At 36.2% G+C, this 138,711-nt stretch overlaps 2 protein-coding genes and 1 long non-coding RNA gene across 4 annotated transcripts; 1 reads left to right on the plus strand and 2 right to left on the minus strand.

The window, feature by feature from the left end:
* Positions 1 to 12,717: 12,717 nt before the first annotated feature.
* On the minus strand, positions 12,718 to 78,299 carry LOC105393007. Of its 2 annotated transcripts, none has more exons than XM_048628542.1 (7): positions 78,105 to 78,299; positions 42,295 to 42,393; positions 29,773 to 30,170; positions 23,615 to 23,834; positions 21,384 to 21,558; positions 17,519 to 17,655; positions 12,718 to 13,011 (listed from the first exon to the last, which is right to left on the minus strand). In XM_048628542.1, the coding sequence occupies exons 2-7, from the start codon at positions 42,350 to 42,352 to the stop codon at positions 12,809 to 12,811; spliced, it is 1,191 nt and encodes a 396-aa protein (XP_048484499.1). In that variant the 5' UTR covers positions 42,353 to 42,393; positions 78,105 to 78,299; the 3' UTR covers positions 12,718 to 12,808. The 2 variants fall into 2 exon arrangements, with proteins under 2 accessions (XP_048484499.1, XP_048484498.1); XM_048628541.1 differs by having other exon boundaries at positions 12,718 to 13,014.
* Positions 78,300 to 99,299: 21,000 nt separating this feature from the next.
* On the minus strand, positions 99,300 to 100,161 carry LOC125490233. The gene is made up of 2 exons (XR_007267558.1): positions 99,746 to 100,161; positions 99,300 to 99,638 (listed from the first exon to the last, which is right to left on the minus strand). It is a non-coding gene; the product is annotated as an uncharacterized LOC125490233 (long non-coding RNA).
* A 20,519-nt stretch (positions 100,162 to 120,680) lies between these two features.
* On the plus strand, positions 120,681 to 123,419 carry LOC125490204. The gene is made up of 3 exons (XM_048628675.1): positions 120,681 to 120,737; positions 121,032 to 121,095; positions 122,655 to 123,419. The coding sequence occupies exons 2-3, from the start codon at positions 121,087 to 121,089 to the stop codon at positions 123,417 to 123,419; spliced, it is 774 nt and encodes a 257-aa protein (XP_048484632.1). The 5' UTR covers positions 120,681 to 120,737; positions 121,032 to 121,086.
* The last annotated feature ends 15,292 nt before the right edge of the window (positions 123,420 to 138,711 follow it).

Below are 138,711 nucleotides of genomic sequence, written 5' to 3' on the forward strand. Positions count from 1 at the left end.
CCCATTTGATTTGGCTCGGAAGTTAAGTATACCTCAGCCATAGAGTGCAATACCTTTTCTAGTAGTCGAGCGATGATGGAGGCCAGTGCTATAGGTCGATAATTGCCGGAGCTCGATTTATCCTTCTTTGCATTTTTGAGGATTGGTGTAACCACTGTTTGTGCAAGTATCTTAGGAATGTGAGAGGTGGTTAATATGGAGTTATATAATAGTGTAAGTGCTTGCATTGTATAGATGCCGCTGTTTTGTATGTGCTCAATAGAAAGACCGTCAAGCCCCGGTGATTTTCCTCTGGCCATCTCTTTTATTATTTTACACAAGGTGTTACTGGTTATAGCTGTACGGTCTTTATCATTAGGTATCGAGTGGTTCGATTGTAGATGTGTTGACATGTTTTGTGAGGTAGGTGGTGGGGGCTGTGTAAACATGGCACTAAATTCTTCTGCAATGTTTTTATCGTCCGTAATCCCGTTAATGTGAGAAGGAAGTACGTTCTTGGCCTTGATTAAGCTATTGGTGCGATTCCAAAAGCTCGAAAAGTTTTTACATGCCATGTCATTCGCTAATTTATCCATGAGTATTTGATCTTTTCTTTTTTGACAGTCCTTAAGCGAGTTTTTAAACATTTTGCGTTTTTGTTTGCGATTCTCCGCGATATCCCCACTAACCGGCCGGCCAGATTCGTGCCATAGACTTAACGCTCGCTTAGAGGCGGCATAACAATCGGCGACGTGTTTATTCCAGCCTGGTATTCTTCGCCTCCTCGAGCTTGCAGATGTATTTTTTGTAAATGCTTGAATAGAAGCCTGTTGCATTGTTGTTATTATGTTGCTACAAAGATTGTCGATTGAGTTTTCATTCATATTTGAAACGTCAATTATTTGTGTGAGATAGTGATGTAAATTGGTTTCGACAATTTCTGAGTAATGATTAATTTGGAGCATTGACCGAGGCTTCCACGCATATTGGTTGCATTTCGGCTGGTTTTCGTTGTAAGATGTTAATGTATCAATATCTAGTTCGAGATGTAATGAGCGGTGATCTGTCCATGAGACACTATAGTCTATGTCAATTCTCCGTATCGCTCCGTGCGTGCGCTCAGTAGCCAGACAATGATCGAGCCACGATGTAGTGTTGTGAGCGTCGCTAACGTATGTGTACGAGTCCGGCGGTAATAGCAGTCTATCGGTGTATTTATAGTCATATTCGGCACAAAACAACTCCAGTTCTCTGCCAAAGGGCTTCCGTGGATCCGCGTTGAAATCACCGACAATCAGATAGTCAGAAGCATTCCTTTCGTCAATTAGTGCATGTATTTTACCCAATAAAACAGTGAATTCAGGAAAGTGATCAGCCTTATCCGTAGGCATGTAAACTGTGATAACAAACAGGTTTCTATTTCGTGGCAAAGCCACTTCTATGGCTGCTAGGCGAGGCGTTCCGCAGTCCACGGATCGTACACGCAGTGAGTTCTTGTATAGTATTGCAACGCCTCCGTAGGGCCTACCTTTCAGAATACCCTCGAACATGTCTACAGCTGTAGTCCCTATGTTGTTGTGTGTTTTGGATACAGTGTTAAGCGTATGTAGATTAGTCTCGAGCAGCCATGTCTCTTGTAAAATAACAATATCATTTTTGTCACAAAGCTCAGTAATTAGGTTGGTATTCCGAGTAAATCCGTGACAGTTAATTGATACTAAATTTAATGTTTCGTTAGCCATTTTTTGTTAGTGGTTTTACTTGCAGTGGTTTACTGTTGTAATATCGACCAACGATAATATTGCTAGGCCAGAAGCTGGACTTCAAGAGGTTAGATAGTTGTTCATATCGTACCTTTAGAATGTAGGATGAGGCGCTTCCATGGTGGTCTTCGCTAAGCTTTTCCACGTCAAGTATATCCTGGCCGAGATCCTTTGCATATTCATGGATATCCTTGTTTTTAATAGAACTGTCTACATTCGATAGGTAAATATAGGCAATACGCGGTGCTGCCTTTAGTTTGTTAGTAGATACATTAGTGCTGGAACCTCTGATGTTATTGTTACGGCGTTTTTTCTTATATGTCACCGCAGTCCAGGTATTAGTCTCATTTTTATCTTGTTCGACAGAACTTTTCTTTGGTGTCTTTGAGACTTGAGCGAAGGTGAGTGAGGGTTTCTGAGCAGGTTTTGTAACGGCATCTGGCTCGGTTGAGGATTTTGTATCTAGTTTAGTTGAGGCGCCTGTTTGTGCTGGTGGAGTTGGCGGTTTTGGATTACATTCTTGAACGGAAATGTGTTTGATCGTTATATGTTTACCGCTTGGGTTTATAGGAGACGAGACCTGTGCATCAGCGTTCGTCGTAGACTCGAGCTCCGGAAGAGCATCATTAGTATCCTGGTACAGTGTCATGTCTAGGCCCACTGGTCCACTATCGAGAAAATTAGCACCTCTGTGACTATTGACGTTACTATGGGTAGGCTTTTCTTGACGAATCAATTCTAGCATTTCATTTCGTAGTTTTTGGACTTCTTCTGTAGGGCACGTCTTGCATCGTAAGTCCTGAAGATCTGCTTTGAGATAGGCAATGTCTTTAAGTAAGCTGGTCACATCTATGTGATCGAAAGTATATGGGGGTAGCTTAGTTAGGTTTCGAGCAGCAAATATGGGAAGTTCACTAGGTTCTACCTGCTTAAGTCCTCTTATAATGTCCTCAATGTCTCGTTGTTCTTTTCCAGTTCCTCTGCGCATTTTTATACGACCGGCATATGAGGTGTTAGCTATACATTCAATCAGGATAGTTTTGGAACGTTCGATATCACTTTCCGAGAATCCGGATTTGCAGACTTGTACGAGGCTGACATCGTCTACAATCTTAATTTTGTTTTGCACAAATGTTAATAATTCATCTATTATAACATTACAGTTATTACACTTAGCGGTATTAGACATTTTCGAAAATTCGACGATGACCGTTATAAAATCAAACGCGCGCGTGCCACGGTGCGGGTATGACTGAAACTAAACTTAAATAAATGCAGCACTTGTATTATGGAAAGTAACTTAGAAATGTATAGTTTAGAAGTACGTATTTTATATATATTAATAGGGAATATGCGTAATTTTTTTTTATACTTTTATTGTATAGTTTTACATCACTTTATTATAGTAAAAAAAAATTCAACGCCAAAATAAGTAATTTAAGGTATTTTAAAGAAAGTTAAAAAATTACAACCATCACGACCACTTTGAAATTCCCGTCAGGATGGCGGGCTGTCGTGACGTCATAATCGTTTAATTTCACGGCTCAGAATAATGAGTCCCGTCAGTCGGCATAGATTTTTTACCTAATCAAGTAATCACAGAGTACTTTTGTATTTACCAATGTTGTCATGGTAACAAACGAAAAAGGAAGTGTATAAAGTGTGATCAGTGGCTGTTTTGTAATGGTAATAAAGTGTGACCAGTGGCTGTTTTGTAATGGGAGCTCGTAAATAGCTGCTAGTAGCTCTTTTGAAATGGGAGCGCGCAAAGCAGAGGACCTTTGTACACAATATTACGCTATTATGGCAATATGAATATAAAGTAATATTTGTATTGTAAGTAAGTACTTACTGTAACTTTGGTTCTCAGTAAGAGAGACTAGGGTTAGTGGGTCATTCTATTCTATTATCTGTGGGGGTGTAAGAACCTGCACCTGGCTCTCTTGAATGGAACCATTGTGCATATCTCAAAGGTCTAAACCCCCTTATCTAAACTATCGAATAAGAGTATAAAAATATATGCATATTCCCTAATATTTGGGCACACGGCTCTCGACTTTTCAATAGTCTTTGCTGTCCTTTTCCGCAGCTGGCCACAGTTTACTCGTTCATACTGCGTAATAAATTTAATGTGTCCAGTTCTTCTGATTACGAGAATTCTTCCATAACTTAATTTAGAAAAAAATAACAACTTTTGAAATATACTAACGACTGCCATTATAACCTAAAATTAGAAAGAGCAACTTGTGTCATGTTCATGTCATAATACTTACAATACAAATTTAATTTTATTGTGTTGCAATATGGAGCATATTTGAGTGGCTCGTTGACTAGCGAATGGCTGTTTACGCCTCATTACAATAGAACAACTAGTGGCAGCCCATACACTACCAACAAAAAATATAAAAAGTCCTAAACTTTGCAAACAAACAAGCATATCAAACAAGAAGTGGAGAGGTTATAGGAGGCTAGGATCTACTCGTATTGGAAGAATTTTTATGTGATCCATCGTATCTGATCACAACGAGCATCACAAATACTCGGTGACATTAACATTTCTTTGTTTACACTTGACATTTATTTAACTATACGCAAACGCAAAGAAGTTATTATTCTGAGATTGATATATAAAGAATTATGATGTCACATCCGCCCTAAGAAAATGGGTGACGTTTCTCGGAAGTTAGAATTTACCGAAGTTTTTTTGTACTTTTCAACTTCATTTACTTGCTCAAAAATAAATTATAATCAAAAATAATGATGGAGTCGTAGTTATGAAACAACAAAGTTTATTATAAATAATATTTGACCTTTATTTGAACCACTTGCATATTCCCTATTGTACCAATATACCTACCTAATACTTATAAATGGCATGTTTCTTCTGCAAAGTGGTTCAGTTTGATCACGGTAGATCACGTGGTTCACTTTTCGGGGGGTACAATATGAACATCCTGTAGATTCGGTTGTAGACCACATCTTGCCCCAGATACAAGCCGGGCAATCAATCCAAATGTCCAGTTGCAGAGTAAGTGTCGATACAGTGGAATCAAGCACGCCGATCGAATGTACGTAAATGTGTTCTGGAGTGGAGACCTCGATTAGCCAAACGTAGTGTACTTCGGCTAGATGGGGTGACGACTTGCAAAAGGTGCAACTGCTAATGATATGAATAAGTTATGTATGAACTAATAATATTGCATACTAATCATTTTAATTTTATACTTTTTACCAAAGCTACACACTAAGCTTCATAAATATAGATAGATAAATATTGTACTCTTTATTTGTACACCAAGAAATCATTAACAATTTTAGATAGACACTTAATTAGGGTACAAAAGGCGGACTTATCGCTTATAGCGATCTCTTCCAGACAACCTTTGGATGGACTAGAGATATAAAAGGGGTACAGTGTACTTACTCAAGGAAGTGATTATTTGTTGAATATGTCAATAATCAATCACTTCAAGCTTAGTGAATTATGCAAAAAAATACACCGAATTGTAACTTTAAGAGGATATACTTTCTTACGCAGAGGTGCATTTTTAAACCACGGCATGGGCTGGAGCATCATTATAATTCACAATAAAAGTCTTGAATCATCCAAATCCACATGAAATAACTGAAATTATGTAAGTTTTGTTACGAACGGGGGGGAAATCCACTGACCAACATTAGTCTGTATAAAAACCCAGTGGTGAAGGAGACATGTTGGAACTGCGCTGTTGTAAAGGTGTAAAGATGGATGACACAGTCCAGCGACCCCGTGACAGTAACTTATAGGCCAGCTGATTTATCGTGTGTGCTGGTTAGAGAAAAATATGAGTATTCGGTTATCTTATGTAAACCTTATGTATGTGAAATGTCCAGAGGATGAATTTCCAAAAGTAGTAGAACAAAAGTTGTTCAGAATGACCGTCAAAGTCATACACGTCTGGCATACTAGACGTAAGTACCACTTTTTATAGACCCTGTATAAAACTACAAATACCTATTATGATAATTATAATTCCTAGTGCCAGTGCATCTATTTAAATATATAAAAATCTAATAATCTTCCATTTAATTCTACTTTTGGTCTACATTTAGATAATTTCCTCCACTTGTATTAGACAGAATTCCTTCGCTGTTCAATGTTCATGAGGTTCATTGGTTTTCAATATAGTTCAGTGCAGGAGTCAGCCTCCCCTCCAATTTCCCCACCCCGTGATCGCCCCCCCAATCAGTCGGATTGAATGACAACGAATCTCAATTTATAACATAAATCACGGTCCCAAAGTATCAATCATCGCAATTTAGTAGCAAAATAAACTGTCCTTTTTTTCAACGTTTTCCTCCTCATATTCAGAGCGAGAAATACAGGATGACAAATGATCGCGGAATTATGACACGATTTTTATCGTGATAGGGACCTCTTAGGGGTCTTCAGGGGGAGAGTAACCCCTAAATTTCCCGGTTGTGCATTTCGTGAAAAATGTGAAAGGGATGTCCCTTGGTGTTAGAGGCATGACTTTGACAGATTAAATCTTTTGATAGGATTATGACTGTGTACGTTATATGAATTACTTAGATACATGCGTTACAAGTAAAATAAAATCATTCTGACATGACTTCACGTGGCAGTGCCTATAGTAACACGCAGTAACTATTGTTTCGTAGTTAACTTATCCCCAAAGGAATCACATATTTACCTATTTCTATGTTTAACCAAATTTTACACATTAACTAAATTAGATACTTTTAAAAAAGTTTATAGGTATTTTTTGTTGTTGTTGGAAATGTTATTTGTAAAATACATGGTACGTAACTACTTCTTTTATCCATCTCAACTCAAATCCATATCAACTAAGATAATCTAACATCCGTTCATCCCTCACCTTGCTCTATAACTCTCGAGGGCTTATGGCAAACAGCAATGTGCTACAGAATCCTCGACATGGCAACACTCTCATAAACTAAGATAGCACCGAGGCGGTTCTTCGGCTGTGTTTGTTAAACAGTAAATTTGAAGCTAACCCCGCCAGCAGAAGGTGCGGGTGTCAACATAAATACTGTGAACAATCCTGAGGAATATACTAGAGCTAATTTTATGCCGTGATAGTGTGGCAGAACAAGAAATTAGTAATACATCCCTTTTAACTGTTTATGTCCCAACTAACCTTGGGATACCACGAAAAATAAATGCTTCCCCATACAATAAATGATTGTTTACGTGATTTCTTGTATGGGGAGTCGGGAGTAGATATTTTTTTCCGAGATATCCCAACGTCATTATAACAAAAGTTGTTCAGAATGAAGAGCTCTGTGACCTACTTTCGGATGTGAATCTACGAAAGACCTTACCTTACCTTACAATATTATTATAACATGAATACCTATATAGTTTTTATTTTAATTACTTATTATTTTTGAATATATATATATATATATATTATATATATCTACTATTGTGTATTAATATGTATTCGTGTCTATATAATTATATTGTTAACATTATTATCATTGTTAAATAAGAGTGTGAACTTTTATATTGTATACTTACGTAATTTTAGAATTTTAGTTTACGCTAAATATTAGTTTCTAGTTAGGGTTCAGCAGAATATCAGCGCTCAGTAAAAAATATTTTGCTGCAGCATGTAAAGCTGAGCTGAATACCTTTTTCTATACCAGTTTGTTGTGTATTTAACTTTGTATGTACTTAGTGTAATTTGGTATGGAAATAAAGAATTACTTTACTTTACTTTACTTTACTTTACTTTAGACTCACCCTGTATATGTAATATTTATACATAGTATACATACAACGGATTCATACTTACATTGACTAAAAAGTAAGGGCCACAGCAGAATATTCTATTAAATGACCTTTATGAGTATTCGCCGGGTATCTCTGCCATTAGCCGTCGCTAGCCGAAGTCACTCGGCCATTTCCCACAGTATCAACCCGTAACATTACTTCCGCCCCATTCGACGCAAAAATCGCAAAGCAAAAGTTCACGATTCAATTTTTCTGTAAAAATACTTATAAGAATGCATTTCTTTGAGAGCCATCCAGAGAGGGAAGTCTGTGTTTACTTACCAATGAACTGAGCTCGGCAACGAGTTTTGTACAGTAAGATGTTTGCACAAATTCCGTTTTTGTCTCCTCCTCCTCCGATCGGTATGTTTTCAAGTATTTCTCATGCGAACCGTTCAAAGAGTATTTGCGATATTGATAGCAAAATGTAATGTAAAAAAGTCTGCCGCTATTATAACTTACTAAGTGGGGTGCACGAAAGGAGCCCCTCAAGTGACGAATCCCAAGTTCCTTCATGTGTTTGTATTGGTATACATACCGGTATCCTTGAACGGTATACCGGAACTGAAGACTTCAAATAATTTTTACACCAAATAAACGACGTAATTATTAGTAGTGTTGCCACGAATAGTGAATTGGCCGAATACCGAATACCGAATATTCGGCGACGCTGCCGGCCGAAGCGCCGAATATTCGGCCGCCGAATATTCGGCGCTACAACCTGTTTTTTTTGTTCCTGGAACTGCTTTGAAGAAGTCGCTACAGATTATATGAGAAATGCTAATTATTAGGAGGCAGAATGCTGTGGCAAACGAGTTGAATTTTTACTTGATAATAGTTCGCCTAGATTGGATGGTCGATCCTTACAAGTGGTGGTCAGCAAACAAAAAACAATTACCTTTGAACAAAACCTTTTGAAATTTGCAAAAACTTATCTTTCTTCACCTGGAAGTAGCGTTTATAGTGAGAGGTTATTTTCTGAGGATGGTTACAATGAAAAGCGCAATCGTGGGCTACCAAAAAATGCTGAAATGCTCGTTTTTATCCAGCACAACTTACTACTGATTAATTTTAAGTACTAAAATGTTGTGATTTGGAAATAAATACACAATTTTGATTAAAATAACAAGTCATTTTTTACATGATTTACTATTCGGTATTCGGCCCGAATAGCACGCACTATTCGGCCGAATACCGAATACTGAAAAAACTGGCCGAATAGGCCGAATACCGAATAGTTGCCGAATATTCGTGGCATCTCTAATTATTAGATAAATTGTGTAGCCAATTACATTATTGCATATAAGTTGCCAAGTAAATACACAATTTAGTTCAAAACCTATGCTTCCAGCTGCAAATCAGCGACACACAAAACCAATTCAATGTAATAACTCGCGCTGCCGTCTTACACAATTTCAACAACGACGTTTCATTTCCTGTGGCCGGGGCCGCGTCTGCTAACTGACACAACAAATATACCGTTATTGTCCCATTCATATCGCCTAGCCATTGGGATAAAATGGTTTTCTCTGCGTTACTAATAACGTTGACACTTATGCCTTGACGTAACGAGAAAAGTATTAAGTTAGAGCGGAAATTATTACATTATTTTAAATCAAAGTCTAAGAACTATATATTGTTAAGAACTAAAAGGTCACCGTCTCAGCTTAATGTCATAGACCGCAGCGGTCATTACGCTGTTTGCCGTCAGGTGGCCGCAAGTCGTTAGCGGTAATGAGCAACCATTCGGCAGATGAGCAGTAATTTGGCTGCAACTGTGTCTGCGGTCTTCAAATGAAAGCTTTGTATAAAATATAAGACTAACTGAGCATTTTCTTGGCATTGACATGAAGGTACATTAACTATATCATATTTAAAAATTAAGTTAGAACCGCGAACTTTTACCTATGCCTTAAACCGTGTCAAAAAATGCTCATACCTATGTATAAAAACAGATATTGTTATTTTTTATGATATATACTAGTACACTTTACCCTTCTTTACATCTAAATATCCTTCCACCCAAAGGTTGTCTGGAAGAAATCGCTTTAAGCGATAAGACCGCCATTTGTACATATGTGTTAGATTAAGTTTTGTATTGTTGTCCATATTTTTGTGTGCAAATAAAGAATATCTTATCTTATCTTATCTTATCTTATATATTATCTGCCTCTACATTTATAACCAGCCTGCCAAAAGTGACGGAAGTATTACGGAAAACTAGTACTATCTTGAGGTGTCTTATTAATAGGAATATCCGTATAAGCTCCTTTATATTTAATAGAGTCTAACAGCGCTGACTTTGCAACGCGTAAAACATAAGATTATTATTATTTTACTTCACTGTTAGCCCATCATAACTAGTTGAAATAATAAAGGATATAATTGATTGATTTTTTTGTTGCAAAGCTAGCGTTTTTACACACTAGAAACGAGGGGACAAACGTGAAAACAGCCACCGAAGCGTGCCGCCACTGTATTTTAGCAGAATTGAGGCAGAAGTCCTGTATTCCTGCAAAGGCAAATGCGTTCCGTTTTACGAGTCAGGGTGAAGTTAATGCTATGCGGTTTTGCCGTATGCAGACCTGACCGGCTTTCACCGGATCAGCTGAAACCGCAGGCCTTTGATCCTGAAACACAGATTACATGGACGGGCGTGTGTCAACATGTGATTGTCCTGAATATTTCACTGAAAACTTGCACAGTTGCAGAAAGCTCTTAATAGGAAGCTTAATATTGTGACAACTTTAATTTATTGTTATCTTATTTTGTTAGATGAAAACCATTCGTATGTTTAAAGTTAATGAATAAATGTTTTAAACTTACCTACTACTAAACATTACTAGGCGTAAAAGTGATACCAAAATAATGAATCATTTATCTGATGGCTTGTGCTATGAAATTATTTCTCATAATTACAATAACATTATTAAACTTTGAAATTATTTAGACTCAAACAAAAGTTAAAGAGATCTCTTCCCGGCTCGCAGACGTCTCAGGGGACAAACGAGCCGGGGCGTACCTCCGCCAGCGCCTGAGTCTGGCGATCCAGCGGGGCAATGTCGCCAGCGTGTTGGGAACCCTCCCACAGGGACCAGGCTTAGAAGGTCTCTTCTACATATAGTTTTAGTTATGTACATAGGTTTAGTTTGTATAATATATAGGTAGTTTAGTTTGTAATTGTAAATTATATAAATTATTTAAATAAACTTTATTAGGAAATTGTACAAAAATATAAAACAATAAATTGGTTCTACCTTTTTTGGCATAAGATTTATTTGCCTAATCTCGTATTGCATAGTAACGTTTGGTCAAAGTCTCGTTACGCCGAAAATCGTATGGCATAAATCTCGTTTAGTAAAAAGTTATTTCGCATAACATTGTTTAGCCTAATAATGGTATGGCCAAATCTTGAATAGCCTAATAATGCTATGTCATAGGTTTATTAGGTTTATACAAAGTAATAATATTCGTTTGGCTTTTACTTGGACGGAGCGTCTCCCTACATAGCGCAAACTGGTGCCTTGTATTGTTTCCGCTGTTTGGAAAACGCTCCGCTCCGCTTCGCTGCGCTCCGCTTTGGTTTTGATGAACATGTGCACCTAACACGCTCCTCCTCGCTTTGCTCGTCGTCGCACCTATTTTTTGGTTTCGATCTCATGGGGTTTGTAATAATTATATTGGTCGTTAACTTTCGATTTTTTGATCATACAATATCGTGATTTTCGGGATGTAGGAGAAAAATACCACAATTTGTACATTTACTACATACTTAATATATTATTTATTAAAATAACATTACGAGAAACAAGATTATACATAGGTATAGACGAACATAAATTTGAGCAAACGAAACTTAGGTGTTTAAAGATTGTGCCTAAAGAGTTTTAGACGAAACGAGCCTTATGCCACATAAGTCTTGGCAAAGTGATGGTTCGGCCAAAAAAGTTTAGACCATACGAGTTATGCGAAATGAGTTTTGGTCAATAAAGATTATGCCAGATGAGCGGAACCCCAATAAATTATATCAACTACAAAAAAAAAAAAAAAAAAAACTCAAACAAAAGCCATTCAAAATGTGTTTAATATACTTATTTCCTTTTATGCTAATTCATGAGTGAGATTTGTATAATATGCATTTACACTTTATTGTTATATTAGTATACATTAAATTTATATATAATAAAATTAAGTACTTGTGTGTTGTATCTCTGAATAAATTTTGTATCTACATCTTCGTAATTTAGTATAAAAACGATAATAAGTACCTGTAATTTATGATCAAATTTACCTGTAAGTAAAGTTTAATCCATAATATGCGAGCGGCTTTATTTGGTATTATTACGTTTTTAGATGGTAGTATTATGGTGCACTGTAAAATGTACTAGGAGCAATTTGGTGCTATTGTCACTGGAACTTTTTCATTGCTCGCCGGTGTATGAGACTATCATTGTTATTCTGCAAGTGCGGCAATGAACGGGTTTGTCTTGAAAGTTTCACAAATCGAGTAATTTGTAGGTATCAGCTCAACTTTAGGTGCCAATTGGTCTTGAAAGCGTTTTTGCAGACTCTATTAAATTTAAAGGAGCTTATACGGATTAGTCTTGAATGTGATAAGACAACAAAAACTATTTTATTCTGATATGTAAATAAGCTGTGAAATGTTGCCTGGACGAAACCTCCACTTTACAAACCTTTTTCAAATTTCTATGGTTAAAGTCGTTGCATGAGGCTTGGCCGTACTCTATTCTATTCTATTCTATTCTCTGTGGGGGTGTAAGTACCTGCACCTGGCTCTCTCGAATGGAACCTTTGTGCATATCCCCAAGGTCTAAACTGCCTTCCTAAGCTTGGACCATTTCCACACCACGCTGGTCCACTGCGGGTTGGTGGGTTCACATATCTAGATGTGCTAGATCTAGATATGCAGGTTTCCTCACGATGTTTTCCTTCACCGTAAGAGCGATGGTATACATTGTACTTAAGTTAAAAGAACTCATTGGTACATGTCAGCGCCGGGATCGAACCCGCATCTCTGGCGTGAGAAGCGGGCGCTTACCCGACTGAGCTACCACCGCTCTTGGCCGTACTCAAAGCTACACAAAAAATAGTTAAAATGGTACAAACTTTTACGTGCATATTTTATATGTATAGGTTTGTAATAAAACAAAGAGAGCTATAATAATGAAATTTTATTTCTCAATAACTATTTATATTACACTTCTTAGATTTAATAATAATTTATATTAGATACTAAATACTTTTATCACGTTGGCAAAAGCACGATAAAATACTCCTTTAAGAGGCCTTGGGCCATCATTAAATACAGTATGGCCGCCGTAAGCGCTAGCGCCCCGGGGCTGAGTAACGAAACTGTATCCGTTAATATGGTGAGAGTTAAGAAAACCGTTATAACGGTCGTTGTCAACGTCGGCTGGTTGGCGCCGGCGTGCAGCTCCGCGAGGCTTTCTTCTGAAACAAAGGGCAATAGTTAGTGTATGTACAAAAGTAAAAAAAAACTAAAAATTAAAAAATATATATATCTGCGATGGTATATCGTCGCGCCATTTTTCAACATTATGTACCTATCAATTATAAATAAATAAGTAGTTTACATAGTTTTATACCTATTTGTATAACAAGACCACTCTTGTATTTTATTCGCTGTATAACAACTAACTAGTAAATGCATTCCTACTTTAATTTGAAGAATTGAAATTGTCCAATGTAAAAAACTAATATGAAACGAACAGAATACTAAATTAAACATTAAATATTTACGTTGGAAAGAATATAAAACAAGCAATAATAATTTTAACATCAAACCGGGCAACAGCTGAGAACCAAACAAAAATGGTAGTCACAGAACGCCGAGCTTAACTCTTTTTACCGGAATCCCAAGCACCCTACGCAAAAGTGTAGTAAGGAAAAACTTATTATTATTTTATGAGTTTTGTACCCGCTTTCTTTCTACACCTTCGGGAATGACTTGCAATCTCACATTTTTACTGTCCGTTTTTTTTATTATTAAATAAAGTACTTTTTTATTGCTATGAGCTAAAACCCATAATGGATATAACGGTGTAAAGAAGTTAGCGTTTTTAGCATTGTATCCTCTAAAAACTAAAACTAAACAGCTCTAACTTAAATAATATAACTCTTTTTTTCTTCGTATGTTTAACAATAGCTACGTTTTACTTGTGACTGGTGGTCATTTATAATAATAATGATGAAAGCATAAATAACACAGAATTCCATCATAATCTCTCTGTCTGATCTGTATGTGCCTATTATGTAGGTATAATCTCCCTTACAATAAGCAGCTGCGGCTGTGAAATGTACCTATTTTGTCACCCGTGTTAAAATAATTAGTTAAAAACCAAACAACTACCTACCTATTCACTACTAAGTTACATTTAGGAGCTTCAATTTATTTTGGAAAGTTTTAACTTCGTTACTAACAACCGTGTTATTTCAGACATGAATTCCGTAGCAAATTTATATTTAAAAACTTTAGCTCATCAACGTTGTCGTACACAACAATTCCGTTTATTAACTCACACTAATTCCGACACAGAAATGCACGGTTCCTTTGAAACAATTAAATAATATTATACCAAAAACAAAAGGGAAACGGAGAAAGGCAAAACCGAAATGTCGTCTTCCCAACCGACACAAAAACAAGGCTGTTATTTTGTAGTAAGTGTAATTAAAACATAATAACGCTTTTTCGGTTGCAAAGCTGATTACACCTTCAAAGATTTGCGTCTCCTATTAGCAGAAGTATCGTCTATCAAGAATTATTAATTATTCTACAAGGCGAAAGCTATTAAATATGTTACGGCGACGGTAGTTACAATTTTACAGCGTTATATACCTTTGGAGATAAAAACTTTAATTATTTTTTGGTAGTTGAAATCGTTATCTTTATTAGGGTCTGAGAATATCAGAAATTATGATTTGATTGTACATTCTGATTGAAAGTTTTGACTTGATTTTATGCAAGTAATTTCCCATTAAGTAGTTACCTATTACATATTTTTTCTTTGCAACATTTAATCAATAAACAATAAACTAAATACTCGATTTGACCATTAATGTAAACAATCTTATCAGACAAGACCAAACCTACACCTCTATTACAATAAAATATTTATCCAGCCGTTATTGTTAAACTAGTTTACGAAAAGAATAATAAAAAATATAATATAAAAACAGTTCTTGAATCAAAAGTACTAACTCATGACTTCAAAAATAGTTTACTATTTATAAATAACGTATACACCAAAAGCCGTGTTCACCTCAGTCACCTCATATTTAATTTAAGCGGGACTCTTCGACTGTCAAAAGCAATCCTTTTCAATGTGATTAGAACTCAATCGTGCATTAACCGAGTTACCCCAACTCAATTATAAACTATCTATTACCAGTTAGGATATTAATAGATAACTTCGGAATAGTCAAACTAGAATTAACTTAATGGATTCAGACAGACTAGTGTCCGGGGACTGAAATCGAAACCTACGAGGAATTATGACAAATCGTTTTTTAATAGTTACAAGTTTCGAAAGGAAATTGGTTTCATAAAGTTTTCAGACCAAATAGTCTGGATTTATGGATCAGTTTTGTAAGGAGGGCGCTAAAACTTATCTGTTGAATAATGAAATTTGGTAAGTACTTATTGAGTAATACATAGGAGAAGGCTGTTGTTTTAGACACGTATTTATTGATACTTTTTGATAAACAATACTAATTACATGGAGTGGATGGATGTTGGAAAATGGTAAATCAAAAGAGAGTCACTGAGAGAACTAGTAATTAAAAAGTTCTTTAGTTTTAAAATGACTAGCTGAGTTATCCCCAATCAGTTTACTATACCATTTTGCAACAGCGTGTACCATTTTATTATTTTAATACTTTTGACTTCGCCTTCTCAATTTTATTTCCAGATTTTTCGGCACATAAGCCACCTTAGCGGCTCGGAAATCTTGTATGGGAAAATTGCATTCAGATTGTAGTGAAGTTCGAATGCATTTCTATATGATTGATCCAATAGACAGACTGCGGTTGGCGTCTGGATTTTTGCTGGTGAAAGGGAAGATATTTCAAAGCATATTTTATGTACTGATATAAACCTTTTGTAGTAAATCTTATAGTACTAAACTAGGCCTAAAACCTACCTAAAGGAGGCCCGTGCGCCAGCAGCGGGGACCTGACGGAGTGATGGGTCGTGATGATGATGATGAGTAAAAATTATAATATAATATTAAGTTAGCATACCTAGCTAACTTAGTTGTAATTTTCCAACCATACCACTGTAAAAAGCTAGGAAAATTATTAAACGAAAAGAACCTAAATATAGAAAACTATCTAATCACCTTCTTTACAAGATCCAAGTACTTAACTAATAACTGTTAGCATTTGTACTACTTCAGTAATAGGTAGGTACACATGATAATTCATACATAATTTATATCAATAAGACAAAAGACTTCTCGTTAGCTCTTTCCAATTTTTTTAGGTAATTAAATTACTGAAACATAAAACAAGTGCTCGCAATTAGATACCAGTAAAATTAACCGACTCACATTTTGAATTCCCGAACAGACAGTGGCGAGAAAATTCACGGCAATCTTTTAGCTGTGAAATATCCTTTTGTCCGTGAAATGTTCCACATGTTTACCAAAGACAATAGCGCTTCGAACAATAGCAGTAATTAAGATATGACACATACTATCAAATTAGTTGGGGATGGTTTACACCAAAGAATGGATGTGTCAGTTACATTCTTCGAAGGGATCGGACGAAGGTCGGATCCAATTTTAGAGAATAAATGTTCAAAGTAACATAGTTTATATACTAAATAATAGATATTACTCGTAAAATGAATAAATATAGGTATAAGGTTTTTATTCCAGTATTGAGATCAGAAATTATTAAATAGGTACTTCCATAGGTGTTTTCTGTAACTCGTAATGGAAGAATTTAACACCAAACGAAATAAAGCTCTTCGCTGTTTGCAAGATCCATTAATATTTAAAAGCTTCGTAAAGGAAAATTCGGTTTATACAAAAACAACTCGCTTTAACCTCTATCCTGCTCTATTTGACGATAAAACAATGGGGCTAAATCATGCATTGAACGAAATAATAAATGAAAAGAAATACGGTGAAAGGAGAATGGCGGAACGGCCTTGAAAGTTTTATCCGCGTAGTCAGCACAATCACCGGATGTTGCCAGCCGAAAGGAAAGCATTTATTCCGTAAGAGGACATTAACATGCTAAATAAGATATAATGCTACTCCTCTCTTACATCACTAGTGGAAATGGGTCACAGAGTATTGTATGGAAACAAAGTAATGTGTGGGCCTTTCACGCAATCGTCTCGCATGCAATGTCGAACTTTTCTGCGGCTTGTAACATGAAATATGGACATGGGAAGGGGATTTTGATATGTTGCCACAGCATGTTGAGCTACGACAATATAAAGTGTGGGCATGGAAATGGCATGATAAAGTAAAATAAGAGCCTCGTAGGTTGCGAAATATTATTGGGTTTGAAATTGTTGGGCTCAGTATGAAGCTCCTTCTAGCTTTGAATATTGAAAATGGATATCTCGGATATTAACTACCGTGCACGGAACATACAGCGTTGTCACTTTTCTATGCGATATTGGAGTCATGTCACAAGGAGTTATCGTGACCATACCAGCATTCTTACCTACTCTCATCGTAGATGTAGATATCAAGTCAGCAGTTGTCTCAGACAATGCGTAGCATTCACAAGTGACTGTATAATATATGGACTCTACAGTCACTTCTACGGTATTTAGACCCCCTTATTCAGTGAAAAGTTAGAGGACGCTTTAGCTATTGAACTGTTTGACAGAGAGGGACAATGTTCAACAGTTCAATAGCTATAACGTCCTTTAATTTTTCTATAAATAAAGTCTACCATTATAACACAAAACTCATACCATTCAGCACGTGCACGGCGACGGTGTGCGCGCGCGCGCCGCGCACCGCGCACGTGTAGTTGCCGGCATCACTTGAGTTGACGCGCGCGAGGCGGAGCAGGCTGTCCGCGCCGCCCGGGACGTGCTCCGTCTTCACACTGTTGGGGGAGAAGGGGTTTAGAAGGAGGTTTGGGGTGATTTGGAGGGAATTGTTATTAGTTAGACATAATATAGAGGGTTTTGCAATGGTGCTATACTAAGCCGAAAGAGGCTAACTCAGGGGTCAACACACAATTGAGGTAATTAGTAAGTATCGGAGAGAGTACGAGCTATGTCGGAGACACTTAATTTACACTCCTTCACTGTAATTCAAAACCACTGCCCTCTTGGGAATGTTTATCGTGTTTTTTATTTGTAAAAATCCAGAAATGTGGAACAAGCTCCGAAAACGATTACTTGATTGGTAAATTGACATGAAATTCAGCTGCGTCAGGCAACTCAGCGCTAATTACTCCGGAGTAGTCTATTAACCGATTTTATGCCTCGCAGCGATATCGATTATGAAGGACACTTTTATGGAATGCTAAAAGGGGAAGTTTTGTTCAGTCAAGCCGCAGTCGATCAAACCTTGAATAAATTAAGGTGAATGCAAAACACCCTCATGAGAAATTTATTAGATTCATTCAAGAAAATACACATTATTTACATTGACAGCAAAAGCAGATAAAGTTTCTTGAAGAAATAAGCAGTAATGGATCGGGGACACTAGGGCGGGTCCAGTTGGCGTGGCGCCAGACCTTCCACTTCCACTTGTGTACTACTGTACCCGGCGGATGCGGCTATGTGCTTACAAATCGGGGAATCCAATCGGCAGTTAATCCCTGATTACACCTACCGAGTAACGTGGCCGAGACAGTATCCTCGGCCGAGCGAGTCAATTGCTAGCCGTTCATTGGTCGAAGATCGGTCCAGGATACTAATAATGATGTGTATAGTTACTATGTAATTAATAACTAATTATATTTATTTATTTATTTATTTAATACTTTATTGCACAAATATAACATAAGTGTACAAAAGGTAGACTTAATGCTAAAAGCATACACAGACACACACGCATCAAACTCATTTACAACTTGTAATTCGGTTGGAGTCAGTAAAAAGTACATTGCAATTTACAATGGTAGATTCTGAAGCACCAAATTTAAATTATTTTACAATGCAACTTTAAATTTAGTAATAAAGTTATGCACTTATGTTAGTTCTTTCTTGTAGACGACCCGATTTAAGGCGAAGCTTTTTGATGATCAATGTTACGGGTAGTTGGGCTTTGATCCAAAAACTGTGCCTGGACTTTGGATTCAAAATAGTTTTTGACAACGACACAGCAATAAATAAGTAACGACGTCGACGCGACGGCAGAGCCTTCTTCTACTTGTATTTTACCGAAAAAGTTCTAATGGAATAACAATTTACATATTAACAATTGTGTAGCTATAATAATAGCACCATCACGATACCTGAATACGCCGAGAGGGTGTAAACAAAACATAGGATTATCTAAAAAAAAACGCATTCCGACATAAACAAAACGACAACAAAACAAAGGTATCCAATAGCAAGTCATGTAGCAATAATTAACAAAAGACCATCAAGTTCCATCAAAGCTTTTAACAGCAACATTCAAACAAAGGACGGCCATTCCGCTACAGCAGTAGGTTCGTAAGTGCAATTCCGGAGTTGCCGTGGATCGTGTTATGAAATCTTTACCATCTCTCGGTATCACATTTTTGTAGTAAAAGTTCACGCCGCCGTGACCTATATAAAATATTCAGCCACTTCCCCAGAGATATACAGGATTGAGTTTGGTCGACAGCCGTAGCCGGGTGTAATGGCCTTGTTTCCTATTAAATAAGATATACTTGTATTTACATAATTGCGGACTCTGATGGTACGCAATAAATGCTTTCCACTAAGGGCGAATAGAATATTCATTCACGGGCATATTGAATTGAAACTTTAGCGGCTGACTTAAATCCACTAGGCATATCATCAGCCCATAGTAGAATCAATTTTAGGCATGAACCTTCTATATATTTATAGGATCATGCCATAATCTCCACGTCCATCGGGCAAATTGTAAATTGTAATCATCATCAGTATCACACCAAATACACAGTAAATACCACAGCCAGACTTCGAAACCGGGTCGTGTCACTAATTTCGACAACCCAAAGCTAAATTATTGGCACTGCCCATCAAGCGACGTCTACTCGAGACGTAGACAGTAGACACGTCTTAAGCTAATGTTAGTTGTCGTCTAGAACATAATGTATTGGACAGCTTAGCTGCCACATCTTAGCCTAGTCACCATGGTTTATACATAAGTACATTCTCACTTACGTAACTTCACATGTAAAATTCATAAGCTTTGGAAAATTTTACTGAGTAGGTGCTTTCCCCAATTGTAGAGTTCAAGTTTAGTTTACAAAATGGCTAGTATATTCGGCAGCTGTTCCCAGTCATTAAGCTAGGCCGGGCTTAGAAGCCATTACCCCACATACACGCTACGACGAAAATTCAAGAAAATCTGCTTGGGAAATATCGAATCGGGTTATGTTATCGAGTTTCAGTTGAGTATTCTTTGGATTTTCTTATTTAAAAATAGGTACACACCTGCTCGGTTTCACGGATGATAAGAGTTTATAATGTTAAATTGGATAGCTAAATGGTCAGACAAGTACCTAATATAAATAAGAAATGTTTTTAATGTAACAAAGGCCAAAGGCATTACGAATATAAACTATGTCATTCACTTCATTTCAATTTATGGTTCCAATGCGTGCACACACGCATTCACCACATAATGTACTAGCTACCAGGATAAACTATGTTTTTCTACGGAAATACGGAAATATTACCCGTATATTGAGCCGGAGCTGGGAGGTATGACAATGTTTCTCACGGAATTTATGATTGCGTCGCCGGCGAGCGAGCCAGCCGTCCCAAAAGTCAATGGAGCTTCATATTCAAGATGTATTGGAATGTTTTGTTCCTCACACACGGAATATTCTCTAGTTTCCTATTTGCGCACGGAATGCAGTAAATATGTAAATTTCTACCGCTGGAGAGGGGTTAATATTGCTTTCTGGAATTACCTAGGCGAGTAGGCGAGGCTACGTAATAATAGGTGGCCACTGCATAAGCGACTGTATATCGTGACGGTTGTTATGAATTCATTTTCCGGATTTTGCACTTTGATATGTAAATATTCTGGAATGGTAATCGGTGTCGGCTGGCTGACAATAAACTGAAAATTGAGGTATTATTACAATGTTATAAATAAACCCGAAATATCAATAGCTCGTCTTGCACTGAACACTCCTGTGAGTTTTGTGCTTCAAGGCTTTTATTTTTTTATCTTTGCTGCTTATTAGTTGTTCTTCCTATCTATTTCTTGAATTTTATACCCTTGCTCAAGTAAAAAGTACGAAATGTCCACAAGTGCGTCCTCGCATTTTACCTAGTGTATCCACTTGATGGCGCCTCTAGAGTTATATTAGCGTTGAGAACCTTGCCCCCCTACAGCCAGGCTTCTTACTAGCTACTTCCTCAACTCATCGCTACCCTGGTACTTACTTGATGCCACCTCTAGTCGTATCAGCATTAAGAGCCTTCCCCTCATGCAGCCAGGTCAGCACAGCTGGGGTGTCCACGTCCCGCGCGCGACACACCAGCGCGAGGGTCGACTCGGCCTCGTAATACCTTACACTGTGAAGCCAGGTAGCTACTAGCTACTTCCTCAACTCACTGCCACCCTGGTACTTACTTACGGCCGCGTCTACTACTAGATAATTCTTCACCTGTCTACCACCCTGGTACTCACTTGATGCCGCCCCTAGTCGTATCAGCATTAAGAGCCTTGCCCTCATGCAGCCAGGTCAGCACGGCTGGGGTGTCCACGTCCCGCGCGCGACACACCAGCGCCAGGGTCGACTCGGCCTCGTAGTACTTCTCTAGGAGAGGCGCGCCGGCCTCGTCCACCACCCATACTTGTGGCGCTGGGGAGTAAAGATAGAGATCAAAGTTTGGTAGTAAAGTTTTTTGGCTTCGGTTGAATAGGAGGAGAGTTATATGTAGGCAATGTATATGTGGGGTTACTATAAATAACAATAAGAGGTAGGTATACTAGTATAAATATGTAAACAATGCTTTTATAAATCTACACAGTGAACTTAACTCTCGTATAAAGACTCACACTGTGTTAAAGTGTTACTATTTTTAATTTTAATTTATATTTCAATTGTAAACAATATGGGAAATATCCTGAAATAAAGAATTTTATTATTATTTATTTATTATTAAACCTATTTTAAAGTGTTTCTTTAGAATGTTTTCTATTGCTACATAGGGTTAGTTAGAACGAACAGGATCTAAACCAATTATTTCAGGAATCCAATATGATTACTGGTATTGCACTTGTTATTTAAACCGTATTTTAATACATTTATGGCCGTACACGTATTTTATCATTACGAGTAAACCTCCATGTTGTTTAATAAAATAAAAAATAAAATAAATAAATAGTCATTTATTTCAGGTAATGCAGTACCCATATTGTCTTAAAACTAGCTACAATAAAAAATTTAAAATCTAAGTCTAAGGTCTTTTGCAAATAACCAATATAATGTATAGGGTTATACTAGTCACTTGCAAAAGACAGTCATTTACGATTCGCGTCCTGATGAACAGATATCCAATGCTTGTAAAAAGGATTGGTGATGTCTTGCGATACAACATTCAAGATTGCATTTCCGGAGCTGCTCAGCCCCGACCAGAAAGAAGCGATACGTGACCTGAGGACGGCAAAAAAGTCGGGCACCCCCGCCTCCGCGAACATGCTCGACGCGCTACAGAAGCGTGGCAGCCGCATGAGCGTGCGGTATGCATCATTATACTGCACCCTCATGGTGCTCATCGCCCTTCTGGTGTACTTGATCCACAGATGGCAGGTGTACATATTTTGGCAGTATGCTTTAAAAAGAGTGATTTTGACATCACTGCTGCATCTGTGGAATCTACGCGCGAGCATGTTGCATCTGATCGAGAGCGCCCGCCTCTCCCGCTCGATGTCACACTCGTCTCTCAGGTCCTCCGTCAAAATATGGCCAAGGTACTTGAACCGCTGCACAACCCGAACTGGTGCACCATTTAGAACCACCTCAGGGATCCTCTCCGGACCCCTGCCAGCCCTAAACACCAACATCTCCGTCTTCAATACGTTATACTTCAGCCCGTGAGCATTGGCATAATGCTCACAGACTGAAAGTAGCTTCTGGAGACCGTTGATCGAGGGGCTGAGGAGCACCATGTCATCCGCATAACTAAGGTTGTTCATACAAACTCCCCCGACATGACAACCGACCTTGGTGCTCCTCAGACCCACGATAAGCTCATTGACGTACAGGTTGAAGAGGTCCGGAGAGGTGAGCCCACCTTGACTTGACCTTGACCACTTAATATAACTGTGTATACAAATACCTGTGCTAAGTATAATTAATTAAATTTAGTAGTTAAGCCAATAAACGATTTACATTCGAACATTATTATACTTAAAATACCTGGTACTAACGAGACCAACAATTAAACATGCAGTTGTGATTGTTTGTTTACACTACAGCATCAAATAATGAACGCTGTTAAGCAGAAAGGACGCAACCCACATACACATAGTATTGAAATACTGATGTTAGAAGCTCCATGTTCCACTTAAAAATAAACGTGTTATCATAGTATTTTATATGTTTTTTTTCTTTGCTAGATAAAGTTTTCAACTCAATTTTGACCCGGTTGTGGATTTGGAATGAGTTCTTTCAGCGTTACAGTGTCCCATTCAATACGAGACAATTGGTGAATTCTGTGTTATTTTTCCTTTGTTTTCCTGTCTGTATATTCCTATGCTGTATAAATTTTTACATTATTGTCGATATTTTATGATCGGATTTAAAACTGTTTTTTTTATAAGTATAGCGAACTAACTGTTTAAGCAATTTTTTTTGAGCGTAATAATTAGGTAGGTAGCCGGTAGTGGCTTAGGGCTAATAATTAAAAACTCACTATTAATATGCAGAAACGTCCGGCTGACGCGCGGCGGGTGCGTCGAGATCTGGCACTCGTAGACGCCCTCATCATCTGGCGTGACCTGCCTGATGAGCAGCTTCCAGTTGCCGGGGTACCGCTTGGCGACCGACACTCGGTCGTCGGCGGCATAGGTCACCGCGCCCACGGTCAGCAGCTCCGGCATCTCCTCCCGCCCTTTGCGACGGACCCAGGATACCTGGGGATAGCGAGGTTGTTAGATGATGTGCTTGTTAGGGGTGTCCCATGATGCGACATGAAGGGGAAGTGACTACGGTGGTTCTCACACGGCAATGCATCAGGCTGCAATTGTATTACGTTTGAACTTAAAATGATGCGGTTTCTGTGTATTGAAGTGTGCGTGTTTTTAAATAATAACTTAAATACTTAAATTAAGGTATAACACACACACGCACTCACGCCTTGTACTAATGTACTCCCTTGCGGGGTAGGCAGAGGTGCATTGCTGCACCCACTTTTCGCCAGAGTGTTATGTTAGTCCCAATGTAATAGGGGGCGGGCCTATTGCCATTTAACGGGCACATCCAAGACCCGAGAACAAATATCTGCCCCAGCCGGGAATCGAACCCGGGACCATCGGCTCAGTAGTCAGGGTCACTAACCACTACGCCATTCGGTATAATTACAGAAATAATACTAGTATTCGTTTATCAACACAACAAACTGCATTTAATGAATTTTATATATGTAATCGCGTGGCTGCCCGGGAATGGAACCGCTAAATGCTGATAAAACAAAAGATGTCTTTCTTTACATCATCACGTAAATCTACTATGACACTATACCTATCCCTCAATGGTAAAGGATGTACCAGTGCAAAGAAAAACAAGGCCATCACGTATCACTTCTTCAGAACCCTAAGTACTTAAGGTACTTCCCTTTTATGTGGCATCGACGCGGGACACCCTGTAAACATATATTATGTTGGGGCATCGTGGAAATACTCTATACACATATAGGTACATACAGGGTGGCCCAAAAAGTGACGTCCAAAGGAAAATGTTTGATTCCTTAGGTCAAGGGGTAGCCAAATCACCCCCATGTATGTTCAGCAATTTTTAGTAGTTTAGGAGTTATGATTTTTTTCCCAAATTTTCTACGAAAATCGACCTCAGTGGATTAATTATGTTTTATTATTTTTTGGATAACTTTTTTAAAGCATTTTTTATTTTTGTGTCATTCTCTTAAGTTGTTCTTTTAACCATAAAAGTTTCAGCTTCCTAGCTGTAATGTAAGTTAAGTTATTTTTTTATCGAAACTTCGAATTATATCATCGAGCTAGACTGCTCTGAATTTTCTACTTGAAATTAAAAATTGAAAAAGATATTCTCATGGTGCCTTATTAATTTTAAAAACTCCGCAAGGTTTGAAAATTACATAAAAATAAAAATAAACTATTGCTTAATAGGGTATTATTTGCAGAAAAAAAGCCTTCAAAGGTACCTGGGTGGAAATTACCTAATTAGTAAATTGTTTCAGAAAGTTGAAATATTCCTGTTATGTCATTACTAAGGACTAATTAAGTTAGAAAATGTATCAAATTAAAGGGAAAATTAAATTATTTACTTTTTTTAAATTTAAGTTACATTTTTGAGTGTAAATTCTTAGAAAAATGTTTTAGTCTGAGTAGTAAGATTTATGAGATAATTTTATTATTAATAATAAGTAAATAAACTCTAATAATTATTTTACACATTTACTCACAGTAAATTTTCAAAATGGCGACCTCCCATAGCAATACACAACCTACATCTACGCAAGAAAGTTTCTTTAAGTCGGGTATACGCTTCTCTGTTTCATTCAGATGTAACTTTTTGACAGATGTCACATTTTTGAGAAAAGGTACTTTTTTACATGTTTAACCTTTTGACAAATGTCATATTTTTTACATTTGTCACTTTTTTGACTTAAAGAAAATTTCTTGCGTAGATGTAGGTCGGGTATACGTTTTTCTGTTTCATTCAGATGTAACTTTTTGACAGATGTCACATTTTTGAAAAAAGGTACTTTTTTTACATGTTTAACCTTTTGACAAATGTCATATTTTTTACATTTGTCACTTTTTTGACTTAAAGAAAATTTCTTGCGTAGATGTAGGTTGTGTATTGCTATGGGAGGTCGCCATTTTGAAAATTTATTGTGAGTAAATGTGTAAAATAATTATTAGAGTTTATTTACTTATTATTAATAATAAAATTATCTCATAAATCTTAATACTCAGACTAAAACATTTTTCTAAGAATTTACACTCAAAAATGTAACTTAAATTTTTAAAAAAGTAAATAATTTAATTTTCCCTTTAATTTGATACATTTTCTAACTTAATTAGTCCTTAGTAATGACATAACAGGAATATTTCAACTTTCTGAAACAATTTACTAATTAGGTAATTTCCACCCAGGTACCTTTGAAGGCTTTTTTCTGCAAATAATACCCGATTAAGCAATAGTTTATTTTTATTTTTATGTAATTTTCGAACCTTGCGGAGTTTTTAAAATTAATAAGGCACCATGAGAATATCTTTTTCAATTTTTAATTTCAAGTAGAAAATTCAGAGCAGTCTAGCTCGATGATATAATTCGAACTTACGATAAAAAAATAACTAACTTACATTACAGCTAGGAAGCTGAAACTTTTATGGTTAAAAGAACAACTTAAGAGAATGACACAAAAATAAAAAATGCTTTAAAAAAGTTATCCAAAAAATAATAAAACATAATTAATCCACTGAGGTCGATTTTCGTAGAAAAATTGGGAAAAAAATCATAACTCCTAAACTACTAAAAATTGCTGAACATACATGGGGGTGATTTGGCTACCCCTTGACCTAAGAAATCAAACATTTTCCTTTGGACGTCACTCTTTGGGCCACCCTGTATATATTATGTTGGGTCATCGTGGAATAGCCCGAATGAGACATAACAAAAACAAGAAGTAGTCTGTCCACGGGGATACGAAAGTTTGTCTACGAAGTTAAGCTCGGTAAACCCACTAAACCAGTCGGTTTCCTGGTCAACATAGACATGAAACAGATAAAAAATAATTTGCGTTGTTGGTCTGCCACGCTGTGTTGCTTTTTTAACACCATGTATAGTATAGGCCCTGCATACATGCAGTGTTATGGAGTACAATTCAACAATACGTTTGTACAATGACTTATAAGCCTGTGTGTAAAATTATAGGTACAGTGAGTTATAAAGATATTTGAAAATTTGTGCAAAAATAGCTAGTACCTACGAATAGTACGATTAATGAAAATAGAAAGCCATTAGTCAATACTCTCAACAGCGCAATCGAAGTCTTGAACTGGCAGTACCTAATAGATAGCATTGAATTCAAAATGGCTGATCTTGTTCCATATTTGAATTTGCCGTTTATTGCAGCTTGAATTGAATTCCTTTGTACGCGTCCTGATGGAGTGAATAAATTACTTGAAATACTGCAGAGATTGCGCGCTATGTTTTTCATAATACTTACTGCAGTTCCTTCATAAAAAATGTAAAAGCCAAAAATATATAGGTTATTCATTGAATTTATCATCTTTCTTAAATTCAAAATTAAAACTAAGTACATTAATTTAAATATTGCCTAATTGATATTTTTTAATCGATTTTATTATTTTATAAATGATGTATTAAATACATCATTTATAATTAGCAATATTTTTTTTATGGGTTTGAATTTCTTTTTTTATACACATACAGACTCTTTAAAAATGACGTGATGTATTTTGTGACCTTTCTAAAGCACTTGCATTTAAAAGCCACAATAATGGACATACACTTCTAAATCAAACTCAAAATACTTTTATCCGTCGTGAAAATGCTTACATTTCCGGCAAGTATACCTCCGTGCATGAAACTCTAGACCTGCTGTGAATTAGTTCAATGAAACTTTGTCTAATAGCCATCACTCAGCGGGCCGGTAAGCTGTAGCCTTCAGAATTCGCCCCGTATTTTAACGAGACTTAAAGCCTATATTGTGTTGGCAACAAGCGAAGGATTTCTCAGGCATTGTTTCGATAATTGAGGAGGGAAAACATTCATTGTTAAAAGCCTCAAATATGAATTGCGAAATGCGGCCGTTAATACAATCTGCTACGCTTATTTGCAAGTTTATTGTTGGATAGAAAAGAGTAATTCATTATTTTTTAAGATATTATGTATAAGAAGATATTATGTATATTTTAACATAAATATTAATACAATTTGAGAAACACAATAATTCGGGCAGGTAGTTTAAACATAATTATATAAGTAATGATTATAGTAAATTAAAATCATCAAAGTAGTTCAACTGGATGAGAAAATGATGTATAAATAAGTATTTTCCCAATGAAAATAGTTATATTACACAGCCCTAAATTGCTCTTTCAAGAAAAATATCTGCAATTAAAACAAAATTGTGTAAAAACTCCAGACATAAAAACAAGGTAAAACATTAAAGTAATAAAGAGCACTGTTGTTAAAATAGAGTAGGCACTTAAATATTCCGACAGTTTTACACAGAGTACTCGATATTTCAGTAAAATTCTGTATAAAGCCCTGTCTAATTGATTTATCAACGCACTACTACGTTATTATTAAAGAGTTTGTGAAATTAAATAAATACTCGTAAGTTTTGATGTTTCCACAACTATTCCATAAAATATTTTGTAAGAACAATATACTTAGATTTCAATTTAGAACAGGAAATGTGGATTGTGGCGATGTTGTTATGAATCGCAAGTACCTAAGTAGGTACTTGCGATTACATTAGTTGGCATGGGATGCTCAAACAGCGACTCCCTAGTGACACATTTGTATCTGCGTACCGTGCAATGACAAAGGAATAAAGAGAGGACCTGGCATAAAAATCGGTATTTAAAAATATATCGTCGTCTCTTTTTAACTTATTAGTGTTATCGTACGTAAAAAAGGACAACAGTAGTTTTGTCTTTGCCTAAAATTACAACATTGCGACCGGTCGCCATGTTGATTGACATCCAAACACAAGGTACTTCAGCTGTCAAACAATTTGTTTACATTTTTCAAGAAAACCGCCGCCATTTTAATTGACACCAAAGTTTAGGTAAGCGCATTTTTTTCGTTGATATGGCATGTCCTCTCTTTATTCCTTTGTCATTGATTCAAATACAGGTCTGTGGGATGCTCAAACAGCGACTCCCTAGTGACACATTTGTATCTGCGTACCGTGGGCAGTCAGCGACTGACAGCTTGTCTGACTGGGTACAGTGCCACAAACTTATCTGTTCCGGTGACAGCTCACATAAATGTCTAATATTTCTTAATTCTATAAGATTTTAAGTTTGCTTGTATTGTTAATTCGCTTTTGCGGTGTTAATAAACCCATCTAATCTTTTAAAATATACAATTCATTAGTAAGTAATGAGATATGGATCAATTTAGTTCGCTCTCACCGGAACAGATAAGATTGTGGCACTGTAACCCTTTCGCCACGGTGATCAACTCTAGCCCAGCTCTAGTATTTGTCAACGGCACGCTAAGAAGATTTATTGGCATAATGAAGTACCTTGTATTGTGCGAAGAAGCCGCTAAAATAAACTGTGGGTGTTGTTTTAGTTTTAGCACTGAGAGTGCTCGCCATTAGTGGAGGAGAAGTAAAGCGCAAATGACTGGAAAAAATTACATCGTTTACATTCATTCAAAGTACGCCAGCTTCAAGTGTTCTAGGTTTAGTATTTAACGGCAGTTCTTTATGTTAATGTTAATTAGGCTCCGTACATAAAACGAAGTAAGCACTAAAGTAAGCAAAGCACGCAATTTTTGTACTGAATTAACTTATTTTTTATGATTATGAATAACGGAAATTTTACTGGGTTTTGGACGAGATTTGTAGTTTATCGTGAATACTTCCAGAAGTAAGTATCTTGCCTTGATTGAATCTAGCCGTAAATTTATGTTTCCTATAAGTTATAATGTCTATATTTATTTTAAATTATTTTGTACAAGTCACAAGACGTGAGGGTACACCCGAGTCCGCGTTGTTCTATGACTAATGCAAAGAGAATACGAAAGTTACAATGTGCCTAATCCTCTAATTAATAGTTGGAGAGACTTATTTTTGTATGTGTATGAAAAATGAATCTTACTCACCGTTTTATCTTGAAGTAAACTAATCCTACAATTTAAGTGGGCATCTTCACCCAACTGCACGGTAATCTTGGTAATATTCCCCACCGGCGTGTCTTCAAACGTCGGCCCATGGCGCCTGTCGTGATCCAGGTGAGTATTCCTCAACACCGATATCATGTGAGGAATCATCTTATTCGGCTCTTTGGCTGATATAACATGCGGTAGCACCGTCACAGTTGAAGCTTGCACTAGTGTAGTAACTTCAGGGTCCGAAGACGGTCGTGGCACTTTGAACGACTTGGTAGAGTCGATGGTGGAGTTCCCGAGACGGAGCATGATCGGCGCCGGCGCTGAGGCGGACAGGGCGTAGAATGACGTCACTGTCGTCGGCTCCTCTGTGATTTCGTTGTTTGGAGGTTCTGTAAAGAAGGAACGGCGTTATTTTTCAGGAATTGCTCGTGTTATAGCTGATCTATGACAGTTAAATATCAACATGGTGATTTGATTTTTATTAAGTAAGTAAAGCAAGAACGGAAAAGTTATACAGTTACAGTGTATGTTATAAAATAATACAATCTTTAAAGCAAAAGTTCGGAATAAAAAATGAAGAGTATCTATAAAAATACATCCTTTGAAGACGGCAGCAAGGCATTCCATCTCTGCGCTCAAACGAGCATAAATGAAGCTAAATCTAACGCGCTTTACATTTCCTAGTCGCAGTGTTACTAATTAGTCAGAAATAAACTTGAGACTGCCACGAAAGCACTCGGAAAGCTACTAATTCCATGTCAAAGTGGGGGTAGGTTGGTATTCATGTTAATTTGGTGTGTCTTTGAAGCATTCCGTTCATTCAGGGAGAACAGCCGAGAGGCGCGACTTGAATCTGTTTGAAAAGATGTGTCAAGTTTGGTTTTTAACTTCCAGCCATTATACAACGATTTGTTATGTGTATTTATGATTTAACTATGACATGACTGTCTTTACTTTTTATGATAGTGAGGCGTATGAATTTTATAATGAAAACTTTGCATTCAGATAGAACGTATTACTATATATTTTTGTCTTAATGTTGATTTGATTTCGTTGTCCGAACTTTATTAAGTACTTGTTTTTCTACAAAATTGTTATAAATGTAATTTTGTGCAAAACAACTCCAATAAACGTTTGAACAAAATGTTAATCTTTTAATACAAGGGCACGATACCTACACGAACAAAATGACGTTCACATAACATAAGCAACACAGTACAGGACCCTCAGCTCTCATTGTATAAACTGTTTCACACTGTGTATGCTCCTCGAACACATTCCAGTTATGACACAAGCGATAAGAAAAAACCTTTTATCGTGTAACCCTGAAAATGTAAGAAAAGGCAACCTTTCTACCAGCCTTTGTGTTCTACTTTACTGACCCTTTGAAACATGCATTTTAACGTTATTTCTTGATCTTAAAAAGGGTTTTAGGGTTGGAACTATCGCAAGGTAGCAAAAAGCCTTTGTTGTTTGAATATTAAAATCGGTTTGGTACTTAACAGGAAAGGGAAATGTGATTACAAGCGTAGAATGTTAAAAATAATGAGCTATGAATTATAAATACTTAAAAATTAATTATTAAATAGCCCACTCCGGGAAAGTCAACAATGAAAAATATACAGACTATCATTTCTACTATCGCATCTATCTTAACACGATTTATTATCAATACCCTGATTTTCTCTATTATTGGTTACTGACACGGTAATAAGAAGAAGAAAAAAAAACAGCCATACACAAAACTCAGTATAAGGCCCCGTATTTTCCAGACACAGGTTATGATACCCAGTATCACTAGACACGTGTAAATGCTCCCTCGTGTTGGCATGACTGCGTGTCTGGCGTGCTGCTTTATGACATGCCGGCAACGTTTAGTGCATACCAGACTAGAGATGAGAATAAGCGTTAAAAAGGAATAATGGTTAATTGATAATGAATAATTTAAAATATCATAATATATTAACAGTTAATATTAATGAATAATTGTTAACAGATAAAAACGCTGATTGGTTGTTCGTTATTTTTATTGACTTCAAATAATTAAACTCAGAGGCACAGAGGTTATAAGGTTATGAATGATGTTATACCTACAGGGTTTTTTGTTTGGTTAATAGCTGTATACGGAAATGTGCATTAATTTTAAATGCGTTTTCAAGTTTGTAGTGGTTCCTTTTGTAAGAAAGAGTCTTTTTACAGAAATTACTCGTAGCAAGTTTAACACTACTGGCACTTTTCTCGAAATGGGTTTATTTACAGTTTACTGCAATCACTTATCACTAATCCAAGTTTATTTGTACAGTTTATTACTCTAATTTAACTAACTTAATTATTACACTAACCCTACTTTATACCAACCTACAACTTCCGAAACCGAACTTAAGAAATATTTATTATTGCAATCTACTTTACTCGACGTCAATAACAATAATACTTACGCGACGTGAAAATTATTTTACTTTACTTTCGTGTTTAAATTATCATTCAATGAATTAGTGAAAATAAAGTTATGGTTGATGGTTGATGGTTAGTAAATCGTTAATAGTAATCCAGCATTCAATGATAATTCGCATCTATTACTATACACATAAATACCATAACCCTGTGCATTACATCGCTTAAACGTTAATGGAGCATTCAACGATAATTCGCATCTATTCCTATACACATAAATACCATAACCCTGTGCATTACATTGCTTAAACGATAATGAATAACCGTGACCAATTTGTTCTCATCGAAAATCATAGAGGGCGTTGCAAGTTAAATACAGACGGTCGGTAAATTGATGAACTTTTTAAATTATCAATATCAATTTAGTGAAATTGTGTCAATGTAGTTAATTAATAAATATAATTAATGTAATAAATTAATGAATTAAACCATTAACGATCACCCCTATACCAGACGAGCTTGGCTCAAATATTTGCCAAACCTGTGCAACCAACTACGCTGCCAGATAGTTGTGTTTATTGCCAGTGAATTGTTATGTGACAGAGATTTTGTTGTAGAATTTTGTGAATTGCACTTTGTCTACGACCAGACTAGCACAGAAAGTGTCTGCAACCAGCCGGCAGCCTAAACAAATACATCTGCAAGCAGCCGGCCAGCCTAAAGAAACCATAGACACATAGAAGATACTCTGTGACGTTTGCCGCCAACCGGCGACTGTGACTTTTCTTTTTCACTTTTTTTTTAACCTTAAAACTTAAACACGATTCTTTTATACAACTTTTGAAGAACTTAATTATCAAGATATACATGTAGAAACCTGCCAATAAACCAATATTCTGTTAAGTAAAGCTGAGTTACATCATTTAATCCAAGAACAACCTCAAGATTAAACATTTGGTGACCCTACGACGCGATGAACGTGATCTCGACACTGGACCCTTGATCCTGGAATTTGGGAAGCGACAGCAGGAGGGCATATCCGAGGGAAGTACGCTCGTTTCCAACTTCTATTTCGTATCACAACAATACAAAAATTGCTTCTTTTTGTTCTAATTTCGTCTTTTCAACTCAGCGTCGCTTGACTTTTCAATCTAGGTTTCAACTTCTTTCTAACACTTCTACATCAGTATTTTGGGCTAATTCGTGAGTAATACTCAAAGCATCATCTATTTCTATCATTGGATACATCTTTTAATATGCTTGAGTTCCCAAAATACAATATTTCTTCACTTAAATACTAAAACAAACTTGTGTCAATTACCTAAGTATTTTTTTCCAATTTAACTGTTCCCATCTTATAACTTTAATTTTCTAAAGATACTCACATAGATATGCCGACTAATTTCAGCGCCATCGACCTCTGGGAGTAATCCTGTGAGAGTGGGAATCTGGTACCTGAGTCATCGCAGTCATCCTTCATTAGTGGGTGCCTACAGCTACAGCCTGCCTTCAGCTGCTAGCACATGATTATATCTGTGCTCACGAGGTTGTACTCATTGCTTCTTTTATATACATAAAATAGGAGGTATAAGGTACCTACCTAGCTTCTTCATCTTGATAATTAAACATTGTTTGCGCCTACAAAGATGACTTCTGAGTATAAAGAGCTAATTAAAAAGCGGGGACAGATTAAATCGCGAATAACTTTATTTGAAAAGCATTTATCATCACTTCTTTGTGACTTAGAGAGTGTGACAAAATTACAAATAGCTGAATTAACATTACGTTTAACAAAACTGCAAGATTTGTCCAATCAATTCGATGAGACACAATTAATGTTGGAGACATTGGAGGAGGGTGAAGTAGAGAAACAGATGCTCGAACGAGAGGAGACCGAGAACCGTCTGTTCAGTCTCATGGCAAAAGCACAAGAATTAATAGATAATTTCAACGAATCTAATAACAAATCTTCATCCTCATCTCAATGTAACTCAGGTCAGAGTAACATTAAGTTACCGCCGCTCAAAATATCTTCTTTCAATGGTGATACAAACAAATGGCTAGAATTTCATGGCATGTACTTGTCTTTGATACACAACAATGAATCTATTGATAACATCAGTAAATTTCAATACTTGAAGAGTTATGTAGAGGGCCCCGCCTTGGCTTTAATAAGTTCAGTGACCGTGATTTCAGACAACTATTTAATAGCATGGTCTCTGTTGTGCGATAGGTACAACAACAAAAGGATACTGATAAATGAGCATATTAAGTGCTTATTTACATTAGAACCTCTTTCTAAGGAATCCGATCGTGGCTTGCGCAACCTAGTTGACACAATAACAAAAAATCTGAGTGCTTTAAACATTCTGGGCGAGCCAACATCTAGTTGGGATACTTTAATTATACACATGGCCTCATCAAAGTTAGATTCAATCACAAATCGAGCTTGGGAAGATTTCCGTAGCAACTTGGACTCACCAACGTTAGCCGACTTCTTTGATTTTATACGTCAACGTGCAACAGTTTTAGAAACAGTACAGGCCAGCAAAGCTGTCAAAGTAGAAAAACAACAGGTTCATCCATTCACAAAGTCAAAATCCTTTGTGGCCTCTTCTTCTGGCGGGTCAACTCAAGTTCAAGGTCAAGACAAATCTCAAGGTCAAGGTTATTTTCAAAGTCAAGGTCAAGGACAAATATGTTGCTTATATTGCAAGCAAAATCACAAACTATATGAATGCCTGAAATTCAAAGCATTACCGGTGGAAGAACGAGCTGCAAAGGTTTTTGAATGGAAAATATGCAACAATTGTTTCCGTCGTGGCCACTCTTCTTATCAATGTAGGCTCGGTGGCTGCCGCATCTGTAGGCGAAAACACAACACAATGTTACACAAACAATCATCTCTTCCACACGCACAACCAGTACAACAAGTACAACAAAGACAATCACTACAACAATCTGAGAGTTCTGGATCTACATCTCTAATAACTACAAACAACAATTCAATCCAGAGCGATCAGACTTCTTCTGGTGAACAAATAGACAATTCAACGGTGATTTCTATGTCTGCTGTCTCCTCCAACCCAGCTCTTCTGTCTACGGCTTTGGTGGAGGTTACAAACAATGACAAAAAATACACTCTGAGGGCTCTGCTTGACAGCGGAAGTCAATCATCTTTTATAACGGAGGCTGCTCGCGCCAAGATTGGTGCAACTTCAATTAAGGAGCAACTCAAATGCATCTCTGGTCTTAACAATGCCACACTAAACATAACGGAAAATTGCAAATTAAAAATAAAGTCATTACATAACTCATTCACCGCTCCGGTCAAGTGCTATGTGCTTCCTATGATTACAGACCGGTTGCCCCAAATGGATATCAAAGTGAATGAGTTGAATATCCCCACAAGCATCATCTTAGCTGATCCCACATTTTATATTTCTGGTGAAATTGATTTGCTATTGGGAGCAGACATCTTCTGGGATATTATTAGTTCCGCAAAAATCAAATGAGGTTTTAATAAGCCTCTTCTTCATGAAACCCAGTTAGGTTGGGTAGTTGCTGGCCCCATGGGAGGGAAATACATAAATTCACAACAAACATACTGTAACTTCAGTAAAGACATTCAACAGCAACTTACAAAGTTTTGGGAACTCGAAGATGTTCCACCATCAGAGAAAATTGAGTCTGCGGATGACAATTTTTGCGAGAAACATTTCAACGATACTACCTATCGCGATAACGATGGTAGATTTTGCGTGACTATGCCGTTACGTGAATCATCCGATGTATTAGGTGAATCCTATAATATAGCCGAAAAACGGTTATTTCAAATGGAACGAAAAATGCGGAACAATTCTTCTCTACGTCAGGAATACAACAAGTTCATGCATGAATATGAAAGTCTAGGGCATATGACTGAAATATCTGATTCTACATCTGGGTACTACTTACCACACCATGCTGTTATTAAGGAGAGTAGTACGTCCACAAAAGTTCGTGCAGTTTTTGACGCCAGTGCAGTGACGTCATCGGGCAAATCGCTAAACGATATACAACACGTTGGCCCAGTCGTACAAGATGACTTATTTTCGATTTTACTGCGTTTTAGGCAGCATCAATATGTAGTCACCGGTGACATAGAAAAAATGTATCGACAGGTGGCATTAAATCCGGGTCAACGACACTTGCAACAGATTTTATGGCGCGATAGTGAAGACAAACCAATCAAGATATTTCAGCTCAATACCGTAACATATGGTACGGCTTCAGCCCCTTTCCTAAGCACTAGATGCTTACTTCAGCTAGCAAAAGAATGTACTGACGACAAGGTTTCTGAATCCATAAAGCACGATTTTTACATTGATGACTATATAACAGGAAGCCACTCCGAAGAGGAGCTAAGGCACACCCTAACTTCTGTAACAGAAATTCTTCAATCCGCATGTTTTCCGTTGCGAAAATTTAGAACAAATACACCATCAATATTTAAAAACTTCGAAAACTTCATTGACCCCAAAGATCTCGATTTAAATTCGCAAGCAGGTACATTAGGACTTCAATGGGACCCTGCAGATGATGTGTTTAAATTCCCATTGAACCTAGATTATTCATCTAAAATTACAAAGCGTTCCATCTTATCAGACTCATCCAAGCTGTTTGATCCGCTAGGTTTGCTAAGTCTGTGTACAATCACGCCAAAGATCATCTTGCAGAGGTTGTGGATGACAAAGTTAGATTGGGATGATCCCATTCCTTCAGAAATAGAAGCAGTATGGCGTAAATTTCTATTAAGTTTACAAAATCTGACAACAATTTCCATACCGCGGTATGTACTTATCAAGGAGCCTACTAGTGTTGAGCTACATTCATTTTGTGACGCATCTCAAGATGCTTATGCGGTATGCGTCTACTTACGATCTATCGACATCTCCGGTCAGGTTCAAGTAAAATTATTGTGTGCAAAATCTAAGGTCGCTCCTGTAAAGACGCAGACTATACCACGGTTAGAGTTATGTGGTGCTGTGCTATCGGCCCGGTTAGTCTCAAAAATATTGCAATCACTCAGACTAACCATAAGCAAACAATATTATTGGACTGATTCTACGGTAGTACTTAGCTGGATAGGTTCGCAAGCGGGTGACTTGAAGTCATTCGTCTCCAATCGAGTTGCAGATGTTCAGCGGCTCACGGCGTCTGGATCATGGAGGCATGTCCCGGGTATACATAATCCGGCAGACTTAGCATCGCGGGGTATGGATCCAAGGCAAATGCAGGGGGCCACGGTATGGTGGGGAGGTCCACAATTCTTGTCCGAAAGTGATTCATATTGGCCCCAAGGCATCATTCTTCCTGTGGGGGTGCCTGAAAAAAGAGCTTACAATACTAAACTTAAATCTAAAGCTAAAGAAACATACACTACTACTACTACATGCACTACAACTACAAATACTACGACTACAATAACTAACTACAAGACAATCAAATTAGTAAACTTTGATAAACATAGTGACTTTACATTGTTATTGAGAAGTACAGCTTACCTGCTTAGATTTGTACACTTTTCAAAAGATCCAGTAACAGGCCACTTAACTACTACTGAATTAGATAGGTCGTTACATACTTTAGTAAAACAACATCAAACAGAATGTTTCAAGGACGAAATACAATTGTTGTTAAACAATAAACAATTACCTGGCAAGTCACGATTGGTTTCCTTAAACCCATTCCTTGATGAGGAAGGCATTCTCCGCGTAGGCGGACGTATACAAAGTTCAGCCGAACCTTACAATAAAAAACATCCTATAATATTAGACTCAAATCATAACTTCACGAAACTTCTTTTCGCTCATGAACATATTAAACTATTACATGGCGGACCCAATCATTTACTTACCAGTTTAAGACAAACTTACTGGCCCATCTCTGGAAGAATTTTAGCTAGAACAACCGTTAATAATTGTCGTATCTGTCGCATTTTAAAAGCTCAATCAATTAATCCAGTGATGGGAAATTTGCCAACTTCCAGAGTCACACCTAACTATCCATTTCAAGTATCAGGTGTTGATTTCGCAGGTCCCTTTCCCATACGAGATCGCAGAGGCCGCGGTTGTAAATTTTCAAAGGCATACTTATGTCTCTTCGTGTGTTTTTCAACAAAGGCACTCCATCTAGAAGTTGCCTCAGACCTGAGCACAGAGGTTTTCATTCTTTGTCTCAGACGTTTTGCATCTCGTAGAGGTAAGCCTACGACAATATTCTGCGATAATGGTACCAACTTTGTAGGCGCAAACAATGAATTAGCAAGATTTTTGAAAACATGCAATGAATCCATCTCAAGCTTTGCTGCCAACGAAGGTATCACATTCAAATTCTCACCGGCTTACTCTCCCCACTTTGGAGGGCTTTGGGAGGCAGGCGTTAAATCCGCTAAATTTCATTTAATACGCATGATAGGTAACAATCATATGACGTTTGAGGAGCTTACAACGTTATTCGTTCAAATAGAAGCAATTTTAAATTCGCGACTGCTTACTCCTTTATCGTCGGATCCGACCGACCTTTATCCATTAACTCCGGCGCACTTCCTGATCGGTCGGCCATTAACCTCGCTACCATCACCAGCACTAATAGACGTCCAGCCAAACAGATTAAGCCACTATCAGCTGATCGAACAAACCAGACAACACTTTTGGGATCGCTGGCGTCACGAATTCCTATGCGAGCTACAGCAAAGATCAAAATGGCGTATCAATCAAGGCCAGATACAAATCGGTGACATGGTCATCTTGAAAGAAGCCAACTTACCTCCACTTCAATGGCGCCTGGGTCGCATTCAGCAACTACATCCAGGACAAGACGGCGTCGCTCGAGTCGCAGATGTACTAACCACAAGAGGAACGGTTCGACGAGCCATAAGAAACATGTGCCCACTGCCGATGACGAGAGCTGAAGACTCGAGTACTCGAAACCCCACAGATTTCGAGGGGGGGGAGATTGTCTACGACCAGACTAGCACAGAAAGTGTCTGCAACCAGCCGGCAGCCTAAACAAATACATCTGCAAGCAGCCGGCCAGCCTAAAGAAACCATAGACACATAGAAGATACTCTGTGACGTTTGCCGCCAACCGGCGACAGTGACTTTTCTTTTTCACTTTTTTTTTAACCTTAAAACTTTTAACACGATTCTTTTATACAACTTTTGAAGAACTTAATTATCAAGATATACATGTAGAAACCTGCCAATAAACCAATATTCTGTTAAGTAAAGCTGAGTTACATCATTTAATCCAAGAACAACCTCAAGATTAAACACACTTTATGTAGTTAAATAGTAGATTTTGCGCGTATAATTGAATAATAATTATGTTTAAATGAATCTATTTTACTTTGTTTTATAAAATAAAAATAAATTGGAAGTTTTTTTTTATCCTTATTTATATATAGTTTTAGTCCTTACCTCCCGCTATGTTCAAACAATTTTTTAAAATATAAAATATGGAAAGTAGCGATATTTTTAAAACCCAGAGCAGAATTTGCGTCGTCGTCACCAACACGAGTGAGAAAGTCACAGCGATAATTTATTATTTTATAACCGTGATTCTATGGTATGTCCAAATTGTCGATGGTATCAGATGTATTTAATACAACGTGGTCACTATTATATTTAATATATTAATAATTTACTCAATCAAGCTTCATTCTCATGATTAGGGAAAATAACGATGTAATGTGACACCGTAGTCATACGCTACGCTGTAGTAGCTACGCCGTAGTAGCTACGCCGTAGTAGCTACGCCGTAATAGCTACGCCGTAGTAGCTACGCCGTAGTAGCTACGCGGTAGTTCTATAATTCCATGCTGTTGGTTTTCCATGCTTCATTAATAAATAAATAAATAAATAAATAGTAGCTACGCCAAATGTGTTATGCCATATTCACCGTAGAAACCAATGTTATTTTTATCCACAGTTTGAACTTATCAGGTCAACGAGTGAATCCTTTGCAAATATCAAGTTTACATTGTGAATATTTGTTCATCTGTGGCAAATATAAATTAAATTCTCAATGTATTGTTCGATGCACTCCATTGTCGAAGCCCCATAAACCTACGGATATTCATTCCGCTCGTAATAAACAAAATATTTATAATATCGCAACTCATTATACCAAATTCAGTAAGTATTTCAAGTTAACGTTTTTCCGCGCTGATGCTCCAACATATTGCATATTAAAGCTCGTACTTGGGAACAGTCTAACGTGAAGTATAAACACGCCTCATCATAAGTACCCTCGAGCATACGAGTAGCTCCAGCGACCGTGTAGAAGGGACTATTTGTAACAACCTACTTTAATATAAAGAGAGTTTTTAAAAACTACGAAAGGGAGACACGACTGTTTATTCAGAATTAATTTAGCTGTAAGTAAGACTTTTGAAAATCAGGCAGTCGTATTACATTTTACGTAAAAAAATACATATTGAAATGATCACTAATCAAGTGACTTTTTAGCTCAACTTCCTCATCGCAAACTCTTTTTTTACAATAAAATGGATAGCAATTACTACCTAAATGTTTTGTAGTATGGCATACCCTGGGGAATCCACGACTTGGAAAGCCGCTAATTACGAGTATTATTATTATTATATCTGAGTTGCTAATCCTCACCACGGTGACAAACACAAGTCTTGTCACCAACACGCTAAGAAACAGAAATAATTTACTGCAAGTACTATACTGTGTATGTGGCTTTTTTATATAATATCTATTACCATTTCGGCTGAGGCTGACGGTTGGTGATAAAATATACGATAATGATTTCGCAGGTAAACGTGTGCCGACATATTTTTTGCAGCTTCCTTTGAAGATGTCGAATATAAATTGACTTTAGTTTTTACGACCCTAAACGGTCTTTATATGGTAAAGCCACGTATTTGACACATTCGTAAGGAATTTGATAAACTTAAATATCTGTTGGACGTGTATCTAGTTTTTGTAGTACCTTATGCTGCATTTTAAAAATTAATAAAAATTGTTTTGGTACGTGCAGTGAAACGAGGCTTTAAAATATTAATTTTTAGTTGAAAAATACGCAAATTATTTATTGTGAAATAAATATTTTTTATTGTTTAATTCTTCAATTTTGATTGAAGTCTATTTTTTATCAAACGAGTACCTATCTACCGATATTGACAGAGTGAGGTGAGTCATTGTTAGAACTGTACCCGTATTACGAAAAACCGCAGCATATTCTATTCGATAGTCTATTCGAAAGTGCTGTCAACCTGTCAACAACAAAATGGCGGTGTATAGATTTGCGAAAGTTTGACAGCTATCATTCCATAGGTCATTGTCAGAATAATATTATGTACTCTGTGGTCATTCTTTTCGAAACTCATTCGAAAGGTAAAAAGTGTTCGAAAGTGCTGTCAAGTTGACAGTAGTCGCACTCGCATTCGATTCTATTCGTTAGCTCGAATTTTCATGATACGGGTACTGATAGCAACGCAGAAATTAATTACGTGGTCAAAAGCAACGCAGTAAAACAATTTCAATACTTGTTTGTTAGAATCCTAGACTATTGTATACAGAAAACATCTTCTCTCCTCTTAGCCTATCGCACTACCAATCACTTTCTCGACATCACCATAGGTTAGCTGGTAGATAATGCTACTAGCATTATGCAAGTAGCACTTATGTTTCTATGTATAATAAAGCATTTCAAGTGGAGACCACCATGCAGCCTGCACGCTGGACTGACGACCTTAGGCGGGTAGCCGGTAGTGGTTGGATCAGGAAGGCCGAGGACCGAGTGTTGTGGCGCTCCTTGGGAGAGGCCTATGCCCAGCAGTGGATGATTATTGGCTGATGATGTAGATGATATCATTCTAACTAATACTACAAATGCGAAAGTAACTGTGTCTGTCTGTCTGTCTGTTACTCTTTCACGCAAAACTACTGAACGTATTTAAATGAAATTTGGTATACATAATGGTCTAGACCCTGAGAAAGAACATAGGCTACTTATTATCCCAGAATTTCCACGGGAATACTTTTTAAGGCGAAGCAAAGCTCGCGGGAACAGCTAGTTTATAATAATAATAAAAGGCATAGTGACCTGTAGTGAAGCAGCACACGGTTAACTGAGTGATGAAGACGAGGCCCGCACACCGCATGGCGCCAGCTCGGTGCCGCGCCCAGTGCCGGGCTTCATGCTCTGAAACAATCATATACAGGGTGTTTCACTTGTGGTCAGACGAAAGAAGAGGACTATGCGGAACTGTTTTAGACGGAAAGAAAGAAAGAAATATTAGGTCCTTACATATGAAATTGGCGTTTTCTATAGGAGGAACATGAAGTCGTTTTTTTTTTAAATGAAATATATTAAATTAATCAAAGTATGTACATAGTATAAGTAGTTCATTGATCCCCTTACTAAAAAAATCATTCGGGCGGGAATCAATAAAATCTTTGAAGGCGGTTTGGACTGCCCCATCGGAGTTCAATTTTTTTCCTTGCAAGTAGTTATTCAAATTGCGAAAAAAATGGTAATCTGTTGGAGCAAGGTCCGGAGAGTACGGTGGATGTCTAAGACATTCTAATTGAAGCTCCTCTAATTTGGTAGCCGTCTGTTGTGCAGTGTGTGGTCTAGCGTTGTCCTGAAGCAGCAGTGGCCTAGAGCGATTGACCAGCCTCGGTTGTTTAGCAGCTAGCTTTTCCATCATGGTTTGCAGTTGCTGACAATAGATATCTGCCGTAATCGTCTGGCCAGATTTAATAAAGCTGTAGTGAACGACACCGGCACTAGTCCACCAAACACTTACAAGCAACTTTTTTTTAGTCAATTTTCGCTTAGGGCAGGATTTGGCTGGTTCGCCAGTGTTCAGCCATTGCGATGAGCGCTTCCGATTATCATAGAGGATCCACTTTTCATCACAGGTAATGATTCGATTTAAAATTCCTTCATTATTGTGCCGGTTGAGTAACGTAACGCAGCAGTCGACGCGCGTTTGTCGGTTTGCTTCACTCAATTCATGAGGTACCCACCTTTCAAGCTTTTTCACCTTCCCAATTTGCTTCAAGTGGATTAGAATAGTTTTATCACTAACACCGGAGCCTGCAGCTAACTCGGACGTGGTTTGCGATGGATCCGCTTCCACAATAGCCTTCAATTCTTCATTATCAACTTTGGTCTCCGGCCGTCCGGCTTGTTCTGCAGGTCGAAATTTCCAGAACGAAAACGTTGGAACCAAAAACGCACTGTGTTTTCTTTTGCGACACCGTCACCATACACATCATTAATCCTTCGAGCCGTTTCTGCAGCACTGGTGCCACGGTGGAACTCATACTCGTAAATAACGCGATATTTCAAGTTTTCTATTTTGTAAACAGAGTGACACAAAGAAAAAAACAAAAGAAGAAAAAACAAATGAATTAGGGGGTTTGAAACACAAATGCATGAGTAAATAGCTGTATGAATTTGAATTTGTAATTCCTAACCATAAAGGTAATATTTGAGATCAAAGTGGCCAGTACGACAAAACGCCAATTTCATATGTAAGGACCTGATATTATATTTATTTAACACCAAAAACAACAACAACAAAATATACAGTTAATGATACAAAACCACAACAAAATACAGACGATAATACAATACAAAACACACAAAGGTTGCTGTCCAGAGCATTTAAAATGCACTAGCTCAGCATGTGCTGTAGACAATAAGGCCACAGCGCTGGTTTTTAACTGGCCCTTCTTCTACTGATCCTTTTTGTGACAGCAAAAGTTTTGCCACCGTGGTAAACGGATGGGCCAGTAAGATTAGCATCAGCAGTCGCGGAATGCCCAGTGCCCATGGTTTTTCCAAAGTGGTATGCGAAAGGACTCTGCGGCTAATCGTATAACGTTTGTTGAAGATCTCGGGTTTAGATCTCACGGCCTTGGTCTAAGACATGAGTCATAACTTGAATGACGTATTCTTCTCCCAATGTGTCACTATTATAAATACTAATGAAACAAAACATATTAATTATTCTAAAATTAGTATTCTTTCCGAAACAAATAAAATGAGTTCAAATAAACGAATAATCCTGAGTCCTGACCTCAAAGACACAATTACATTCTCAAGAACACCCGAGCATATGAATACGTACGGAAGTCCTCTCATTCAGTACCTCTAATTGCTACCTCAGAGTTAGCAATAATAATCCCACCTGCCAATATTAATCCCAGCAGAACTCATTCGCTTTTATTGGAACCTAAATTAATAGTGGGAGGGTCCAAAATTGCACTTCAGGAAGATATTGGGGTCTTTTTATAGAGATATGAAGGAGATTTTTCCGTAAGCTATAGGGGCGAAAGCAGGTGTGGATGGTTCTCCGTAAATGTGATCAATTATTTATTGCAAGTGAGTTTGAATGTCGTGAACTCACGCGAGTGAGTTTGTGATTGTGGGTAGGTATTTAATGGTTTATTTACTGAATAGAATTACGTACCTACTGATATAAATTATGGTAATGTAGATAGGTATAACATACATAAATATATAAACGGGGTTTTTATCTGTGGTTTTACATACCTTATAACGTTATTAAAGATGGGATAGTCATGCTTTTCACTAATATACCCATTTGCGAAGTAGTTTAGTATAATATAACCACAACGGCAACATCTAAAAGTCGTAAAAATGAAGATAAATTTTAATAGAGCGTAGCAGAACGTTTTGTTTAACTATGAATGTGATCTGCAAACAATGCTGCATACGAGAATGGTACTATGCGGTTTCGCTGTAACTGGAGCGTGCCTTAATGACTCTTGTGCAATTGTGATAAAAGTTTAATTGCATTAAGACATTTGCGTTAGAATGTAAGCGGAAAGACGCGAATTGTGTTTGCAAATTGATAAGAGAAATGTCGAGAGACAGACTGGTGAGGTTATAAATAGCCATAGAACAACGCGGACTCGGGTGTACCCTCGGGAAGCGCCATAGCGATCTTTCTTGATACAAAAAAGTCTGCCATTTTTTGCGGGGGGAAATTTTACCGTTTACCATGATTATGTCTCATGGGACATATCATTATGAGTTTTAATTCCCAGCAATAAGGGTTACGTGAAGTGACATTTAATAATGAACACAGTGTCTTCATTTTTCTTGCCAATGGATGTAACAATTATCGATAAGTGTTATCGATGAATTCGAGAACATGGGTAGAAATACTAATTTCAAATTAATTAGGTATAGTTAAATTTAATTAGGAATGATTAATAAACGAAGTCACCCGCTTTTCGCTGTACATTTATACTCACGTGATAGGTCGCGAGCCGTATCACCGTTTTTGAATGAGAACAATGCACTGAAGTTGTCGAGTAAGTGGGCAACCCGACGGTCAGATGCTTTCAAGCCGCCCCTCCGGGCGGCCTCTGACTAGGCTTAACGACTGCTGCCGAAGCAGCAACCGGGACCCACGGCTTAACGTCCCGTCCGAAGCACGGAAGCATCCAGAAAAAAACCATTTGAAATCGGTAACTCATGCTGTACCTACCAATGGCTGACCGTGTCAGTTGTTGCTTAACCTCAGTGATCAGTTACGATTACTGAAGCCAATTCGACTACGGACGCTTCCCAACTATGACCTTTTTGTCGATTAATACATATCTACATACCGGTACGTACATCACTATTGCAGTTTTTTGACATTGGTTGCTAGGAAACAGCTAATAACAATAAACCATGACCAAATCTGTGATCAAATCCGGAATCCGGATATTCTATGAATTGAAGCTGTCATTTTAGTATGTAAACAAATCATTTTCTATGAAACGAACACTTTGCCAACTAGATTGAGTCTAGTGAAAATTGAGACTGCAACTAGTTTTTATAAATCGGTGGGCCTTTTTGGCCTACCACCCCGCCAGAGGGGAACGTCTGCCTATTTCGTCTCCAGACCATTCATACTCAATGTAAATAGCTGACAGCATTTATAAGAAAATAATTTCAAACATCTTCTAATGTCTATTTTTTTATGTCAGATACTATTTTTTTGATTCTGGACGGTTCATCAACAGTCGAATGAATTTCCGAACGAATTGTCCCATGAATGTACCGCGAAAGTGACGTATCAAAGTGACGTATCGTTCTATTGCCGGACTATTCGTGAGACAATCGACTGTTGTAACCTGTAACTGTTGTTGATGAACCGTCCAGATTCTGTCTATTTAGTATTTGATATAAAAAACGACTTTATAAGTCATCCGAAAAAGCTGAAAGCGAAATTCTTCATGTGATTTCATGCTTATATTGAAAAATTTATAAAGATTACCACATGGCTTTATACTTAACTTCATTCAGTTGTGATATTACTAGCAGCGTTGCTGTTTGAAGTTTGTTGTTTCTTTGCTCACACCTAAAATTATTACTCTAACTTCTTTGAGCCCAATTCTTTTGAGTATGAGACGTATATTTTTCATGGCTCAGAGCAAGGCTCGTTGTTTTGAATAATTCATAGGGTACGTGTTTCGCGCGGCCGTGGCCAAAATTAAAGGCTAACCCAGATTTTCATTTATTAAAGGAGTAATTTTGAGCTAATTCTGCAATGTGCGAAACGCTATAACGCTGTGCGCTGTTAGCTTTTCTATGTGTGAACCCGGCTTTATATTAAAATAGTTATATAAAGCTTTCAGTGACACTGCTAATATAGCTCTTTGTGCCGCTTTAATTATAAATTTAGAACGTGTCCACGTTAATAATCTAGAAACATAGCGTGACTCAGAGTAGACTTTTAGCCATATTAATACCTCCACAAACAGAGTGTTTAAAATACACCTCCAGTAGTCAAGACTTTCATTTGCACATTCATTCGAAGCGAATTTAGCAACAGATGCATTGAAAATAGAGTTTAAAATTACAGGTCAGATGTGATGGCTACAACCTACAACTGTACTTAACTAACTGGTGGTCTCAAACTTGTGTTAAATTTAGTGAAAACACGCCGAGTGGAAGGCACCGGCATTTAATGCTGCACTTTCAGTGATTGTGTAAGCACTGAAAATTTAATTTCTCCGCAAAGTATGATGTAAAATTAAAGTAAAGTCAAAATTATATTCAAGTAAAAAGTATGGTTAGGTATTGCGGAAATTACCAATGTCATTAAACATAATTTATCTCTGTCTCTCTCTCTCTCATGATGGCTCGTTGATCCAAAGTGGATATTGGCCTCCGCTATATACTTTATGCTGATCTATATTTTTTCTAAGTAGGTAGGTACCTAATAATAGGTAGATCACAGTTGTCATGTCAATCTGAAACCTTTTTGTATTAAAATATATTCAGACATAAAATTAATATTTCTAAATTTCGTTTTACAAAATAACAATTTTTAATTTATAAAGTGTAATAATTTCTGCCTTTACCTTGAAGATTTATGGAATCTATGTTATGTTGTAAAGAAACTACACTTATACCAATTTTTCACTCGGACCGATGTTGAACGATATTATGAAATATGGAGTATCAATATTTAATTTTGCTAAAATATTACGTAAAAAATAAGCTATTAACGTTGTCGGTAGAGGATTTGTTTTGTCCTTTATAATAAGTTTAACATTTTATGGAGTAACCTCTGGAGCTAAGCCAAAAGATTGCCAGTAAAATTCATGCTGACAATATACTAAAAGGCTTTGGAGCTTAGCGTCATTACCCTGCTTACTAACCTCTAATTACATTTTAATGACATAATCTACTGAAGTAATACTAAAAACTAGCTTACTTAAGCTCTTTTGCGGTTAATTATGCAGAAAATTCTGGAAATCATAATGTTTGTTCTCTTTTTAGGTCGGTAAGGTTGTGAACAAAAATGTGTTTATGTTTCGTGACTATTCTTTCGAGTATAATCTAGCTATTATTATATTTAAATCTAGAAACAAAATTATAACGGTAATAAGCACTCTAATGTATTATGTATAATCCTACGTGTGCAGTGCACTGAATTGAAACTGGAAAACGTATTTCTTTATTTTTTCTTTCTACATAGGGTAAAATGGTAAAGTATGTACATAATATGTAGGTGGTATTGGTAGTAAGCCGTAAAGGGTGAATCAGGGGGTCATTATAAATATCTCTACGACTTATATTAATGTCCAATATTTTCTGAGGACGTTGAAGTTTTCTAGATGCTTGCAAATCCGTATAATTTTTAGGATAAATTTAAAATAAGAAAGAAGTTCTAATGAATATGAAATCAGTTTTCCTGACTATCAACCCAACTCAACGGTTAACCTCTCGTGAGCGGATGAATTATTCAAAAAAGGCTTTTCAGAATGAATACGCGTGTAAAAAGGGCTTCACTATGGAAATATCGATTTTGAATAGGTACATCAAATATGTATTGTCTTGCCGGTGGCGTGTCCATCAAGTATGCTACTTTTGTTGTAGAGGCTTTGGCTCAAAATAGATAAATTTAACTCGATATTATACCCAAAATAAATTTAAAAGGGGTGTTTTTGTAAGTTATAATTTGAATTATCTAGGTGCATGTTTTTCAATTCGTAAATAAATAAAAAAGGGTAAAGACTCTATTGGTAGTTTACAGGATTTATAAAATACTTAATCAATTTTCACTCTGAAAGGTCGTAGAGTTCGAGAACGCTAACTATGCAACGGGTAAAATATGGGTCGGGTAAATTAAGAAGAGTTAGCGAGTAAGGTGTGAAAAATATCAGTAATAGCATTCGGAAAGTAGAAGAAATGTCTGAATTGAGTTTTCGAGACTTTAGTAAATAAAGATAAGCAGGAATGAAAATCAAGGTCAGTTATAATAAAAATATGTGGGGACATCTCATAGGTACTTGATCATCGGACCACAAGCTAGCCAGAGCCTAAACAGTTATTGTTCTGTGGCAGAGTCTATAATAGGGATATCGGACAGCTCATGTGTCTACACAGATACATAGGTAGATACATAATTATTAACACCCTTAGTTATTCCATAATTTCGATTCTATTCACGGTGTAATAATACTGTATGTCCAAGTGTAATTGTTGGCCATTATAATAAGGTATAAGTACAATTAAGGTATACCTATCGCAAAACGGTTCACTTTGGATCATAAGTCCTTTTAATGTATATTCCATAAGGGGTTTTGACTGCAAGTGTGTATCCATCGATGTCTTTCACTGTACAGTGCAATTTCAGTGGTGTAGGTATAGTTTGATAGACTTGGCAGATGCTCCCATTGTGTATGTGTCGCAGCCGGATCGTATAATCCGCCGTATTACATTACGGCTGGCCGCATTACAAAACAGGGCCGCTTTGTAATACGGCGTATCAACGTTTAGCCGGATTGTCATTTCGATACGTTCTTCATTACGGCGGCCCACGTTTAGCCGCATCGTACTACTACTAAATTGTAGGGTGACCATGTCCATACTAAGCATAACATTACTGCTGAAGGAATTTTGCGGTTTCGGTAGTTTGACAAACATTTTGTAATCATAATAGAGTAAATATGCTATCATATGGACTTCCGTTAAAGTATCAAAATACTGTGCATGGGCACTACTCGGATTGTAGGATCTTGAAATTATTATTCTTCATCATCATCATCATCACTTCTGGACGTAGGCCTCTCCCAAAGCACACCACTGGATGCGATCTATAGCTTTCCACATCCAATCATAACCAACCACTTTTCGTAAGTCGTCAATTCATCTAGCGGAATTCTAGCCGGAGGGCGTCCCACACTACGTTTGCCTAGTCACAGTCTCTCCAAGATCAAATAATCTTTGCCGGCCACAATTATATTTTTTGACCCAGTAATACTGTGTGGAAATCCGCCGACCAGCAGAATCCATGGTCACTTTAGCTGTTTGATGTGCGTTATAACTTTTGTACGTTTTTCACTGTTCCGCATTGATCGGAATAGATATTATTTAATTTCACGTGAAAATTTTTCTTGAAGTCACTGTTTACTAACATATTTAACACGATTTATTTGTTTTAATCATCATCAAATATATGTATACAACGCCATTATTGTTGTTATGTCAAGCAGCGTCACGAGTGTTAAAAACGAAACTAAAATCTTTTGATGCGGCGGCTAATCTCTCGCCGTATTACATAACGGCCAGCCATATTGAATGACGTATGATGTCGAATACAATCCGGCGCATTTTCATTCAGCCGTATTCAATACGGCTAAACGTTGATCCGCCGCATTACAAAGAGGCCCTGTCTTGTAATGCGGCTAGTCATAATGTAATACGGCGGATTATACGATCCGGCTGCGACACATGCATGAACAATCGAACGTCCTAGAAAAGCTGACTTAGAACTAACTAGAAGTTACCGAAGTCTAACATGTAACTTGGGTAACATTACCTATGTTGGGTACCTACTGAATTTACGTACCCATATTATAGTTAGGTACCTAAGTTTTTTTGAGGTCTCATTGTTGATTTATCGTATTAAAATATTAAAAATCGTATTAAAACTTGGGTAATACTTCGTGTATTCTATTTTTTTTTCGCGAATTTTGAAATTGTGATTTCAGTTTCGGGCTTACATATACCATGCTGCACATGTAGGTTTCGGCATCGTACACCCTTTTTGCAACACCCTGTATAGTCAAACTATTATCATTCATTTTATGCCAAAGTGATTGTTCCAGCTGTTTTATATCGAGTTTCAAACAAGCATTTCCACGAAATGACCCTTTTCTCATTGCTTGCACAACAATCGCTCGGCCGCTGATTTCATGGCCGTTACCTTAAAGAACTAAATACGAACTCTTTTTGGGTTTGACATTCAATCTCATGGACGAAAAAACTCGGAATAGAACAAAGACTTTGTGCGAAATTCAACTGAAATTTTCATTGCGTTTTTATTTGAAATTTTATGGCTTTGTAAGACTTTGTGGTTGGAGTCCGGTCTAATATTTTTGTTCAGCTTCCAGGAATTTCGAAGTTTTTGTTCTGAAGTCGGAAGCACTGTAATACATTGTATTTTTAACCAGCAAAAAGGTGTTAGCTTTCAGTTTGTATGTTTTTTTTTTATATTTTTCTAATATTGATTGATGTAGTATAGTATATAAATTGCATAGCGAACTGAATAATTAAGAATTATTTAAAGTGTTATGTTTATTGAATCTACCCCATCCACGGTTTCTTAAGGTATATGTTTATCAAATTTTTAGACCATAGCGTATAGCTGTGTTGATGCCGACATTCTCAATTTGTAATCTTCATCGTACAAAATTGCCCATTTTGCTAAATTTATAACAATCTATAAATAAGGAGGCAGATAAGACATCCTCGCCTGTATATTGAGAAGACGGGTTAAAAACTACCAATGCAAATGAGGAATACAGCAACCGTAACGAAATTATTGTATTTTTAATTAAGTAAATATCGGCACAGCTCGTTACCACAACCGCTTTCCAGATCGATACACCACAAATTCCGGCAAATACGTCGGGTGTTATTATTATTAAATGGAACAAGTTTGTTCGGTTACGATGAATTAGACAGACGTGAATTATTGCACGCACTCAGGTAATTTAACTAAGGCCAGGGAGGGTGAATGTAGTATTACAAAAATAATTTATAAATCAATAAAAAAATGGACGTACAAGAGCTGCCATAGCAATCGGTACCGTTTAGGTTGTTTGTGCAATGATGTATTGAGTCGTGGTTAGGTTAGGACAGTAGATAGTCCACGCCACCACTGATAGGCGCGGCGCCGCCCTCACGGGAGTGTCAGATAAATGTCAGATCGTATGAATAAGTAGTTTAGTTCCTGCTTTTGCCGTGGTTCAGTGGTGGCGTATATTATATCACCGTGATACTATTTGTTTAGTAAACTGGAGTAACGCCCTCTAGTTTTAAACATACACAATAATTACATACATGATTATCCTCGCGACTGCAGTCACCGCCTAGACAGACAGCCCCTAGGGGGTAGACAGAGAATAAGTTTTAGCTGTAAATTGGTACATGTAGGTACTTATCAAATTTAATATAAATCCCAACACAAATCACAGCCCCAGTCCCGACAGTGAGTCGACTCCGGGACCGTAGCTGCATTAGTCAATGTAACTAACATGAACATCTCTGCAACATCTGCTCGTGCTAAATTCGACACGAAAATAAGTAACAATCTCCTATTCAAAACTTTCCAAGCGATCCAACCAAACAGCTAACATAAGTCTCGCACGAAACTGAAATTGAAAATTTTCCTGGAAACGGAAAGGAGAAAATATGGGGGTGTGTTTACGAAATAGCCCCCTAGGGTTTTCTAATCTTAGCACGTATGCCGCCCCCTATTACTTTAAGAATGTAGGCGGCACTTGCTACCACGATCACAGTCTTTACTTTGTAACTTCAAACCGTTTTTAGGGTTCCGTAGCCAAAATGGCAAAAACGGAACCCTTATAGTTTCGTCATGTCCGTCTGTCCGTCTGTCCGTCTGTCACAGCCGATTTACTCGGAAACTATAAGTACTACAGTGATGAAATTTGATGGGAATATGTGTTGTATGAACCGCTACAAGAATATGACACTAAATAGTAAAAAAAGGAAATTGGGGGTGGGGCCCCCCATACATGTAACTGAGGGATGAAATTTTTTTTTTCGATGTACATACCCGTGTGGGGTATCAATGGAAAGGTCTTTTAAAATGATATAAAGTTTTCTAAAAAACATTTTTCTTAAAGTGAACGGTTTTTGAGATATCAGCTCTCAAAGTCGTAAAAAGTATTTCCCCCCCCCCCTCTATTTTTATAACTACGGGGTATAAAATTCTAAAAAAAATAGAGGTGATGCATGCTAATTAACTCTTTCAACGATTTTTGGTTTGATCAAAGTATCTCTTATAGTTTTTGAGATAGGTTGATTTAACTGTAATATTATATTTGCTGCTACGGAACCCTTTGTGCGCGAGCCCGACTCGCACTTGGCCGGTTTTTTACGAAAAGAGAACGTAATTTTTTGGGCGCTTTTTTAGTTTGAATATTTAATGTGTACGACTCCTCGTCCACTTATTTGTATCGGAATTGGAATGAAGTTTGGAATATGTAGAGTTCTTTATTCGTATATGTAGGTATGGTAAGGGTTAAATTTTATATTATTATACAAACTATATGCATTAAGAGTGGCGGCTGCTGTACGTAATGGCGACTTTGAACCAGCATGTGGTTTAGTTTAAACAAGTACATATTGGTATTGTATTCAGAATCCAATATTAAGAATCGTAAGAATACTCATAGATGCTAGAGTCATTCAATATTCTGTAAGTAGTATAGTTTCTTTAAAATTATGTTTAATCCATTTCACGTCTGGCTATTTAATAAATCCCCTTAGGTACATTACTTCATTATATTATTACATTATTGTACTATACACAGCATACACTTTTTTTATTAAAAACCTAATGAAAGGTTATGGCTTTCAGCAAACGTGTATCCGATCCTGAGCAAAATGAATTACCATCGTCGTCAAATAAAACTCGACTGCAAATTGGCATTTCCTAAAGTGGTCTACTGCGGGATTTTCCGAACGAAATTCCCATGATTACCGCACCAAGTGGCGCACTTTGATATCCTCTAATATTGTTGTTCGTAGCTTCTAATACATTAACAGGCGCCCGATTTGCCGAGTGGATAGTAGTCAAGGAAATACATATATTCACCTCCTGTGTAATCATTTTACATTATAACCTGCTGACGAGTGATATGAGTCACTCAATAAAGCTTGAGTGTACCTATCAATTAAGTATTTTTTTACACTCGCTTGTTCCTTTTAGGATCGAACTGGTTTCAATAAGCAAGAGTAAAGCACTTAATTTTACTCATCTAACACGAGTACGCTTCAGTCACTTTAAAATTCTTACTTCCGGTTTCCCTAATTAGTAGTTTGATATTCGTGGGGGATCCCTGGGTGACCCCCACCGGGGGGAACTATCGGCCGTATTGATTCAGGTTTGGATCCTCAACTTTCGAGTAAAGCTCAACTTCCGGGCGGAAAGATAAAGAAATAACGCAAATAACACAGTCAAAAGTCATCCTGTTACATCGATTAGATTAGTTATCATCAACGATTGATTTCATTATTAACATCATAATCCGCTCAGGCCCCCTATCGCGAACTTGTTTCGACAAAGATTTCCGAATTCAAATTGTATTGAACTTGACACTAATTACTTCGTAAATGTTACTTCGTTTTGCCTTCGCGATAGGGCCCCTGGATGCCCGAAGAACGCATTTTTCTTTGCTAAGATATAATACGAACATTCTAGGCACAATAGTACCATCTCACTCTATTGTTCACTCTCATTTTATTATTTCAAACTACCTCTACGTTGGTATTGCTATCCCAGTGATAATGTTTTCCCAACTGTGTGAACTATGGCTATGAGGAAAGCTAAAGAATTTAATATTATGATGGAAAAGAAAGGCTTTGTGATTTCTTTTGTGCAGGCGACTCTGCTTTCATAAGTTAGACAAAGGTTAATTAAATGAGATAAATCATTACATGATGTACATTGTTCTTTCTTCTAAGCAAACTTAACACTGTTTTGAAAATTTTCTAGGATAAAAAATACTTTTAGTAATTAGCTTAGCACACACAAATCTTTTCATTTTAAGGTTGTAGTAGGACAAAAAAATTACCCCTTGCTAATTCACCCATAAGCTAACATATTTTAAATATTATAAAAGTTCTGGTTAATAGAGATAAATGATGATTAAGTCGTATATTGCGAACATAATATTTTATTATGGACACCGTACACCGAGTTACAAAGTATTTGACAAGTTTTGAAGTTGATGAAAAAAGTTACGCAATTCCCTTCAAGAATGATAAATTGACTGACAAGATCTTATAGTAGAAAAGTACTTATTATATGGCGATAAGGAACCTTGTATTTCATTTCATTTATTTATTTATCAAATAAGGAACGCCACCAGTTTACACAACACAAAATTCAAAGATAATTAAGTATTACAATTTCGTTGCTAAAACCATTTATAGGCACACATCCATTGACATATATATTACTAGCGTAAGGACAGGGCAAACCACTCAAGAAAATGGCACCCGTGCGTTGGCCCTAAAATCGACATTTTAGGGCCAACGGTCCTCAGTCGACAGTTGTCTGTCAAGGAGAGATAGTCTTGGTTTTTTGTGGATCTTGTGATAAATATGCCTATTTGTGTTGTGAAAGGCTGCAAAAACTATGATAAAAAGGTTAAAAAGGAACATAGAATACCGTAACATCCTTAAATTAATAAATAAACACATTTTAAAGTTATAATTATATTACTACCAAAGTCTACAATGGCCGCATGATGTAACCTTGTACGGACGTCATTTTTTGTTGGCTATCCTCCGCGAACATTTTCTTGTTGCGTACTGTTTAGAGCGTGATTTTTCATTAGTTATAGTTTTACCCGATCTGCATAGAGGATAATATTTTCACACGTATGTACATATTATGTATGAATGTAATGGTCCATTTTTCTTTGTCACTTGTTGAATATCATCGCAAAGGTATAACCGCATGCAACTCATTCATATTATTATTATGTACTGTCCGGCGACGACACGACGGCAAAATATGAACGCACGTACAAGGTTCCGTCGCCAGGATGAGTAGATCGGCACTGGCATAGTTCAAGTAAATTATGACAGATGACAGTTATTTTGTTTGTATGAAGAAGTTTTCAGTAAAATGTTCTGAAGGGCGTATCCTTCCTTTTGAAATCATTGCACACATCCTTTAAAATTTTAATTACAGTATCACATACTATGTTTACATAGTGCCCACTATGTTTCACTTCACCTTAAAAAATTCTTAGCCGTGAGAATAGTAAGCTAGTAGGTAATTTTTCACTGAGGTATGGATTTATTGCGTTAAGGGTTTTCCACCAGCCAACCCCTAGGAGGTGCAGGAAATTTATATCATTTATGAAAATATCTTAAATTCTTCTGATAAAGTGGATTTGGTGGAATTATAAACCACAGCAATGCTTAGTTACTAATAATATATTTGAATATATGACGGGTCTCCACATACAATTCAAAGGACAGCAGGCGGGTTTTTCACATGAAACAATGAATCCAAAACTCTGTAATAAATTTTGCAACTGTATATATCCTTTTGCCACACAACAAATTGTTTCAAAACAAATCACTTGCCGAAACTCCACTCCTAACTTCAATTAAAGTTTAACCGGAGTTAATTTGTCGCAGAGCCACCCGCCCCATAAATTACGGGTAAGTAAGTACTAGCAGTAAAGATCTCGTATTTTTCACAACACCCGGGAGAATCGGGTGAATCGTACGAATTTATGTCCGATTTAACGAACACCGACCGCCCGTCATGCTCCTCCTGGGACATTGCTCGATTCAGATTCACTACAAATAATTCTCACTGTAGCCGCGGAAAAAGAATAGGGCTATTATAAGTTTGAAGCAAGTGTATGTGACGTTTTAGCATCGAAAGAGAGATGGAACTAAATTGAAATTTCATGAGAATGCTCTGTGCTGCCATCTTATTTATATCTATATTTAATATGGTATCTATCTGTGTATTTGTGTAGATATATCAGCTGTCCGATACCCATAATACAGGCACTGCCTATCTTGGGGTCGGATGGCCGTGTGTGAGATGTCCCCACATATTATTATTATTATATACAATTTTGACACTTCTCGATAGATTATTCGAAAGGGGGATTGGTGTGCATTTTCGACCCATTTCCGTTTTCATTTATTCTCTTTTATGAGTATGTTGGACTGTAAGTTTGGTTTAGTTATATTATATTTTTAGAACTTTTAAAGCTTCAATCCACGCTCCTGTTAATCATTCTAGTCACAGGGCTCTGTTGTCTTGAACTTCAGCCAGGTAACCTAGGTGGCTGTGAACTAATGTACGCCGAGCATCGCAAGGAATTCGAAATTTTAAATAAACGTGATAAGACCATACAATAACGTTTGAAGACCTGGTGAATTATTAGCGCTATAGGTAGGTACCTATCGTTAAAAGGATTTCTCATAGTTTAAGGCCACCGTTAACTGATGTTTATTTATGTGTGAGCAATGTGAATGATATTAGTTGATGTAAATAAATGATTGGATTTGATAACTGTAACGACCTCTACAGAAAATGACATAACAAACTGTAAGAATCAATTTAAATTTTCAATGTTATCTTAAATGTGACAACTTTAGGTGGAAGGATATTTACTATCAATGAGTCAACTTACAAAATAATTCTAAAGGAATAACAAAGTATTGTAATCAAACAGATATGTAGACACTCTTGCTCAGTTGAATTTTGTTTAAGGTGTATAGTTAATATAATAATTCAGTACTTGCAGCGTGCTAATATACTGCTTGTAGAGAAATGGCTTGTAAAAATATATTTCCCAGCCATTTTTCCTGGTGAAATTTAATTAATTAATTTAAGAGGAGCTGCTATTTTTAAAACGATCGCTGCTTAATAGCCTGAAAATATTATCCGATATTGTTTTCACTGGCAGTGTTTACAGAAAACCAAAACGTTTTGAGCTAATTAATTTGTCAGTAAAAAAGGATGATTTTACACAGCCAACCTCTCTGTAATCTTTGATATTAATATGCATGTAAAATGTATATTATAGCATTTTTGACGTTTCCTTATGTCTGGTAAGTAAAGTTGGTTTTCTTTAGCAGTCATCAAATATGTAAGGGATTTCGAATGTCAAAAAATCAAAAATTATTAAAAATATATATGATTTGACGTTGATGCATGGATAAGCCCTCTACAATGAGTTTTTATAGAATCACCTCATCAATACACTTATTATAACTCTAGCTATGTTGTTCTTTTTTTTAATTTCTTTATTGTTATTAAATTTGTAAGGAATATGAGTGTACCGATGTGTTATAACATTTTATGAGTGTATGTAATCGCAAACGCAGTGTTCCTACACATAAAATGTTCCGTTTACATAAGCTCATGGGTGCAGGCATCATTGCTTTGATAGATTACTTAAAAGCTGTATAATTAATGAACTATTAAGTAGACCATAATTTATTACTAGAACCGTACCTTTAGAAAATACTAAACAGAACAACGGCGTGTCGGTCGCCCCCCAACCCGTTGGTCTGATGATCTGCGGAAGGTAGCGGGAAGCCGCTGGATGCAGATGGCGGGTGACCATTTGGGGTGGCGATCGTTAGGAGAGGCCTATGTCCAACAGTGGACTACAGAAGGCTGAGAGAGAGAGAGAGAGAGAAACAGAACAACCAAACTGTTCTAAAGCGCTTAGAAGGAATTTCTTACTTTACTAAGTAAATCAATTAATTATGAATAGTGCTTAGATACTTATAATTTGTTACAAGTTTTCCGATCGATCGCGGGCTGGTCTTATCACATCACTTTAGATAAAACACGATAATAACTTAACCCTCAAATTCATAAACCGTTTTGTAAATTTACAACAAGGTTAAAATTGACTTTGAAACACACGAGTTTTGACTCTTTACGTCAGTGACAAAGTTGAAAATCGTATATCAATGCGTCAATTTTAAACCTATAAGTGTCAAAGTAAAGTGTCAAAAAGTTCTATGAATTTGGGGGTTAAAATTATACGACTAGTACATTAAATAAAGTCATAAATCTCATAGAATTATTGTTTTACAACATTATCAATATAAAGTTATGGTCACTCGTCCGTTTAACGTCTCTCGTATAAACCGATCTTGATGGTGACAGTTTCATCGGCCATAAAGATTTATTAAATCTAATAATGGCGACGGTTATCTCCAATAATAAAAGCTCGTAAAAAATAGTATAAATCTTGTAACTGAAAAAATATTGGGTAAACGGTAAGATTTATTTATACCCTGTGTATGAATACACAAATTATAAAACTATCACGTAACTTGTTCCGGAAAATCATTACTTAAAGCTTACAAAACTGGCGGGCAAAAGAAAGTATTTTAGAAATATTGTTTTAATATTCTTAAGTTTTATTATTGAGCGCGTTATAATAACTAACATAGTACTGTACGCTGCACGTAACAAGAATCAACATTGCTCATATTTCTGCAGAACGGAGAGCAAAATAATATTTTCCGTTCCCACCCGCGCGCACCCCACTCCGGCCTGACGATACCAATTTAAAATCGAAAGCTTTCAAGGAAGTTTCAACAAGAACCGTACGTACACTTTTAGATAAAATGTCATCAATCATTTGTGATTTTCGTGAACGTTTGACGGTGTCCGTTGGCGAGTGGCACCGACGAATACCCTTTATGAGCCGTCGTAAATCAGACATCGCCCTTTCGTTTTATTTCCTACTCGTATGAACGTTTTATTGGGCCAAAAAATAGGCCGATGTTACGTGACCCCGCATTATCTGATCCGTAGTTCGTTCGTTTCGATGTGACAGTTGAAGGGTGGCTTTTGTTTCGTCCTCTGTTCAATGGTTTCAAGGTCATCGGACGCTGAATGATACCAGGGCGAATACGCGTGGAAAACTGGCTGCCTGCTCCTATCTGGCAGTTTTATAGTTTTGCCCAAAATTCACAGCCTGTAACCTCAGTCACAGCTTTCTGCAAACATAAATATTTACGTTTTCATTTTATGTCATTGCAGACAAAGTTTACAGCTTAGATTATCTTAATTTGTTTGATCATAGTGACATAGAATTAAATCGAGCATTTTATTGCAATGTAGATTGCAACCATAAAACCTGCATTGGTTTGCGGTGTTTCAATAACGCGTATAATCTGCTGTCGGAATCCAAGGTTCAATTTCTCCAGTAATAAAATTATTCTATGCACTTTACGTCCAATAGCACCTAACATACCAGATCCTGCATTAGATTGGCTTATTGGCTGCTATTACTTGTACTCCATAACTATCAGCTAGATGTGAACTTGCGCCCATAAAACGTGAACAGAAATGCGGGGAGCCAATCAAATCGGAATTCAACAGACATTAAGCTGCGGAGTGTGGATGCTGCTCGGTACTTAGCAGAATGACCAGGCATTGGCCACGTTCACTCAGTCCGCTTTGGCAGATTAGGTTGTGACACAGTGGAGCCTCAGCGCGAAATGGACGAGATTTGCACCCTGTGTGTGTATGGTAAGTGCTGGTCTATACTGATGTAGCTAGTGGTTTGGTTTGTCATTGCTATTAGATGGGGATACCGAGAGGTCATGAGTTTGAAGTATCTAGTAAACATGCTATATCTCACTCACTTTAATAAAAGTTTTGTACGACATTAAAATAATACATGAAAATGCTCTACTTAAAATTTTAATCATGTCAGGTAAATTATAACAAAAATCAATGTTTACGCAATGATTTCAGCATTTAATAACGAAGAAGTAACGATCTATAAGAGTAGCTACGTCTACAATATACGTATACATTTAAAAGTGTAGAAGGTAATTTCCTATGAAATTTAATTATCTATAAATGTCCTTACAACAGGTTATCGCTGTTACTACTGTTATGATTCAGGTTGCTATGGAAGCATAGTATATAGGTACATTGATGGAATAAATTTGATTGACATGTATTTACGCCAGTGCCTAGGTAAACATCTTCTGAAAATAAATATGATTATTTGATAACTCGTTAAAATTTTGTGTGTGAATTAAAACAAAACTCTTTTCTCTGTTCTTATTCCATGCGTATGAATTTAGATCGGAGCAAAGATTGCCCAAACCTCTTATATGCCAAAAGCCACAGCTATATTGCTTGGATCTGTATTCCGTTCGTGGTTGGGTATTGGAAACAAAATTCTTGAATTCGCGTCGATTTCTCTCACTGTACCAGCTTCTTTCCCGGCATGTTCCCGTTTGGCCCCCCACCCCTTTCGACAGACATTACCCGTCCGCTCCTAATGACTGTACTGATCGTTACAGTTTGTTTGATTTTTCGGCTGGCCGGAGTCGTGACGTGACGGAATGGAGTCGGGAGGATCGGTTCTTGCCCACTTCGCTTTGGAAATCGTTAAGTGAGGTCGCTCACTCTTGCTAATTGGCTTTGCTTTTTGTTTCGATTACGGACAGTGTAAAACTCATTGCCTAGTAGATTTATAGGTATATTTGTAGAGTATAAAGATATATCATTAATTTGAGTAATAGATCAAGATCTTTCTTGTTAAGGTAGGTATCTCTTGCAGAATGACGCAATTTTTTTTTGTTATAGACGAGAATTACCTTACCTATATTATAGGTAACTAGAGCGGTGGTAGCTCAGTCGGGTAAGCACCCGCTTCTCACGCCAGAGATGCGGGTTCGAATCCCGGCGCTGACATGTACAAATGAGTTCTTTTCTGAATTTAAGTACAATGTATACCATCACTCTTACGGTGAAGGAAAACATCGTGAGGAAACCTGCATATCTAGATTTAGCACATCTAGATATGCAAACTCACCAACCCGCAGTGGACCAGCGTGGTGGGGAAATGGTCCAAGCTTAGGAAGGCAGTTTAGACCTTGGGGATATGCACAAAGGTTCCATTCGAGAGAGCCAGGTACAGGTACTGTTACCCCCACAGAGAATAGAATAGAATAGGTAACTAACTTGATATATTTAGGTAGATAGCGTCAAAATAGTAGACACGCGCACTCACCCAGTATTAAAGGTAGTATTTATGTAATATAGGGTGACAAGTATTTAATGTAAAGACGCAAAAGGGATATTAAGCCGGCGCGAGACGGTCATCCCATCAAAAGGAAGATTAGTGATAGATTTTCAGTAGACTGCGTTGCTGTAGTTTCAGTGTAAATATATGTTTTAATATCATGATCAGCCTTCTGAGGATTTAAAGATTTGGCGGACTACTATAATCTTATAGGGCAATACTGTCACCAAATCTAAGGAAAATGATCTATAGATTCTATTCACTGAAGTCCAATAGCCGTGACATTGTACTCAACCTAGTATTATTTACTCTTTGGCTTATCTCATAACATTTCAAAATATTATTATGGGTCAAATTGGCTCCTATTTAACAACACCTGCGCTGTTTAATATATGAAACTTACGTTAACCGCACTGAAACAAAGGCAATCGTTTTATTTGCCACGTCAGCAAAAAGGCCCTTTTAGCTTATAGGTGCCTGGTACCTTGGCATCAGCCATTGTGAATCTGCGGGACAGGAGGGTTTCTCTATGCTGACGAAAAACGAACAACTGAGAGCTGTCCTGCAATCGGCACGTTTAATACTACGAGGTAGAGTCGTGTCTCGCGCAGCAGTGCTCCGAAACTTCGCTTTTCGTCATATAGAGTGACCCCCCAGGTAATGTGGGCCGTGATGACGCATGACAATCGCTCCGTGAATGTTGCCAATTCACCGCAGATAAGAGACTTAGCCTGGGCGTGTTAAGGCGGGGACAGGTTTTCCAAAAATAGGTCGTAACATGTTCACGGCGCTTGCGGTTTCATAGAGCTTTGAGTAGTTCAGCGGAGCGGTCGTAGCTCAGTCGGGTAAGCGCCCGCTTCTCACGCCAGAGATGCGGGTTCGAATCCCGGCGCTGACATGTACTTATGAGTTCTTTTAACTTAAGTACAATGTATACCATCGCTCTTACGGTGAAGGAAAACATCGTGAGGAAACCTGCATATCTAGATCTAGCACATCTAGATACGAGTATGTGAACCCACCAACCCGCAGTGGACCAGCGTGGTGGGGAATGGTCCAAGCTAAGGATGGCATTTTAGACATTGGGGATATGCACAAAGGTTCAGTCAATCTACTAGTCACATACTATAATTATCTATTTGGTAGAGAGACCGAAAAACGTATACCATTAATATATTTAAAAGTATTATGATCTTCTCATTATTCAGATTCCGAAAGTAGGTACACACATACATACCTAATTATAAAGATCTAAAGTTGCCTGAAGAGAAAGATGAAAGTAATTCATTTTATGCCTAAAAATGTTATCTCAAAGCCGTTGTCCGTATTTTTTTGTATAATTATATGTTTACTTATATTTTTTGGCACAGTGTTAAGCATACTTTGAAGACTCACTTAGTCCGGACAGTGTAGATTTACTCCCCTTGGGCAAAAAATAATTTCATTAAACTTCGATTAACCTCTCCTTAAGGGGCCACGCGTAGATACGGCGATATGAAATTGAATACGAAGTTTGAACGCGAATGAGGCACAAAATGAGGAAACTTCAGCTTTCATGAGGCTCAGTTCACTGAATTGATGTGTTTTGTGATAATTTGTTTACGGGACTTCAAGTAAACGGTTGCTCAAACTCGCTATTGACAAGTTTAGGTCGTTTAGCGAATCACTTTTGTTTTTTTTTGTTTAGTTTTTTCTTTATTGCACAAAAATTACGAAAAAAATGTAAAAATGGTGGACTTAATGGTAAAAGCATTTTCTGCCAGTGATACCATAGGAGGTTCATGTATACTTACTAGGTAAAGAAAAAAATTAGCCAGTGTAACGTAATAATAATAATTGACATTAAGTTTTAGCAGTATGATTAACCATTTAAAAAATTATAGACCTTTGCTAGATTAGGTACGCTTTAGCAGCGTGTTTTGAATAGGAGAATCGAGTTACTCGTAGCTAGTAAATGGTAATCCTACTGAGAATAACGAATTAATGTCAACAGATTATGCAAGCTTATATTGTCTGAGATCAGTCGTCTTTTTGCTACTTCAATACTTAATTATGGTGCTGAGTGCTCGAGACAGATATCTATGAAAAATTTATTGTTAAGGACAAGTGAATTAAATAATAATCACCATTAAAAGGAGCCACCTCAAATGACGCATTGTGCACCTTATACAAGATGCGCATGATAAGACATGATATAAATCTAGAATTTAGAGTGGTAATTTTTTATTAGTCGATTGAGTACTTATCGGTGATTAGTGATGGTATTGTTGATATTTGAAGAGAAACAACAATAAATATCTTAATTTTTTTCATATTTACAGTGTATTTATATTATTTGAATCAATACGAATATAACCGATTCGTTAATATTCCTAATTATTTAAGTATCACTAAACACTTCCTATTATAATCGTATTACGGCTATCTGAATCCGAGGGCCCTTTTAGCCGTTAAGATGAGGGTCCCTGTTACCGATTACCTACTTAAGCCCAGTAGCGGACGGTTTCATACAACGCCCCAAATCAAAATGCCCCTTTGATTAATTTGTACAAAAACGTTCGGAAATTCTGGAGGATTACTCTACACTGACGAAAAACGAATGAATGAGAGCTGTCGTGCAATCGGCACGTTAAATAAAACGAGATAGAGTGGTGGCTCGCGCAGCAGCGCTTCGAAACTTCGTTTTTCGTCTTATAGAGTGACCCCCTGAGGCTGCGAGGCCACGGACACGAGACAGATACTTTCCCCCTTATTCATAAAAAAGTTAGTGGACGCTTTAGCTATTGAACTGTTCTGTCACTCTCTGACAGAGAACAATTTGTTCTTTGACAGAGGGGGACAAAACAGTTCAATAGTTAAAGCGTACATTAACTTTTTTTTGAATAAGGAGGTTAGTCTCTTTACCACGCGGATATCTTAAAACCCCTGAGTTAGGGTTTAGGAGATTTTCAAAATTTATGGCTGAACTGAGCCATCAGTAGTAAGTTTATTTACCTGTCTACTGCCGAATATTGTGTAGAATTGAACCTAAATGGGTTTGCAGGGTGTCAGACTGTACTGTGTGTACAGAACCTACATTTAAAGAGCCATCCGCTCTATATACAAATTTGGTTCCAGGGATTCATTGAGAGAACTATTTAAAGAAATTAACATCCTTACAGTTCCATGTCAGTTAATTTTTTCCAATTTAATGTATGTACGAAAGAATATTTCATGTTTTGATACAATTGGCAGTAATCATGACATTAATACTAGGAACAAGCATAAGCTGGCTTTTCCAGCGATGCGTCTAGCGAAAGTTAATAAATCGTTTTTAGGATACTGTATTAGATTTTATAATAAGCTTCCAACAGAAGTTACTCAAATTCTAGAGAATAAGTTTAAGTGTTACATTAAAGAGAAACTCTGTAAAAAAGCTTATTATAAAATTGATGATTACTTAGAGGACGTTAATGCATGGCTGTGATAAATAGTTAGCTCTACTCATATTATTATAATTATTATTATTAAGCTTATAAGTATTGTATACTAACTAGTTTTAAGTCTTTTTTTTAAAAGATGGCTCAGGAGTTTCTTGCCTCCGTTCTTCTCCTTAGACAGAAAGACCCCTTATCCGAACGGAGAGTAGTTTGTAAAAATTGACGTTCATCAGAAAATTTTATATTTTTACGATGAATAAATTTTTTTGACTTTGACTTTAACTTTGACTTAAATATACTTGAAAAAAAAAACTGCATACACACACATATCTGTCTTGAAACAAGTACAGAGTCACTAACCGAGAAGCGGGTACCTACATACCGGAATTAGCTGCCACCGCGCTTTTTTTTTAATTGAGCTGTTAGAACGATTGTGGTGTATCGCATCGAGCAGCACAGACACTGATGCATACGTAAAACTCATAACACCCCCGTTTCCGTAACATTACGCCAAATCTTCCTGTTTCTGGCATTCACTGAAGCGTCCGGCTTTTTCTACCAATTCTTCCCCTTGATTAATCCGGAAAATCCTTGTCAAAAACGACGACGGTGAGCAAAAAAAAAACAAATTATACAAGATAAAAGCACCTGCAGATTTCTAATTACGATGGGACATCGCAGATATTAAAGGTGAATTTTACCAAACGCTAAACGTATTTTTAAAATTGTATTAATATTTAAAAAAAACATTTTGTACTGATTGACAGATGTTCGATAGGCTAGGTCCGGTAAGGTCCGTTTTTTACTGCCAGTTTCTATAACTCTATGTACCGATGACTGGTAGTTACTTTCATAACATTTTGACAGGTTGTAACATTTAATGAGTCAAAATAGTATGAAACCACTACCAGTCATCGGTAGATAGAGTTATTAAAACTGGCAGTAAATCTCATTAAATAACAGAATTTCAATACGTTTAGCGTTTGGTAAATATTGCCCAATTAAGAGATTTTATGTATAGTAAAGGAGTCGTGTGCTAACAAATTATATAAAAGAAAAAAAAATGTATTTTTTTAATTTCTTTGGAAAATGCAAAAGTTTACTGCAGTATTATTTGAGAACATAATCGTTTTACTTCGATAGATGTACGTGAAATTTTCTTCCATACACTACCTTATCATATGTTGCTGTTACTTCTAAGCATTTAGTGCCTTACCTGAGACAAAATAAAACACAAATTAGATAGATATTAATATTAGGCCGGAAAAAGGAAAGAACATCTAAAATATTAATAAATAACAAACAACTAACTAGATGATATAAATAAGAAACTCAAGAAAAGCCTTTAAGCAAACTTGAATGTAATTTTTATTATCATAAAGTGTAATATTGAATCATCCGATGAACTTTCTCTTTGGCAACTTAAGTAACTTAACTTAAGTAAAGTTATCTAGTTAACTCGAAACACGGCAGGTATCTCTTACAAAGGATCTGTACTTAGGCTATTTACTTTGATATTGTTTATTATTAATGTAGTTTAATGTATTTTTAAACATTTATGATTTTTCTCGGAAATTGTATTATGGCCTACCTCCTTTTGACTGAGGCATCTTACGAAACGGACGCATCGCATTCAGTATTATTTGTATAGAAATTCACACAAGTGCGTCCACTTCATCGGCATTGAACAAGTAGAACAACACGTTAACTGCACGATAACTTGGGATTGATAGTTTATGAAACAATCACTATTAAATGCGTTCACAGTGTCTCGTTGAAGTCAACGATAACCGTCACAACAGTCTGACGATATTGCGAAATAATTGTATCGTCGAATTTGACAACCCCCATTTAAAACGATGCCACACGAGACATGGCCATCTAGTACGGGTTTTGCTATTTATGAACACGAAAAAAGGTTACGTTTTCTCCTGTCATCTGCATACATTATCTGTCAAAAAATTCATGATAGTTTCCATTAGAGGCGCCACTTAGTATGCGAGAAAACGTAAACTTTTATAGTTTTCGACAAACTATCGAACCTGTACCTACTAGACCTGATGGTGTTGTGTGTGCGTTGCGTTCGCACAGCGGCGATTCAGCGATAACGCTCGGTCGATCTGATTATTAATCTGAACGTTACTTCCGTTAATATTATGTTGAGAAACGCAGCTTTAACGCAATGCACAAACACCGACCGCGTAACATAATTATATTATGGGACATGTCAATATGCAGGTTCATCCAAATCACCACTGACATAATAAAGAGATAACAGAATTTTCAAATGTCAACTGTGGAATTGTGGATTATAAAACATTGTAGCTTCATATTTAAGATCATTTATCTAATTAGTAATGATTATATATAAATCTCTAGGAAAGGTGACGAAATAGGCCCGGTAGGAATAAATTATTTTAATATTTACAGACATGCTTTAGTAAACTAACATTTACACATTGTTGTACTGCTCAAACTACCAAAGTTCCCAAATTCCAAGCGTGACAACTTTATGTACTAATTTACATAACAAGCATAATATTTCGCTTTATAAATTACTATCTGACTCAGCGGTACTAGCAAAACGTGATACTAATTCCAAAATATTAAATTTCCCTCCTAAAGCGACGCTATTGATAACCTAAATTCTTCCTTAATAGTAAGAACTTAAGGGATGAAGTTACTAGTAAGATAAATATTCCGGTACCCAGCAACAATGTGTCAGGGAAATTTATAAGTTATGCTTTAAACGGTTAGATTTAATTTAGGTTGCGTGTTAAATTAAGTTGCTTTTGATGTATTATCGTTTGTCTTTGAGTAATTGAGTATATTGTCGGGAAACTGTGCGATTGGTGATAAAAGCGCCATGCTTAAAGGACACTACTGAGATTGTTATAAGATATAGAGGCAACCTGGATATTATGACCTCTAACGTACTTTAGAGGTCATACTCGTTATAGCTTACCAATTTTTTTAACGAGAAATTAATATCAGAATCTTTCCTAACTACACCTTAATCGTCATAATCAGTTGTGTAGTTATGAGAATACGTGATTATTTGGAACATGAAAACGTTAAATAATTATTTTTAATCATAAATCATATTATTTATAATCTTTCAAGCTGCGTAAAGTTTCCTTTTATAGCAGTAAAGCTTTTTAAAATTACATTATCCTTCGTTACATTTCACTTCTCAAGGAATTGAGGATCAAAGTGTTAGGAGGGTGGAGGGATAAAAATATCAAATCATAAATATTTTATGTGTCCATATTTTAATATTTTTGAATAAAACAATATATAAAAATATGACTTGATTTTCAACTTACTTATTGCATAAGTATGTGGTTTGACTCAAAACTAGACCTGCTGCAGGTTAACTGGTGGAACTTTCTTATAGCATGAAGGTCATATTTTTATGTTTTATTCAGTATAAAAATGTATGGGTACCTGATTGTAGGTGCAATAAAAAAATACATACTTATGTGGATATTCCATAAATATAAATATTAAAAATACTTTTTCTCGTCCTGGATAGGTCTACTTTCTAGGTACTGGGTATTGAGAGGTAGGTTCTTCAAATTTGTATTAGCATGAAGAGGGCCTGAAATATGGCGGTAATTGAAAAAAAAGGCTTTTAAACGGAACTTAGGTATGATATTTTTTTTTATTGGCCCTAGTTGGCCTTATATCGAACGTCACTTTAAACAGCAGTTTTTTTCGCGATTTCAGTCAACGTCTCTATTAAACTCTAGCATGTTTATTTTTTTTTATACTGTTTTCGGACACAGAAGTCAAGGGGTTTGGTACAGGTTGACAGTTTGGCGAAGTTTACATTTTCTTGCATACTAAGTGGCGCCTCTTGCGGAAACTATCATGAAACTTTTGATAGATAATGTAGGTATGTAGATGACAGGAGAAAACGTAAACTTTTTTAGTTTTAAAAAATAACAAATCCCGTACTAGAGGCCCAGAACCCATTATACTCGTAACTGTGAGTGCCTTTATGGACCCCGCCCATGGGGTGGAACATTTCGCAACTTTTCAACCAGAAAATAATCTACACGGGATGCTCCCAACTTTGTGAACAGTTTATTTGTCGAAAATCGTTAACAAGAATTAAAGAACAGTTGATGCGTGCGTTTTTGGACTTCATAATTGTTTTCAAGGTTTGAAACTCTATATAATTAGTATACGTCGATGTAACTCTAGATAAGTGGTAGCAATGGCTTGGAAACCAGTCCATGTAGCGGGAGATACACGCTATGTAGGAAAGCTTTTCTTATGGGTCAAAATACATATAACCCAAACACATCACATATAACTTTCAATCAATTTCCCGAAAGTTTTCATAAAACATTGACTACATCAACAAAAATTATAAACCTATTTACCTTTGCCTGACAACTTGAAACCTGAGTAAGCACAACAAATGAAAATACCGTGTCACCACACTACTTTTGTGGCAACTTTGTTACACTAACTAAACACATTAAATCTTTCCCCTACTAATGTTATAGCTCTACGTACGAGCGCTTATGACGCGAGGCCTTACGCAAACATTTGTGTAGCCCCTGTATAATAACGAGTGGTGTTGTCAAACCGGAAACTTTGACCAAAACCCGCCCTAGCATAGCTACCGTGGCATGAACAATGCGCTTTGTGTTGTACCGTAACATTCCTTGAGGACCCTTCAATTATTATTCTGACGGGTCCCACTGGAACTGTTTCAAGATTTTACATTTATGAATAGGTAAGTGTTTACGCTGGTTAACTGTTCACCCGGGATATTATCACTAAGCGTACATAACGCTGCCAGTGAGCGCAAAATGTAAGCAACGGACGCATTTCATTCAGTATACTTTGTATACAAATTCACATAAGTACGACCACTACATCAGCTGGTTCTCCACACCTACATTTATGAAAATCCCTTTGGTCCGATGCGTTAGATACCGATAGGTGGACGCTTACCTTTAGAATGAAGTCTGTCTAGAGTGCCTGGGCTGGATTAGTAGTAGTATGTAGTATTATTAGCCCCTGTTTCACAATGTCTGGTTAGTCGCTACCTGTCGGATAAAATACATGCTGTCACTGTCTAAAAAATTATAACAGAGAGTGACAGCATGTATTTTATCCGTCAGGTAGTAACCAGACATTGTGAAACAGACCAAGGTAAATAATGGGGTTACGCTATTTTTGATAAGCAGTTCTTGACCAGGGTTTGTTGGTTAAACAAATTAAATCTGCGCTTTTCTAAATTCTTACACAATGAAAGTAAAACGAAACACTAAATAAATATTATTCTGAAGTAAATATTAAAGAACACGAAACCGGATTATCTGTGATTAGAGGAATTATTTTTGTTTGAGCCGAGAAAATCTCTTCAAGAAAGTAAAACAAGATTCTCATAAAATTTTATTTTATTTTAAAAGATTTACACAATTTTATTCCTTCTTCCATCAACATCAAAGCTTCTGTTACGCCTACAGCAGCCTCCTTCAGGAAAAAGATAGATGGGGTAACAAGGACAGGTAGTTATTATAGGTATGGAAGTATGAAAAAAGTTGTTTTGAATTACCGACTTTTCTTGAGGGCGATCATTTTGTAACTAGGTTTGTTTGTATGGAGTTTTACTTAGACCTTATCTACATTTTGTCATCTTCACCATGTATGTACATAATATGTGTCAAAATATAAACATAAACTTGGAGCAAGGAAACATCAACAAAACAAATATACAAGTAGGCATTGTAGTTGTTTTGCTAATCAAGTTGATGTTAATCTTTGATAACTTGATAAGTTTGCTCATGCATTGGATAAGTTGTCTACCTACATACTGGTAGCATATTTATTCTACCAACAACGCCCTTAGAAGGTCTTTTCAAAAACTTTTGAACCATGTACGATGGAACAGGGACTTTTATATTAACTCTGTTTACTTGCTTTTTGTGTTTTATATTGTAAATATGTCATTTATTTAAATAAATTTCCTCATTTATTTATTGAAGTAGTCCATTGGGCCGATATTTAGTTTTTTTTTTTAATTCAGATAAATTTTGAAAACACATCAAGCTTAAAATAACTAATGAGCAATAACCAGCCGCAGAAGATCTAATCAGGAGTTAACAGCGGGCTACTGTTTCGCCAGCAAAGTCCTAAGCGCCCATTACCAACCAGTCAGCTCAGACAAGAATTAATTTCAGTCAAGTTCAGGCGACCCACCAACCTCCCGAGCGAACCACGACTCTATTACACGGTGTTAAAGTTAGCGATGGTATCGCAATATCACATTAGTGAAGGCAACGTTAGCCTGGCTAGCGGTAGCGATGACTCGTCAAATATTGAACGTTATGAATATTTTAACACACGGAAAATACGTCTGGCCCTAAGCGTAAACGTGGGTCTTGGAGGTTTTGAAGGTATTTTTGTTTGTATAGGTACAGAAACACTATAAAACTACGGATGAAAAGCCTACCAAGTTAACTGCATACATTCTATGTCAAAAGTTTACTAATAGTTTCCCCTAGATTCACCACTTAAGGGGATTACGAAACCTAAAATGCTAAAGTCGGTTTGATATACTTGATTGGATTGGAAAAACGGTAGCTTCTATCACTTTGAGAAAAATATATATTGTAGCAGAGGGTATACTCAACATGATATTTGCTTAGAAATTGGTGCAGGATTATAATAAGTATGTTAAAAAAAATTGCAAACAGACCATGTCTTTTGCCATTTTTCGACTTATTATGAAAAAACCCTCGAAATCAGAGGGCCCATTTTCATGGAATCTTATATGTATGTGTAGGTAATTAAATTCTTAACAAAGTTACCTTAAAGAGTTGGATTTAATGGACCAGAAGTCAACTTTTTTTGCAAAAAACTAATAAATTCCGGTTAAAAAATGATGACGCCGTGACAGATTTCAGATTTCTTCAGTCGTCGCCCTGGTGGCGGCCTGTTAGGAGCAATACCCATGCCATTTTATTTTTAATCAAATATTTCACAAAAACTGATTAAATCAACAAATGATGACTGCAAATATTATAATACATATGCATTTGCTATGAAAAGTTAATTTTCTAAACATTTTAGATGGAGAAAAGCCGAAAATTCTTAGAAAACATTTCGCCTTTTCGATTTGTTTACATTTTTTACTATAGAGTTACAGATGCATAGATAAAGGTAAACATTACACATAATGACACTTATTAGATTCTCCGAATAAGAACTATACGGTCAATACAGTATGCCAAAGCGCGAGCCTGTTTATATTCTGAGGGGTAATAATTTAACTTTATTTTATTTTAACGGTTGTGTATGCTAGGTAAGCTACACAATATACAGGGTGTTGAAAATTAAGTTCTCAATTTGTATTATTTGAAACCAAAAACCGTAATTTTTTATAATATATATTTTAAGATGTGGTAGTCTGTACACTAAAGGGTGTTCAAAAGTATAAGTACTTTTAAAAATTGAAGAACTAAAATGTACTTACATATTTTTTTAAATCTATGAAGGTATTTAACAAGCTTTGCAAAAAAAGCGGTTAAGTGCGACTTTATCTACATATCTACACACATACATACACTCTCACTCCTTGTACTAATGTACTCCCTTGCGGGGTAGGCAGAGGTGCATTGCTGCACCCACTACCTCTGTAGTACGTGGTGGTACGGTCTCGACCTTTCGGACAGTCAGTTTGGCATCCGAAATGCGTGATCGTTCGTTCACTGTCGGAGCAGGATGAGAACTAGCTCTTAGCTTAAAAATAGTAACCGCGTTCCTAGAGGGCTGACATCCCAAGGATTCATTACGAAAAAATGGACAACATTTCATTTTTTTTACCCTACATTTTTATTAGCTATTCGGAAAGTTTATTAAAAATTAGAGGACCCGTATTTTTTTATTTTTCATGTACATTTATTTTTCCATGTTATTTTTAACTTTAAAGTTTATTATTTTAAAACCGGAAGTGACGTCACATATTAGGCTCAATTTTGATTTAAGTCCTTTGCCTTAGTCTCGAAAAAAAAAACATAAATGACACTGACAACTGACAGGTGACATAAACTTTGTTTACGTGCCAACCAGCAAATGGGTCATTTTCAAATGACAAAAAAAGTGTGACATTGATAATTCTGATGATACAAAATACTTATCATGAAAAAATAATTTTACTAAGCATTCCAGTCAAGCATAATTGAAACACATGAATGCATAATATATTACTATTTTAAAATAAATATAATGTACTTACCCCAATTTTTTTAGCTATGTAGGCGGTGGCATGCTCTGGGACATATTATATAGCGGGTCATCTCTTAATGCGTACTAACCATTTTATATACGATCAATAAAAAAAAAAGTCAAAAAGTGTCGGAACAGAATTTATGAAAATGACCCAAATAAACAACAAAACGTCACGATAAAACGTCAACGTCAATCAAAAATGACAGTGACAGTTACTTTTTTTTTTTCATCGATAGGCTTTGAGCAACAAAATTCATCGCACCTAATGCATGACGTCATCAGCACTTTTTGTCTATTTTATGAATTTCTCCAAAATGATACATCCAAAAAATTCAAAAATATTTTTTTCGTGGCCTTTATAGCTAAATCTCGAAATGGTTTCCGATTTATAGCAGCTTTAGTTTTTTGAAATGTTGTCCATTGCTGGAGCTGTGCTCGCCATGCAGTGCATGGGCTACTTAGGAATCTGGGAGGCTGTTGCAAAGGAGTCTGTTGCCTCTATACGGTACGGGTGCCGTGCGATTTATGGCCCTTCCAGGAGCACCTGTTTTGTCAAGTCGAAGAGAATGGCTCGTATTCGACGCAACCTGCAGTACTGGTGGGATTGGTTGGAGGTCTGGACAGCACGTAGCTGCAGCAGCCGTCATGCCGTCATTCGACGCATAGATGCAAAAAAAAGTTGAAATTCATGTTAATAATTAGATTTTAATTTTACAATATTGCAAAAAAATAATATTAACATTGTTGAGTATGTTATTTTATTTTAGTAAAGTAGGTAGTAGTAAAAACAAAGGCTTATTGCATAGTTTTCGTTCACGCTCGCCTACATCGCACGTTGTATATGAGAATAAAGGGAATTACTAAATTTTCTTGTTTAAAAATCACGGTTTCTGGTTTAGAGGAAAACAAATTGTAAAATGCGGAATACAGTTTTTTTTTTCGAATAAAGAGTAAAACAAAACATGTAAATTCAAAAAACGTTTCTATTGACACTAGGGCATACAATACCGCAATACCGGGAACCCGGAAAAAAAATAAGTATTTTTCAATACCAGTATTGAAAGTTAATACCGGTATTGAAGTAATACCGGAATCGGACTTTTTAGGCTATAAATAAAGCGATTAAGGTATAGTTAGCCTTGTGTTCTTATATACTATGAAAGCGCACTTGTTTCCAATAGTTTAATGTAGTTTTTGGCCGTTGGAAATCTACTGTTGCCCATGCGTAAACCGACACCAATTTTTTTTTTTCAAATCTATCATTTTAACTCTAATACTCAATTGTCGTAGAAATCTATATCTATAATTACAGAATTTGATTGCCTTTTCTTGTTTAATTTTGGCCTATAATCCTTTAAACACAATATTTGCCATTTATAACAACAAGAAAGTCTAATACCGGTATTAGTACCGGAATCCCGAAGTAGTAATACCGAAACTCAATACCGGTATTGAAAATTATTACGGTATTGCATGCCCTAATTGACACCAACTGACACTAATTGACTTTTCGCCGAGAAAAGTGGAGTTACAATGTTTGCGATCTAAAGTGATTATAGAATAATTAGAACTATCTATTTTTTTTCAGTTCACTCCTTGACTTGAAAATAACTTTTTTTATAATCGTTATTACAAAACCGCAATTTTTTTAATACAGCAATATTTGTAGGTACTTACAGTGAGCAAAAGAGCGCAACAAGGTTTTATTTTTTTTTGGTTTTAAGAAACAAAAATATTATTTCTATCATATCCAAAATACACATACTTAAGTACATATTATACCTCACCCAGACCACCCCATATCACCACCTTTGCCAGCTACGTGACCTTTTGGGACACCCTGTATATGCAGAGTTCTGCAAACTACTGTTCTGCTTTTAAAACACCAAAATAAAACAGGTCGTCTAACTAAAAGGTCACGTGACCAAAAAAAAATATATGGAGAAGCGTTTTTTTTTTTCACGAATATAAAAAAATACGTAGGATAAAAGTTATTCAGAGTAACGCCCTTTCGGCTAACTATACTTTTTTTAATACAACACCCTGTAGTCCCTCTTATATTAAAATCTGCCCCCAAGTGAGGCTATAATTAATTCGCGAAAAAAAAAAAACGCGAATTTTTACATTCTGATTTCATTTCCAGGGTTTTAGACATAACATCAATAACATGCTGCACAGTGCACACGTAGGTTTCGGCTTAGTTTAGTATACCCTTTTTGCAACAACCTGTATAAATATCGGCACGGGCACGACTTTTTATAATTAATGATTAAATATTAAAAATACTTTCAAATAAAAATAAATATTTTCGTATCACTTATAAAACAATATTACTTAGTATATGTTTAACAAAGTGGCATGTCTTCACTTTAATGTTTTCGAGTACTATGTTAAAATTTCATGTCATTGTCCGGAGAACGCCCCGCATACCTCAACCCCCCTCACTAGATTTGACAGATTCTGATTTTCTTCTAGCTTTAGTGACAGCCTTAATAAACACGCAAACTTTCATAGTTAATGCACTAATTGTAACAGTATTCTCAGTGGAACCTTTTCATTGCCCGTGAGTGTATAATAAGAACAATGAGTATTTTATCATGTTTCTATTCAATAATTATTTACGATCCCAACTTACATCGTGCGCTCAGATTAAAAACGAGTGAAACAAGAGACTGGGATCCAGCTTTACAATTTATTTAGAAAATACTTTCATGAAATCTAGAATATATTCAAATTTCGGTTCTAAGAAAGCGACTTTTTGTAATACATAGGTAAGAAGTAGATATCAACCCATGTCACTTTTGCTTAATTGTAATAATAACAAATATAATATCTGGAACACTCATCTTTATTTTTGACTTTCCCTTCATCAAATCGGAATTAAATTGAACCGTTTATCACGAAAAACAAAATAATAATAGCAAATCAACAACTCATAATTAAATCCTTTGTTGAAATAAAATATCAATCTAAATTGTACCCTTTAGAGAAAGGTTTTGTTTCCAAATAAATAATAATTACTCTCCGCCAAAAGCAATTTTTCACTAGATTTAAAACAGAAATGGACTTTTACCTTCAGCGGATATTATTTGTAGGTATTACCTTAGTTTAGTATTTTTTAAATATTAAGATACACTCACGGGCAATGAAAAAGTTCCAGTCAGAAAAGCACCAAGTTATTCCTAAGTGGTAAAGGACGCCGTCTGCAATATTTAAGTACATATAAAAGCTATGGCAGTGACATGGAAAATGTTATCTTTAAATCTTTTCAAAATTGATATTATTATAATACAAAGAGAGAGAGCATGTAAAGTAACAGGGCACCTATCTGTAAGGTGATAAATAAGTTACAAAACCGTTCAATAGCTAAAACGTTCAATATTTTTTTAATGAATATATGCGTTTGGTTTGTTTAATGACCGCGCACAGCCGTGGTAATATAGATAGATACTATAATATGTCCCCACATATCATATTACATATTACTGTTGGAAACACATTTTATGTATATTATTATATATATGTCTATTTGTAGAAAAAACGCTTACCTGAACCCACTGCCGACGCGCGGAAATTTACTATGTCAAAATCCGCAATCCGCGCGGTGAGGCGATGCGTGTGTGAATCGCCTTCATCATCACGACCCATCACGTCCCCACTGCTGGGGCACGGGTCTCCTTCCAATGAAGGAAGGGTTTACGCCTAGTCCACCACGCTGGCCTAGTGCGGGTTGGGAATCGCCTTAGATCTACTCAAATGATAAACTATTTCTCAGCCGCTTAACTGGTGGTACAGGAGTTTTTGTATTTATTAAAATAGGTAATACCTACTGATGAGCAGTGTGCGTAAGGTATTGTTTCACATACTGGCCCATGCCGTCACTGCCTAATACATTATTATAGTGAGTGGCAGCATGTCTTTTACCCCACGGGTAGCCATTATCCAGACATTGTGAAAAAGGCCTTTATCTAAATATAAGTATCAGTTATCAGTTTATCACAGTCATGTGTGTAGTTCGTGTACATCTTACAACATTGCAGAGAATCAAATCCATAGTTAGGTACATCTTTCGAATTCGTCAGAATTTTATGTAGAAGGGATCGAATAAAAGTTTTGTGAGAGACCTTTGAATAAGAATAAAATCGTGTCTTGAAATCCTAGACCATTTTCCCAAAAAAGTCCAAATAATCTGGGTTTACTGAATAATAAACATGTAAATACCGCAAAATCGATATTCAAGTATTCATTATACATATAAGTAGGTATATTGAGTTAATTATACTTAGGTGCTCACTAATTATTTTGTAATAGTTTATTTAAATCAGCTTCTTGCAGCTAATAAAAACCTATAAGCAACTAAACTAAAAAAACAAATATAGGTAGGTATCAAAATGATATATTATGTTAAACATTTTACGTAAATTCAAAATTCCACACACATTTACATATTTTTTAAACTAAGCCGGCGGCGTGAAGAAGATAAAAATGCAAAGAATGTGTTTGTCTAGCAAACGTTACAGCCCCACAGAGCCGCAACCAACATTTTAGAGCGCTCCAGAGTCCTATCAGACACGGCACGCGCCGAAAATTTAATTAAAAAAACACTACTAACCTGCAAAATTTGAGGGTCATTGCTCGTTCATCATACTGAACGAAACGTTATTTAGCATCTAGTCTAGTTTCACTGATCACGTCAAACGCACTGGTTGGCCGAGCACATAACTCACTGATCACAGCTTTCGAACTAAAAGTTCGTAGAGAGACTTCGGAGTCGTCGGCGAAGCGCGGTACGGTCGCCCGTAGCGGCGGTAGTTCGGAACTGACGCGCTTGACGCGGGCCGACGCCGCGCGGGCGCGCTCAGTAGCATGCCACAGTCGGAACCAGCTGATACTTACTGGAGTATACGGTGTGGTGTACGGTTATAAAGTGAATGCTCATCTTTGAAACAATAAAAATATAAAATTATATTCTTATTATTAATGTTGCCCGGAGGTGGCGTTGGTGCCAACAATCGACTTTTTTTTCGCTTATTAATCATAAGTTATTTAAAATTTTGACAAATATATACTTACTTAATTCTATACATACATTTAAAAATATATAATATCGCTTACTATCAACCGAAACTTTTGTTTCGATCTCAAAAATGGCTTAAGTAAGGGTGGCGTTAATACCTGCGTTTATCACGCATAGTAGTGTATTAAGTAACAAAATTAAATTAAACTTACAAATTTAATGTCTTTAGTACTACCCCTTAAGAGCCTCTAAAACTGTTTAATAGTTTAGCTTAACTCCGGATTAAGTTGTTCTTCGTTAACTGTTTTCAAGACAGTAATAGTTTATTAAACTAGAATGTATTTTTGATTTCAATGAATCAACAATTATGTACAATGTAGAATGTAGGTTAGATTATTGATCACCACTGAAATCTAACTTACAAAAACATATTTACAGACTAAGAACAGTGTACAATGGCGATCTCTTACAGTCAATTCCGTGAATGAAATCATACATACTCAATAACGTTTTTTAATACCTCCTCAAAGTCGTAAAGAAGTTCTTTCATTAAATTTTATTCTAAAGTCTCTATCGACGCCATCATGTAATATTCTCTACTAGTTTTACTAGGTACCCTTTGTTTTAGTATTCTATGAGCAGTATAAGTATAATATTTATGTCTGTATACTTGCCTTTATACGGCTATATTGGTTAACCATAATTTTAACATCTTCCGGAATCAACTACTTGAGGAAAACAAAATTAAGTTTCATCGTGATCGTGACAAAATTGCAGAGGATACTTAATATTGCTGCGAGGTTGAAAACCAATAAAGTTAGATCCTGGTTAATAAAATTGTACGTAGCACCTGCATAAAGGTAGGTATTGACAAACATTACAAGGTGTAATGTAACAGTCCGTAGTGTTACGGGGTTTTTGGACCCCAGCGTTGCGTAACATGCTCGCTGGGAATGTTATGTTACAGTCCGTAACGCTGGTCAGTACCCTAATACGATGCATTCATGTTTTTTATCCGATGTAATGTAGGTAACTTCTCCCGGTTTAAGCTATGTTTCTTGCGTCGAAATATCTAATAATAATATGTATTATAAACACAAAACAAACATTAAAATAATTCCCAAGACCCGAGTACAAATATTTGTTTTCACACAAATATCTGACCCAACCGGGGATCGAACTCGGGACCTTCGGCTTGTTGACGTGAGTTGACTGCTACTACGGGTTACTAACCACTACACCATTCGGTAGTCCGGTGATGCTATTCATTCAACATGCGCCGACCATATCCACACTAATCCTCGTTCGTACCTCCTCAGACAAAGCCGACTATGAATATACGAGGCTACGTAGATCTAGGCTTATAGACCACGCGCCGTATAACCTTGTTTTACAACGGATCTAGCCCACAAATTACGTTCCCTAGGCACAATTTTGTGAACGCTATTCAGTAAATTGCTATGCTGTTTAGGTGCTTTTGGTAAAGTTAAAGAAGTACTTAAGACTAGCCGATGAATTCATAGAGCTTTTTGACACTTTAAGATGGACTTTGTGATATAAGATTTTCTACATTTTGACTGATGTAAAGCTGCGTAGTGCGTACATTGGTACGCGTAGTCGGTTTTAAGAATATTGTTTTTTTTTGGGTAATTTCTTATTCAATAATAAATTAATGAATGACCAAAGGTTAACTGGAACCTAATGATATTATTATTTTTATTATTTTTTTGCACTTCCCTATTTTCTGCTCCTGAACCTCCTGCAGGTTGACTGGTAGAGAATGCTCTTAGCATTAAGTCCACTTGATTGTGCTATACTTTTGTAAATTGTGCAATAACTAAATAAATAAAATAATAAATATAAGCATTAAGTTCGCCTATGTGCACTTTCATTTAATCCTAACTAATATTATAAATGCGAAAGTAACTGTGTCTGTCTGTCTGTCTGTTACTCTTTCACGCCAAAACTACTGAACGGATTTGAATGAAATTTGGTATACATATGGTCTAGACCCTGAGAAAGAACATAGGCTTTTTATCCCGGAATTCCCACGGGAAAACTTTTTAAGGCGAAGCGAAGCTGGCGGGAACAGCTAGTGTGCAATAAAGAAGGTAATAATAAAAATATTACGTATATTTAGTAGATATTTTTATTTAAAGACTGCTGTAACTGTAAACGGCCACTTTTATCAAAGTTTCCCTATCCATTCCTGAACCTTTTAGCAACATTTGGAGAGTGCTGTACGAATAGCAACCTTAAAGTTAACAGCTTTAGTTTGTCATTCACCATGAATATCAGCGAAGTACTTCGATTAGAATTTCAGACGGCAGTAAAATTTCATCCGAGACATCGACGATGACATTTTGGCCAAGATAAATAGTCGTTGCTTAGCACTTGCTCAAACTAATGCTTAGCCAAGTACGACTTCACCTGAACTAAGTCGAGTTGCAATGAGTCTCTAAAATAGACACTACATAGCGTTTGCTCGGCTAAGTCACTTGCTTAGAACCTGTTATGTCAAATCTGCGTCAAATGTATATTTATTTATCTGTGGTCATAGTTTCATTCCGTAGTTTTTTAGCAAATTTGGTATAAATGTGGTCTGTGGATAGCCTGAGAGCATAGAATAATAATTTCCTGAGAGTGTGGCAGATGTGACAACTTGGGTATGCTAAGCAAGGGCCAAGTCTTGACAAATGTGAACTCGAACTCGGCTAAGTCAGAGTGCGAACTTACTGGCATAGTCTGTGCTCAAGTAGTGTCTATTTTAGTGAATTCGTGTTCTTAGCATGTGCTTAAGCTAAGACTCCGTCTTAGTTTCGTCTATTTATCTTGGCCTTTGTGTTTACAGCTTAGATTAACAATATACTTATAATATGGAGTGTCAGTGCCAAAGAAACATCTCGATAAATAACACCCAACTTCTACCACTGAGCTCTTAGTTTGAATTTGAAGATTTGTGACTTGATTCATTGGTACAATGGTTATCATTAGGTTGAACTTAAAACGGTTTAAGGGCCCGTACAGGGTGACGTGCCCCGCCAAATTTGGGTTTTCAATGCTCTTCACACAGCACACGCAGTGACACGCACACATGTAAGTTTGCACAGTGGGTCATAAACTTTTACTCGCCAACTTTATTGACAATTATTTTCAAGTAGTGATTTGAGGGTAAGTATAATTTTTAATTACACTGGTAAGCACCAGGAAAGAGTAGAAATTAATAGGGGTGCCACTTTTCTCCATACTCGGAACCTTAGATTAGCTTTCTAAACAAATGTAGTATTTACTTACTTGTAGAAAGGTAACTACAGGTATTAAAGTGTAGATACTAAGCCGAAAGGGGATGACTCAACTCAAGGGGTCATTCTGAACAACTTTTGTTCTACGAGTTTTGCAAATTCGCGAAAAAAAATATTCGTTTTCCATGGTAAAAAGTCACGTGTCATCAAAGTTTCTATGAAAAAGGTTTTTTTTTTGTTAATTTTTAAAACTCGTAGAACAAAAGTCCAGAATGACCCCCTGTCTCACTTGTTTTTACCCGACTGCCGAAGGAGGAGGGTAATATTTTACGATTGTATGTTTGTAAGTATATTTTTTGGTAGCAGAATAATATTTTTTCTTATTTTTAGGGTTTCGTACCTCAAAAGGAAAAAAGCAACCGTTATAAGATCTCTTTGTTGTCCGTCTGTCTGACTGACTGTCTGTCACCGCCCTTTTTCTCAGAAACGGGTAAAGATATCAAGCTGATATTTCGCATAGATATGGGGAGTACCCCAAAAAAATATTGGGGTACTCCCTCTCCCATACAAGTAAATTGGGGCTGATATTTTTTCCGGTTATTTTGATGGTGTAGGTAGGGTATCGTTGAATTGGTCTTTTAATATAATAGGTATAAAAAAAGGTTAAAATATAATTATTTGGCTTTTACCCTTAAATTTGGGGACCACACCATAGACAAATCCTAATTAAAAAATGATTTCAATAGATGGCGTGTTTTTATGTTGAGTAACTCAGAATAAGAAGTGATGATATCTCAGAATAATAATGGTTAATGGTGCTATTCCGCTGAGCACCGAAACCGGTGGGACACAAGTGAAAAGTGGCGGTTCCCCTCATCTCGCATAATCTTTATTGACCAAAACTCATTTCGCATAACTCGTATGGTCTAAACTTTTTTGGCCGAACCATCACTTTGCCAAGAATTATGTGGCATAAGGCTCGTTTCGTCTAAAACTCTTTAGGCACAATCTTTAAACACCTAAGTTTCGTTTGCTCAAATGTATGTTCGTCTATACCTATGTATAATCTTGTTTCTCCTAATGTTATCTTAATAAATAATATATTAAGTATGTAGTAAATGTACAAATTGTGGTATTTTTTCTCATACATCCCGAAAATCACGATATTGAATGATTAAAAAATCGAAAGTTTACGAGCAATACAACATACATTTATAATACACATACAATAATTATTACAAACCATGAGATCGAAACCTAAAGATAGGTGCGACGACGAGCAAAGCGAGGAGTAGCGTGTTAGGTGCACATGTTCATCAAAACCAAAGCGGAGCGCAGCGAAGCGGAGCGGAGCGTTTTCCAAACAGCGGAAACAATACAAGGCACCAGTTTGCGCTATAGACAGACGCTCCGTCAAAGTTAAAGCCAAACAAATATTATTACTTTGTATAAACCTATTATTAGGCTATTCAAGATTTGGCCATACCATTATTAGGCTATAAACAAGATAATGCGAAATAACTTTTTACTAATCGAGATTTATGCCATACGATTTTCGGCGAAACGAGACTTTGACCAAACGTTACTATGCAATACGAGATTAGGCAAATAAATCTTGGGTCAAAAAAGGTAGAACCGAAAAGTGGTCATGAAAATGCACTAGGGTAGACCCTGCTCCTAGAACAGGGCATGATTTTGTGATTTGTGTGCGAGGATGGAAACTTTGAATATTTTCTTGGTTTTTTTATTATTGATGCAATAACATATAGTATTTTTTCTGAGTTACCAACCGAAGTCACCCCGTGACAGGGTGACTAGATAGGTACTTCTGCAAATTACGCCATCTATCGTTGGTTTTTTTAGTAACTACTGTCTATAGAAGAAATTCCGTCATTATCAATTTTACGTTACGAATGAATTTAGTAAACCCAGTAAACCTAACTAATCCAGAGGAAACCTAAAATATCTTTCTGTCTCTCTGAAAAACATACTTAATAGCCCAAACTCGATGCTTTTAGCTATTAACATCTTTGAAATAAAATTCAGTCACCACCTTGTTACTGCCCTCATCAGATCCTCACGAGACCATTCCTCAACCAGTACCATGAGACTGTGTTTTTGATGAATCCTAACCTAATGTTCCTACGTATTGTCATCACTTAGATCGATTCGCTATATTCCTGCTCCTCATCGGACCTTTACGAGACTGTAATGTCACGCGAGAACATTGCCCACTATCTAATTTAATTTAATGTATTGAATATAGTGTAAGAATTATGCTTCCTCAATTTCAAATCAAATTATGTTGGTGTCATAAAAGTTGAAAAAGTGCAATGACAACCAATGTGCAGTGATTTTGTATCTGTACACGAAAAGATCGCGAGCTGTCAGTGCTGCCTAAACCGACGTGACCCTTCTTTGGAGGCCACCGGCCGACTGAGTCAAACGTCGCTTGTGTTTATGATTTTATAACACAGAAAGCCGCCATAGATATTTGTATGAAGATTTGAGGGAAAAAAATTGCCCAAGTTTGTTATTAATTTACACAAAATAGGTGTGTGTTTATTTAAAAACAAGGTATTTAGCGCCTAGTCCAAGCATTTATCTTTATAATTTGATAAGAATCATATGAAAATTCTTTATAATTACGACACAGTTGTTACAATACGGGAGTGTGATTTACTGGTTTTTCGAAATTAATTTACAGTTATCCATAAGCATTTACTTAAATTCGAATGATTCAGCACCTAGCTAGACTCTTCGGCTACCTGTGTGATTTTTTTCAAGGCTGTAGAGCATCATTTACTATATAATTCTATGACAATGCCAACCCTCGATTCCCTATTGCAGACCCTTAACAGTAAACAAAATACGGTCAGTTTTTTTGCTTTATTTTATACTAGCTGTGCCCGCGCGCTTCGCTTCGCCTTAAAAAGTTTTCCCGTGGGAATACCGGGATAAAAAGTAGCCTTTGTTCTTTCCCAGGGTCTAGACCGTATGTATACCAAATTTCATTCAAATCCTTTCAGTAGTTTCGGCGTGAAAGAGTAACAGACAGACAGACAGACAGACAGACAGACAGAGTTACTTTCGCATTTATAATATTAGTAAGGATAAGGATGCGACACCATCTTACTCGTAAGTACCTATATTATTAATCTTAGGTTCACAGTCAGGAATGAGCTTTTCTACAAGAGTTCAATGGACTGTTGAGCGACTATATCGACTCGTAAGTGAGTTTAGAAAATATAAATAAAAGCTAACGTCGTCGGTATCGATATGCAAAGCATTGTGGAGGCAATATCTAAAGGTAGAATCGCAAAAGCTCAGATTTACATAGTTAAATTTAAATACATATTTATAAATATATAATGGATAATTTCATTTTCATTTTTCAAGTTGATTATGATTGAAATTAATAAAAAAGTATAACTAACCACTCTCAGCTAGGACATAACATGCGAGCCAAACAACTTTACTGTATCTTATTATTATACATACGTAGATACTTTACCCGTATTGTATTAAAACCGTATTATAGGTAAGTTTGGCTACCACTAACTTACCCGTGGTATAAACATGGATTACACTAAGTTGCAATATTAAAAACTATATCAAAAGCTTAGTGGCAGCTCAGCCAACTCAAACATACTATATTCAATTCTGTAATACGAAATTCATGCGACAAAAACAAGATTAAACGTAAGCTAGCGACCGTACAAAATTGCTTTCATAGAGACACAATTTCAAAGGAAAAATGCGGTTTGGTGTCCAAAGCACCTTTCTGCAAGGTCGTTCCCCTAATATAGTCAATCCGATTCACAAAGACCATTGCGCTTCTTTGACAATTAATTTATTGACGAAACTGAATTCAGTTGCCGAGTTACAGGAATCATGTCTCTTCTTAGTAACTATCAAACCGCATTCAACCCAGCCTGCCTAGAACAGAGGAAATAGTGGGAATTTCCCTCACTACCTAGTCAAGCAGTGAATTCAAATTTTAAATTAAATTAAAAAAAAAAATAGAGGTCGGTATTTTGTAAGTTGAATTTCATTGCCTGTGAGTGTATTTTGTATGACGCTGTGGCAGTGCGCGGTGTGTACCTACCACCAGTAGAGCGATCCGGAAAAAACGCAGCACATTCTATTCGATAGTCTATTCGAAAGTGCTGTCAACCTGTCAACAACAAAATGGCGGTGTATAGATTTGCGAAAGTTTGACAGCTATCATTCCATAGGTCATTGACAGAATAATATTATGTACTCTGTGGTCATTCTTTTCGAAACTCATTCGAAAGGTAAAAAGTGTTCGAAACTGCTGTCAAGTTGACAATAGTCGCACTCGCATTCGATTCTATTCGTTAGCTCGAATTTTCGTGATACGGGTATTGACAACGCTGTTTTCCCAGGACCTCCAGTACGCAATTTATGTAGACGAAAAAAGTTTTTGTTTTTTTCTGTCACCTTACATACATTATTTGTCAAAAGTTTCATGATAGTTTCCGCCCGATTATCCCAAGTGTTTAGGTACTTAGTTTATTTTTGCGCACTCGTTTTAGTAACGGGTGAGCAATTTCCCTACTGGGAACGCAGCCTAACAAGAAGCAAAACAACACTGCGTCATAGAGAATCGCAAATACTATTCAAGCTCTGTCTCTAATTTGGCAGGCAAAAGACAAATCCGGGACATTTACTTGCAGCTTACAGGATAGTAAGTTTTCAACTGTGCTTCGGCATTTTATTCTCGACGTCGTATTTTTAAATTGCACGACTTGAAGAGTTAAATGTGGTTTGCGAAATAACGATATAGGATTTAGTTTTTTCTCTATGCATACGAGACATATAATAATAATGTACATAATAAGTACGTATTATGTACATTATTATTTTTGATTGTGTGCTTGGCGCTATTTTCATTTCAATGCAAGTGACATCTTGTTGAACAAATAAATACATACATTTTATTCTGTAAAAATATAATTTATATACCGATTGTATAATATGTAAATCAATATATGATATACTTTTTAATCAAAGATATTCGTGCCCGTATGTCTTTAGGTGCACGATTCACAGTTCGCAAGACACGCTTCAATTTTACTACAGAGACTTAAAAGCTCTTTCTCTAATTGCAGTAAAAAAGAAAAATATGCCTGAGCTTAAAACAGCCAGTTCTACTTTTAAAAGTGTTTTGGCACACTTTTCAAAGACAAACCTAAAATAAAGACACCTATTACCTACTTGGGGTTTTGTTGACATGAGGTTACTGCAAGAACGATGGTCCCAGGTTCGTTTCCAAGAATAGGCTGACAGAAGTTTGGTATCTTTATACGTAGATGTGGAAAAAGTGTGGCAACGGCAATAACTGCCCAATCTAAAAGGGATAAAATCTATACAAGTTTAAATACCTACCTAATGATTACAGTTAAAAAATTATATATGATCTAGAGAACATTAAGTACCTAGTGTAATGGTTAATGATAAAAAAGTATAGCTTTCAAACCTCCTCTCTCTCTCTCAGCCTTCCATAGTCCACTGTTGGACATAGGCCTCTCCTAACGATCGAATTAAAACCTCCACATAATCTAAAAAAGGAGTTCTCCTATAGTATACTTACAATATTCTTCTGGAACTACGGCTAAGTAAATCGTGATAAATATCTAAGAACTCCTATAAAATATGCTCTATTCATATTCGTACAAGGCTCATGAATAATTGAGATTCTGCCAGCGACATCACTCATGAATTGGACTACTGTACTGGACTGGACTGGACCATTAAGCTATAATGTATTGTAATTGTTTTATTTTTGGAGAAAATTCTTTTAAAAACCATTTTTTTTTATTATCTACTCAATTCCGTGAACACAATATGGATAACTGTAATATCATAGTTAGTGTGTAGTATATTAATGACTCTACATTTCCTTTTAACATGTACACTACACCCAATCTTAATCTCTTATTCCCTCCATTCAAGGGTTGTCTGGCAGAGATCGCTTTTAGTGATAAGACCGCCTTTTGTACCCTAATTAAGTTGCAATTTGTTAATCTTATTATTCTTTGTTGGTGTACAAATACAGTGTATTCTATCTATCTATAACTGATGTAGCTTATAAAATAAGAAACGGTAGAGATACAAGCTGATGTTAGCAGCAACGATATTTTAATTTGAACTGGATGAAGTGTCATTTCAACAGAAACGTCTTGATTTTAAAACACTTCTACCACTGAGCTCTTATTTTGCATTAGTTCGGCTAGATGATTTCATTGATACAATGGTTTTCATTAGGTTGAACTTAAAACGGTTTTTGTATGTGATACATCATCTTGTTTTTATATTTTTATTTTTATTATGCAGTTTACAGGGCGAGGTATATGATTGTGTACTAATTAGGTAAGTATTTATACTGTATAGTTAAAAAAAAAGTTTTTCGCCATGTGTAAAAAGAAGGAAAATTATTTGTACCACATATGTTTCTACCTAGCTCTATGTACGGGGCCTTATTTATATGCCAATAGCTCTAACCCCGCCCGGCGATGTCCACAAGATTGGTTATTCCCTATACTTCGCCCATGTTTATAACCGTGTTATATCGGCACCCAGATATCTATGGCTTGCCTTATTTGTTTTTTATTACTTTTCTATTGAAGGTCAAATATCTAGCCACTTGATTCTCTTCGATAAGTAAAATATATTATGTTTTGATGAGTTTTTGGGGCTTTCCGGTCAGATCAGTGAGATACTTACGATATTTTTATCAGATCTTATATTACAGATATACGTGAAAGGGACTTTTGAATCATTGTTATTGTTGAACTTCTATTTCTATTCTATTCTCTGTGGGGGTGTAGGTACCTGCACCTGGCTCTCTCGAGTGGAACCTTTGTGCATATCCCCAAGGTCTAAACTGCCTTCCTAAGCTTGGACCATTTCCCACCACGCTGGTCAACTGCGGGTTGGTGGGTTCACATATCTAGATGTGCTAAATCTAGATATGCAGGTTTCCTCACGATGTTTTCCTTCACCGTAAGAGCGATGGTATACATTGTACTTAAGTTAAAAGAACTCATTGGTACATGTCAGCGCCGGGATTCGAACCCGCATCTCTTGCGTGAGAAGCGGGCGCTTACCCGACTGAGCTACCACCGCTCTATTTTTGAACTTATTTTTAAATAAGTAAGTAGGTACATACGTATATTTTCTTTTTCTTCATGATTATACTAGTCAGTTAAGTAGAGGTATTTATCTCAAAATCAAAATATTTTTAGAAAACATTACAATGTTTTAAGATAAAACCATGTGAGTACCGTATATTTATCATAGGTAACCAGGTAGGTACCTCAAGTAATTAGTTGGGAGCAACCCGACACATTTAGCTGACTAATAAGTAGTAATACGTACCATCCAAATATGATTGGGTACAAACAATCGTTTATTCTCGTTAAATGTGGGTGGGTAGGTAATTGCGTAGGTACAGTCAGTACCATAAGTTGATATTCACATTTGTACCTTGTCAAACTAACAATCATATTCATCAGATGACAATATAATTGCTATTCATTCATGCAATTCATTGAAACAGTGATGGTTGAAAATTGGTACGAAAATATACAATTACTAATGGGGATGGGGCTGACCGTAGGTACCTACTATGTTATGTACTATGTAGTTTCGCTTTTGTTTCCTAACTATCGACCTATTTCAAAATTATGTTTAGTAGCAAAAGTATTTGAACGAATAGTCTATAATGAAGTCTACGTTTCACTTAAACTTACTTTTAATCACCAGCAACATGGTTTTTTAAGGCATCGCTCCACCGTTTCTAACCTGGTACTGTTAAATGAGTTTATTAGCAAGGAAATGGAAAGTAACAATAACGTTGATGCAATCTATACTGATTACAGTAAGGCGTTTGACCGCATCGATCACAAAATGTTACAAAAAAAGTTACTTATGGCTGGCATTCGAGGTGATCTGTATCGTTGGTTTTCTTCATACATTTGTAACAGAACTCAGGCAGTAGTACTAAATGGCTATAAATCTTTATGGACAGATATTCCGTCAGGAGTTCCTCAAGGATCATTGTTAGGACCTTTATTGTTCGTTATTTTCATAAATGACATAGATACTTGCTTCCGTTACTCCGACTTTCTCCTCTTTGCGGACGATATGAAAGTATTTAGAGTAGTTAATGACTCTCTAGATTGCTCTTTGCTTCAGGATGACCTTGATAGAGTGGAACAATACTGTCGCCATAACAAATTAGACATCAACGTATCTAAATGCTTTTCTATTACATTTAGTCGGAAAAGAAATATATATTTAAATAGTTACAAGCTGAACCACCAATCAATTTCCAATTGTTCCGAAATAAGAGACCTAGGAGTAACAATGGATTCCAAGCTTATCTTTGATACACATGTTCAAACTATAGTAAAAAAATCCTACAAAGCATTGGGCTTTCTTATTCGCTCCTGTAAAAATTTCAAAATGATGAAGTCCATAAAAATTCTATACTGCTCCCTTGTCAGGAGTAATTTAGAATACGCGAGTCAGGTTTGGAATCCACTATATAATGTTTACATATCACAGATCGAATCAATTCAAAGAAAATTTATTAAATACTTAGGTTATAAATTCAGAATCCCTAAAGGTCAATACGAATTTATGTGTAACAAATTTCATTTATTGCCCCTCTATATACGGCGTGACGCAGCAGACATCGCATTTATTTTAAAGATCGCTCAAAATAAAATTGACTGTCCGGATTTATTAGGTAAAATTAACATATTAGCCCCCGATCGTCAAATGAGACAAAAGACTATTTTGCATGTACCAGTAGTTCACACAAACTACCGACAGAACTCATTTCTTTTAAGAGCCTCACGATCATTTAACTCCCTGACCAGAGAATACCCAGGTCTTGACTTATTTGTTAGTAACCCTAAAATGGCATACTTCTGTCTGACCGACAAATTCAGCTCAAAATTTGTTAAGTAGGTAGATATTTATATAGATATTTTGTGTAATAGGCACATTCACTTCATTTATTTGTAATCTCACTTATAGTTACGTAAGTTATTATTTAAGGCTATTTTAATGTTTTTTACTTTTATTTATTATTATTCACTGAAATAAGTAGAACTTATTAGGCATAATGGCAATATTTTGTTTCTTACATGTGGAAACTTGTAATTGGCTGTCTGTCTCATACTTTGCTATTTTTACTGATATCTCTAGCTGTAAGTTTTCCTTTAAATAAATAAATAAATATTATTTTGCAGTAAGTAGTTATCAATTTATCAAACTTTTCTTCTTCTGAATAGTTTTCGAGAGGCTTTTCAAATTCACTGTCATTTATAGGAAAATAAAATAATACCTACCTACTTGGTAGCAGAAAGTTTTTTTTGTTTGTAAGTAGGTAATACATTTGAAAGACGTCAATTTAGACTCATTTGAATATCTAAACAAAGAGTCTAATTTAATCCCTTCTTTCTCATTTCCTCTTCGCATTGAAGGAAGTCCTCCATCCAGTCCCGTGGTCATTAAAACGCAGTTCTTACTAGTAGTACTCTAGTACTACACATTAGCGCTGAAACCACTTTGTCAAACTGAAAGCTCACGGAGGAAACCTCTCGAGGAGAGAATTGTACTTCATCCAAGTTTTACCACTTGCGAGCAGAGGCCCGCTTTCCACTAAACTGCCGGCCTAGCTTATTTGAGTTTTTTTCTAACTACCCAATGATTTCAAAAGGAAGGAAACGCTTGTCACAACGTTTTGTCAAAATAGAATGACACCCGCGCGCTGGCCCTAATTCATACAAATTATGACATAGTTATGAGATTTTAAGACCAACGCGAGGGTGCCATTATCTAGAGCGGTTGGGCCTGCCCTTACGCTAGTAATATATAAGTCAATGTGACTACCATATTTTTCAGCGCGCATACCCGTGTATAAGCTCGTTAGGCGCCTACAAATATCTTTCTTGTAACAAATATCTGCTCCAGCCGGGGATCGAACCCGGGACCTACGACATAGCAGTCACGGCCACTAACCACTACACCATTTGGTCGTACTTAGGTACACATTACACAACTTAGTGTCAGTGAGCTTGGGTATGTCACCGTGGTGAAAGGATTAGCTAGTTAGATTAGTAATAGTGGCTCAATGTCTAGGGTGCGCAGGACCTATAAAGGGCATTACAAAAGAGGTGTATAAAGCTGAAATGATATGACTCAAGAGGGCATTCTGAACAACTTTTTATCTCATTACAAACTTAACTTAGTAGAATAAAACCCTACTTTGACAAAATGAAATAGGTAACTTCAAACTTTTCGTGTTGTGTAGGTGTTTCAATAAGTGGAAGTGGTATTATCTGTAAGTACTTATAATATTATTTCATGAGTAGTCATGATTCTCATGACCTATTTATCAAATAATTTTTGTCTATTTTTAACCTACCTATTTTATTTTTTGTAAGTGGGTAACGAGGTTTATCTTTACTGTATACAGGTGGGACAGGTGTGTCAATTTTAGACAAATGATACCATACCAACCTGATACTGTGGTAGAAAAAAAAAATTTCATATGAGTTTACGGAACTGAAAACATAAAATTATATAAATAATTTACAACCAGTTTGTAATTGGCAAATAGTTTCCTCATCACCCGTAACATTTGTACAGAGAGAATGATTTGATATGAAACATTAACGAAATCCACCTTTCGGCAGACCCACATAAATTGGATTGGCAGACGTAGAAATAATTCTTGGAATATTCACTAAAGAGTTTACGAGCGTGACACGTAATATTGATTAGAAATTACCGACCAACGACGTTTTTATCGTACCTTTATTTCGGATGGCTTTGCCGAAAGAAGGTCGGTTAGGAAAATAATTTGATTATTGGAATTGCTCTTAGCGGTACGCAATTATAAGGAAAAAATGAATTATGGACGGATAAGACGTGTAATGGTTGGGATCGAATAATAAATTGAGGTTTTCTTTGTTAAACAGGGTGTTGCAAAGTGGTAGAAGTAAGTCGAAAGATTTTTACCTCCCTGAGTCCCTTTCGGCTAACTTATCACTGTTGCAACACCTTGTAATTATAATATTTTTGTATTGATGGAAAGCTTCAGTGACAGACGAACATCTGAAGGACTCTGGCTGGCAGGAAATGCTTTTAGCATTAAGTCCACACTTTGTACTTTTATTTGTAATATTTGTACAATAAAAAAATTAATAATAAACATCAAAGTGATCCAATGATCATGATCAGTTTTACCTCCTTTCAAGGTAGAGCGAGAGTAAGTGAGACTGATAGTTACTACAAAAGAAAAATCTCCATAAAATTACGTAAACATTAAATTTCTTACCAACTAAGTGGTCTCTGAACAACTCAGCCACTGAGGAAGCAAGATATCATCTGATAATGTGCTTGTGCACAATTTTCCCTCTAAAATAAATTTCCAGGAAGCGTAACAAGAATAATCCTTGACAAAACAACCCCCAAATGCCCGTTACTGCTTAAGGGTTTGCCTTCTTCCCTTGTCGCCCTCGTAACATCTCCCAAAATGGAGGTAAGTAAGCACATAAGTACCTGCCTACCTACAAAATATTCTTGTGTTACATACTAAGTTGGTTTTATTAACTTTCTTTTGAAGTTTTTAACATGACACATAGAAGATGGATATGTTGTGTTCTTATTTTTACGTGTCGTAGAACAATGACATATGAGTCATCTCGTTTCGGCTTACTTTTAGCTTTCCCACTTTTTATTTCTCTGTATAAATTCTTCAGATATTTAAAATCTGACATCAGGAATAGCAACCACCTATGTAGCCACATGAAGACACCCACACACATACTTCTATAGTAAGTACCTAAGAGACAACTATTCTTGCTTCCGAAAATATCATTCGATTCGAGTATCGAATCTATGTCGTCGTTCTAAACATTAGTATGCATACAAACCCATTACATAATAGTTTTCATTCGTGATTTTTTGTTAAGCCAGAGTAACACTTCTGGATGGCTACTATTGCTTACAAAACACGAAGTTTCGAAGATCGATTGTTTATTTAAAAGATTGTTTAAAGCTTAATATAGAGTTTTGGTTAGCGCGGCAGTAATGTCGTTTTTGAGAAGCTAGAGTGGCTCTTCTAGCACTCGGATATCATCAATGACGAAAGAAAAAAGAGGACTTCACATACACACGAAAAAAACGTGCATACCTAAGTCCTAAACTCAGCTCTCCTTCTCCGTCCTCCCTTTTTTCTTTCGTCAGTGGGTATCATGAAACAAGGTTGTCAAAGATTACTCTGCAATATTCTACTTTTTACCTATGATAGGTATGCAGTTTTTTCCATATTATGCATATTAGTACAATGTGTGTAATTAAATTTTTTGTGTTTATTTTTCCAGAAGATCGGAAAAAATATATTTATATCTAATTAATTAGATACCTGCTCGTAAGTAGTTAAAAAGCTTATATTTTTATGAGTATCCTTCCAAGAAATTAATAAGAGCAGCTTATTTTCCGCTGAAATCTATTATTTTCCTAGTAGGTAGTTTCTTGGTACTTAACTACCTAATTATGAACGTGCAACATTTATCATAAATCATAATTAATAGTAATTGAATATATGCTGTATATTACATTATTTATTTATTTATTTATTTATACAAAACATTGTGTAACATAGTTAGGTACATAATATACCTATGCACTCACGACTGTAATCCCCGAAGGGGTAGTCAAAGGTGACTCACAAGCGAGCCACCCACTTTTCGCAGCACATTTGTACTCACGCGATAGGTTGCGAACCATATCGCCGTTTTTTGGAATAAGTACAATGCACTTAGGATACACATCTAGAATCTAGATGTGCAGGTTTCCTCATGATGTTTTCCATCACTTCATTGAAAACACAATTGAAAGAATTCATTGGTACAAGCCAGGATTTGAACCCACGGCCTTTCGAATATTATTTAACATTTATTTGTAATATCCCGCTTCAAATAATGCCTCCGCATTTTTCACGCCACTTAACGTCTCCTCCGTTCCATTTTGATTTTATAGCTAAAATACGTTCACGCTAAAAGGTTATGAATCGCATCAGATCGGTTTGTCCAATGGGGTGTTAAAATGCCTCTCACTTTCATTACAATACCTCAATTTATCTAGGGAAAAAAGCCGTAGCGGTAAAACCGGTATTCACGTGAAACGGTCGGTCACGGGCAAACTTTATTAACTTCTCGACATTCGGGACACGCGGTACTGGCAACAAACTAAATCATTTAATTTTCGTTAAAGTTACGGTCGGAAAAAAACGGTTTTATGCTGCAACTAGCCAGCCTGCTGGATCCAGTTGGTATCCGGCCCTGAATACTAATAAGGGCAGTCCATAAATAACAATGTAAAAACATTGAAATTGCTGAATGCAATCAGTTTTATAGGGTTCGGTGGTGGGATTTTGATATAATAACTTTATTGTTGTTACATGTCAACTCAAAATACTGTTTCCAAGACCTATTTGTTCTGAAATATCAGCCCATACATAAGCCAGCTTTTATTGATAATGATTAATTTATGACTTTGAATTCCTAAGCCTGAAAATAATATAATTACCGAAAGTACTAAAAGTAGGTATATAAACGAAATTTACTATACCCTTTTTGCAAGCGACAAATACTCGTAAGTTTTCCCAGATTTTCTACTCATTTTTCTACTCTATCTCTCTTCATTAATAAATTCAAATTATGACGTTCGTAGAGTTATCAAAAAAACCCATTGTAAAAATACCGTAAGTACTTATATTTTATAGACCCGCGGAGCAGACGGCAAATGACCCTTTCAGTTGAGCCTGTGACAGCCTGAACTCCTAATGTTAGTACAAGCCTTCCACTGAATCGATGGGACTACGGGGTCAGAATAATAACGAGGATATGTCCCATAAATAACTCAATAAAAACGTTTTATTGTGGTTCATGTACTTACCCTTGTTTATATTGACGGCGGTGTAGAGAGAGCTTGAGCCTTTTTAGGTTTTTTCGCCGGCTAAAGATAGTACTTTGGTTTGTATTGAAGCAAGCGAATGCGTGGTAGGCCGTTTTATGACGCCGTAATAGAAAACGTTTTCGTGCTGAGTGGCTTCATCTTTTAGTTATGTTTCTTTTGCTCGCGTTTAGTTACCAAAAATAATCAATTTTAGGGTTAGGCCAAATGTTGCGTTGCGCTGCGCGTCACGAAGACGCTACGACGACGCAACGCATCAATAGGAACTCGCACTTTAGATAAGACATTATATTACAAACTATACCTTGTTTTACGGGGAAAGACATCTGACAGAACCCTTATTACATTCGAATAAGGGTAGTTTTTGTTTGTATCAGATGTCATTCTTCGTGAAACAAGGACAACTTATAGTTCTGAAATTCTTTTGGAGACAGTCAAGACGACATCTCTAGCAGAAGTCAATAGTACCCTGAATATTAATCTTTCCAAGCCATGTCCTATGACCATATCAATCTGCTAATTGAAACGCACGATACTGGCAATACTCCAACAACGATTGAACTGAAAACATTGGTGTTTTCAGCGACCGGAAGTGGCAGAAACAGCACCAGCGTCTGCGCAAGCTTCCGGTCTGCAAGATTATGCTTATATTGCTCAATTTCCGTTTCCGGTACGCTCTATTGAATCTATTGAGTGGTTTTCCTGTACGAACTTGTGTCCTTGGAATTTATTGAGCCTTTAGCAGTTATAGCGAGAAAGCAAATTTATGGTACTTACCTATTAAGAATCATAGATAATTATAAACGGTGAATCGAGAATACTCCCGGCTATCCATAAATTAACTAACATAGAAGTAAAGCAGTGAAGTCATTAGTAATTTATCATTACACTATCACCCGCCACAGTGCAACTTACCATACACATAACTCACAGATATTGTACAATATACAAAATGGACGTACATAGCCGAGATACTGTTATTTATGTTTCTGGATAAAATCTTTGGACAGATGCCAATGACAATCTCACTGCGACAATCTGTAATGTATAATATGAGGACCTTAAGGTTATGCGTGAGGAGTACAGGTCTTTGCCCTTTAGCATGAAACTTTAGTTAATTTCACGTCTGTGTGCCTTCATTTTGAAAATAAATAGTCAATTCGATCCGTTTTTTCTGGGAATCTTAATAAAAAAGCAAAATAAATCTTGGTCGTGAAAGAAAAGAGGTTGTGGTTATATCTCGTTTATTTTCTGTAGAATGGAACTTAAAATGAATCTCTTATGACATGAATACAATGTCTCAGGCCTGGGTCTCCTATTTTATGCTATATGCGGCGTCCGACTTTGGCGTAAACGTTTCAATCAACGTCCTACGGCCTACCTACGGCGTCTACTCGCCAACGTCGGCGTGTGAGGGAGACCGCATCAGTACATTTCTATAGTGAGCATGGTGACGCGACCTACGGCGTGACGCTGGACGCGACCTACGGCGTAAATAGGAGACCCAGGCCTCATTTTAACTATGTAAAGTTTATGGTTTAGTTAATAAAAGTAATTTCTAAGTATCTATGCAAAGCCCCAATAAATTGTCCCCAAAAGAAATTAAAACAAACTGGAGACGTAACCCTAACGGATATTATTAAATAAATTCTCGTCTGCAAAAATTAAAGGTCAAAGTAAAAGTTAAAAGTTGTCCTTTTTGAATAATGACCGAAAACTTTTCTAATTTTGCTCAGAAACGAGCTAATATTGTGGATGGTGGAGTTCGTTACCCGAGACCAACTTCCGCCATCTTGGATTAAGTTTTTATCTTAATCTTAAAAACCTTTATTCCTTTGCAATAAATACAATTCGCATTAGATTTCACGGTACAATTTTTGTGATCAATTTCTATGTGCAGTCAATCGAGAATACTGATTTTGTATCTGAGATTGCTTATTTTAATTATTCCGAATACCTACCTATTTTATTGTAAAAAAATATAATTATCATTTGATTCAGTTTTCGATAGGAATTTGTCGCAAGATAGCTACAAAACAAAACGCAGCGGAAGCCTGACCTACAAACCGTAGCTCAGCCACTTGCCCTAATTCGCGTTCCAATAGGCGTAAACTCTTCCGACACAAACCTAACCGTGCCAAAGGTATTGATATGATTCCATTATTGATGGCTAATAAGTGCTCTTTTCACCTAACTTATTAAATAATAGTAAAAAAATAATAGTAATTTGAGCGTTGTAATTATGAGCTTTTTGGATTGGAGTCTGTATTTGACGCTTCCAAAGGAATGGTGTCTTTACTCCTTCTGGAGAAGTTAAAACAGAATAAAATACTTCTTATATTATATTTTCCATTCTTTTTCCATTTTCTAACAGACTGTTCTTATATGTTTCACCTGTAATATTATTAAATACTCCTTAGCTTTCTATGTAAAATATCTAGTGGTGGCGTTTACTTTCGGAATTGAGTTCTATCGAACGAGTGTTTGGAACCTTTTCTAACCGCGTTAGTCGGTGACTAGACTTCGACTACTTTAACTTTGCAATGAGTAAAATAGGCGAGTATATTTTTTCATTTGCTAGTAAATGAATGAAGAAGAGTTAATTACTGAACTAGAAGAGTAAATAATGGCTGTCCTAGTAAACTTATTTTGGTGATCAATGTCACTTATTTGAATTTTCTTTAGAATGCCGTTAGTGTTGCCATAGTCTCATATCCAGCTCACCATTGAATATAAACGTTCTGTACGTCTAGTATAGGTTGTTGATAGTTGACACAACGTTTATAGTTTCAGTTTTCTTCCATACATTTACAAGCAGCGCCTCTAGCGGAAACTATCATAAACTAAAATTGGTAGTATGAGTTATTTCAAATCGTAGTTTTAAAAAACGAAATAAGTTTACGTGTAAATTATAGCTTTTTGGTAGTACGAGTTACATGTTTGACAGATCTTAGGTAGTCAGCTTCAACGAATTCGAAAACTTTCATAGTTGTTGCTCTCACTGAAAATTTGTAGGTGAGAAGCGTTTTTGTTGTTGGTTAGGATCTAGTTAGAATTTAATTTGTGACTATCAGCGATCATATTTTGCGTGGCGAATGGCTGCAGAGGCAGAGGAAACCCTATTAACCACTAGGAACTAACACAAACTTAAGAATGCGGAGTAATGATGGCAGGAATAGTGCTTGTTATTAGAGATAGTTTATATTGGTTCAGTGACTGGACCCAGTAGAGTACTATGTTGGTACTGATCCCGCTTGGACGCTATTTTCAACCAAGTCCAATGCGACTGTGTCGTGAAATCTGCCTTACTGCGTCCAGGCACTGAACCAATGTATATCACCATTAGGGTGCTTACATAGAGATACTGGTTACCTGTATCTACCCGTACCGGTAACCTGCTGTTTATCTTTCAGCGAGTGCGCTAGAGCATTTCACGGTTTTAAATTTCTCAGTGAGCGATACCTAATCAAGTTACCGGTACGGGTAGATTCTTTACGTAAGCACCCTTAGAAATGAAAAATAAATGTTTAAAAATAATCATTTATTACTTATATAGTTATCCATTACATAAATGGCCTAAATCCCCACGAGAGGACGATAGCGTCGCGGCGTTGACTGCCTCGGACGAATCACGCGTCGACGGGTTGTCCTAGGACTCTGCCTTGGTCTCAGTGGGGCAACAAGTATTGGGCTTCTTCCGACGACAGGGCATCTTGGGCTTCGTCCAACGACAGAGCGTCTTGGGCTCCCCACATATGCAGAATAGGTCGTAGGAGATTCACATTCATACACCATGTACGGACATTTATTTATGGCAGTTAACCTGCCGTGGGGTCCATCGGCAGGCTTGTTTAGGTCCCCATTCCTGTAAATAGTACGAATAGATTAGGTCTAGTAAAATATTATTTATTCCTACAATTTTACCTTAAGTTATCGTAAACATAATAAGTATATAGGTAGGTAGGTACTTACCTTTCCATAAAATCTACAATTAGGTACCTACTTCGAATTGCGATGCACTTGTGAGGATCATTCTTAATTTTATAATTTTTATAAATAAAAGCTTGTAAACCAAATTTCAGTTTGTTTTTGTTAAGAGTCATTGACATTGATTGACATATATATTTTGGTTAGAGTCATTGACATATAATATACGAAAATCAAGACGCCAAAATGACATGTGTGTTTGCCCTTTCTTTTTACAAGCGCTAGAAAGAGGTAAAGTATCTAGAGTGAAGTTCGCACAATCTAGTTGTAGCATAAACGATATCGCATGAACTATAATAAAAAAATGTAACTCATACTACCAATTAACTTGGAAACTAATAGTTTGGCGTGCTTACGATTTCTATCAACGTTGACATATATTGCAAGCCCGTACTAGACGCTCTGAAATCGCGCGCCCACATCCCTGTCATTCTAATCTAAACACGTGTCTCCGCAGAGCAAGACGAATCGGCCTTCCAGATTGTCTCATCTGGATACGGAAACTATTTCGACATTCGAATTTTAGAACGAATTTGTCTTTGGAACTGGAGCGAAAGTCCGCTAAATGCGTGGCACCAAATAATATTTGTTGATGATCCAAATAAGCAAAAAGCATCCAATATTTTCTGTTTTAGTTAAGCTTTATGATTTTGTTCAAAAAAATATGTCATGGAAGGAAGTAACTTATTTGTGGCCTTACATAGATAGTATAAAATATTTGTCTTACCTAAGTGCTGTCTGATAGTTACTTACATTTTTCATATACACTTATTTCAATGCTATCGTCGTCGATAAGTTCGTATAATGCGCATTCCACCAATCACAGCGCCGTATTTATGGATAATAGTGACGTTTATCTACGTCGACAACAACCCCGTGTTGCGGCAGCAGTGCTGCAGTGGTAGTGGCGTGGTTGTGACGTGCAGACAGCAGACTTCAGCCCCTCTGATGGTACCGGTAACTCCTATGGCCTTATGCCAAGGAATCTCTTTAGAGTTTGGCGGTACGCTATCGCTTGTATCTTCTTGTTAGATACGTCATATTTTATTGTTTCCCTCCGGCTTTTAAGTTGGCTTCGCTGGTATTGCACGTAGTTTTTTTGTAGCTGTATGCTGCCGGGCACTTGAGGAAATTGAATTAGTTGTGTAAAGCAGACGCGGAGTTGGTTGAAAGCACGATATTTTTACTCAATATTGGTTTAAGGCGCCATAGGGAGCAAAAAAGGTAGTCAGATTGTAGAAAAATAACGAATTAATAAAAGTCGGTTATGCTTCGGAATAGGAAGAGAAATAAAAATGGAAATAAAATATTTTCAAACTTAAAGATTTTTCCAGAGCACGTTTATTTTTATTACCTATGTCAGATTATTATTTAAATTAAGCACAGCAGCTTTTTGTTGATTGATGAAGTTTATAACATAGGTATTCCGAAGAGTATATTTATTTCATCACCATCACACTCAACATTTTTTATTTAATGTCTCTGTAGCTCAATGGGACGAAAACCGTATCCACTGGAGAGGATTTAGGCTGAGGACCAATTTCCACAATTGAATTTGGAAATCATAGAGGTACATATACACTCCCGGGCAATAAAAAAGTTCCACTCACAAAATGCCGACAACAAACGACCCAAATTTTTTCAAACATTTATTATAAAATTTGAACAAAATATTACCATTTTCAGTTGGTAATATCCTAACGCTCTGTTAAATGTACTTAAATGTTGCAGAAGGCGTCATCAAACTAGCCTTTTCCGTTAAGGAGTAATTTGTTGTTTTTCTCAGTGGAACCTTTTCATTGCACGTGAGTGTATTATCTCCTGATTCAGGGGGATCACTAATTTATGACAAAAAGCAACAAGCGCGAGCCACGACTCTCTCTCGTTGTATTAAAAGTACCGATTGCACGACAGCTCTCGTTCCTTCGTTTTTGTCAGTAAGTATAGAGTAACCCTTCTGATCCGCACAAAATAAAGAGCATTGACCCCCACGGACTCAGTATTAAATAACAATTACAAGGCACTTATTACAACGCAGATAAAATCACAACTAGCACAAACATTCATAATTGCGGTACGGCCACCTGCCCCGTAACGTAGTTAGTTGAAACAATGAAATGAAACCGGAAAGTCCATTGGGCCACCCGATAAAAGCTATTAGCCTGCAAAATGAGCATCTCCATTCTCCATCCGCTACCCTTTATACCTATTGGTTCACTTGTTAATGAATAAATTGGATAAAAGCCAAAATTGGTAATTTGGGGGCCGGGTTTGTTGTGATAACTATCTTTGAACTACGGTTCTGTTTTCAGTTGTAATGTACTCGTATTTAGTTTGGTTAATTTAGATAAAATTGTGATTAGTGATATAGGCATGTAGCCGGTAGAAGTTAGGTGAGGAAGGTCGAGGATAGATAGAGAGCCTACGATAGAGGTACAGTACAGTGATGTGGCGCTCTTTGAGAGATACTTGAGAGATATCTTTGTTATTATTATTAGTTTTACAAAACCTTATTTAATAATGTAGTTTATAACTATATCACAGTAGGTAACTTTGTTTCAAGTTTTCAAAAAGTGCCTTATGTATTTTTTTTAAAATTTGTTACTAATCTGTTACTTCACTTAATAATGATTAATGTAGGGAACACACATCTTGTGTCCAGTAATAGAAAACAAACAAAATATGGAGTTTGAGATAAACCGGTTCTAAACCAAAGTTGGCAGTCTTCCAGTCCAGTCCAGCTTAGTTCTCAACTTGACAAAGTTTAAACAAGTTTTCAACTTCAAATAGTTGTTGGAGTTTGTCCTTCCGTCGTTCATAAGCAAATGGTTCCACTCCAATTATTATGTAGTAGACACTGACTTGACGACTGACAAATGGGCGCCGACCAACTTCGCCCCAGTAAGTGTTGTGAGATAAGAGATAAGCTCTACATTTGACAAAGGATACTTTACGAATAATCCTTGCAACCCCCGACCGACAAGTAGGGGTGACACAAGCTTGAAACAGTCATGTTCTGTCAGTTCTGTGCGACATCTAGGGCTTTTTTCAAATAATAATATAATTTTCATCATAATACCCAATATGCTCACACCCATTTATGTATTTCCCGAAGGCATAGTTAAAGGTGACAAAAAGCGACCTATCCGTTTTTATAGTTGTACAGTGTTCACGTGATAGATGGAATTGTCAATTTTGGAATGAGTCAATTTACTTGCTCGTCTAGAATCTAATGTGTAATGCAATGCGACCTTTGGCCAGGAATACCCTAATAATTTCCCCACTGACCAGAAATTAAGAATACACTGCTGCGTGAAGCAAAGCGATTCGAGCAGGAACTTGGGTGGAGGATGGTGGACCGTGGACAAGACCGACGCTGCCAGGCGTACCTAACTCAAAGGTTATCCCTGGCCATACAAAGTGGAAATGCAGCCAGCATCAAAGGTACATTTGGGTGGAATGCAACAGAAGTGCGTCACATTAATTTGTAAAATATTATGTAAATGCGAGTTTTTAATTATTAATTGTTTGTTTGGATATTATTTCTATCTTATTTAGTTCTGCATGTACATATTGCTAATTAATTAGAAAAATAACTTGTGAAAACAAATTAAAACTTCCCAGTAAACTGAATGAGTAGCTAAACTATTAAATTAACCGATTGTTTGCGAAGAGAGCGCGGGTCGGGTTAATATCGAGTGAGTCGAAGCGCAGTTTGCGTATTAGCAGACTGCGGCTAGAGCCGGATCGTGTTTGTAGGAAAAGTTAGCGACTGACAGATGCAGATCACTGAACCAGCTCTGGAGGGGGATTCTGCTATATAAAAGTGTAAAAACAGCTGTCCGCATGCTCTTGTCGCCTATAGGTTGGGTGGAAAAACTGCTTTCAGTGATAAGATGCCGAATACTTTCTTTGTAGAATATTTCCAGGCCAGGATGTTATTATAAGTATTTTATATTATTATATATTTTTTATTTGTAAAATAAATAGATAGTTTAGTATAAGTACTTTAACACATATTGAAGTATATCCTTTAAGTTATGTATATGTCGCAGGCAACTGGTTTAATCTTCTGTTTGATTGAACCACTAGCCCGTTCATTGGATGGCGCTGTTCAGTTGTATGACTAGGCCGAACGTTGATTGTACAAGCGTCACAAAACGTCCAACTAGTTAGCTGACTTAAAATCAGTCAGGTGGTGAATAAAACAAATATGGCGTCTAAAAGCTAACAGCTGACACAAAAAGCACCTATATTGTTAGTTTTTTGCAAATAAATTAGCTTTAAATTACGTTATTTGTGTTAAAATAGTGTGACAACATGGATTTACCTATTATTACGCCGCGGGCGGATAGTTTCAAAGAAAAAAAGTGGCGAAACTGTTTAATTATGAACAACAATATGAAGGAACGTTTATTGTTATTGATTAGTTAATTTGTGAGATAAGAGCTTTGTAACATAGTCTTTTTGTTGACTCCTGTCTGGTGATGTTCACCCTAACCAGACATTACAAAGTTGCTATACTATATCCCATTCAACCACTTCGCTGAATGACGTTCAGTAAAGACGTCGAACGTTACAATCAACGACTTGACGAGTTGTCCTTTAGTCATACAACTGAATAGCGCCATCCAATGAACGGGCTAGTGGTTCAATCAAACAGGAGATTAAACCAGTTGCCTGCGACATATATAGTTAAATTGAATAAAAAAATTTAAATACTTTCTTTGTTCTCGTCAAACTTCTAGAATCCTTATTACACGCTGGGTTATCCCTAGAATTATTAATCCACATGAATCTTACCGGAAAATTGCACATCTCTTAGAATTAAACTTAGAAAGCCACATTGACGACACGCCACTGCTTCGCCATTTGTTTAGCAGACTCGCCCCGCTACAGCGCGGTCGGTTGCTCAGTTGGAAATGTCAACACTGCGAAGAGTCGGATGCAAAGGCTCTGTATGAAACGAAACGATTCAAATTGACAGCGGCAGTTAGTGAAGAAATGTTCCCAACACATGGCATGGGCATGACACGCATATCAAACACAAAAGTAACAAGAAAATGTTTGTGACTGACGGATGGATGAGGAAAAAAAGGGACTGATAAAGTATTTCCACGGGAAAACGTTATGTTAAACTTGCGGAGAAAGGTATTGAAAAAAGCTCAAATGAATTGGTGTTAACTTTTTCAAAGTGGTAAATTATGTGTTGATCTTATGTGTATAAAGAGTGTTAAAATTATAAGTTTGTAGTTAGCTGAAAGGGGGTGACTCAAGGAGTGATTCTTAACTACTTTTCCTGCAACGATGTTTGGAAATTAGCGACCCACTTTCTGTGTGGCGACTGTGGTCGCTAATTTCCAAACCACGACTGTGGTCATGGTGCAAAGTGTGGATCGGCCGCCTAAGATCACACTCGACGGCGCTGTCCTTGATGTCGTGGATCACTTCTGCTACCTCGGTTCAATAACCACATCAGCTCTGACAACTGACAAGGAAATAGACTCTCGGATTGGCAAAGCATCGACCTCATTTGGAAAGCTTTATACTCGCGTATGGAGAAACTCAAAGCTCACCACTCACACCAAAGTCCTTGTATACCAGACTTGCGTCCTAAGTATACTATTGTACGCTTCGGAAACATGGACTACCTATGCTAAACAAGAACGCAAACTTAATGCTTTCCATATGCGTTGCCTAAGATCTATCCTTGGAGTGACGTGGGAGGACAAAATGACAAATCGGAATGTCCTGGAGAAGACGCGTTGCTGCAGTATAACAGCCATCTTAAAGCAACGTCGTCTCCGCTTGCTCGGTCATGTCCACCGAATGGATTCTGGGAGGTTGCCACGCCAAGTGATGCTGGGACAGATCGCTGATACCAAACGACCAGTGGGAAGACCAGCTCTACGCTTTAAAGACTGCTGCAAGCGTGACATGCATAGTTTCGGATTACAGACAGACAGCTGGGAAACACGCGCCGAAATGAGACCTGAATGGCGCCGCGATATTCAAGCAGGCATGGCGAAGCATGATGAAGACTGGCTTGAAAATCTAAAGCAGAAAAGAATTCGCCGTGCTATGCCTCCTCCGTTGGAACCGCGTTTCGTTTGCAACCATTGTGGCAAAAAATGTCGTGCTGCTATTGGACTATACAGCCATCAACGACGGTGCGGCCGTCGTAGCTCATAATCATAACCCACGAGCGCTGCAACAACCATCTATATAGATGCTGTGGCCAATGATGACAATTTTTGCATCATTTTGGAAAAGGGGGTATAACAAAGCTTTCCAACAACAGCTAGTAATTTAATGAAATAATGCATTAGTGCAATAATCCTTATCATTTTCTACGCAGCGGTGTGTGCAACTCATTATAAGTGTAATAAAATTTAATTGAATGTGACCCCGTACTGAAAATTCTGAATATTATGTAGGTATTATGTAAGTACTACAACCAATTTTGGTTCCAAAACGTTCTGTAATATATTTTATTATAATTTACTTCATCTGTTTGAGGAAAAAAGGCAATGTTATATTAGGGACGTGTATAGCACCACGTAAATTATTGAATTAGAGCCTGCTTCTAAGTACATAAAACTAAACTAAAACACTACATATATATCATTGAACTTCAAACAGCTCCTGTTCGTTGCAATCTTTTCAGATTTGAATGTAAACTCGATAAAATACGATACAATCACGACCTCTGTGGCTTTGAAACACCAACGACAGCATATTCCCGTATAACTTACTTTATTTACGGGCCGTCAGCAAGACAGTTGTAGATCCAAGATAAAATATCAATATGCATAAATAAAGAAAACAAATAAACATCACAGCGCCCCAAGCCCAACACCCGACGAACCCAATAACGTATTTGACAGCGCAAGGCATACGAACATCAAATCTCTAACCTCAAAATACAAAAGGCTTTCCGAAACACAAAGTACGAAATACACACGACAGCTTGCATGGAGATCCCTCCTTGTATCCAAGCATTTTACTGCAGTTGTAAACGGGGAGCACAACCCATATAATATTATTTTTATTCGTAACCTCAAAATCAGGTAGCGTTATAAAAGTTTTAGGTGTAGTGGTTTTTTGTGGTACGCCGTTCGGTGCGGTGCTTAGCCAGGGAAATGTTATTTGAATTTAGTAATTGGTTCTTCAGTATGAAAATGGATAGTAAATATTAGTATTCATATTTTCCATATAACTAAAAATAACACTATGAAAGGTAGTGCAGGATGCAATAAGGCTTAATTTACTAACCCTACTTTCCTATTTGGCTTTCTAGATAGAAACATTTACCCTGTGCCTTTTTAAATAACACAAATTAATACACCTACGGTCAGCTGCATAAGTAGCTATACACTTCTGTACCTTGTCAAACTGACAAAGCGTAAATATTTCATTATTATTATTATTATTATTATTATTTCAATTAATTGATAGGCGGTTTCAGATTGACAAGGTACAAAAGTTTATAGCTTCTTCTGCAGCTGACTCTACACTAACCGTCTTTCCTCATAATAAACTCTCACAGTTCTAACTGTAACAGTAATCAGTGCAGTAGATAGCTGTCAGCGAGGGAGTGCGAGTAAGCGAGTCGTGTTCTCGATACAGAAGTATTTGATATCGTCGGCATTATGCCGCCGCCCTCTCCGGTGTTTTATTGCAACATTCCGCCCAGTTTGGTGGGCTGCCAAAATGTTGTGGTAAGACTATAGAAAAATACTGCAAACGAGTGAAAGTCCAGGGAGAAAGGATTTGTAATATTTTGTTTTGTTTTGCAGTGAAAAGTTGTAGTTTTGGCAAAGAGGTCTTTCCCAGTGGTTTCCAATCCGCAACCCAACGGATTCCGTTTCTTTGCTCATTTTTATTTCTTCCTATCTAAAGATTTCTTACTACTTTTTTTTTGGTTGGTTATTTTCCAAGTTAGTAACTTTTTTACTCATAGAACTCTCTGACGCTGATTCGTCTTGTCTTGTCACAACACTGTCCTCCAGCTTGATTGTTTTGGTAGATGTTACGAACCCGAGGATTATTTTGTATCGCATGCGCTACCGACGACCTGGACCGTGTTGTAATCATAAATAGTAGGACTGCTGGAAACTGGCGGCTGGGGCTTGATTGCGCTCTCCATGGGAGATTTTTGCAATAATCACCACGCTGGGCATCGCAGACGCTGCTGAAAGAAGTAAACTAGACAATTATGCGGGCAGGACTAAAGAAAATTAGGAATACAATGTATCTTATGTAGATTTAAGTAAGTTAGTGAATAAATCGCTGTCACTCAACACCAGACACACAATGCAATAAGTATAACCATTTTCTTAGGAGTCTCCGCTCGCTCAGTCCTTCTCATTTTAGTACATACTTTAATAACATTTGCTCCGAATGTTTCGTATAAATTGTCTTAGGAATTTTTTTTATTTATTACGATGTCTCTCCCGACTCTCTTTATCAATCTTCCTTTATTTGGCTGATGGAGAGTGATGTGGCTAATGTGATAAGTGCGGGAATACTATAAAATAAAGGAAGAAAGCTACTCTGCAACCTTGCTCCTAATTTATTCGTTAATATTAGAAACGGAAAGTGGAACGACCATTTTCGTAGATAGATTATAAAAAATTGAAGAAATATGGATTAAACAAAAAAGAGTGTAGGTTATCCGTCACATCGAAGAAAGAACCAAAATATGCGGCTGAAAACTCAAACTTCAGTCACACAGTTGGTTAGCAAGAAAGAAAGAAAAAAGTAGCCTGAACTTTGCAATAGAAGCGATCTCGACCCATGCAAATATCATCCCATAAGACCCTCAGACATCCCCAATCACCCTAACCCCAATCAAACATTCATATGCTGGCCACGACTGCGATTTGCGATGCGCGACAACATATTGTGGGTCTATTATACCACACAAAGCTTCGTCACTCTTCAGCAGTCTTTGTAGCTATGCAGTGTAGGGTTAACAACTTTTTTGTGTTTTAAATGTGTAGATACCAAATTTTTTTATTTTACAAGAGCCGCTGGCAACAAATAATTGATAAATGTTAGTTTGTCTCGGTAAACCATTAACTTTTTCATGGACTTTCAAGTTTTGGCTGTATTTATTTATTTATTTTATAATTGTCGGGTCGCTAACAGCGGTATGTTAACTTATAGTAAATAGTTATCATAGGATCCAATCTTTATCTTAAAATTACGCTAATTCTTGGCTGCATTGAAATCGTGTATAATCTTAATTTTAATTCACTGAAAAGAGCGGTAGCTCGGTGCTTGGCTCACTGCAAAAATAAGCAAATATTTATTGAGAACTTAAACTTTTTTTATTACTATCGGATTGGTTTGGCAACCCTCAACTAAAGTGGGGTTGAGTGCTAACACAATTGGCGGCTGAGTAGCCCAATAGTCAAGCGAAGTAGGTATACCTTATACAGTAGGATTTTGAGAGTAAATATGTTTCAAAACTTTTTCCAGTTTTCTTGGTTGATTCTATCGATTGACGGGTTCTATTACACTAAACTCATTTAGGTTTTATAAAGGGTGACTTTTATCAAACGCTAAACGTATTTAAAATTGTATTCAAATAAAATTTTATAATATACATTTTGTAATATACATTTTGTACTGTCAGATGTTTGACAGGCTGCTAAATACGTTTAACGTTCGGTGAAATTCCCCCTAACAAACGTAAAATAAATACGACTAAACTTTTAAAAAATAAGAAATTGTAATACTGCAGGTGTACCTACCCGAAATACTATTTCTATTACTCATTATTGACAAACCGTATAATTTAATACATAAACTCTAGCAACCATGGCACGGCACTGGGTTAATAAACTCTATCTTATATTTACGTAGTGTTTGACAAGGGAAGGGCAAAGAAATCCATTTTGGAATTTAATCTCGTCCAAAGATATCTACTCTGTGATTTATTGGTCTGCTCTTTTTTCATTTCGAATCCGATTTCCTGGTGCCAGGTCAGTGTTCTGAGAAAAATGGCCGACATTATTTTCCATAGTCCAAGTTTGGAAAAGTCTTCTTGCTTGGAGCAAAATTTTATTGTTGTTATTGTTTGTATATAATATATCACACGTACATCAATTTGTACATAGGGTGGCTTGCACGAAAAATTAAAGCGATTGCTCTCTTGCTCTGACATTATACTGTACAAGCAGGACAGCAATTAATTTATTTGCATTAAAATTGGTGCAAACCACCCTTAACTTTATCTTTCAATGGTTAACTTTACGCTCAGTACAGTACGAAGGAAATTTCTAAAACAGTTCGAAGTTTGAAACCAAGTACCTATGTAGTATTTTTCCCAAAAGGAAATAAAATTTTTAACCCCGACAAAAAAAAACGTGTGTTATAAGTTCAACGTATTTGTGTATGGATCTGTGGTGGTAGCTCCCAAACGGCTGAAGCGATTTTGATTTTATTTTGGTAATGTTGCCCGTGTGTTCTAAAATATATTTATCAAAATCAGCTTAAACTTTCAAAAAATATGATACTTTTAGTACCAATTTCTCCATAGTCGGTTATCTAACCGACCAGGGATGGTTCATCAGTTATACGTCATCTCCATATAAAATTCTTGACAGATATGTCAAAAATCAACCACTAATACCTGGTTATGCTCTAACCGACTATGGAGAAATTGGCACAGTGTTTGAATGTCGGGTGTTTTTAACGTTGGTTAGATTATACCATGGTTATAGCCTACCTAGATCACTTTTCTTCTAAGCGTGTCGATGACAAACACACAGCTTCTAAGAAGTTGGGAATGCTACTCGTGGTTCGGTACAGAAATAGCTGGAGTGTTGGTAGTCCACTCACGCGCCCCCGATCGCTCGTCTCTCAGCGAGCGCTAAGCTAGCCGCTGTCTTTACCATGTGTTAAGGCGAAGTCCTTCTTAGGGTCTTACACTGGACTGTTTGTAAAAATGACAACCATTACTTAAAAACAAACAAAATTCTGATAGATTGACACGTGATTTGACTAATGGTACAGACCACGGATCTAAAAACCGCCCCTTAGAAAGTTACTTAAATTCTTTTAGCACTTCTCTGCCACGAATCAAATTTTGTCTTGGCCTTCGATACATTTGTTTTTATTTTTGATAAAACCCAGATTTTGAAATAGTATGGCACCTATGTTTATTTTTATCAACGAGTGATTTGATTTATTTCATGAATATGCCATATGATGTTATATGCCCATGTATACATTGCCTAGATATAATAACACTTATGGAACTAGGATATGGATGTATTTTTTGCCGGATATTGTCAACGAACTTCCTAACGACCTTCAGAATCTATATATAAATAGCAATATTCATAAGTATAAAGGTAAGATAAAAGACTTTCTTGTTAAAAATAAGACATCTAGGAACTGTAATATATAAGTTAATTGTTAGATACTTAAGTAGGTAATGTAACTCTGTTTCGTTTAAATTAGTTAAGTAATTAGTAACTTTCTGCCAGTAACACTCGCTGCTACAGATAAACCTAGTGGTTTCCGATAGTGGCTAGATAGAATTAAGTAAAAACATGTAATTGGGATAAATAAATGATTTAAAAAAAAAAAACATTTCTGCATAAGTTTATAACTTTTAAACGAATCATCAATAAAACTGATAAACCTATATTTTATTTATAGGTTACCAATACGTACTGTTTCATTAATGTACTACACGCTCCAGGCAACCACATAATATATTGGGATATTTCTGATACCGCAATGAATAAATTACTTTTAATATCATGAATGTAAATTGATGCAATAATGCAATAGTAAACTATAATTTGTTGATGCAGCGGCATGTCGTAATATAATATGTATAACTTTTGAAGTTTTCTTCATAAATTTTCAACATGACAGTACAGTGCTCCAAAATTGATAATGCGCATAGAAATCTTTGACAGATCGGTTGTTTTCGATTATGTGACACATGATATTGACTCTTATTTCTTTCCAACAAGGTGCAAAATGCAAGTGTTTTTTTAAGGCTCTTACGATTTAATGATTCGGGTGTGAAGATCTGCATGTGCATTATTAATTTTGGACAAGTGTATTTTGTTTGGTTAGCTGTTTAAAATGTGTACTTACCTCTTTTAAATTTTACCACTACAGAATGCGAGACGCGGGATTTAAACTGTCACTTTAGTATTAAATGCAACGCTTTGATTGGCGGAACAGGCTACAGAATGACAGGTCGAATCGGTTATGAATACGAATTTATCGCACTCATGCAGTCAGACTTTCGTTAATTCCATATTTTTCAGTATGGAGTGCATGAAAAGAGCCTCCTTGAGTGACGTATCAACTGTACTTACCTTTTAAGCTTCCAGTGCATTCTGGACTGTCAGCGACTGACACGCCATGCACAACATGACTGGCTAATCGTTTCATCGCAGTGACAAACCCTAGTCCAGCTCTAGTGTTTATTACCGACATGCTAAGAAGAAGTTTGTCGACGAGACTTCGCCTTAAGCACAAGCGAAGTAAGTGTGTAACTCGAGGTAAGTTTAAGTTACAGTGAACTTTCTAAACTATCTGAACTAGTTTCCAAAAGATTGATGAGCCTTTGTTAACTTGGCCACTTTGCAATATAATTAAGCCACGGTACAGTGTCGCTACTATAAATAAATTTTATAGAGTCCCCCATAATGAAGGCATACAGATTTGTCTTCATCTAACTGTCCGTGGAAGCTACTTAGTAACTTTTTTCTCAAAGCGTAATCGATGGCTTTATGATTGGATTAAAATAGGGCACCACAGCTTTATTGGGAGCAATGTATTATTCAATTAATGTTTTTATTGTCCCTGCATAATAGGTTTTCATATGTTACTTATGTGAAATGTTAGAAGGTGTATCCTTAATTGAATACGGGACATGTATAACCAAAAAGGTAACACATATCAGGGAGAAGACCTACATTGCATCAACTCGACTGATAAACTACAGAGCCCCCAGTGACTGCGGGTCCCTAAAAATGGATATTTTAGGTCCTTGTCAGAGCCGGCGACAGTGATTGACAAACGATTTAACGAAGGGCGAATGTGAATAGACTTACCTGCTTTTAAATCCAATGATTTCAAGTATTTTTCCTCCCTAAGGGAGATAAATGATTAAGTGAAATTTTGTACGTAATATTATGCTAATGTCACACTGGGTCGAAGATATTTTTTTATAACTACCTACCTACACAAAAATATGATGCAATGTAATTTTTCCAAAATGTCTGTAAATACGTAAATATACCTACTTGTCTTAATACCTTTTCTGAAAAAATAGCTAACTCATAACACTAACTAGTAAGCAAGCTCATTAACAATCGATTACCTATACTAAACAACAATCGATAACTATAATACACAGTCTAAATATTTTATTTCACAGTTGATTCAACGGCTATTCTATATCCATAAGTACAATCTTTAAGTGTCCTTTTAAGTCTAGACATAATGTACTATGGCTAGCCCCATTATCTATATAAAATTTTATGTCTTTCACAGTTGAGTTCTAACTGTAAAAGTCATGAAATAAACATTAAATTCTTCTTAAAGCTCATAAATTAAAGCTCATCTAACAATTGGAGTTTTAAAAAAACCGACTTCAAAAATCACTTGAGATTTAAGGCGTTTAAGAGTTTAATGTACCTATTAATAACTATAATAAAGTTTGTATGTAGGATCGATGCAATATTTTTTATTCATCTATCTTTCACTTATGAATGAGTCAGAAGGAACTATTTGCGTAGGAGACAAACAATCATAGCTTTAATTTTTTACACTTTTTGACAACTACGTCCTAATGTCTACTGTTATTATACGAAACAAAATTATAATTTTAAATACATTCTATTTGCAACTTAGGAACATGGCGTGGGCGTCAACATTGTAGCACCTCCATAGCTATAGCTATAGCTTCTGACACAATGTCAACTTGAGTGTTGGCACAGTGTCAACATCGCCTAACTCAATGTCGTTGAAAACGGCTTCCTTTGTATCAAGCCGGGTTTTTAATGAGAATAAATATAATTTTGGAAGAAAAGCGATCTTATAAGTGTTTTTTTTTAGTAATCATGATCAACATTGGAATTATTAGGTATTAATATCTAAGATGACCGCTCTAACTGGTCTCAATAGTTATCTCCGCATCTAATCTAATATTATTAATCTATCTAATATTTAATCTCGGCTTTACTCATATAACTTCCAGCTAAGTATATAAAAGGGATGTAAGTTCCTAACCATAAAGATAAAACCTACACGACTACAATCTTTCACCGAAGAAAGCCGGTGTCACTTTTTTAAAAACTTTCCCCAAACAGTTCCAGGAAAAAGAGGTCAAAATCTAATCCGTTACTATTTTCTTTTTTCCGAGCATTTTCCTCACCAGCCAGTATTAACAATAGGCCTCATTTCTGATTCTCGCGAGCACAACGGGGCTAATAAATCCTCCTTTGAGTTGCATTGAAAAAGTTCTTTTCAGTGCGAATGCAATAGGAAACGTTCTTCAAGATATGAGTAGACGAGGGATTATCTTGAATATGAATAGAGGTTTACCTGATACAAATAAAATACGTTTAACGTAATGTAAGAGACAAAATAATAATCGTTATTTGAGATTTGTTATCATAAACAAAAATCGTTTGAGGATTAAGTTTAGTTCCTGCCGAGACTTATTGCTTATTTTTTTCTTAATCTAGGGCACTAACTTTACAACTTAACTTTATTTCCGGAAAATTTACAATTTAGTAGACCAAAATGAATAGTAAATTACCGCAGAGTAAATTTACGTAGATCTAGTTTAGATTATTTCAAATTTATACGACCGTATAAACGCCAATATAAATTGAGTTTCTACAAAGTAAGACTACATAAAGGTGTGGTAACCGATCAAGCTTTTCTAAAACGGCGTTTATATTTGTAAAAAGAAAATAACTAATCGGCTATCTGCCGTTAAAAAAATCGTCACATTAAATTTAATCTTGTAAGAATATTAAAGGCATTTTTACCGCATATATAATAATATAATATTATGTATGTATTTGTTACAGAACTTTACGTAGGTCTTTGGAGTTTCTGAGAGACTGCATCATGCATTACTATGCATACGATGCATTAAATAAATACGGACATATCCTATGACTTCAGTTAACAAAAAATACCAAGTAGTGGTTTGTTATTTAAATTTTTATACAAAGTTTTTTTTTGTTATAGAGTGAAACCTGGATCAGTGAGATTCCAATGGACCAACATTTTTGTCCCACTTATAGAGGTATTCCACTAAGACAGTGTCTCAGATATCCAGGTTTTAATAATATAAATTTCATTTAGAGAGCGTCTCATAGTAGATGCGATTACACAAACAGGAATATTACATGTAGTCCCAGTTAGAGAGGTTATGAATGTATGTATCTCAGTTACAGAGGTAAATAAATTTAAAGTTTTATTTCAATACTTTACAAGAGTTCATTAAAACATAGTTATTGTCTCAGCTATAGAGGTAAATAGCTTTCTCAATTATAGAGGTAATATTACCATTCAAATACCTATATCATAACAGGGGTAATCAAGTGCCGGGACCTCAGCACAAGACCCAGACATGGAGCTTTCCCACTTATCCAGGTCCTACTTATCCAGGTTTTACTGTATAATAAATATTTATATTTAACAACTAAACAGCCGCTGTAGTATTGAGGATTTACCTGATTACAAATCATAAATGAATAATTATAACTTCGATCACGTTTGCTGCTAAGTAACTGTAGAAAGCTACAAGCTAAAGTGAATCCAAGCGAGGCCTGAAGCGAGGGTTCAGAAGCTAAATGTCTACAACTATAAATTGCAAAGTAGCTGGCGTATGAAATTGAATTTAGCAAACTCAGTGCCAAAATTGTGTCATTTTTTAAACCAGTTAGTGTTCCTCAAAAAGTTTGTGTAAAAACTAGACCGTTTAAACGTTATGATCACTTCCATCCTGTAAATTTCAGTTTCTTGTCACTTTTTTGTAATGGGTTTTTCAAAAAGTTTTCTACGAAAGCAATTTTCAAGAAAATGTTCTGCTTATAATTTTGAATTGTTCGTAAATCCTCGTTTATTACTTACTTATTAAGTTATTACCTCGACCCCTTGTTCAATTAATTAATTTTCCTTAATAATGAAAGCCACGACTTCACACGACGATCCCTTTGTGACACAAAATTAATTGCAGTACACACAATTTACAAATATTAATTATTTTTGACATCTTGTACGATACGTGTATTAGGCTGCCTGTCCACCAGACTGGTGCGGGCTAGCTACCTCGATACATAAATATATACAGGGTGTTGCAAATTGTGATATTCTAAGCCGAAAAGGGGTGACTCGGGGGGTCATCTTAAACAACTTTAGTTCTACGACTTTTTAGAAATTCGCGAACCCCGACCCTTTATTATTATAATCTTATAGATAATGTAATATAGAAACATTTATAATTTTCATGAGAAATATCGCAAGAAGAAAACGTGACTTAACTAATAAAATATCCAAGCAAATTGCAGAAAGGACCCACTTTAGGGAAGAGTTTACGATGCAACGTAAAAAGTTACGCCACGTCTTGTAACATCTGAATTTTACTGAACCTTCACAAATATAATATTATATTTAAAATATATTATAAAATCATATTTTTTGTTGCATTTTAAGGGTCACTTTTACCAAACGCTAAACAAATAAAATTTTGAATACATTTTGTAATAACTGACACACGTTTGACAGGCAACTAAATACGTGTAGCGTTTGGTGAAATTCCACCTAAGAATTCAAAAATAGTACAGTTAAATACCTTATTTTTGTTCAAGTTTTGATATTTTAATTAGATACACGTTGTAGGTGTAAAATATCAAATATACTTATACATGTTTAAACATGAAACCCCGACAAATCTGAACACTACGGCCGCTTAATTTCAAAACCCTCCATAACATTACCAGTTCGCCCAAAAGTTACCGACCGTGTCTAAAAACAATTTTAATTTTACCCACACACAAAAAGCTGTCTAATTTCAGAAGGAAAGTTTGTGTAACACAGTGCGGTTCAATCCGTTCTACCATTCCGCCTCACCTGAGGTGCAATATCGAAACACTCTGTATAGCGCGGCTCTAGCACCCCCTGTATACCGGCTGGGATTTTATCAGTGGTCGTACTGAAAGCAGTGAGTCATATATAAATGAGAAATGCTAACAAAAAAGTACATAAGGCTAATTTTACTATGAAAAAAAAGGTTTATTTACAGGATGGTGTTTGTACGTACCCATATAGGTGTCAATTCTGAAGACACAAAATTTTATTTTGCTGGGTATGTCAAACTGAAAATGTTAACACTCGTAGGGTAACTTGCACCAAACATTTAATCAAAATTTAATCTATTGCTCACAGCAATATACATTATAGATTTAAATATGTGTAAATATTTGGTGCAAGCCACCCGAATTATAAACAAGCAATTTAAGGTTTTAACAGCACAAAAAATTTAATTTGTGCCTTCAGAATCAACATCATTGACTCACTTATAACTGTCTATCACTGATAAGTTTCTACCCTGTATAATCTGTATTCGAGTGGGAAGAGTACAGAACCCACTCAAATATGCCGAAAATTTCATTTCACAATCATGCAACGGCAGATGAGTTTTCAATTTTATCACATCCGTGTCTGTGACAAGTTAAAATGTATAAGGGACATTGTTTTATGATCCAGTAAGTAGTATTTGTAGTAATGAAGATAAAAATTGCTGCTAAATTTTATATGATTTTATATTATTAATTAGGTAGTGCATCTGAGCTATATCATTCTGAATATTTCCTATTTAAATCTGGCCCTACGACGTAGTAACCTAAAGAACGGGTTTTACGGTCCACAGCTTTATTAAAAATCCAGTGAAAGACTGAATTTAAAAAAGAAAAACTTAATGTGAGCCTCAAGACTTAATTAAAACTCTTGATTGTTACTGCTTGGTACAGTTTTTGTATTATAACTTATAACAGTTAGGTATTTTATGAAAAATTGATTTTAGCCGACACAAATGAGAGAGGTCTAAATGTGAAAAGACAGTTTCGTTCATCATCAGCCCGTAATGGTCCACTGCTGAACATTGGCCTCTCACAAGCACCACCATAACACACTGAAATTCAAATTCAAATTCATTTATTGCAAGACAAGTCACATTGTGTAATTAGGTGGTAATGAGTTCATTAGTTACAAATGTGATACTCTGTAAGGGCGCAGCAACCAGAGGGGCTTAAAGGGGCACTGTCTTCGGTCTTCCTCATCTATCCTCAGCCAGCTGGTTAGAAACTTTGAATGTGTTATTTATCTCTATAATTAGTCATCTAATATTTTATTTTTAATTGTGGTCGGACGTGTAAATCAGAAAAAAAATAATGTTCTTAAGGTGGAATTTTACCAAACGCTAAACGTTTTTATGTAGTATCCTGTCAAACGTCTGTCAGTTAGCACAAAATGTATTTAAATACAAATTCAAATACGTTTAGCGTTTGGTAAAAGTGACCTTTAAATATTAGATCCAAGTTCTTAAGGCTGTCACTCAAGCCAGAAGAAAATCAGAATCTGTCAAATCTAGTGAGGGGAGGTTGAGGTATGCGGGGCGTTCTACGGACAATGACATGAAATTTCAACATAGTACTCGAAAACATAAAAGTGAAGACATGCCACTTTGTTAAAAATATACTAAGTACTAATCTTCGAAGTGGAACTTCGATGGTACTAATATCCTATTGTTTTGTACGTGATACGAGAACATTTATTTTTAATTGAAAGTACTTTTAATATTTAATATACTTACTTACCTACCTAATCAATTATATGTAAGTATAGCTGACATGGGAGCTGAGTTTAAATTGTACAGGGCCTCTGTAGTGTGCATTGTTAATCGTCTAGCAATTAATAAAAGTGCAGTTAAAACAAATAATCAACATATTATTATAATTCAAGCGTATGATACAGTCCCGCTTCGCTTCATTCTGAACAACTTTACTTCTACGACTTTTGGAAAAAAAAAAAAAAAAACATGTCAAGAATATTTTATTGCTGTCAAAGTACAAACGTACCTAACAAAATACATATCAAAATCATAAATGTATGTAGTATACAAGAAAATAAAGCGTGTTAGTGAGATAATTAAGTAATACCATCAATAAAAAATTATTATTATTATTAATTATTTCTATGCTCGGATTCCTTATTCCAAGGAAAAACTAATTTCGCAACACACCCCCTCGCGGCAACGCGCGGCGCGCGCTAAAATGAAAAAAAAAACACTTATTGCACCTATGGTTTATAATTTTAAAATTTTCATCACTAATACCTATTTGTTTTCGAAAATAATTCTTTAAAACTGGATATTTTCCTTTGTAAATTAAAAGTACTTAATTAAGATAGTATAAATTATAGTTTTTTGTCTTATTTCAAAGTATATTCTGTAAATATTTTTTTTCTTATTGAGTTAGTTTAGTTTGTGTTTATTAGGTCCCTAAGTACTAATTGTAAATAAAAAAATACAAGAACAAAATATAAAATGCCAAAACGCAAAAGTAAAACAAGAATGAAGCAAGGAAAACAATTGTAAGTACATCTTCTCTCTTTGTATCAGTTACGGTTTTTGTCAGTTAAGTTTTTCAATCATCAGCCCGTAATCGACCACTGCTGGGCATAGGCCTTTCCCAAGGAGCGCCACAACAGCCAGTCCTCGGCCATCCTCACCCAGCCACTACCGGCCAGCGAGCCGGAGGGCGACCCACGCTACGTTTGCCTGTTCCTCCGTGATTATGATGATCGGTGAAACTGATGATGAAGTCCAGAGTTTACCTCTGAGATATAGTAATTAAAGGCAAATATAACATCAAAAGACAAATATAATGTTAGTGACGTCCTCCATTTAATTAATTTTATTATTTTAAGGATGGAGAAAAAACATGGCTGCCCATCTACTGTGGCGGTAGCGCCTCGCCAATCAGAAGATGAAAATGATGAGTATGTTACTACTTATTTTATGTTTAGGTCGCAAACCATGCATTATGTATTTTGACGTTCTCAAGTTGGTAGATAGCCCAGGTACCCACTTAGGTAGGTTACCGACATCAAAATTCATACTGTTGACCTACAACTCAGTATGAACTTTGAAACTAATATAAACTTACTTACTATAAATATAGAAAAAAAAGCGATTCAATTTTTCGTAGCGTGTCGGTGAAAAACACTACAGCTGGACTTGGGTTCTTCACGGTGGTTACTGGTTAGGTAAATTGTTACTTAATCCAGTCTGATTATCTGTCACCCTATTAGTCGCTGACTGCGACAAGGTTATAATAAAATGTGTTTGACATTACTTCAAAAATACATATAACTTTAATAAAATTCTGACAAATAAGTGATAGACGCGTCTTGTACTCGTATATAGGGCCACAAACTTATCTGTTCCGGTGACAGTTCATGTAAATCTCTTATATTTCTTATTTCTATAAGATTTAAAGTTTGCCCATAGTGCTAATTTGCCCTTGCGGTTTTAATAAATCCTTCTAATCTATATCAATATACAATTAATTGGTCAGTAATGAGAAATAGATAAATTTAGTTCGCTCTCACCGGAACAGATACATTTGTGTCACTGTACATACCTATATGCAATGATTTATGGCAAGAGACTTTTTTTTATTTTTACTTTACCTATTTCTCTAACAAGAAGATAAGCATGTGCAATAAATAAGAGTAAGCAATTATTTTAGGACAAAAAAGAACATCTTTCGTAATTTTTGACAGATACAAACAGCATTTTTTATGGCAAACATTGAATATTTTATTTCATTTTAAGGTCGAAGAGGAGATTTATTCAAATTACAGCAACGTGTTCAACCTTTCCATCAAAGCACGAAGAGCATGAAAATGTTAAGTGAGTATTAAAAACGCGTAAGTTATAAATTTATTTACATACCTAATTATCAATAAACTAGCTGCCTTAAAAAGTTATCCCGTGGGAATTCCGCGATAAAAAGTATCCTATGTGTTAATCCAGGGTGTCAGCTAACTCCATACCAAATTTCATTTAAATCGGTTAAGCCGTTTCGACGTGAAGAAGTAACAAACATACACACATACGTACGTACACACACACATACTCACCAACTTTCGCCAAATAATATTAGTAGGATTATCTAACAATTTATCATGGAGGCATTTTTCACAGGCATTCGAAGTCACCGAGTCAATTATTAGAACGCTCTACAAATGAAGAAAATAATATGTTACTGGTAAAAAAAATATTTTTATGATTTTAAATGTTGTAGGTACAACAGGGTGTTGCAAAAGTGTCATTCTTAACAAAGTTTTGTTCTACGTAATTTGTAAATAAGTGAAATACAAAATAACTCTTAATGAAAAAAGCTACGTGACCAACAAAGTTTGTATGGAAACGCACCTTTTTCCGTTAATTTCAATATTGTTATGACTGACCCCCAAACTCATTTGGGCTTACTATATTTATATTTCTGAAACGCTGTATAAGTGTAATATATCAACCATGATGCCGAAACTACATGTGCAGCATGGTATATCTAAGCCCGAAACTAAAATCAGAATTTGGAAATTCACAAAAAAAACGTGACCAACAAAGTTTCTATGAAAATTTAATATTTTTTTTCGCGAATTTTGGAATTCTGATTTCAGTTTCGGGCTTAGATATACCATGCTGCACATGTAGGTTTCGGCTTAGTATACCCTTTTTGCAACACCTTGTATACTGCATTCATTCATATTTGGCACAAAAGGTAAACAATCTTTGTGTATATTTTTAACTGACTGAATGGCGTAGTGGTTAGTGACCCTGACTACTGAGCCGAAGGTCCCGGGTTCGATTCCCGGCTGGGGCAGATATTTGTTTAAACACAGATATTTGTTCTCGGGTCTTGGATGTGCCCGTAAAATGGCAATAAGCTCGCCCCCTATTACATTGGGACTTAAAACAACACTGGCGAAAAGTGGGTGCAGCAATGCACCTCTGCCTACCCCGTATGGGCGTACATTAGTACAAGGCGTTAGTGTATGTTTTTTTTTTTTTATGAAAAATAAATTACCCCACCCTACATTACCTATCCCTACCCTACTCTACCCTGCTCTACTATACTCTACCGTACTCTACCCTACTCTACCTAACCCTACCTTTCCCTACCTTACCCTACCTTACCCTACCTTACCCTACCTTACCCTACCTTACCCTACCTTACCCTACCTTACCCTACCTTACCCTACCTTACCCTACCTTACCCTACCTTACCCTACCTTACCCTACCTTACCCTACCTTACCCTACCTTACCCTACCTTACCCTACCTTACCCTACCTTACCCTACCTTACCCTACCTTACCCTACCTTACACTACCTTACCCTACCTTACCCTACCTTACCCTACCTTACCCTACCTCACCCTACCTTACCCTACCTTACCCTACCTTACCCTACCTTACCCTACCTTACCCTACCTTACCCTACCTTACCCTACCTTACCCTACCTTACCCTACCTTACCCTACCTTACCCTACCTTACCCTACCTTACCCTATCTTACCCTATCTCACCCTATCTCACCCTACCTTACTTGCTTGTTTTCATTGGTTTTCAAGTTTTGTTTTAAATATTTAAAAAAGACACACAAGATGTTTAATTTTCGTGCCAAGTATGAATGAATGCAGTTCAATTACCTATCTAATATAAATTTTGCTATTTATCCTTGACAATAATTTTACTACATTGTGTACCAAAGTACCAATATATCAAACGTCACATATTATAATAGCAACATTTTTTTATTGCAGAATTGTGAAGAAGACGACTTGGATGAAGAACTTGTAATTGAAAAAGAAATAACGGAAAAAATTAAAACACCTACAGGGAAGCGAATTATGGATATCGGCTTCTTTTTTGAGCAACTTAAGACTATTGGTAGTCATGGGGCAATGAACTGTGGAATTGAATCCCTAGACCTAATAGGAGAAAAACGAATTGGATTCCACTCTAAATTTACTTTTCAATGCAAAATGTGCAATCAAAAATTTTGCATAGAAAATGTTTTAAACCAGTTCGACATTAACGTTGCTGCGGTGGCAGGCACTGTAAGCATCGGTTGTGGCTTTTCTCAACTAGAAGAATTTTCTTCAGCTTTAGATTTGCCCCCACTGTCGCAACAAATATACCAAAAGTACCATGACGTTGTTTCTAACAACTGGGAAAAGGAACTGGCTATATCCATGGCTGAAGCTGCTGCAGAAGAAAAGGCAATAGCCATTAAAGAAGGAAAGGTCAATAAAGATGGCATACCGCTTATTGATGTCATAACTGATGGATGCTGGAGTAAGCGGTCTTATAAGAAAAATTATTCTGCACTATCAGGAGCAGCTGCTATTATAGGAAAAAACACTGGAAAAATTTTGTTTCTTGGTGTGAAAATAAATATTGTAGCATATGCGTCACGGATGAGAAAAATCAAGTTGTCAGACCACACCAGTGCTACAAAAATTACACAGGCACTTCAACTGGTATGGAATCGACTATTATTGTTGAGGGTTTCAAGTCGTCCTTAGACATGTATGGTCTTATTTACGCTCGTATTATTTCCGATGGAGATTCAAGCACATATTCGAAAATTCTTGAAGCCAGACCTTATACGAATAATACGGTAGAGAAAATAGAATGCCGAAATCATCTGCTTCGGAATTTTTGTAACAAACTCGTAGCCTTGGCCACTGATACAAAATTCCCTCTTAAATACAGGAAGTGTCTTAATAAGAAAAGAATAATGTGGATGAGATCGGCCGTTTGTAAGTGCATTTCTTATTATACGACATGCAAGGAAAATGTAGATTTCTGCACTAACAAATTGTTTGATGACATTCAAACTATTCACTTGCATGTGTTTGGAAACCATGCAAAGTGTAAAAATCATTTTTGCCAAGCCAAAGATGATGGTAAAGATGTGCCATCCGACTTTTATACCAGCTCATTATGGCAAAAAATTTGTTTTATTGTCAACAGTTTGGCAGGGCATTCCCGCAGCTTAGCCCAAAATGTGGACAGCAATATAGTAGAAAGCTTCCACAGTGTTATTGCTAAATTTGTCGGAGGGAAACGAGTTAACTTTTGCACGCGCCGAGGATACCTAACTCGTTGTACTGCATCAGCGATTTCGTTCAACACAAAACGAAATCCAGTAAATGTAATGATGGAAAAAATTAACAAAAATCATCCACAGGGACGTCTACAATCCCTTGAAACAACAAGGAAAAGACGAAAAATGATGAGAAAAAAAGTCGATAAAAAACGACGATTTCAAACGATTTGCAAGATAGAAGAGAGTAAAAATTATGGGGAAAATAGTGTGAGACCAGACGTACCCGAAGATATGCTTGATGATATGAAATCGAATTTCTTGGAAAGCATACAAAAGTCACAGGAGCAAAGACATGAGATTGAACAAAAAACCATTTTACAAAGTAGTTCTGGAGAATGGCTTGAACTTCGACGCACGATGCTCACAGCATCAAATTTCGGAAAAATTTGCAAAATGAGACCAGAAACTAGTTGCGCTAACACAGTAAAACAGCTACTATATAAGGGATCTGTTCAAGCGGAACCACTCCAACATGGAAAAGAGCATGAACAAATGGCCCTTGCACAATTGTCCAAACAAGAAGGCATAGATATCAAACCATGCGGACTCTTTATTGATTCAGAAGTACCATATTTAGGGGCAACACCTGACGGAATAAGTGGCGAAGATATGGTTGTAGAAGTTAAGTGTCCCATAACCGCCTATAGAATAGGTCTAGAAGAGGCCATAAAGGAAAAGAAAGTTAACTTCTGGGTTACAGATAAAGATGGAAATTTAGGGATTAACTTGAGCCACAATTGGTATTACCAAATTCAAGGCCAACTACACGTTACAAAAAGAAAAAAATGTCTATTTGGAGTTTGGTTTAATGAACACAAACCCTTAAAAACGGAATGGATAAATGTTGACCATGATTTTTTCGAAAAAAAAATGAAAACAAAGTTGTGCAATTTTTATTTAAATTGTATAATACCGGAACTTTTAGATCCTCGACACACAAGAAACTTAGAAATAAGAAACCCTAAGTATATTGAAGATGCAATTGAAAAAGCCGCAAAAAAAAAGGTTAAGACCGATAAATAAGCTTAAAGGATATGGAAATAATTGTAAACAAACAAAAAACCCGACTGCACGCTAAAAAGATGAAAACAAGCCCTAATGTTAATGGAAAGTATCGCAGGCGGGGACCAGCAGAGAGTTCACCTTTTAGCTGAATGTTACTTAGATAGACCAGGTAGATGCCTTGTGTTGTGGTCAAGTTGGTCCCCGCCTGTGATACTTTCCATTAACATTAGGGCTTGTTTTCATCTTTTTAGCGTGCAGTCGGGTTTTTTGTTTGTTTACAATTATATTTTTTTATTTATAACTTTTTAGTTGTTTTTATTTTATGTCAGTAGTCGGATTTTAGTTTGTGAACATTTTTTATTTCAATAATTTTGGTGTTGTGATTTAAATACCTACAATATGCATATTTTTGTAATGTGCTAATCAAGCCCTTTCATTTGATACCACACAAGGCATAGTTGGATTTTTTTTCTTTTTCGATCATCACTTTATGTCCTCTAGAGGGCGCTATATACATTTTAATGTAACGTCACATAACCTATAACCATCGCGCAATCAATACGCTTCTAACGATACCTCATACATCAAAATCTATCAAGTCGTTTAGGCTACAGGAGGGAACAAAGAAACACACAAACATACATACATACAAACATACAATCGAAAAACATTACCCTCCTCCTTCGGCAGTCGGGTAAATACAGATAACGCATTTGACTTGAAGGAGACTTTATTTATTTACTTATACAATTTATTTTTTACTTATTTGAAATTTAATTATACCATTTTCTATTTCTTTCCTAATTGTTAATGCCTTTTTTGTCGCTAACAGTTCAAGAGTTTTTTTGTTCATTATATTTACATATTGAAGGGGTTCTGCTTGTATGGATAGCTAGATTTTTTTATTAATTGCTTGCCCTAAGTTGCACTTAAGCATTTTTTTGCAAAGCTTGTTTAATCGTTTTGTTTTTTATATAATATTTTTTTCTTAAATTTTTAGCAGTAGTAAATAATTTTTCAACATCCTGTATTGTACAGAGTACTTACCAGGTCTTAAAATAAAAGTTTGACAAAATTTCATTTTTTTTCTTATACAATACATTTTGTATTTCAGATATATTACGTATGTACTTACTTACTTTTCAACACCCTGTATTGTTTAGCACACACAAACATTTAAGTAAAATAAACTTCAATTATTTGCATTAACCGATAACACCTATACCTACATAATTAAATTGCAATTATCCAATAAAAGTTTGACATTACATAGTTCAGTGCATTTTTTATTTAAAATATACCTATATTAATATCAACAGAAAATTTACTCCTAAGCACGAAGCGATAATGATCACCGTGGTATGAAGGGGTCGCGGCAGCCGGGGCGAACGCGACCTAACCTCCTTTGAATATTACGTACGTAGATATAGCCCTCAGAATATTAACAGGCTCGCGCTTTGGTATACTGCATTGACCTCATAGATCTTATTCGGAGAAGCTAATAAGTGTCATTGTCATTATCAATATTGCTCACCTTTATCTATGCATCTGTAACTCTATAGTAAAAAATGTAAACAAATCCAAAAGCCGAAATGTTTTCTAAGAATTTTCGGCTTTTCTCCATCTAAAATGACCAGAAAATATACTTTTCATAGCAAATGCATATGTATTATAATATTTGTAGTCATCATTTGTTGATTTAATCAGTTTTTGTGAAATATTTGATAAATAATAAAATGGCGTGGGTATCGCTCCTAACAGGCCGCCACCAGGGCGACCATGGGCTTTTCAGCTAATACAAAATGTCACTCTTATTTTTCAAGCTCTAATTTTTTGTTTGTGGGCACATCTATAGATGGCGCTGTAATGAGAATTATAATAATGATAATTGAGTCCAAATAATATCTGGCAACATTATTTTACTATTATTTATTTTTAATACTGGTAATTATTAAAACTCCGGCAATGGTACGTTTCTTTACAGTCAAAATATTACGTCAAATTCAACTGCTATAATAGTTATAAAATATTTTAGTATCTAGTCATTCACGAAAATTTAATAAAATAAAACATTACATATATATTTATATTACTAATACTGACATCAATATTTTTAAAAAATATAGAATTTGCATACTACAAAATATTTCAGTGTGTATATGTCATTCACGCAATGTGTGCATAATACGGAACGTTATTTGTTATTACGGCCGCCATAATACAAATAACTTTTTCGGATGCCTCCTCACCTTCTGACCTTTGCGAGTACTATAATTGACCTTGATTTGCCTTTTGATTTGGATTTTGTACTATGGCGTCGAAACATAAGTGTTTTATTCCTGGTTGTGACCAGAATAAAAAACGTAAGTACCTATATTCACTAATTAATGTTCCTACTTTGGACGAGTGTTGTGTCTACCGTAGTAAAATTAAGTTTGATGTAATCTAGCTGAAGGATTGGTGCTTAGTGGCGGCTTATCAAGCTATGTACAACTCGGATGCCAAAAGAATGGACCTGATACCGTATTCATAGCAACTCAGCGATACCGTAATGGATCGCGTTCGTAGTTCATCGACGCTCAAGCGAAACCAAGAGTAGAAACCAGTATCCCGCGCGGCATTAAACTATGAACTCCATATCATTGGTACAGGCCAGGATTTGAACCCACAGCCTCCCGATTGAGAGGACGAGGCCTTATCCATTACGCCACCACGGCTCTCCGTCATGCTGGTTAAATATAAATGTTTTTATTGCAGGTGAAACCACCAGTACCTTACATAGGTTCCCCAATCCTAATAAGGATGCTGGAAGATTCAGAAAATGGACCAATGCTATTGGTGGAATGTTATGTGTGGAGTATTATAAAAAAAGAAATAAATGTCGAAAACCTTATCCTGATGTATTAATTTATCCCCGTTATTTTATTCACGTAGGTATTTAATAGATACAAATAGCTAGAAATAAATCAAAATACCTATGTATTACCATTAGTGCTATATATACATATATGAAATTTAGTTCCTGGGCACATCTACAGCTGGCGCTGATATCATCGTGTGACTGATAGCTCTATTCTCAGAATAATTAATGTACTCTGTGAGGGCGACGACTGAAGAAATCTGAAATCTGTCACGGTTTCATCATTTTTAAACCGGAATTTATTAGTTTTTTGTAAAAAAAGTTGACTTCTGGTCCATTAAATCCAACTCTTTAAGGTAACTTTGTAAAGAATTTAATTACCTACACATACATGTAAGATTCCATGAAAATGAGCTCTCTGATTTCGAGGGTTTTTTCATAATAAGTCGAAAAATGGCAAAAGACATGGTGTGTTTGCAATTTTTTTTAACATACTTATTATAATCCTGCACCAATTTCTAAGCAACTAACATGTTCAGTATACCCTCTGCTACAATATATATTTTTATCAATGTGATAGAAGCTACCGTTTTTCCAATCTAATCAAGTATATCAAGCCGACTTTAGCATTTTAGCTTTAGGGATCCTCTTAAGGATAAGATTCATGTTCTTAATGAAATAAAAAAAGATAGGTAAGGATGTCTGTTTTGGGAAAACTTCCTCCTTGAAATCATGACGGAAATAAAACGCTTCATTATTAACGTTCGAAGGTAACTTGGCAAACTAGATACTTAACTAAGTATATTCTGCAAATAATAATTTTATATTCCCCCTCGGTTCTTACTCTCGTCCATAGAAATGCTTGTTCTATTGCATGTTATTATAAAAGAATACCTTCTAGTTATGAATAACGTCTGTTCTAATGTCCTATATAGGTACCTAGGTTTATTAATTGAAATTATGATGAATATCCATAGATCTGGACACACATTTTGCTTATTCTATAATAGTAACAAGGTTCAATTATAATTATATAACATATTTTATATTTTTTATTATATTTTATATATAACATAATATAGTTTATTTCAAGGTTATATAAAGCGTAAAACTTGAATGCAATTTATTGAAGAAAAAATACATTGAAAGCTTATTAAATAATTTTGTTAACTTCGCTAAACTCTACCACTGGAATTTTCTTATTTTAAGTTAAATTATACTTCATAATTAATAAGCCCGATTACAGAGATGTTCGAGATATACTATATACTTACCTACCTTGTTCTGAGAACAGACATGGCTTCTATAAGTATAACCTAAGGACACATGAATTCGTTGAAGTTGCAGTATTACATCTTTATGGAAGTAATTTTCTAACTCTCAGCTCAGATCACGTCTTAAACATTATTTTTACCAACCGTAATCGTAACCTAGAAACACTTTTCCCCAAATCGTTGATTGAACCATCAAGGACGCAGCATTTATTTTATGACGGTACGAAGTACAAAATCGAATATGTTCCATCCCTATATTTAACTTACACATCAGGACCTATAAAAACGGCCTATTGGGTTTACATTTCGACATCATATTCTGGGGTTTACGTGCTGAATAATTCACAAGATACCCAGGAAAGAAGGCGCAGAAAGGGTACAACCTTATGAGGTTTGATGGTTGAAGACTTCCGTTTTGAGTGTTTGACGATTGGCACTTTACTGGATGTAAATATGAAATTCGACAAAAAACTATTTAACCTTATAAATTTTAAGAGTCTAATTTAATATCCGAAAGATGTCTTGCAACATTTTTGTTGGATCTTTTCAATACCTTTTGTAGTTCTAGGCCTTTATTTCCAAGCCATAAATTACCAATTAGAATAGCCAGCAAGAAGAATAGAGCTAATGAGAAATAGCCGAGTTTTTCTTTGCGTTCAAACGTAGCGGGAAAACTTGTCAGTACAGTTAACAAAAAAGTTTGGCTAATGATAGAATGTGAACAGTGTTAAACTGATATATAGTGGTGCTGGTGGTACTGTTACCAAAATAGCCATATAACAATTGACAGCTTTTCCAAATGAAATAATATAAAACTGTGTAAACCTGTTTTTGCTAAACGTGTAGGACATATCCACATAGGTAAGTCAGTGATTGGCCAAAACTGACCTTCGAAAATCATGGTTGTTTACAAAGACAGACCACGCGTGACAAAACTGCTAAAATAAGTCTGCAAAATCAAAGAGATGAAAAAAAAGCTGTAAGCAGCTTTTTAAACACGATCATATTATTTTTCTTTACTAGCACTGGTCCAAAGCCTTGGCGGAAACAATAAATTTCCTACTTTTACATGAAACGAAGTAAGTAGTAAGGAAGTAATCCATACAGTAGCGATTAATAAAACGATGCAAGTGGTTGGAAAACATGTACTAAGTATAGAGCAATAAATTTTCATTTTAGCCCTATTAACTCAGTTTTGTTCATAGCCCAAATGTATTGAAACCGGCAGAATAATAACGGCCTCGCTTATGAAACCGACACATTGTTGCGGTGGAAAATAAGATATTGTAAGTTTAACGTTGCTGTGTATTTGTGTGTCTGGGTAGCGGTGGCTAAACCTATTTTCGATTTGTTTAAGTCATAGGTATTGTTACCTCGAGTGTTCTTAGCCATATTTTATGAAAATCGGCTAAGCCGTTCAAAAGTTATGCCACTTTAGTATAGTGTTGAATGTCGGGGGTTTTTATCGATACTTAGATTATTTTTACCAAAACCCTCAAATATGGGTCTTTGTCTCTTCCATGGACAATATTTATGGCGTCCATTAGACGCTGCAAGCGCCACGGAGTCTGGTTGAGGTATTGTCCGGGCTATATAATGTGTGTGTCGTAAGTAATGTACTGTTAAATACAGATTTGTCAAGCAAATTCGGCAGTTATTGCATGGACATAAGGTTCAAGTGGGCATAAAAATCAGGCATGTGTTAAAGTAATGTTATGGCTCCAAAAGCTTACGTTATACAGTAAATGTACTTAATTCAGCTTTTTTGTGGATATCTTGGTGTCGTACAAGCCCTGTGGTTTAACTCGGTAGTTGATTCAAAAACTTACTAAAATTAAAATATACCTACATAACTGAAAATATGTATTTATTAACTATTTTACAAAACTAGTGAGTCTCGTGATCATACTTTCATCGAGTGTGTGGTGAAGACAATATGAAGTTTTTTGGAGTCAAAAGTAGCTTTTGTATAGTTTTTTGTGTTGCTTTATCTCATTGAGGCATGCTCAAAATAAAGACATGGATGTCACGTATAACTTTTCAGTTATTTAATTTTATGACATGGCAATTATCTGAAAGATTCCTATTAATTAAAAATAAAGATATTTAAATTTTGGTTAAATATTGCTTTTTTGTACCTTGGGACACGATTAAATTTGTACCTTGGGACACTGTTTCCTATGGCTTTGTACTATGGAAAATGCAAACATCTAAATAACGCCTTATATATCTGTTCTTATTAGTGCCAGAGTGATACTAGACAGAAGAGAGATGCAGTAAATCAATAAGAACAGAGATATAAGGCGTTATTTAGAAGTTTGCATTTTCCATAGTACAAAGCTATAGGAAACAGTGTCCCAAGGTACAAACGTGTAACGTACCTTGGGTCAAAACAAGCATTTTTACTTTTATCTTAATTTAATAAAATCTGGCCACACCAAAGCTCCAGCACAAATACTAGTGATAATAGATTATATATCCTACGGAATAAAGAAAATTTCACATTAATATCTTAGTTGTACGCTGCGATAGCTTCATTCAAAGTTGGGGTAGTCGAAAATGTCCCTAGGTACGTTACGTTACCCTACATATTTGTATCTAATACACAGAAAAAGAAAATTGAAATTCAAGTGAAATATTTTATAGCGCCGTAAAATCTTGACGCAGTAAGCAGAAGTAGCAAGCCAAAATACTTTTTTATTGTATTTTTTACGATTTGTTGATGTATTTTGGTATGACAAGAATATTTCAGGAAAGTTAGTATGTTTAACCCACAGATAATTCGGCTGTGCCATTTCAAAACCTAGTAAGCGCAAGGTTTGAAAAACAAATGGGTCTTTGATTTATACATTATTTTAGGCGATAGCGCACAAAACTGCATTGTCAGATTATCAAAAAACCGCTTAGAAACGAAAATAAAAATTCTAAAAACTTAGTAACTTCACCCTGCAAAATCAAAAGTGCCATGAAAACCATTTTAAAACCTTGTAAGAGCTACCATGGAGGCGGCCTATACCCTGCAGTGGGTTGACATAGGCTGATGATGATTATGATGAAGAGCCACCAACCATTTTAAAACATAGCAAGTGAAAATGACATACTATGTTTTAAAATGGTCAATGGCTCATACTAGGTTTTGAAATGGTCAGCGAAGGTAAATTTTCGACCGTTAATTTTAGTAAGTCACAAATGGCATACATTATTATTAGTAACACTTTTTAGAACAAAATATCGGATATTTCAGAACCTGTATCATTGAACCAATGAGACCTAGAGAGTTGAATTAAAAGTAGAACATAAGAAAATTTTGTGTTCTTTATAAAACGCCATAGAGACCTTTCTCGTCAGAAACTTTCTACAAAGACCGTTTTTTTTAAGTTGGCGCTTACTGTGTTTTGAAATGGCACAGCCGAAGTGCATGAGGTACTTAATTTATTTATGTATATATTTTTTCTACTGTATTTTATTTATAATATTATAATACTATATTTTTTATCCTAACTAATATTATAAATGCTAAAGTTACTGTGTCTGTCTATCTGTCTGTCCATCTGTCTGTCTGTCTGTCTGTCTGTCTGTTACCCTTTCACGCCAAAACTACTGAACGGATTTGAATGAAATTTGGTAATATGGTCTAGACCCTGAGAAAGAACATAGGCTACTTTTTATCCCGGAATTCCCGCGGGAAAACTTTTTAAGGCGAAGCGAAGCTCGCGGGAACAGCTAGTATTTTATGTATCCCTGTCGACAGACATGAATTTTCGTCTATTGTCTGCCGGCACTAGGTGCTGTCATTAGTGGTTCTCGAAGCCGCTTTTACCAAGTTTCCGATGAACGCTTCCGGTGGTTTAGCGAGTGCTGAAATCATAAAAAAAAACTGCAATGGGATACAAATATTGTGTACTAGGTACTTATATTTTTTTTGTATTGGGTGAATCCGCCTATGAATGATTCTTTCAATCTACAATAATTAACAAGAGAGATAATGCCGTGCAATCACATTAGTTGTTAGCCTTCTCTAACAACTAATAATTAGAGAGGTTTTTTTAACAAACAAGTCAGATTGCTTATTTACATAAAATTATAATAAAAGAAGCTATTTTCAACGTTGATATTACTAGCTGAAATTTCGTATCTATAAAACTAGGCTAAACATTGTTTCAAAGACAAATGACACTGACCCTGGTCAAACGGAAGAAAACTACGTTATACATTAGCATTATCCAGTTGGCAAAACTCCAGACAGCATTGTCCATACGATCCCGGATAATTCCACTACGGCTAATTAAGCAAAATATTCTGTTTTATGTTTCAACATCATTTTATAAGCTTTTAACCTAATCAGTGTTGCGTCTTTGTTGAGTTGTTTGTTAAAAGTTAGCGAAATTTTGTTTGTAAATTAATTTTAAAGGCATCAGTATCGCGAGCACGGAGTTGCGAAGTAAAGTTAACGCATCGCCGACTGTACAACCTCGCAAACAAGTATATACGTTATATGAACTACAGAATAGTTCTTATAACGTAAAACACATAGGTAAGAAGGCGATGTAAAGACTTTAGCTCTTTAGCGTATTGTATTAAAAAGCGTTGACTTCCGAACATCAACTACACTCATTGAGTATGAATGGTCTGGAGACGAAATCGACGGATGTTCCCCTCTGCCGAGGTAGTGGGCCAGAAAGGCCCACCGATTTATAAAAACCAGTTGCAGTCTCAATTTTCACTAGACTCAATCTAGTTGGCAAAGCATTCGTTTCAAGTAAAATGATTTGTTTACATACTAAAATGACAGCTTCATTTCATAGAATATTCGGATTTCTGGATTTGTTCACAGATTTGATCGCCTTCGATCATGGTTTATTGTTATTAGCCGTTGCCTAGCAACCAATGTCAAAAAAATGCAATAGTGATGTACCGGTATGTAGATACTATGTATTAATCGACAAAAAAGGTCATAGTTGGGAACGTCCGTAGTTGAGTTGGCTTCAGTGATCTTAACTGATCCCTGAAGTTAAGCAACACATGGCACGGTCAGCTATTGGATGGATGACCGATTTCAAATGTTTTTTTTTGACGTTTCCTTGCTTCGGACGGCACGTTAAGCCGTGTGCCCCGGTTGCTGCTTCGGCAGCAGTCGTTAAGCCTAGTCAGACGCCTTCGGGCAGCTTGAAAACCTCTGAGTTGGGTTGCCCACTTACCCAACAACTTCAATGCATTGTACTCGTCAAAAACGGCGATACGGCTTGCGACTTATCATGTGAGTACAAATGTAGTGCCAAAAAACTACTTAGTATATATGCGTCATTTATTTGTTACTTAGGTATTCGTTTTTACGAAAAGTTATTTAAATAAAGGCTTCGTTTAATGACGACCGAATGGCGTAGTGGTTAGTGACCCTGACTACTGAGCCGATGGTCCCGGGTTCGATTCCCGGCTGGGGCAGATATTTGTTTAAACACAGATATTTGTTCTCAGGTCTTGGATGTGCCCGTAAAATGGCAATAGGCCCGCCCCCTATTACATTGGGACTAACATACACTCTGGCGAAAAGTGGGTGCAGCAATGCACCTCTGCCTACCCCGCAAGGGAGTACATAAGTACAAGGCGTGAGTGCGTGTTTTTGTTTTTTGTTTTTTTTCGTTTAATAACCATTCATAATTTTACTAATTTAAAATTATTATTTCCAACCCATGTTCTCGAATTCATCGATAACACTTATCGATAATTGTTACATCCATTGGCAAGAAAAATGAAGACACTGTGTTCATGATTAAATGTCACTTCACGTAAGTCTTATTTCTGGGAATTAAAACTCATAATGGCATGTCAAATGGGACACAATCATGGTAAACGGTAAAATTTCCCCCCGCAAAAATTGGCAGACTTTTTGTATCAAGAAAGATCGCTATGACGCTTCCCGAGGGTACGAGTCCGCGTTGTTCTATGACTACACCCTCCAAAAGTCGCGTATGTTTGAGGTCTAAATGGAAAATTACAGTTTGCTATTTATTTGCGACTATTTTGAATAGGAGAATAGAGCAGCTGCCTAATCCTTAACCCACGGAAATAAATATATTCTAAGTAATCCAGCTTTAGATTTTATCACCGACACGCTAAAAGCATATTTTTTTAACTCTTCACTGTTCAATCGCGATTTATTATTTTATCCACATAATCAGATTTTTATAATTAGTTCTAACCATCTAAATACCAATTAAAATAAAGGGTCCAAACAGTATCTCGCGGTCAAACAATGACAATAAACGAAGAAAACCTTTTCATACGAAATAAACACAAAGCAATGGGACCCAATATCAGAAAGAAGTTTTGGCCTCAAATGATTACTTTCCTACGAAAGCAAACTTGGACCAACCAACTTCTTCCTACTTATAGTCTTATACCTCCCATCCGTTTCCGCCTGCAGATAACTTCTTTTGTACACTGGGGGACTCGGTAAGCGTAACACTTTGTACTTTATAAACTTATTAAATCAAGTGACGTAATATAAAAAAAATAGTACACTGTTTGACATTTTTATCCGAGAGACGCTAGAGAGAGTTAAGTTATTGGAACTAGCAGATAGAGTCCGACCGACACTCATTTTTTAATGACGAATTGTAAGCGTACAACTTAATTTTTATGAAGAAATTACACAGAACAACGTTGCATTTATGTGCAGGATTGAGCATTTTTTGTTGCGTTATTGTGCCCATGATTTGATGTGCAGGAGCATCACGCAGAACCAATGTAGTGGTGAAGGTCCAAGACACGAAAAGAATGACAATCTTTTTCTTGGCTGGCACTCGAACTGGGGATCTAGGGTACAAAAGCCAGCGTTACTAACCACTGTCCCATTCGGACTTCCGGAGTCACAAGTCAACTGCATGAATGAAACATCCCAAATAAATATTTAACCACAGTTACAAATAAAAACTACATTTCATGCGGGCAGATAGACAAAGCCCCACGTGTATTTATGTGAGCTTCGATGCAAAAAGATTTATTGTGGAACACAAAAATTCGTCGTGAAATGTATAGGTTTATGTTTATATAGAAAAATTAAACGGATATAGTGATCTATAGAAATATAGAGAGTTCAGACACTACACTCGAAAAACATTAAAATTTATTTTTTATTCACATTTAGGGCCTGTTTTTTGATCCCTAGTTAACTCAACCATTGGTCATTAATATGGCTACCATTAGTTAAAAACCAACGAAATTCGTATGCAGATGTCATGCTTGACACGTGATTTGACTAATGGTTAAAGTTGACCACGGATCAAAAAACTGGGTCTTAGTTATGTTCCGGAACACTTAATCTCGATATTATTGTTATTGTCTGTCCATATGCCTAACATTCTGTATAGGTATCCAATTAAACAATCAAATGAGTACGGATGCGGGTGAAAGTTATCTGAATTTGTCCCGCTGCTCTGTAATGCGTAGATACGTAAGGCAGTATTTTAGTGTTTTTATTGCCGGAACCGTATCTCTATATACCTACTATATGTTCGGCGCCGCTAAGACGGACCCATTGCTATATATATACATTATACATTATATACGGATACTCTTTTACCCAAGTTTTTGCAGTTTGTACGCAGTTTTCCGCCCGAACTTTTTTTTCAAAGCTTTCGTGGTCATTTATATCGCGCCTTTACAACAGTCGGTGGTAACATCAATGGTGGTTCAAAATCGAAAAGCTTTAGGTAGAGATTACGTATAATTATTAAGTACATATCACAATCATTAAAATATTATACGGGTGACTCGTGGTTTAAACATGAATTTGTACCACTGCAGATTGGGAAAACCTATGTAATTTATATATTGCGCGTAGCAAAAATACTTCAAAATAATTTTAAAAGATGCTAAAAATTTCACGTAATTTATGAAACGTCCTGACAGTCGTGTCATCTAGACGATGCGAAATAAATTATAGGACAAGTTAAAATAATATTCTTCGTATTTTCCAACAAATAACATCGTTATGTATTCATGAGGTGAATTTCCTCGGAGTGTTTGTCTTTTCACTGCTGGATGCTCGTTTCTTTTGACTTTTTAGCGAAGCACAGACAAGTCAAATAGTAGAGCATTCACGAGCGTACAGGGTGATTCAAAATTTTTAAATAACATAAAATATTGTGCCTTGTAATAGGGGTAGATTTTAAATTTCTTACAAATTAGTTATTTATAGTTCTACTGATTTATACCTATTTTATAAATTTTTATGTGTGTAAATATATTATGTTTATACCCACAGACCTGTATACGGGTCTGTGTTTATACCTAACTTTAATCAAAAGCAAATGCCCTGATTATTAAAAAAGTTTAAAGTTCAGATATCTGAAACCCAAGAATAATAAATAGGCTACATGCGATATCGTAAACAAGTTAGTTACCATAAAATGTAGGGAAATATAGCTTATTTCACTGCATTGTATTATAATCTACTTCCACAGCGCATCTCTGGTGACCGATGAAGGGAATGTTATTTTTGGGAACCTGCGTAATTAAATCTAACATCTTATTTAAGCAATTTTCTAGGTAATTAAAGAAAACCACTTAATAAAAAGGTCATTTGAGATACTGAGTGGATGCTTGAGTGGTTTGTTAGGTAGGTACATAATTTGATTAAAATTTAATGCAAAGTAAATGAAAGATTTATATTTGGCGTAAAATGGCATCATGTACGAATAACTTAAGTTTTTGTAATACTTCTACTAAATAATACTATCGAACTGTTTTTTTTACATTTAAGTTTCAAGATTTAATTTTCATGCCAAGTGCCAGCGACAAATGTACGCATTACGTTAAAGGATTACACCGCCAGTTTACATTGTCTCTGACATTACAATCTATTTTAATTTCGAGTGTACAGACGCAATTTATCTTTCTAAGTGCCCACATACGTCTTCAAGAACGAAAAAGATACTTAATTTAGTTTTAAAATTCAATTTGAACCATGTTTGTTTTGCTCACACTCATTTTTTAAGCTAATTATTTTTGAATGACACGACGCGACAACGGCGAAGACAATATTCATTTGTTTAAAATATAAAAAATAATTACTGGTTACTAATAGCGCCTCCATGGCAGTAAATGTGTACATAGGTATACATAATATGTATATAAAACGCAAACTTTCTTCGTTGTTAAATCCTGTATCGTTGATGTACTAATCTTTGTTCGTTTCACAAATTTTATTTTTATTATTTATTAGATCACGGTTAGATTGCTACGAATGTATCATATTTGATTTATTATTTGTGTGTGTGTGTGTTTTATTCTTTTTTCAACAACAATTCATACTTTTTTTTCCTTTTAAGGTACAGAACCCAGAAAATAAATCGAACTAATCAGATTCATTGGACGCTTTGAAAGGACACATAATAAGCCATTTATCTGCACATAGTCAATGTACGTAGAGAAAAAACATCTTTTTCAGAACTTTTTTATAAAGTTGTTTGCTGAATTGATGTCTACATCTGTAGACTTCGGAAAGCGTGAGACATTCATTTTAAAACTACATGATTAAGCTTGTTCCGCTTTTGTACATTTAT

Source organism: Plutella xylostella, chromosome 21 (assembly GCF_932276165.1).
Source record: "Plutella xylostella chromosome 21, ilPluXylo3.1, whole genome shotgun sequence".
In the NCBI taxonomy this organism is placed as follows: Eukaryota; Metazoa; Arthropoda; class Insecta; order Lepidoptera; family Plutellidae; genus Plutella; species Plutella xylostella.

What these genes read in the sequence shown, in the direction of transcription:
- LOC105393007 (XM_048628541.1), bottom strand. Translation starts at nt 42,352, where the DNA reads ATGCGGTGTGCGGGCCTCGTCTTCATCACTCAGTTAACCGTGTGCTGC. An exon ending in CGTGTGCTGCTTCACTACAG is followed by an intron (nt 30,171 to 42,294) that starts GTCACTATGCCT and finishes CCTTCTTTACAG; the next exon opens with AACCTCCAAACAACGAAATC. An exon ending in ACGACTAGGGGCGGCATCAA is followed by an intron (nt 17,656 to 21,383) that starts GTGAGTACCAGG and finishes CTCCCCCAACAG; the next exon opens with TGTGAAGACGGAGCACGTCC.